The 144,179-nt window shown below is 43.4% G+C and overlaps 8 protein-coding genes and 1 pseudogene across 10 annotated transcripts; 6 read left to right on the top strand and 3 right to left on the bottom strand.

Moving 5' to 3' along the window:
- Positions 1-36,575: 36,575 nt before the first annotated feature.
- Positions 36,576-52,031, bottom strand: LOC120958146 (zwei Ig domain protein zig-8-like). Of its 2 annotated transcripts, XM_040380728.2 has the most exons (10): positions 51,192-52,031; positions 49,968-50,191; positions 47,605-48,001; positions 43,232-43,389; positions 42,036-42,113; positions 41,438-41,570; positions 41,225-41,344; positions 40,926-41,031; positions 40,614-40,711; positions 36,576-38,488 (listed from the first exon to the last, which is right to left on the bottom strand). In XM_040380728.2, the coding sequence occupies exons 3-10, from the start codon at positions 47,672-47,674 to the stop codon at positions 38,211-38,213; spliced, it is 1,041 nt and encodes a 346-aa protein (XP_040236662.2). In that variant the 5' UTR covers positions 47,675-48,001; positions 49,968-50,191; positions 51,192-52,031; the 3' UTR covers positions 36,576-38,210. The 2 variants fall into 2 exon arrangements, with proteins under 2 accessions (XP_040236662.2, XP_040236661.2); XM_040380727.2 differs by lacking the exon at positions 49,968-50,191.
- A 26,587-nt stretch (positions 52,032-78,618) lies between these two features.
- On the bottom strand, positions 78,619-86,568 carry LOC120959941 (uncharacterized). Its single transcript, XM_040383734.2, has 4 exons — positions 86,465-86,568; positions 84,271-86,397; positions 81,666-82,688; positions 78,619-80,769 (listed from the first exon to the last, which is right to left on the bottom strand). The coding sequence occupies exons 1-4, from the start codon at positions 86,497-86,499 to the stop codon at positions 78,681-78,683; spliced, it is 5,274 nt and encodes a 1,757-aa protein (XP_040239668.2). The 5' UTR covers positions 86,500-86,568; the 3' UTR covers positions 78,619-78,680.
- Positions 80,891-84,271, bottom strand: LOC120957176 (toll-like receptor Tollo). The gene has a single exon (XM_040379233.2). It carries the CDS (start codon positions 83,174-83,176, stop codon positions 81,572-81,574), a length of 1,605 nt encoding a protein of 534 aa, XP_040235167.2. The 5' UTR covers positions 83,177-84,271; the 3' UTR covers positions 80,891-81,571.
- Positions 86,569-86,687: 119 nt separating the features above from the next.
- LOC120959933 (putative gustatory receptor 2a) lies at positions 86,688-88,637 on the top strand. The gene is made up of 5 exons (XM_040383723.2): positions 86,688-86,696; positions 87,439-87,671; positions 87,735-88,350; positions 88,415-88,504; positions 88,569-88,637. The coding sequence occupies exons 1-5, from the start codon at positions 86,688-86,690 to the stop codon at positions 88,635-88,637; spliced, it is 1,017 nt and encodes a 338-aa protein (XP_040239657.2).
- On the top strand, positions 88,582-96,874 carry LOC120959283 (uncharacterized; annotated as a pseudogene).
- A 1,680-nt stretch (positions 96,875-98,554) lies between these two features.
- On the top strand, positions 98,555-101,148 carry LOC120959282 (solute carrier family 2, facilitated glucose transporter member 8-like). Its single transcript, XM_049608132.1, has 4 exons — positions 98,555-98,765; positions 99,917-100,289; positions 100,617-100,809; positions 100,889-101,148. The coding sequence occupies exons 1-4, from the start codon at positions 98,720-98,722 to the stop codon at positions 101,033-101,035; spliced, it is 759 nt and encodes a 252-aa protein (XP_049464089.1). The 5' UTR covers positions 98,555-98,719; the 3' UTR covers positions 101,036-101,148.
- Positions 101,149-103,710: 2,562 nt separating this feature from the next.
- Positions 103,711-134,809, top strand: LOC120959281 (uncharacterized). The gene is made up of 11 exons (XM_040382562.2): positions 103,711-104,057; positions 106,807-109,881; positions 126,438-126,801; positions 126,895-127,087; positions 128,176-128,326; positions 128,439-129,109; positions 132,964-133,081; positions 133,172-133,535; positions 133,599-133,933; positions 134,010-134,425; positions 134,491-134,809. Exons 2-11 carry the CDS (start codon positions 109,836-109,838, stop codon positions 134,704-134,706), a joined length of 2,874 nt encoding a protein of 957 aa, XP_040238496.2. The 5' UTR covers positions 103,711-104,057; positions 106,807-109,835; the 3' UTR covers positions 134,707-134,809.
- A 427-nt stretch (positions 134,810-135,236) lies between these two features.
- LOC125907201 (facilitated trehalose transporter Tret1-like) lies at positions 135,237-137,460 on the top strand. Its single transcript, XM_049608131.1, has 4 exons — positions 135,237-135,616; positions 136,590-137,011; positions 137,082-137,147; positions 137,214-137,460. Exons 1-4 carry the CDS (start codon positions 135,361-135,363, stop codon positions 137,355-137,357), a joined length of 888 nt encoding a protein of 295 aa, XP_049464088.1. The 5' UTR covers positions 135,237-135,360; the 3' UTR covers positions 137,358-137,460.
- A 95-nt stretch (positions 137,461-137,555) lies between these two features.
- LOC120959280 (uncharacterized) lies at positions 137,556-142,190 on the top strand. Of its 2 annotated transcripts, XM_040382561.2 has the most exons (6): positions 137,563-138,283; positions 138,350-138,582; positions 138,648-139,119; positions 140,535-141,007; positions 141,713-141,778; positions 141,861-142,190. In XM_040382561.2, exons 1-6 carry the CDS (start codon positions 137,986-137,988, stop codon positions 142,041-142,043), a joined length of 1,725 nt encoding a protein of 574 aa, XP_040238495.2. In that variant the 5' UTR covers positions 137,563-137,985; the 3' UTR covers positions 142,044-142,190. The 2 variants fall into 2 exon arrangements, 1 of the variants encoding a protein (XP_040238495.2); XR_005752155.2 differs by lacking the exon at positions 141,861-142,190 and having other exon boundaries at positions 137,556-138,283; positions 140,535-141,146.
- Positions 142,191-144,179: the final 1,989 nt, after the last annotated feature.

Raw genomic sequence — 144,179 nt, 5'->3', positions numbered from 1 at the left:
TTGCGGTAAGGCAATAATTCACACCACCGACCAACATCGCAAGACATTTGGATGGTGCGTCGAATGGATGGATGGATGGAGTCAGGTATGGCTAAGAAACATGGGCAATTTAAATGCAAATGAATCGTAAACAGTAAAACCACCAAGCATCGTTCATCTCTCGGTGCACGGAAGCAGTTGCGCCAGCGGGTTGGTCCACGTGGATGACTTAAGGATGTGTGTTTTGCAAAGGCCAGCATCACGGCTTTGGGATGTAGTTTTTAATGTTAATAATACTTATTTGAGTTTTATGTTGGAACCATTTGGGTACCGTTTAATGCTTACAGTGTAGTAGATTGAATAATTGATTTTTTCAATGAAAGTGATAATGAGTCAATTTAATTTTTATACAAAGAAATTCTGTTTATGTTGAAGTTAACGATATAAATGTTCACGCCATGTGGATTCGTAAATCAAATGTCTTGCAGTTCAAATACATTCAATTAATCTATAGTCAACAGAATCCTAGGAACGTCCTTGCAGTTGATGAATGGTCAGAGCGTAGGAAAGTTACAAATGTTCAATAATTGCACCATTTTGGTGGTGCTGTCTGTAGAGTTTTTTTTTGTAAAAGGCTATCTACGAAAAAACGACGATTAATAGTACGTCAGTTAGACCATCGTTTCGTCGAAAATGAAGTTTGATCCCGCACTATACGAAAAGAAAGTTTCCATTCGCCGACGCAACGAAGCATTTTCTCCTTCACTGAGTCGATGTAGCTTTTGAGAGAACACAGCAACAAGAAAAATAAACTGAAACGTTCCGAAAAAAGAGAACCACCTAGCTTAAGCACGTAATTAAATATGTTTTCGTTCGGTGGGTCTGTGATCCTCAGCAGGGCCGTTCTCGGGAAGCGCCATTGGGTGTTTAGCTTGAAGGCGTGAGCTTGCTTATCAAACACGATACTCCCGATTTCGCAAAACAGCATCATTAATAGGACGGTGAACGTGAAAACGAGATAAAAACAGAAAACTTTGGATTGCCAAACCGAATTGTGCATGGTTTTGAGGTTCTGTTCGAGTAGGTTTGAACAGCGCAAAAGTTCCAATCCATTATCCACTTTCAATTATAGCATTAACTTTCGCAGACGATGTGTCCATCTTGGAATGGGTGGAAAGGATGAAGTAAAAAGGTGTGATGTTTTGTCAGTTTGGAGAGAATTTTTTACGTGTGTAAGTGTGTAGGATGTAATGTGTTCATGGCGATGCGATGTCGGTAGTTGGATTGGATGGGATTTTGTGCTTCGTCTGTATGCAACCATTCCCAACTGGGTGAAACTTTCCCGAGAAGAGATGATTAGCCATCCCGTGGGAAAACAAGTAGATGAGCTGGAAAACATGCTCACCAGAAAGCATATGTTGTTTAGTTTCCTGTCTTTTTTTTGTTACTTCAAATCCATGTCCACAGTGGTGACTTAAAAGCTGTTTTTGCTCCATTATTTTCCAGTATCCAATAATTCGAATGTGTAAATAGGGCTACAGATGAAGTATCGTAAAAAAAGTTTCCATAAAATGTGTTTTTCTATCGGTCTATTAGGAAAGAGTAAGTGTTGATCCGGATTGAGGTGCGAAGCTTTAAAGTTAAGCATGGCTTATTTAAAAGTGATAAGTTCCCTCTATATTGTTGGTAGCAGAGGGTTTTGTGAGTAAAGTTATTGATAAAAGAGGAATTGTAAAAGTTTTATGAAAGTACTTGTATTTGTAATGGTCATTCCTACGCTTTTTTACAGCAATTAAGCTTGTGTAACGGAGGTTGCCATAAACGAACGGAGTAGTCCAGCATGAACGCGTTTGATTGCTTCATTTGCCCCTTGGTGCTGCTTTCCATAATCAACCTTTACCTGTATGAAGATACGAGACTCGTTCGAAGCAATGGCTCACGATCACACATCAGCGTAGGAAAGATCAACTTTTAATCGGATTACCGCATTTGGGTTTCGTCCCGACAATTTTACACCTGCAACAATCAGAAGCGACATAAAAGGGAAAGAACCAATGCAAAAAGAAAAAAAGAATAGCATTAGCACCTGCTGCTACCACCCGACCGGTACCGGAATCGGGCAGAGGTTTTGTTCGGAAATCAATTTCGAGTCACTTTCCATTGTGTTAGTCGGTGTAAGAAAGGGCCAGTCCAGCCAGAATGGTGGTCAGTAGTGGGTTTGATTCGGTACGATCGTTTTGGGTGCCGTTTGTGCGTTTGAATTTGAATAATGCTTGCGCTGCTGGCGGAATTGATCGGGCAAACCCAACCTCTGGACCGCCAGATGGTAGGACGGTTTGGAAAATAAAAAAGTGACCTGGAATGTTTTGCGGTGCTGTGGAGTGTCGTTCTTTTTTTAGACGTTTTTGATCCGACAGTGAGATTGGTTTCGGGTCGAAAATACCATTAGCATATTTCATCATCACCGGGTTTCGAGATGGTACCGGAGGTAAAAAGCATTGCTCCGGTTTCAACTGTCAGCAGTAAAAAGGGGCCTCAGATATCGCTAATCATTCGATCGAATTTCAATTCGAGGAACTCGATTGAAGTGGGTAGCGGTCGGTGCTGCGCCAACTGATATGAAACTTGTGGAAATGAAAGTGAGTGGGCTTTAGGGTTCGGGTGTTATGTGGACAAAGTATTTTAATTTCACCGATCATGAAATATCCATGACGAGGGTGAAGTTTATTGTACGCATTACGCATCCTTAGTTGTATGATTTGCAATCGGTCAGAGCAGCAAACAGTTCCATTGTTTGTGTCGTTTCAATTTTGAATGGAATTATAGCCACAATAAAACACTACTTGTGGTGTACCATGCGCCTCCATTTCAAGGAAATTTTGATTTGGTTAACTAAACCCGCTTACCTCTACACGTATTTGGATAGAATAAAACGTTCAATTGCATGAGATATCATTCATTTGCTAATTGTGTGCAAAGTATGATTAACAGAACATCACATTTGTTTGGTAGGCATTCAAATGGACTATCGCTAGCATTATTCGGAATAGTTTAATTAATTATTTCACAATGCAATACTGTGAGAGCGAATAGGATAGTTTAAAGCTTTTTGTTAGCAAATAATCGTGCTTTGCGGTTGATGCATGAGAAAATGAAAAGATGAATTTTCTCGAAAAATGTTCAGTGAATATTGTTTTAGAGACAATTTTTACGATGAAATGTGGAATGAACCAGTGGAACCAGCGATGCCTATAGCAGGATTTCACTTTGTTGAGAAGAATCAAGCGATGGAATAGGATTTATTAATCTATCTTCCGCAAATTTAGCAAATAGCTCGTTTTGCAGAATAGTTGGAGAGCTGGATCAATGTCAGCAAAATACATCATACAAAATTTCATTCTAACTATGTACGTTTTTGCAAATCCCAGCGGTGTACGATAAACGGGTAAAATAGCATACAATGTAACGCTTATTTATTGAAGTTGTACATTTGCTGTGCTGTGTGTGATCAATCAATTGGTAGGGTTTTAGAGACGGTTAAAAGTTGATGACAAAAAATCTCGGCAAATTTGGTGTCCTATTTTCCTGATGGCAAATGGCAGGTGCAGCTGCATGCGCTGCTGCGCGTCCAGTGCCGTCAAAATACCTCACCAACATGATTTTACACGAACTGAGGTTGAGGTGTAGCAGGCAAAATAACCGATCGACACTGTTGGTGAGCGGTTTGCCAAACTACGGTACGGTGGTAAACGAATTCGTTACAACGCGAGAGCAAGCGCGAGTGCATGGCACATACTGTAAGCTGCAAACGTTTTGCACCCACAGGCGTTTTGGCTTAGGAACCTGGCATAGAAAAGCAAAAAAAGGAAGCGTTTCGAGCACTGACGCCCTTCTGGACACCGTCAACCGGATCGAAGCAAACCATTTCCATTAATTCACCATTGGGCGAAACTACGAAATGGGTCACCATGGTTGGATGGGCACGGATATGGTTCACCTCTACGTTTTTACAACGCTACAGTACCGCGAACGTGTATGTAGGATGTTGTTTTGTTTTCTGCAGAAGTGATTCCACTTTTTAACTACCCCTTGCACAATTGATGAGCGCCAAGCGAAGCGACATTTTAGCGAAAAAGCAAACACAGCCAAAAAAAGTCATGCAAAAGCTGCGGCAACGTGTGGGAGCGTAGGCTCAGATTTTGGAGTTATGCTCGACGAGCGTACTTCAAAAACTGTTACCGTAATACTGCAGTGGAAAGCAATGTACGTTATGTATGAGAAATTAACGGGGAAGTTATGGGTACAGCGAGTTCTAGGTAGCGCCAGGTTACAGCGGTTACGGTTGAACGGTCATGGTATGGGGTTGTATGGAGCTGAGCTAGATTTGTTATGGTAGAATCGTGTGCTAAATGGTTGTATTTTAAAATTGTCAAATGGAGTATTGTCAAATGGAGCAGAAATGGCGGTAAATTTGAAGAAAACAAAATTGGGGTACGTATTTGTTGTATGTGTTTTATGAGCATTTTTTAGGATTAGTTTTCATCGTGTCACTTATGCAGTATGTAGATTGTCAAATGCTTTGATTTAACGATGAATAGTTACTCACATAAATTCTTACCCGGCGCTACAAATAAATAGTAAAACGATTTAAAATATAAGAATAAACTATTTAACGATTTTTAAAACCGATGTATAATCTACTCCCGCAAAGACATGGCATCAGTTTAATCTCCGATCCGCGCAACATGCTTTCAGCCTGTCAGCATCATGCTCGCTGAACCGAACAGTTAGAGCAATGAAGATAAAATCTGAAAACATGTTGCAAGCTTCAAAGTAATCATCCCCAGACGGTATAATCCAGATGGTTACATCAGAGGGAAGGAGGAATTGATTTTTAATGTCTTTTCTGCTGCTGTGTGTGCAGTCTCGGATCGCATTATCGTCGAATTCAATCAGTTTAATCTTTGCAATTGATCCCTTGAAGCATAAGCTAGAGAGCGATAGCATCTTTTCGATTGTGTTGAAGGGAAACGCACAAAAATATCAAACCCCAAAGACCATTCTGCACTCGATTGCAGCACCTGTGGTGAGATAATGGAAACAGTCTGATGAGCGAAAGTGCAATTTACCTGTCGTTTGAACGTTCTAGATAACGTCATCTGCAGTGCTGCCGGAGATTTGCAGTCGAGATGGACACTTTTGTTAATTTGAAATGGTTGCAAAACGGCTGTCCTTCACTGAAATGCTTTGATTGTAAAGAAAGTCTTTCGGGAGATCTGTTACTCGTAATGAGAACGTTTCTTTGCACTTTAACACTTTAGATGGAACATGAAACTGACACTTACACAAAACCCTTTTGGCCTTAGGGAGTTGAGTCGATTGATGTAGGGTTTTACATACCAGGCTTTAGCCAAACAACAGGCAAGAAAATCGGAGAAAACAAATCATCCAACCGCCGCTAGCACCACCATCCCATCCAAAACTAGATCACAAACCATTAATTCCATTGCTTGTTCGTTCTAATCAGGCAACGGCCGTCCGGTAGTTCACCAGAAAGGAAATGGAATTCAAAAAGGGAAATTAACTACGTCCCTCGTCAGATCTGACGCAAAAGTTGAAATGATTGAATGTGTTTTTTGAGACGAGCGGGTTAGGGAGCTTTTTGAATGACTGAGAGATTTGGTTTGGAATGGTTGACTTTAGAACTTAAAATCGATTGATTTGCTTTAATAATAGGATGTTTATATTCTCAAGACAAGCTGGGTGTTGATCATATACCTTTTTCCTTCTCTAGGTCTTACGTATGCAGCATGGTATAATGACTTCTTCTAACTCATCAAAAGTTAATATACAGAAGAAAAAATTGTTTCGAAATATTTCCCAAAGTGGGGCTAGTAAAAAAGAGGAACGTTTCAAATCAATCACAAAGACGTTAATTGATTTCACGCCTAGTTGGAAAACTGCGCTCAGGTAATGGCAGAACTTGTGTTTAACTTTTACGCCTGTCAGTTTGCCGCACACTATCAACAGGTTTGGAAGCAAACTTTTCCGACGCACCAACATAAAAGTGTCTGAAAGTGAGTGTGCGGCGGTGAGGTTAATTACTGTTGATCACTTTGTCGAAGATAATGAACGGTAGCCATGTCTGTTGAGCGGTGTTTGATGTTTACATCCTGACGAAGGGGGCAAATGTTGTCTGTCCACTTCGGTAGTGAAAGTATCAATCTTGTGAATGTTTTTTTTGTCGTGCAATGACAGACATGTTGGAAATTTAAATTAAAAAATCTTTGCTATCTTCTCAATCTTTTACACTGGTTTCTTTACGCTACGAAGTGTTGACAAAATTTTTGTTTACAAAGTTTTGCTACGAAGCGTGTATTAAAGTTGTTTTTGCGTGTTATTTGACAGAGTTTAGAGAATGGGAAACACGATATAAAATAAAATTACCCCACGGGCACGCTGCCTGTGCGAGAGAGGAAAGTTTTGTGGAACAAATTTTTCCTCCGTGTCTTGGTTGAATGTTGAGTCTTGAAAACTCATGCAAGTGCTACTATCGCGCAGTCCTGTAAAAGTTGTTTTAATTCACTGTGCGAGAAAAAAAAACTCATACACGTTATTTGACGGGTTGGTTGACTGTATATGTATGCTCAACGTCATTTAAACCCCTGTTTTCACACGTAAAACTCCTTTCAAGCTTCTTTCATTCGTAAAAAACTTAGTTTCATTTACAAGAACGCGAAAGGAATTGTGTGAGCGGTGGTCTGGTTTACGTTGCTCCTTTTAGGTGGGACGTAATTTTCACTACGTCATATAAAACACGATTGCTAACTGATGAGTTTTTGACACTTTTTTGTCTGTCTTGTCGTGAGGTGAACAGATAGTAAATTGTTTGAAAAGAGATTTTCGTAAACTTTAATAAGCATAAACGAAATAATATTTTGTTGCATTTGGTTAGATAGTCATGTAAAAACGATAGTCAAGTAACGAATTTTAATATTAACCAACCCTTTCCTTAAAACTTCCTAACTTTTTGATTGTCCAAGACCTTTGGAAACAAAAACAGATGATTTGAAATTGAAAACAGTAGAAAACTGTGCGTTAGAGCTCGAATTCAGGTATCTAAATCTGATTTATGTATTATTCAATAGTTGAAACAAACCTTCACACGTCAAAAAAAGAGAACAGAAAAGTATATTTATCTGCATTGATTAAAGATGCTCCGAAACTAGGGTTTGAATTCATTGAATAGCTTTTAGAACATTCAAATTCTTGATCCCCGGGTAAAACTGGGTCTATTTTTCTTACCTTGTCTCAAGAAAACATTTCCGCACGTTCTTCTATATACTCCAAACGTACGTTGAATTATTCAGCAGCGAGTGGCAAACACTCCTTCACTTGTTGGCTTGTTCTAGATGATTTCCATCTATTAAAAACTCGTTCGTTACTTTAACCCTCCCAAAATGGAACCATTTCATGTTGATTGGCCAAAGGCATTGCACTGAACAGCGTATAAACGCACCGCTGCCAGTCACCTTACCAAAGGTAAAACTAAAAGCCCTAGCCCTAAAACACGTCAGATGCACGCTTCTCATCGCCAGCGGGCATGGCAAGTGAAGTGTGGGTGTGTGCGTGTTTTAAGAGTACAGCTTCAGCTCAATAAATGATTCAGTTGATTTTTGGGCTTACGGAAGCAGTGATAGTACATCAAACGGGTTGTCGATAGGAACCGGTGCTATGGAGAAGGTATTTCATTGTTAAATTCCAATTAGTGCCTTCATTAGTTCCAGAGCGTACTACCGCGCTACGCATGAAGCTGTTATGTTTAGATGTCAAGCGCATCTGACACACGATTGCATTAGATGAGACAACGTAGAACGAGCCCGGTAATTTTTTAACACATAATTGAGAATTGATAAAAAATAACATCATAAAATGATGCGTTGAAAGGTGTGCTAAAGACACTTCCATTTGCCTGGGGTGATGGTAATGTACTGTCTTTGTTGAAGTGCGTTTCGATCAATTGATTGGGCTACATTTCGCCTGAAGGTGTTATTATCGGAAAATGTTTCTGGGCGAGGCGTGAACGAGAACGTTGATTAAAAGTTAATTTTCTTCGCTTTGTGAGTACATGATAGCAATTAACTCTTCGAACGATGGATTTTTCATGGAAAATTGTTGCGTACTTACAGGAAGCCTTATGCTGAAAACAGATGTTTGAATTTTTAATTAAATATTTATCAGTTGATGCCAATGTTTTGTTATATTATGATCGCAACATACCAATTAGTAGGACGGATAATGGTTTAAGGAATATTGTTGTTAAAATGACATGGAAGCAAAATTGTATAACTATGGTCGCATTCAATTAAAACTTGAAGACTTAAGCTACATATTTTTGTTTGATATGTTAATTTTTTACTCGAGCTTCAATGGTCGAAAACAAATGAACAAATCATCCAAGCCTTAATCGCGCAGGTTAATAATGCTGTGCTTCAAAAGTACATTAAGATTGTGCAAATGAAGAGCAGCTAATATAGTGTTATAAGATTAACAAGACAGACAAAACCGGAAAGGCTGAAATCAATATGCTACTAACTACCTACCGCCACTTTAAGGTCATTCGACAAGCGACCGCACTGTAGAGTTGAGTCGAGAATGTAAATGAAGCTAATATTCGGGCTTTGGTTTCCCCCTTTGATAAGCGAAGCGCATACATTTCCCCGGGTGTCTTTGGTGCGTATTTGCCAAGAAAAGGTTAGAAAAGAGACACGGGCTAATGTCTTGCATGAAAAGAAATGCCGCGTAGAATCCCCTTCCCGGTTTTACCGGTGCGAGTCCATCTCCAGCGAGCAGGTGAAACGTATACCGTTCGCTGAAAAAAGGGGTTGGTTATTCACTGTCAGTTCTGTTGTGTATGTTGCTTTCGCCTCCCCGTTCAAAATACCACCTCGGCTGTGGCGCAAGCGTTGGTGAAGGTAAACATCGGATGCGGATAAGCGGATAGCGAGCCTCAGGTCTGCGTGGTGTATGAACGCTAAACTAGCCCTTGTATTTGGCTTTGGTTCGATGGCTTTTGGGAAAATCGTACGCTGCTCAGCTCTCTGACTGTGTTGGTGTTTTTTTTTTAGCTGTTGTGGTTGCATTGCATGAGACATGCAGGGCAGGTACGGGTGGTAGAAGAATCTCTTCGCAAAGACGGGGCAGAAAAGGGGAGAATACAATCCTCTTGATTCGGGCGCCGCAAAACGGTTGAACGTCGGTGGCTACACGCTCGGCGGTTCGGCTAATCCCCTTTTCGTACGTCGTACACCTTAGCCCGGCGATGCCTGGTCGTTTATATGCGTTTATACTTCAGCTAGACCCCCTTTCTCTCGGGAGTTCGGGTGGTTCGCCAGCAGTGACGGCACGGACGCCACGGCGGACAAAGGCACCGAGGCACGCCTAAGTGCTGAAAACCATTAATGGAGCAACGGGGCCATGGGTTTGAAAAATGGTTTCAGATTTACGTGGAAGCCGCACACACACACACACACACACACACACCGGGCGTTTTTTCGTTTCCCTTTCACACTCCTTCTACGTCATCCCTCACCAGCAAAACACGAAACGTCACCCAGTGCAAGTGGCAAAGGGAGGGTTGTGAAAAAAGGCTTTTCTATTTGCGATATCATGCTGCCGGGTAGGGGCGGGTGTTTTTTTTCGTCTTTCATCGTACCTCATCCAGCCCTTTCGTTTGTTGGGGGTGGAGGCAGGGTTTGGTCCTTCTCCGCCCCTAACTCGAAAACGGCCGCCGGTGTGGTTCTTCTGTTAACTGTCCGTTTGTTTAAGCAGCGCCTGGTGGTTTTGTTTTTTGAGTCAACGTCACCATCACCACCACCACCAAAACGATCCTTCTCTTCCATTCCTCCACATTCCCTTTCTCTCCACCACGGATTCTCATTTCCAATCCTGGTTATTCCTTTCCTTAGCCCTCGAGCAAAGTAGCGCGGAACGTTCTGATTTAGTTCGGGAAAACCTTTAGTTGGCCACAAAACGGCACCACTCCACAGTAGCATAATACGTGAGTGTGTACATGGGCAATGATACCCGGCGTGTTTGGGTCAGTGTTTGTGTGTGTGTGTGAGTGAGTGTTCTTTTACATTTTTGTGTTTCTCTGTCCGTGCTGATTCGCCGTTCCCCACACCCTTTGACTGGACCACGATGGATGTCAGGACAATGTCCTCCGGGTTGTCATAAATTACGCTTAACGAAACAAAACACGAAGGCAAGCGGGACGAGCCTGGAGGTAAGGGGACGAGGCGCCAGTTTTGGCTTAAGCGGATTGGCCATTTTGGAATCTCATTTGTGCTGCTGGCTGTACGCTTTTGCTTTCTACGTGGAAAGGGGGAAAACGAAGCGTTGTTTTGTGTTTCTTATTCGGTACCACTCTTTTGCGGCGCTAAATTGGAACGGTTGCGATGGCGGGACCACTTGTCTTTTCTTTGGCAGTACGAGAAGTATTCCTTTCCTGTTATCAGGTTTCACACAAAGCAGGTACGAATCTCATCCAAGGAAAGGATAATGTTTTGGAAAGACTTGTGGGCTACGGACGACTATGCGGTCTAGACGGCTAAAGTATGCTCGCGGCGAAGTATGACGGCTAAAGTACGCACAATGGCAAGCATATTTGGTTTGTTCTTTGGTGATTAAAATCGATGCCCACAAACAGTGACTAAACGTTTGGGCGGCTTGCTTTTGACAGCTTATAGGTATAAAATGTAACAGAAGGGTCAAAGGCTAGGTGCATTTAGGGTGCAAAAGTATACAATTTCTGGAATTATAATTTGACCGGGGGTAAAAATGACAACAAAAGACAAGCAAGAAACCCACAGATTCACTCACAATAATCACCAAACTGTGTAAGGTATGCAGGGACTCTTCGCTCGCCCACTGGCAAACATTGCGTCGCCTACTGCTGGGTAGAACAGTAGGCAAAGAGCATCTGGAGCGCTTGCCTTTCGGTTTATTCACGCGCGCCGTTTGTCCTGTGCCCACGGTCGACGCACAGCTGTGGCCAACGGAAAACTGCTGCACGGGAACGCGAACCGTGGTCGAAGATTAATTGTAATGGCTGTCGGAATGCGACAAACATTTCTCTTCGACTGTTACTTCCAAGGATGGGGAGAGGGGGGGGGGGGGAGACGGGAAGTGTTGCTGTTGTTATTGCTGAGCGCCACGTGCAGGGATTCTGCGTGACAACTTTTTATGATTTTTCTCTTTATTTTTTGGCGAGTGTGTTTCATTCTTTCCGCTTCTGCGGACTGGTGGCGGTGTTTGTTCAATTTTGGAAAATACAGTAAAATGCGTAGGTTTATTAGTATCACAATTTGCTGCTGAATGGAATACAGTTTCGATCAAGAAAGGCGTTCTTGGAAAGGTATTTATTGAGATGGTTCTAATCAAACGGTTCGTTGATGGTTCAGGGATGAATGGTGGCGAAGTATTTAGGCTAAAGTGTTTATTTACAGCACGGTGGAACCAATGATGGAGTCAAGGAAGTAATTGCGAGTTTTCGTGTTGAATTTCGGGAACCATGTTGCTGATATAATATTATTGTAGAATCAATGAAACGAGTGAACACTTTCTTGACCATAATGTTGTCTAAAAATTCACTTCCAAGCATATCGTGCTACCCTCCCCCTCAGAGTCCGAATTTAAATATGCTCTAATGCCACATACTAACCATTTCCGGTTCACTGTGCATTCGTGCACAAGACGTTCCAAGGGTCGCTGCCTTCCTTCTTGGGATCGTGCAAATCTGTCCTTCGACTCATGTCGTCATTTCCTTTTTCCATTAAATGAACCAAGCACTGTCCGACTAGCCGCAACATTTCCTAAATTGTAAACTCCACACGGAATCGATGGGTTCGTTCGTTTGTCGTCGGAGATAATCCTTCGGTTATTGCTCCCTAAACGAACCCGTAATTAGAGTGTCGAGGATTATGGTCCAGAAAGTGGCGAGATAAAGAGGCGAGCTTCTTAGCTTGGAAAAATGAACAAAATAATTTCGATATGGGATACGATGGACCCTTGTGTTGGAGGAACGGTTTTGCAGGAAGTGAATTGAGCAAATTCCTTATGCTGTCGTTAGCTTCCGGATGATGATGATGATCTTTTCAAGCATGCGGGATAGCATAGTGGAAGCAATGAAACAATAAATTTTGTATTTGAATGTAATAATGAAGCTTTCGGAAGCAAAACAATAGAGGTTTTGGGTTAAAAACTTCCCGTAACACGATGTTCACAGTGAGAAATATTTTGATAATAGTGTAATGTGTCGGTACTATTATGCATTCCTTCGGAAAGTAGATTGTAATTGATTGCGTTTGTCAACGCACACACTCGCACGGTGCTTTTTTTAATGTCTGGTTGTGTGAAAGTAAGTGATAATGAACATCTAGCAAAGCTCGAATTGATTATTTTAATCGAAAAAGCTGTTCATTTCATGCCTGTTGTGCTCATTAACAGGTACCGAAGCACTGAAAAGTCAATTTGCACCAGAAGTAGCGGACGCTGGCTGCAACAATTTGGACGATCGTGTTACACAGCTGTCAGGGAACTCTCATTAAAAACTCAATCAATCACGCGTCCAACATCAATTAGTTTTGATCAGTGATTGGGTTGTCGAATATCAAACCGAATTGGTTGTGTATAAGACAATCACGCACATTTATTCGTCCCGAATGTTTGGTTTTATTTTCTGTATCAATTGCTGCTACTTGTCAATTTACAAGTAAAGGTGCATCACCTACAGAATGTTTACACGCATAGGGGACTTATATTGGAAGGTTAAAGCGAAATTTAATCTTTGACGGGAAGCATTCGTATTACGTTCGGGTTGAGTGCTCGTTTGGAGTGATGCTTCGGTTTTAGTACAAATCCCGGTTGAGTATCCATAGACACTCACAGCACTCTTCGGATGACATTCAGATGCTCGTTAAATTGCATTTGCTCCCGGTGAGAGCTTTCGCTTATATTGCACAATTCGTCTAGGTCGGGTACTTTATTTGCGCCTCGTCCTTTCTCAGGATATGGCCGTGAAAAAACAATTTTCCCACGGAAGCATGTACGCGTCGTTGTTTTGGACGTTATTATCTATGGGGTGGTTTTTCAATTGAAGATAGATGGAGCACAGGTTTTGTCGTAACTCTTCTGTGAGAGTTTCCTTGGTACTTGCCTTGTGATGTCGTCCGTGCTGTGAACGAGAATTCGACATGTGAGGTATAACATTAGTTTTTGGAACAAATTTCTGAGGACCTTTCTAAAAAAAAACTAATTCTTTTGGCCAACATAAAGGTAACGGTTTAACCTAAATAGACGATGAAGCGACTGTAATTTTCCTAGAGGGATTTGTTTGTTTCCTAATTTTTGTTTTTTTTTTTCAATCGCCAAACTCCAAACCTTCTTAGAATAAATCCTTTAAGATAAATGGTTTAAAGTAATTGTTGGATGACTGATAAGATTATTTATGTATTTGGAACACGAAATGGAAAATATGGGATAAAGCTACATACTTAGAACACGCTCGTACATACATGTAATGTAAGTAAATTCTTGTGAATAATTAAGCACAACTAATGGCCTATGCCTGTTTGTGTGTCAGCAATCGTTAGTTTTTAAAGTGTGTTGTTGATTGCAATAATTCAACACTGTTACGTATTTTGTTACAGGAACATAGATTTCTAGCTGATAATGTAAAGAATGTGTCGTGAAGCTTAATCGTGCTGAATAACAATGCTGTTTGTGTATGTGTGCGTGTATCAGTTAATCGATAGTATAGTAAGAAGCATGGGATACAACGCATCATCCGCTGTGAAGTTTGCTTTTGTTATCTCCACGCGACCATTCCGTATGCGAAGGAAGTTTGCATGTGTTAAGAATAACAGTTTCCTCCACTGGCCCATATCCTTCCTGGGTCATGTAAATTATGAGGAGCAAAAAATTTGTCTCTATATGACAATTTTCATCACTGGAGAGGAACGTTCGTTAAGGAGCTTCAGCCAGAGCCTGTAAATGGGAATATTCTCAACGCCTTTTTCCATCGTTTATGCAGACGTACATTTCCGGTTGAAAGGAGAAAAAAGGAGACACAGTATTTGCATTCACCAGTTTCGGAGTGTTCTTTTTATTTAATTCGACGCAATTTGTAGACGCAAATCAGCATGCCGCCAGGCGACAAAATTGGTCGACTCATGACGTGCGTTTTACACCATTTGGTGAGCGCTTTTGGGTCGCCTTTCCGGGCGTGTTAGCGACACATTCGACTGCACGAGACGGTAGCAAAGGAATGGTGCGATATTATGTTTATTGAATTTTTGAGCTTCGATTTCAAACGTTCGTAGAAAGGTGGTCGAGAAAGGATGAGAAGGCTACACGTGTTCATGGTTCAATTATTGGTTCGGTACGCTGTCATGTACACCACCCCTTTTGCTTACTTTTTTTGTTAAACGGAATGGATAATATGAAGACCTCTGACGAGGACATTGGGACTGTAAAATTGGGCCAGGCATTGTGGCGACCTGCTCGGTATCCCCTGGCAATGCTGTGGGCGAATGTGACGCTTCCGAGTAAGTGTGCTATACAAATGCGATCAGCTAAAAAAATATTAAACGCAGCGCGTTAGGCGCTCACGCAAGCTAGCAGCGGCTGCGTTAATAAACATTTATGATGCTGCAGAGAATTTCGTTATGAGTCTGTTTTGGTCTCCCATCGGGTCCTGCCTAAGACAAGTGGGGTGAATAAAAAGAACAAGGAAGCTTCTAAGAACGTGTCCCTTGCGTTCCCTTGCTTTAAGTGTCTTGTTTTTCCCGGGCTACCCGTGTCAGAACCAGAAGGGGACCACCGCTCCTTCCGAGCAGAACGGTTTCCCTTTTGGCCACAAACTCTCTTCCTCTTACAGCCAATTTAAAGTTCTGTCAAGCGTTCGGCAAGCAAGAGTTGTGTCATTTTTACACTTCTTAGTAACGGTTCGGTTCGGCCGTTGATTCTACTTTACTGTTTGTGTTTTTGATCTTTTTTTACGCTCATGTTGGACAGTTGGTTGGAGGAAAAGCGTTTGGCTTTTACTTTTTGATAATACCGGCAGCACATTTTCCACGAAAAGGGGCGTGTGTTTTTTTTTGTTTCTTGCGGGACCATAAAATGGAGGCTTTTTAAAAAGTGGCACCGTGAAATGAGAACTATGCCAACTCGCTAACAAGTCAGTGATAAGATTGTTTCATGAGTAATCGGAGCGCCTGCTATGTGTCTTGCGAGCGAGGAATGTTATGTTTTTTGGTGCTGTTGCTGTAGCCTCGGTAACGCTGCAGAGGATTTATAAAAATCGTTATGGTGCCCCAAATGGCGCAATGATTGAAAGTTATGAAGCTGGTGTTATAAACAAAACTCTTTATTGAAGAGAATGTAGGCAAGATTAGTTGAATTTATGCCGCAAAACTTGTGCATTTCTTTGGTTAGGAAAATGAAATAGGAATACTTTTGCGCAAGACATTAGAAAGAGCAAAGTATTCTGCTTCTATAATGCAAGAATAAATGTAAAATACATTTGTAGTTTCTCACCATGAGTTTCTAGTGTCGCTCCCCAACAAAAGGGAACAAACAAACTATTGCAACAAGTTCCAATAGTATTCAACCAGCAGCTCAAGTTGGACGAGTTCTGCTTTAACATATGACGATACTTCCTGAAGTAATTGCTAAGCGTATTTTTTACCAATTCTGTCTTCCACTCTTTTCACTTGTCACAAAAGAAAACTTGTCCTATCCAGCGGGAACAGAGCTGTGCGTAGTTTTGTTCGTCGCTTTGTTTCCCATTTTGTGCCAAAGTTTGTCCACGAGATTTGGCATCCATTTTCATTTGGAAGAAAATTTCAATTACGTTCATCACACCCGACCGGCGAGCCGAGGTTGTGGCAGCTTTCAATTCGGAGCTGACGATGGTGCCGACACCAGCATTGCTCGAGGGCTTGTGAGCGAAATGGAAAACTCCCTCCCATTCCGCTCAAGCACAACACAAACAATTGGAGTTCGGTTCCCTTTTATCCTTTCTGGGTTATTTTTGAAGGAATCAGGCATTTGAGATGGAGGCGGATGATGATGATGATGATGAGGTCGTTGCGCGGATGTGAAAGCGTGTCCACTTATCCGCGTGCCGAGTATTGGCAGGGTCACTCGAGAGCGTCAAGAATCGTACCCGTCGGCTTCTGAGCCACTCTCAGCTCGTTAAGCGAATGATCAAATGCACAGCGAGTGTTGAGGGATTTGGCACGAGCGTCTTTGTCTTCATAAACGATTGCCGTCTAATGCTACTGCCGCTACCATCGTCAGCATCGATAGGACGAACTGGTAGGGGACAATGGTGAGAGAAGTTGCAAAATGACGCTGCTTAGTTTTTATTGTTGGCTTGGTTTTTGGGAACGGGAACTGAAAAAAAGAATGACCCCCCTCCCTGTTGGCCTATAGTAATGAAGAGAGCTTATCGTAATGTACGCTTGTACTGGTGGGCACATTTCTTCTTAAACAGCGTCTGTAGCTGTTTGGAACTTCAGTCCGAGTTAAACTAGGTATGTCCTTAATATAGTAGGGGCAATTCATGAACGGAAAAGCATTGCATTTTACTGATGGATTAGGCTGTATCATTAAATTCTATAAAACAAATAACGAAAGGGCATGTCAAAAGTGAAGTATTTTGTGCAGTTAAACGGAAATTTTCTCAGAGTATGTAGTATTACACTTGTTGGATTCAACTCAAACTATTTATCTTTATCACAGCAAAAAAACTTCCTTAAACTCGAGAACGAAATCGTTTGTTGAACAAATGCAAGCGCTCTGTTAATGAATAAGTTGTTCGGTTCGTTCCTGAGCAAACACCCAAAGCACAATCATGTGTACATATACTGAGGTTTGATTGCTACGGGTAAGTCATGGTTACACGTTCCAGCATTTTCCCCCGAATAGAGTTACTTCATGTTTGGCCTTATCTCGTAATTGGCCATTATTGACTGACAGGGGAATATGTTTTTCGTACCGTCCAGGGGCAAACCAAACCCAGAGCAGAGAGTGTCGATCTCAGCAGCAGGACCGACTGCCTTGTGATTTCTTTGCCATCGGTTGTTATTCCAAAGGGACTCGGCATTCTGAAATAGGATCTATGTAGTATGGATGGAGTGTGCTGTGGATTCTCTTTGGGGTTGTTTACCTTTTGTGTTTTTTGCTTGTTGTTGATACTTTAATCGGACGCTTCGTTTCATGCGATCTGTTTATTTTGCATCTTTGCTCCGCATTCATTGATGTTTTGCTATCTTAATCTTCCGGATATTAGTCTGAATGAATCACTAAGCAAATAAAACTGTTTAGTCAGTTTTGGAACGAAAAAGCTTTGCTTGCAGCTCAGTTTTTGTCTCTTGACACTAGGACTTAGTCAAGCTCGCAATGCATTACATTACTTAAGACGGCAGACGCGATTGTTTCTCGTTAGTCTCGCTGCTCAATTGTGTGGTAATGGAATGGGCCTCTCAAGCGACGGTAAAAGCGGCTTTAACGAATTACCGAGCACTCGTTGAGGAAAGTGTTTCCCTTTCGCTACACAAACAAGGTTATCGAACGAAATTACGCAGCCTCAGCCCAAAAACAATGTCTGCGGTTTTACCTTGTTTTTACGTAGAAAGTTTTCCACTTTCCATTTCAGGCCGGATCGATGTGCAGCAGCTTCTATTAAAAGTGCTTTTTGGGACAAACGCGCCTGATGAAGCAAATGCAATGAGATGGTAAGAATGTTAAAGTTTCTCAAGAAGAAGGTGAGCAAAACAAAGTTGTTGCATTGTTACATCGGTGCAGGAGTATTTTGAGAAAGAGAAAAGATGTATTTAAGTACATGAAGCCTCATGGTAGGTGCTGAAAAGACCTGCTTTAATGCTTCTATGTGGACATGTCCGGTGCTCGGTGCGGTAAAATGGAAAGCCCATGAGAAAATGTTAAAAAAATGCGTAAAAATGCGTAAACGTATAATGTTACTTAATACACACAAACTAGCTTTAAAACAGGACATGTCTCCCTAGAACAGAATGGACATCAACTAAAACAAATAATAACGATAAGTATGCTTATGACACGTTCTGCCCGTCATTCTCATTCAGCGTGATAAAACTGCCATTTCATGTTTGCACCAGTGCGTCTTACTGCGAAGATGGCTCGCCCAACAAAACGACAGAAATGTAGGCGAGTAAAGTAAACAAAGGTGTTCCTGGCACCTGGGAATGCGAGAGTTTGTTTACGCACTTTACGATGACAGTTGAAGCCGCTGGACGAAGGAAGCACAGCAAGATACCCACATATCGGAACGTTGGTCGACACCGGAAGCCATAACCATGATGATGGAAGAGCCTGGCGGAGCGATAGAATCACGGAAGCTGTGGAGACCTTTTCCTTAAAGCCTTCGCTGGAAGGTTTAACATCGATGGAGATTGTTTTTGGCACCAGCAAACCCCTCTTCTGGAACCTTGACCTAGTGGACGGAGTCACTGCGGAGTTGCAAAACGCGTGTGTGTGTGTGTGTGTGTGTAAAGACAGATCACGTCTTACCCCGTTCTTCCCCGGGAATTTTGCAGTGCAGTGTAACTCAACCATGGGCGAAAGTTTTCTTCTCAGCCACATTTCCGCCGTTCGATAGGGATGTTTACGAGCGTGAACCTCCCGGTTAGTCCGTTTCCAATACCGTCCCCGGTGGACAAATAATTGACCGAAGAAAAGCCATTATTTATTCCCAATCTGTTCTTATTTCCGACAGACCGGGCACCCGTTGACAGCGCTGCTGGACAGTGTCCTTTTTTGAATGAAAACGGTGGCAAATCAGTGTCTCTGGTCCCGGGATTCGGTCAAAATATCAACCTGGCATCTTTACGGTCGGGTTGCTGGCGTTGGTTCTATTCTTGTGTTCTGGCGCAGTAAACAGAACGACCCTATCCTGTAGTGCCGTGTGGTTTGTCTATTTAAAAGAATGTGAGGAGATTCGGAACAAAATGTCATCCTAGCGAGGAATAAAAAATATGCGCGATGCGACGAAAAGAGGACTTCAAGAGGTCTTTTATGCGCACCGAAGCTTACCACCTAGTGAATCGTTTCCTCTCGGCCATAAAGCTAAGCCACAGTAACAAACAAATGCCGTTGCTTTGGGGCGGACTATTCGACGACGCTCGACACTTGCCCTCGGCACTCCGATAAAAGTCGTTTCCAACACATGGAAGGCGCGTGCAGCAATATATATTAGCTTACCCTGCAGACAAGGCGAACAAAAAAGTTTCTTGGCCGCTGACGCCTTGGCCTGTGTAATGTGGTCCCTTAACGGTCGCTACCATGTGCCCACAGAATGCCAACTGAATGCACGCATTGAAACGCGAGCCGATAGGACACCGGATCATAATGGCTTATGAAGTGGGTCTCTGTCATATTGTCCGTAACGGAGCATAACGGACGTGGCTTTGGAAGTCGCTGAATCGACCGCATCTTCCCAGGCGGATGTCATAAACGGGCAACGGCGACGATGCCGGGATGACGGGAGAGGGGAGTGCCACGCACGCAAAAAAGGAGACGTAAAACTTGAGGTTTTCATGCGTGTTTTTATTTGAGTTCGCACCACCATGTGCGGCTCTGGCGGTGCTTTTGACCTCAAGTTTTCAGCGAGGGATTATGGTTTTGGGTTGGAGGATGAAAAGCAGTCGATTGAAACATATCAGGTAGACATTGTTCAGGTGCTTTGTAGAGGATGATGCAGCCGAGATCAAAATGTATGGTTATGTTTTGGCGGACAGGAACCGAAAGAAAATCTAAACATTTTATGCGGCGATGTTAGTGACCGAAATAAAGGAAGGAAGAGAAAGATGATAGTTCAGCATGGAAGTCGTTGAGTTTTAGTGTGCTTTTAAAAGAAAAAAAGCATGCTCTTAAAGGGACATTTAAATTCCCTTAAATATAACATAAGCTAAGCAAGATTGCTAGAAAGGAAGGAACAATCCACAGTCGGTTGGAGCATGCTCGTGAATAATCAATCATGAAGGTGATCTCTGACTTCTATAGCGGCATAGGGATGGGCAGGCTAAAGTTGATACCAAGAAGCTGCACTTTCAATGTCTCTCGGATGTAACATTTGTGCGAGATGATAAGCTAACCATCTTGACTATGCATAACATGGCAGATTGCACCCGTGGAAACCATGCGGAAAGTAGGATCCTGCCCCACACGCAACCGATTGTGGCAAACTATAAATGAAATGCCCGTACATCATGCCGAGGCACAGCAAGATGGCCCGTTTCTACGTCCGCTACCGAGGTGGCCAGTTTGTGGAACTTTGTGATATTTCATCAGCAAAGTTTGCCCGGACCTCATTACGAGGTAACGATAGTTGGTGGAAAGTTTTGATTGAACTACAAATTTATTTCCCGATGTGACCGATTTATGGAAACCAAGCTTGGACTGGTGCCATCAGTTTGCCAAAGTTTGGATTTTGTTGCAGCACCCGAGATGCGTCCTTCCCTCCTCCCATTTGCTGGCAAAGGGGAATCGTTTTGATTGCATTATTAATCAGTGGCAAGCCTCCGGATAAGCGGCAGTGATTGTGCTGCTGTGAATTGATGAGAAGAAAATGAATACTATTTGTATGCTGTTCGGGGCATACAAATGAACCGGAAAACGAAAATTTAATATAAATGCGTGAGATAGTTGTTTAAATTTCGTGCATATTGCTTAAAGTCAACAGAAAGAGGTCATCATATTTTAGTCTTCTACGAAAACCGTTTGTTATACCGAATTTGGACTTGACGTGTGGCGATGGGTTCATAGTAATGATGAATATGGTATTTGTGAGGTTTAGCTCAGTTGCGAGAAGTGCACATACGTACAAATATCATTTTTAGATAGATTTGCAAGCAAATTATGGGAAATAAATGTGAAATTGCTTTTAATTGAATTGATATGGCATGTTGTTTGATTTGCCTGCTCAAACATTACTTAGTGTCTGTCATGCTCTGAATTCTCCGAACAGAGTGTTTGTGTTTTGTAATCATTTGGTGACTATTACACCAGAAACAATGGCTTACTAACGCAGTACGCCCATTTCCATGAAAAGAGTTTATTCGTGGAAACAGTGAAATGTACATCCCCTTCCTTGGGAGGCTCATTCTGGAAGTAGGATAAAGATAAATCCTCTTCTGCCAACCTTTGTCCAACTTTTACCGCGAGTGTGGCGGATAGTTTACTCCCCGCGTTGTATCCTCCTATGTGCATGAGCTCTCGACCGCGGGACCAATGTTACTTTATCTTCATTTAGAGTGTACTAGGAAGCAAAAGGCTCCAGCGTGGTTCCGGTTGCGCCGTTTGGTTCCTGTGGTTGGAGACCAAGGAGAATCGGTTACGTTTAAATTCCAACCCCCTTACCACCACAAAGCAAAGGAGTGCAGTGTGTGTTTCCATGTGGTGATAATTGATGTGGCAAGCAGCGTGGATTTGAGGCTCTCGTTGCTTTAGTAAAGATACAGTGGGCGCCTGCCGGTATCAAGCTCGAACATGGACCGTAGAAGATGGATGCTCATTTTTGACGCAACAACGCAATGGACTTCCTCCCTCCGAAACATGCATGTGGGAAGAATAAACATGCGTAAAGTAACACTTCATCTGGGGAAACCCCTATGCCTGGACACAGACGTGTGTGTGTGTGTGTGTGTGTGTATTTTTGTGCTTGTGGTTGGAATGCAATGGGTGGAATGGTGGCGAGATGTGCTTCCGGTAGAGACAGCGGAGGGCGACCTGATGGATGGTTCGGGTCGGTTCGGTATGGTAAGACGTTTGTTTGACCTTGCTCCGTTCACCATTAGCATAAATAAGACTCATTCGTTTTGTGCTGCGGTCCCGTTTTCTCTATGTGGTGAATGAGCACTTGTGTACAGGAAATCCGTTTCTAGGTGGTAATCATTTCTCACGAGCGAGAGTATTTATTGGGGGAGCGAATCGTATTTTCTTCAAGTGGAAAATTTATACCTCTATTTTTCCGTGAATGCAGAAAGGTGTGAAATTTCACATCATCACAAGTGGAAGCATTGCGATTCTGGAAGGGGTGTGAAATGGAATTTGACTAGAAGCATGCAAAATGGGTAAAGCTTGAGAATAATTCAGCTAGGCTGAAGTGTTTCGAATTTGTAACATTCAATCTGTGAGCAGTGTTTGTAATTGTATGTGTGAATATTATTTTTTGATAATATGTTGTCGAAGAAGGCTCGTATCTAAACTCGGGTTTTGGAAAAAGTTTTCTAATAAGTACAACATTTTGCTCGTGTCTTAATGCTTTGTTTCGGAAACGTGTTTCTCGTGCAAATGAAAAGGTTTGTGCAGAAAAAACACGTCCACACATACACTCTTATCAAAAGTCCCAGTTGAAAGGTGGTTTTAATTATTTTCCATTACTCTTACGTTCGCCAATAACACCGTTCGACTCCGTGCACGGTCGAACTGGTCGTGTCTTGAAAGGGGTGAAACCAAAGTCGCACAAGCAAACACATTTCTATTTAGAATATCTTCTGCTTGAAAACTGGTACGTGACAACATGTAGGTAGTGAAGACTTTTCACCTTTTCATCTTAATACTATGCACCGTACGCCGCAAAGGAAGGTGTCCAAAAGGGGTTAGAGATTTGGTGAAAAATCTTACACGCAAGCTTGACTCAATGATTATTATCCTCCGTTGCGGAACGGAATACCATTCTCAGGCAATTGAACGTGAGAGTTCGTTCAATTGGCAAAGTTAGCAATATAAATAGAGCTTGTTCCGCTGCTCTTCTTTCTGCCATTTAGCTATGCCCCTCGGGTTGCGTCGGTAATTGAAAGGGAAAACTGACGGGGAAATAGAGCGACAAGCACAAGCTGTTGTCAAATGGCCAAAAAAACGCATACATTGGGAGCTGCCCCATTCTGCACGTTTTGAATTGAAAGTTCTCTAGTGGAATAAATTTAACACCCAGTCTCGGTGTTTTTGCCTTTGAGCCTGCATTGGTTGAATTGAAAGTTAGTTTTTGTGTTGTCAAGAGAGGAATGAAATAGTGTTGAAACAGGGTTGTGAGTTTATCCTTTATTTTGTAATGTGATCCAGAGGAATGATTTGGAGCACTCAAAGTTTCATGGAAAGTGCCGAATAGCCTCCATGGTGAAATTGTTTCTTATTCCATTTGGGGCTTGAACCCATAACGGGCATGTTGTTAAGTCGTACGAGTTGACGACTGTACTACGAGACCGGCCTCCATCTTATACCACACGTTACTTGTCGGTTGAATCAATTTAAATTTTGTGTTTTATTAAGCGAATTGTGACGCTCCTGTCAGTGCTAATTAGCTGCGAGCTGCAAGCAGTGCGTTATGGCAAATCTGTCCTCAAACGTACGATTTGACAGGATTTGGTAGCAGCTGGCCTCGCAAGCATTTTAGTTTACCAATGTTATGTTTAGGTTGAAACACTGCCAAAAGCTTAAAAGATAAAAAAATCTACCAACATAGAAATCAATTAGCATCATTCACTGCTTCCTAAGTCATCTGAGTATTCAATTCATAGCAATTCATGCACAAAAGCAGAAGCTGTACCTGTGATTAGCTTAAAATAAGACCAATTTTGAACAAAAAGGTATCTCTGTTGCACAACATACGCTCACCAGTTGATGCAAAACTTCATTGCCAATGCCATGACAATAAAAAACGGAAGCAAAAAAGCAAAAAAGAATAAATCGATCAATATGACTGTCTTAACCTAGAGATGCTTCAACGGAAGAGAGTTTCACTGTGCCATCAACCATCAAGCCAAGGGTATGTTACGGATTTAAGATGAAAAAAAAAGAACATAACCACTTTCAAAGTAATTTCCTTTCGCATGAAAGGTTTGGAAAATCATTTTGCTGAAACGCCCCGGAGCTAAACTCGATAAGAAGAGGGTAAACGTAAAACAAAACAAACGCAAAGCATCTTTATGACTGAATGGTGATGGTTTGGCCTAGCTTATTACAAAAGGAGGCTTTACAACGCAGCAGTAAAGGTTGTTTATGGATGAAGGTGAAGATATATTAGTGTGACTTGTTGATTTTTGCCATGGGTTCGGTAAGCAGTTAAGGAGAATGTTGGCAAGTGTATGTGTCGAGAGCTTTTCGGGAAGTAGCATCGGTTTGGAAATGAAGTCAAAGATAAAGGCAAAATCTCACGGTGAGTTCAAATACATCCGTTTGTTCATGAAAATCACACCAAAGTCTGGTCAAAATCGCAAAGGTAAATTTTCAATACATGGAAGATGCATATCGTGATCGCCGTGAGTGGTTTGTATGATTATCTTAATTTTATTTTATTTCTTTCTCCTCATGAGAAAATAACGTCACAAAATTACCAATTGAATCCAAAACTGACATACAAAAAGAAGGATGGTAGGTGAATCATTGTGCATCAAAAAGTCATTTAAGTCATTCTTGTCATTCAGATAAACTCTTTTGATGTGTCAGATTGTGAGAAAATGGGAGAGAAATGTGTAGGTAAGTAATGAAAGAATGCACAATGCTTCAAATGACTAAAAATAATTTCTGAAATCTTTAGCTGCAAATGACAACATTGAATGCAACAGAATAGAATACACGCTGTTGTATGTAGACAGTGAGAAGCTATTGTATTTAAAAGCTACACAGTAGAACACTTTTCCTACCCAAAAAGGCTTCCCACGCGTCGGTATATTTCCATTTCTTTTCCTGCAACCTGCTCGTTTGCAGTTCATTGTTCTTTTGCGTTCATTTCCTTTGCACTTACAGATCCAGTTCGTTGCCCTTGACATCCGAAATTGAAACACTAGGCCTATGTATCCCTACACCAACGCCAGTACATAGGCTTGCCAACGCCAGCAGACTCCGACTCTGACATGGCCATCAACTGACAGCCCTGTAACCTTAACACAACCCAAACCGCAGCCCCTTTAAGTCATCGGACGCGCCCGGAGCAGTCAGTTGCTTATCCGTACCGCCCCGTCGGAGTACACTCCGGCACATAAATTCCGTGTCCCGTGCTCGGCAAAGTACTTACGGTGAAAGCGCGCTGTAGAAATTATCCCACAAGACAATAGGAGTTTTGGAGTGAAGGCAAGCAAGGTTTGTGCCATTTTTTTCTCTCTCCCGGGACGCGTTTCGGCTTCAAGAAAACATTATACCCCGAGCAAGGACGAGGCAGATATCGGAGCCCAGGGATGGGGTGCGTCAGTAGCATTGCAGCAGAGAGCGTAACCCTTTAATGCGTAGCAGTTGCTGGATGTTTTATGTTGGGGTTTTTATTATCCAACCGTTATTGCTCTACTGTTATTTTATGCCCTTTTCATGAGTCTCGGTCGGTGGCAATGGCACGCCTGGTACCCGTGTTACTTTTCAGTCGGACGCCGCGTTGTCTCTCTCTCTATCTCTTTCCCTCATTATGCGAGGCATGTCATGGCAATGCGTTTTTAAGAGACCTCAGTATCTTTATTTTCGCTTTAAGAGGACTGTATCGTGTGTGTTGTTTGATAGTTTGCGATGGTCTCGCGGGATAGGAAACCGGATAATCGTTACCAGAAGGCAAACAATCTGGCGAGTGCGAGTGTGAAAGAAAACTGAAAGTTTATGTTGAGCTTTTATTATCAAATATTTGCGTGTTTATACGTCCAAAGGTATTGTATAGATGTGGAAGATAAGATATTCTTTTGCTTATAAATTTTCCCCATTACCTCGAATTCAAATGCATTGCCATCACAGCGTCTTGTTGACAAGTAATGCATTGCAATGGTTCCAAACATACTCAACTGAACTGAAAAGAAGCAATCCCTGCTTCTCGTATTAGCTTCGTAAGAATGTTGGCAATCTTCACCGACCCCACGTGGCAAAGTGATCCGGAACAGCAGCTCGACTTGCAACAGCAGCACCGTACGGCGTTGGTTGAAACCCATGCGGTCTGCCGAGCCAGTTGCGCGCGAAAACCTCTGGCAGGTGTCAGCCGGTAAGTGTTGTAACAGGAGCTTAATGGATCCGGTAACCCTAACCGAACGCCCAAGAGGTGGCAGGTGATTTCGTTAGGCGGCAATCTCGCTCTCCAAGTGGGCTGAGCGTGTTGTTGAGTGCGTACTAACGGTTTCGCGCAGCTACAGCTTCGGTTTCAGACTTGTGGAGGAACGGTGGAATCGGGTAATGGTACACACTGAGGCAAATTAAAACTCCATCAGGTTGGTGTGTGTGGGTGGGTTTCAAGGAAGCGGGGTAATTAAAAAATGTGAACAGTGCATAAGGTACGCGGCGTATTCCATACACTGTAAAGCGCATATTGTGAGCTATTTTAAGATAAGTAGAAACAAACTAATCAGTTGAAAACTTTACCTACTTCTTGCCTTCGTCCTGTTGGATGGTATAATGGGTAAACATCAAGGGTCAATCATGCGCTTGTTAATTTATCTCACCAATGAAAAGCTTATGATTAATACGCTAACAAGCGCTGACCTTTAGCGGTGCTGGAGCGTTGGCACAAGCGGATGCAAGGGGTGAAGACGAGTTTGCTAAGCGCAATTTGTCCGGAAATTATTGATGTTAATATCTATGCTCGGGCGAGCGTGGCAGCAAGCTAGCACGCGAAATGATTAATGAAGTTTTCTTGTTTGACGTTGTTAGCATAGAGTGCGGGGGCAAAATGGCTCAGTGTGTGTGTTCATGAGAGTGTGAGTGTTTATGTGTGTGTGTGGATGAATGTCCTAGGTAAGTTTAATATTCCTAGAATGTTGGGACGACGGCACGTTTGAAGGTTATGACGTTATAGCTATAATTATCATCATCATGGCAACAATTTATTCTCGCGGGGGGATATTGGATTTTGAGTAGAGTAGAGTATTTTGATAAATGATACAGATTGGAAAATATTGACTCTGATTATGTTTCAATCCATTCCGTGTTCCATTAATGTGTTGATAGTTCGAAGTGTTAATGGTTTTCATAGAAACAAGTTGGACTCGGAGCAATTAACTTCATTTTTTTATAATTGTAATAGCTAGGGCATGTTTTCCCAATTTCACTCAGTAGTTTTTTTTATTATGAAATTTAAGTAAGAGTAAAGAATTTTTTCCTGACAGAAAAAACAATAGAATTTTAAAGCACCTTTTCATCACTTACAATGGTGCACAGTGTGTGCGTACAATGCAAAATAGGTGAAAACTTAGCAAAAAATGTGAATCGATGGCAGAAGAAATAGGACCCCAGCATCCAAATGAACCGGAACAGCGAACAGATTTTTTCTGTCTGGATCATCGTCCGCAGGGATCGGAGGCAAAAATCAAAGAGATTAAATCCTTTTGCCTTAATATAATCTCATTAAATTCCGCGAGGTGAACATCTAACCGTAATCAACCGAACGCACAAATGGTCCCAGCATTTCCTCATACTTGTGCCTTCTTTGTCCGGCGAGGAGGGTTTTCTCTCCGACTAAAGGTTTATTTTCACCTAGCGGGTGGTGGGTTTTGGAAAGAGTAGCGGCACTCTGTTTGTGATAAAATATGGCAGGTCGGACGGGTCAGTTTTGACGTTGATAAAGGCTTACAGCACCACCCAAAGTAGGTGAAACGGTAATGGATGCTAAGGTTGGAGAAAACATCCCAGCTTACAATATCAGATACAATTTAATATTGACTTAAAGAATCTCTGCTACAAAAATAGATAACGGAGTAGATTTGATATGAAAAGCATTCACTTTTCCGTGACAGGCTTTCACCCAGATACTTCTCGACGGAAATAAACTTCTTTTATTTTTATCTTCGTTTCCTCTTTCCTTTTCAATATTACTGACGCCGATTCCTTTGAAAAAAAAAATTACAAAACCAATTCGAAACCGCAACGGAAACTGGCCGTCGGCGGCGAGAATGACCGCATTCTGGTGGTTTGGCTGCACACACGCACGCTTGATGGACGTGCCGTGTCGAAAACCGGTACGTGATGGAGCGTTTTTTTTCGACCGGAAATTTAACTGTAGTTGATGGCCGTACCTGTTTCAATCAACAATCGGAAAAATAATTTCAGCTAAGTTCGGAATGAAGCGTTTGTTATATCACAACATAATCGAGTTGTTTTATATTCAATAGAAAAATAGGAAAATTCTATAATGAGAGGGCTTTTGAACTGAGATTCAAAGAAATTTGATTGAAAAGATAAAAACGATTGTGTGGAACATGAGATTTGAGGAATTTTGTCTTCTATTATTGATGCTATGTTAACAACAGGAATGGTGAAACGTTTTGAAGTCCGTTGAATTGAGAAAACATGGTTCAGAATGTACTACATGCATGCAGCATGCAGTCATGCTTTTGTATGACGCTTAACACCTTCCATGGTATGTACTGTGTAAGATAGTGGTATTTTAATAATTTTACATGTAAAATCAGACTTTGCTGAAGTATTTTATTCTTTATGATCAATATCATAGCACGCAACATTGCATTGCTGTGTTTCTGTGTATTCTTCCAATAAAAAACCTTTGGAATTGTATGTATTTTTGAACAACGGAAAGAGACTGCGTGAGGTAGGTAGTGGGAAAAACAGCAGCACATCCAGCACACATCCCAAGAGCATTGTGTATTGTGTGGCTGATGAAACGCTTTGAACCGCTGCACGGTTATAAAATGAGCTTTAAATGGGCACTGGTAGGGTTTCTTCTTACAATGACATGATACAATCGACGTGCCGTGCAGCTCTACTCCTGGGAGCTGTAGCTCTTCATTGATGAAGCCTTTTGCTGTGCAATGTGCAGCGTTGCAAAAAGAGAAATACAAAAAAAGCCAACCTCAACCAGCAACCTCCCGGACTGACAAAAGATGGCTCCTACGTGATGATGAAGGCGGGGAAGATGGCTTGCTTTTCTCGTCGAAAGGGCAATTTCGATGTGCTGTGTATGTGTGTGTGTGTGTGTGTGTTGTCCCTGTTGCCAACCACCATCGCACAAAGAAGCTGAGTGTGTTGCGTTTGTGTCGGTGTGCCTCGTTTGTGCGTCCCATGTTTTGTACGCATGCAGTGAAAGCAGCTGCAGCGTCGATATGTGTTTCGTTGCCGCATCGCGCGCAACGATAAGATGGCTCCGACGACAGAGGAATCAAAGGCAAAATGGCAATAGTCGGTATGTTGTGATATGATTACCGTTTTGCACAACAGTCGCACCATACCGTACGACCCCGAAAGGGAGTGGCAGGGCTGACACATTACACATATTTGCTAGAATCAATTTTCTCTTATCGTCTGCCCGCACCAGACGCCATCAAATGTCAATGGCTTATGAAATTAGCGTCATTAGGAGAATTGTATCGATGTGTTTGTCGATACGGCTGTTTCTATGCTGGGTCTTTGCTGAAAATCATACTTCTTTGCTGAAATCATACTAAAATTAACATTGAAAATTTGATTCTAATTTTTGTAAAATTAAACCGAAAAAAGAACGTTTAGCGATTATAATTAAATTTCGTCCGGCAATTTTAAGATTCTTTCTGTGTCACAAAAACAATAACCCAACAATAGCTGCTGAGCCCAGTTTAAGTTGAAATACACCCCGACCCGAACGCTTTCAATTTATCACGCTTAACAGGGTTCGAACGGAGAAGAATTTAGAAAACGCCACACGGTCCATTCTTTCCTAGAGCTTCGTTCCACAAAAAGGCCATCATACCGACGGCCTGTTTGGAGAAAAGGGATGCCCACACAAAAATCCCAGCAAATCCGGTTGATTTATTGTCCTGCGTGCGAGCGAGCCACTTTTAACGAGTAAATTAAAATTAAGTAGCAAGTACGGTGATGCCTGTGAGCTGCATTGTTTAGGAGCCGTGCCCTTTCCATTCTCATCTCTTTTATCGGCATCGCCAAAAAGGGGCTGTGCGATAGGCATCGATCGATTAAATCTTTTACATAAAAGAATGCCGTGCTTAAGAACCCGATTAAGAAAAAATTCAATCGATTACGTTGATTGAAGCAAATAATTGTTTATGTTTAAAGCGTGCTCGATGTGTGGAAGCGTCGATGTGGCAGCCGAAAGCGATTGGCAATTGGTCGGATTGTTAATGAGCTAATAGTAAAACAGTGTTGACAGACGTTCACTACGTGAGGTGAAACTAAACAACTTTTAATAAAAAAAAAACATGTTTTTGGAAATGTTGGACACCGAAATGGTACAGTTTCTTGTTGAGTTGTTGAGCTGCAAAAAAATTCCCGTCGTTTAAATTGATATGAACTGATGTGAATGGCAGTAAAATCGATGAAAAAGTTCCCCAATAGTGGCGCTGAGAACAGTTGGGCTTAATTTTTATCCGGAAAAATATCGTTTCACTGTTTTTCCATTGCACATCAATAAGAATTGAACGCGTTGGATTTTTTTTGGAAGCTTATTGATAGTTTGTGTATGTAGTGTTTTATTCTCCTTCACTCGAAAATAACCATTCAAGCCGTTCAATCCTTTCGGTAAAACTTTCTCAATCCTACCCGTTTCGGGTGGAAGAATGACGAAATCCTGACAAGCGTGCAGAATCAATATTTCGAACCCGGGCACGAACGTTCGCTTCGGGCATTGTATGGCACTGGGATTCGATCGCTGGGGAGTGAAGCGTAAGTGTCTCGGGCGTTATCTGTGCTCTATCTGTGCTCTACCTGTGTTTGTGTGTGAGTTTTTCGTCGTCAAAGTTGAGATGAACGAACGAAGAAACGAAAGCCCGGGATTATGCAACGACATGCAAAACCGGTTCTGGTGAAAGTGAGTCTGGCGCAGTGCGTTAAACTATCGCTGTCGTCATTGTTTGCACTGTAAGTACAAATCACATTCTCGAACATCGATGCCCCGGGGGAGAAGCTGTTGGATTTCAATGGAAATAGAAAAAAAAAAACAAACCGATGGCTTTGGGTGTGTGTTTGTAGTGTTTCGTGAGTTTGCTATGATTTTGACAGACATCAATAAAAAACTGTGTAGGAGCGTCTGTGCAGCAGATGATGTGCATCAGTATTGAATAACAAAAGGGGCAAACAAGCAGGATAGTGCGTTTACTCTCAACTGCAATCCCTTGGTACGGCAAAAATTGCACCCAGCACTGCACGTATAATAGAGTCTGTAGTGCCAAACTTCATCAACGAGCAGTCTCGGCATGATGTCTCGTTGAGTGTAAACGTACTGAACGGTTGCTTCCTTTGGTGACGAAGAATCTCTCAGTAACAACAAGTTTAATTTAAGTCTGAAATCGGGAAAATATATTTACCAATCATCTGCACGTGATTTCAATTTCATTACAGAAACAGAAATTTTTGCTGCAAATGCTTTAATTTAACTATTTTCTATTCTATACACATTGGTGCATGTAACGTTAAGTGTAACCTGACCTGTATACGAACCAATAGCATTCTACAGTGGTACCTAACGAACCATGAGGAGAGCTTTTGATTAGAACTGCAAGTGGGTGAAAGTGGGATTGAACATTTTCTATCTACCATGGCTAACAATTTCTAGTTCGATACACGGCCAAAACAGTGACCACACCCACCGTGCAGCAAATTCAATCAAAATAGTTTATGCAAATTTACTGAAATATCAACCGTAGCGTTACAACGTCACAAACAAACCGAATGAGAAACGTTATTGCGTTGTTTTTTTTATGATTTTGCTTGTGTTTTGTTTGACAGAAAAAGTCTTCTCACGTTAAAGTTTCAATCAAACTCTCTCTACTTGTTTAAGGACATCTCAAAATGCTTGCGCAGCGGAATACTTGCAAAAAGGTGGTTGTTTAATTTTCCTCATTTTAAGAACCTTTCAGCAATTAACAAACGAAAGGCTTACGAAAGGCTATCCAGCTGAAGTTATCAAAGCAATGATACTGGTAGGCTGGCTCTCCACCATTTCGCGTTATGGTGTCGAGGAATTAAATAAATAATAATAATATTCTTCTCGTAAAAGTTAATGACAGTCAACAGGCAGCGGATGAATTGGCAAACCCTTTTTTTGGGAAAGTGCTATTGTTGCGTTCTGTGTTCCCCGAGGCAGGGCAAGTGGCAAAACCTTTTGCATGTATAGATGAATCTCTGGGGAGTGAAGATCATGGAGGGGAGAGGGGGGATGAGTAAACAAAAGACCATTTTCTGGCTCTGGTTCAGTCAAACCCGCTGAACAGTTTGAAGAATATTTTTGGAAGTGAATTTGAATAATAATACCGATCAATACATAGGTTTGCCGTTTGGCCAAAATAAAAAAATACATGTATTATTGAAATACCAAATGATTTATTTGAACTGGTGATGGTGTTTGGAATAAATTGATGTTCTGATATGTATTGATGAAAATTATCAATAAGGTTATTCTAATAGACAAATGTTTCAACAGAAAAATGCGCTCACCAGAAAGAAGTAGGAAAACAAAACAATTTTCACAATGAAGCGGTGAAACTAGGTCGTTGCGAAAAATAAGTTTACTTTGCTAAAATAACTTTACCATAGTAATACGGAAATTTTTCAAGAAGTTTCTTTCAGTTTAGAAGGAATTTGGCGACATAAATCCAATATTTTTCAAATTAAATCACACAAACTTTAAGGCATTCATCAAAGGTGTAACAAATGATAAATCGTGCTGCAACATTTGTGGGCTTTTTATGCTTCTCGAAGCATACGTAAGGAAAGCAAATCGTACCTGCAATGTTTCTGTGGATAATTTATCGTGAGAAATGCACACACACATACACACAAAATGTCGTAAAACTGCCGATTGCAGTCGTGCACATTTTTCGACGTTAAAATTCCTCCTCTCCTCTTTTTACGGTTCCTGTAAGTCAACCGAAAACTCTATCAAAGTTTAGTTTCTACATCCGCCACTTTAGCGAAAGGGAAGATGCATATAAGAGACGTTAAAACTTTTGCTCGCGGGAGGGGTTAAACTCTAACACGGCACACACAAAACTTTTGCGTTTGCATCTTGTACAGGTGAAAATTCTTTTCGCACTGTTTCCTCTGTTTCTTGTTCCGTTTCAAGAGGTAATTCTTTAACATTTGCGCCATTTATATGCGGGCAGACGCGACACGTTGCAAAACTGTCGAACGTTGAAGGGTAGTTTGTTGGAAAAGTGCGCTGTAACTACAGAGCCTCCATCCATTGCCTTTCTCGAGACCCTGATTGGCAAAATCAATAGCCATTTCCAAGTAATCTTTTGTGTTTCTTCGCCACCATGATTTCGTCAGCATAATTCTCGGGACAAGTTTTGCGAACCAGCCCCAAACTTGATCGCCAAACTACGCCTTGCAATTTGAACAGGAAGGGTAAGGAACAATCAATAGTTCTCCTCTGTGCTCAGCATCTCCCAGCACATACTGCCGAGTACAAAGACTCGATTGAGGAAATATCGATTTAACCCCTTTTGGAATGATTTATGACCTTTCATTACGAGTGCACACAGCACATTGACCATGCGGGATGTGGGCACGTGTTTGCGTGTGTTGTTGTTTCATGCTCTCCATGGCTTGAGGCCATTCCCCGGGGCTTGCCCTCGTCCTTCCAGCACCAGCCGGAGAGAATGTTGATTGAATCTTCGATGGTGCTGGTATAGTCGACGAGAGGAATTTTAAGCCGAACCGGCAACAGATTCCGGAAGATATTTGGGCTGTGTTAGAATCTGGCTCAGCACATACCGAACTTGCCAGCAGGCCCTGCTCATGGGAATCCGAGCTCCACCCGGGGTCCGATCAATCTCCGACACGAGCAATACTGTCTGTCGAACCGGTATCGATCTCAAATCATCAAATATGCAAAGGCTATAACTTTCAAGCCACACCATTGGTGGGAGGGGGAGGGGGGGGGAGTTGAGCAGGGCACGCATCCAATCGGTGGCGAAAGCATGTGGGATGGCAGTTGACAAATAGAAGGTGCCATGTTTTCCTTGCTTGCTTGATTACTACATGGGGCTTTGTTTCTTTTGCCCGTTTCCCCCGGTCCAAACGGGGTGTTGTTGGGGGAAGTCGTTTGTTTCGTTTCAATAATCAGGATTTCCAATGACGTTTTGAATATGTAAGACAAACACGCAGATAGTGAGAAAGGATTAGCATGGGACATGGGTGATGGAGAGCGTGTTGTTGATGGAAGCGATCTAATATACGGTATGCATACCTTTTGGTAGTGGCTCTTTTCTGATTATTTTACCCTGGTACCGTCATCGTTTGTTTTTGGGATTAGCACTTTGTGCGTTTCTAAAAGTTGATATGAAGGTGGTCATGGGTAAACTTAATATAGAAGCTGTAAATGGGAGACAAGTTTGTAATTAGAACAATGTTTTTTTTTATTCTCATCACGTAGGTTTTTTAAACTATTTTATTTTATTTGAGCACTCTAGTATTTTATTTTGTGTGAACAAAATATAAGAAAAACACAGAAACCAACCGTTCATTGACCTGTATGAAGTCCCAGGGCAGAATGGTCCCAGGGATCGGCCATTAGGCAGTTTGCCAACATTGACACATTGAGCCATAACATCGCTATGGTTTGTGTTGCAGACACATAGGGAGAAGTCGTTGTACCACGTGAAGGTTGAAAATAGCATTGTAGAGGAACCCCGCATTTAGATGGTTGAATGTTTTTGAAATAGTGTTTCTATTTTATTCAAATGCTAGTTTATGAGAATTTAAATTTAATAATTACCAATTATTGCGTATTTTCCTAGATCACTCATAACCACGGTTTCTTCGGTTTGTGTAAAATGACAATATTTTCCACATTCGTCATGTTTTATTCTTTTCAAAGTTGAAGGTCACAAGATGGAGGGTTGAAAAACAATGCCTTTCCTTAACATCGGAAACAGGACGTGGTTTGTAGAACAGATTCTCTTTGCGCTTCAAATTAACTCAGCCAACGCAATGGAGACGCATGGTACGTCACGATCAAAGGCACGGAACGGAACCAGCTACAAAACTTATCGCAGCAATGCATTCTTTGAGTCACGTTCAATCCTGAGGCTACTCCGTTAACCCGTTCATGCGAAGAGACCGGTGAAGAAAAGCACCGCTCATGCGTTATTGCCCCAACGAAGGTAGTGCCTTGCTTACACCCAACGACTTGGGGACGGCGCAGTGGACGAATGGAAGCTGTCCCGTTTTTCCGGCCCATTCTTAGCCAACGGGGAAACGAGAATGCCGGTCCTCAGATCAAAGATCATTCGTTTGCACCAGAACAATAACATTATACTTCAAGCCAACATTGTAGGGATGGAAAAAGGGGACCGTTTGGTCCGGCTACCACGGCAAGCAATTAAGGTGAGCAGTTATAGTTATTTCTGGGTTATTTCATGGCCTCCACTGGGTTTCATCGTGTCGTGAGGCGGCAAAAGAGAAAGATAAAAACAAGAGCAAGGGGATGTCTCCCGTAGGCTCGTATTCTACCCTATCCTGATCGTTTTCAAAAGGGAACAAAGTGGCCATTGTTCGCGCTGCCATGTCATTCGTACGGATTTATCTTGCCTGCTTTTGGAACAGGCTTTGAAACGGTGGCGGCTTTCGCTGTAAGGATATGTTGGACTATGGTTTGCTTTTGGCACGACTCATCCGTACGCTGCTGAATGTGTGCAGCTCTTTTCAAGAGGAAACGGTTATTAGGACAAGCAGTAGTAGCAACCATAGCCGTTCACTAGGCCAGCTTAAAATAACAAGTCGGTTCATATTTATGTGACATGCGGCAGTTGAGAAGGTTGACATAGAAACATCGTCCAAATTACGTCATAATGGCACAAGGTTGAGCTGTTTTTTGGCAATCAAGAAATGAATGCAGTCTACATTGTTAGTGGCACTATCAGCCAAAAGCAGACGAACAAAACAAGGGCGGCAAGAGAATGTAAGAGGGATGGGCGCTTTAAATGAGTTGAGTACACTTAAACTCTGAATAAAATGTTTTATCATAAGAGTTTTAATTGATATTCAAAGATACGGAAAGAACTAAATATTCGAAACAGAATATTCCTTTTCAAATCTACTTGTACCGTTCTTACCTTTCTTGCTATTGGAGATGATACCTCTCTTGATGAAAACCGGTGTCGAGTTCCTCACAAAAAAAATAAAAACAAATAAATAAAAGGCCAAGGACAAAGATTCTTTCACAGATCTTTTTGAAAATTGAAACCAATGCAAATCCTCGCTGGCAGACATCGTTTTTCTGTTCGCGTTTGCCAGCTTATCGCACCTGAAAACACCTGAAGCACATAAAGCATCATCCTTAATTCCTCTATCGTCGAAAGGTCATCGTTTGACTGGAAGAAATGTCGAGAACCCCCATACCAACACACCGTGGATGGAACGAAAATCAGTTTATCACAGCGAATCAACATGAATTTGTGGCAATAAAAACGACTGAATGCGAAAAACAAAGTGAACCCAAAGCAGCACGACGACGATTGATATCGTAGGATATCAAGGGTGGTAGATAAGCCAGTTTCTTTCACCAAGTAGCGTACCTGCGATGTAGGATAGAAGCAAAAAAAAAAAAAGAACGCAACAGAATCCGCCATACTGGAAAGCATTTCTCTCGCGTTGGGTTTGTGGTTTCATGTTTGTCTGGTTTGAGATAATCTCAAGTTTATTTCTCAAATAAATAGCTTTAATGCTGCTATGCTGCCTCCTCCCCGAAAGAAAATATAAGGATGAGGTGATGGGTGAGGGGTCCTGTACCGAACTGCAGGTCTTAAAAATTCTTCTACTATTTGGATTTGGGTTCAGTAATGACAATCGAGGGTATGGAAAAAGAGAGTGGTTGGAAGGAAGAGTGCTAAATGCCTTTTCGTAAAGTCTGGTATCATTTCTAATGACGATTCAAATGTACACGCGTTAAGGGAGCTTTCCTCTTCTCACTCTTGACTCCACTTGGCTTTCAAACTCGGTATGGGTGTTGATGCACTTGCGCTTAAATACTTGTCACTCATGTTCTACCACTATAAGTGCAGACGGTTGGTTTGAAATAAAATATGTGTTTCGTATCGTTTTCTGTCAAACTGTTTTTGTTTCAAACACCACATACAGATTTCGCTCTGCTTGGCGCCTTGTTTGCTAGTACCTACACTTATCCCTCTTAGTACTATAATCGTTCTAAAGACGCCTCGTCCGACGCTTATTATGTTCTGGTTGTCAAAGATGAACTACAATCTAATGATCAAACGCTGCAATGATGATTACTAAACATGATTTCCGTACCTTTCCATTCCATCTAACGGTCTCATAAGTGTCAACGAAGATGAACAAATCGACGGATAATTCACCTCACAAAAAACGTTTTGCTGTTTTTGTCCATGTCATAAAATCAGCTCAAGTCGAGCTTTTCTCGTACTGCTGTAGAGTAAAAACTTCTTTGAAGCTTTTCAGCACTTGCCCAGCTCGTTTTATTTACCTTATTGCTTCCCACCATTTCAGTCACTCGTCCTACCCCTTTAAAACAATCAAACTCCAACGTCAAATCGGTTCACTTTTGTTCTTCCGTCGGTTCGTTGCTACATTGGATCCGGTTGGATCTCGGTGATTGTGACGTGTTATAACTAGCTTTTGCACCGGAATTGCACCGGAACACCGTGGGAGTGACTCTTGCTCGTGCAAAATCCTTTGGGATTTTCTCTCCCTCTTTTTCTCTTTCTTCCTTTCTTTCTACGGTAAGACAAAAAGGGAGGAAGTGGAGTGGTATCCGGGTAGCGCATCACTTCATCTTACACTATTCGTTTTTATGCGTTCTTCTCTTGCATCTACGATTGGTGCACTTGGAATACTTTGCACTTGCAACAAAACGAGAATGTCGCCCTTTTTTCGGTTTTCTCGTTGCATTATGGAAAATGCGTCAAGAGTCCTTTGCTTCCTTTGCTTTGTATACTCCATTCGGTGTGACTGTGGTTTGGAATTGATTTCTGTAATCGGTGTCGTATTTCTCACTACTGGCTTTTAAACGTCGATCCATCTTCTTCTCCCTCATCATCACACCCGTACACACAAAACATCACTTTCATAACTGCGATGCTTTTGTAAAACATTGTACAAGTGCAAAGTGATAACTTTTAACCAGCGTTTGTGGTTTCAAGCTGTTCTACCTTCCACCCGAGAGTATCTTGTAGCACCTGTGTGTTAAAGTATTTGCAAAGTCCTGTCGTCTGCCACTGTGTTGGCCTGCCTCGCGAACATTACGAACAGCAGGAAGACGTTAATGTGCCGGTGGGACCGTTATCCGTTATCACCGTTCGCTGTGCCCCAGTCCGCTCGAGGGTGGTTGTGCTGGGTCGCCGGCTTGAACACTCCACCGCTCGACCGGGTGCTGTCAGGCAGGTGTTGAGATCGGTTCGATGCCAGCCGAACGTTAGCAGCACCAGCGCCAGCATCGTCATCAGCAGCTGCATACTCCGGTGTTGATCTTTGTCAGCGGTCGTAGCGCAGCCACGTTGCATCGCCGCAGGATGCTCTCCTAGAAGGAAGCAGAAAGCGGGAAGAGAAAGCAAATCGAGATGGATGAGTGGCGAGCATCGAGAATAATCGAAAGCAAATTTTCGCTTGCGCAAACTGGAAAGATAAGACGCTTTTGTTGCAATGTCCCGCGGTAAGGCAATATCCTCCAGGAGCAAGCACAACCGTACCGTTAGTTGCTACACTATTGTCAGCGAGCTTAAAAGGCATTCATCAATCAGTACGGGAATAAAGTGGTGGTGAGCTTTTTGTTGCGAAACAAATCGATGCAAATCCCCAACAAGCAGAAAAAATGTTTGAAATGTAATCAATCGCTGCAGCGGGATCAAAAGACGTTAAGTTTAGTTTTGATTAAAATGTAGATGTTTTCCTAGCTACTACTCAAGCTAAAGTAGATAGCTTTTCCATAGAAAAAATAATAAAAATCATCCTACCTTTAAATCCATTTCTCAACACCTATAATTGCATAACTTCAGGCGTACACTTCCGGAGAGCCCTGTTACATTTGTATAGTTCCACAGAAGCACATCTTATTATTGTAATGGTGTTGTTTTGCTGGCATATGCCATGGTGAAAATGCCCTCTCCTTAACGACGTTGTCGAGTATCGCGCTTCTTTCGCATTAATGTTGCATCTGTGTCCTGCTGCAGTGCAACGAACCGGTACCAATCTCTTGCCTTGCTCAATCCCAGCACGTGCATTAAGTGCAACCGGCAGGCACAGATTGCAGTTGTAAAGGATTTTTACCCTCCCGGCCGTTTTGTTGCTCCAAATCTCTGCAAAATCCCTCGGAAAAGTCATTCCTTGAAACGAAAATCATTTAGTGTTGTGAGTGCGTTGGTACTGCTATCTACTAGCAGCATTCTCACCCACAGCAAAACAACGACATTCTTTGCGCGTTAAAGAACGCCCGGCGTTACATAAATATGTTCTTACTTAAGCTGCTCAACTTTGCATTGACTCCATACACTGTTGCCTCGCTTTCGCACTCGTCACATTCATGTGCAGGATCGTACGGTACTGGGAGATAACAATTATGGATGTTTTTTTATCTGCGTTTCGCAACTACTGCTTGTAGAAGCCAACTTGTAGGTTGCTGAATTCGCCTCGCTTCCTGGGTGTTCACCGCCCGAGCGCAAATTGCATGGGCATGGGGCTTCTTAACAGTATCATCATCATAATGAAGCCTGATGCTCGGGCGTACAGGACGACCTCACTCGACCATTTTTATTAGGCAAAAAAAAAAACCAGCGAGAACTCCTTGCTCTGGCGCTCAAGTTCACCGTTCCACTTCGCTGTTGTTAACTACAAAAGATATTATCATCTTTTCAACGATGTGTGTCTCGGAGTGCTGCTTGTGAAGAAACAGCCGTGAACAAAACGCCATTATTTCACGGTCTGCGTCGAGTACGGGTGCAGAAAGCTGTGCATTTTGTAGCTCCCAAAAGATGGATCATCAAAATTATTCAGTTTCTAACAAAAAGGCATGAAAAACTGTACTGCTCATTGTCTGTTGAAAGCCATCAGCATTCCGTTTGTTTCTAATAATAATGTCAGGTTTCACGTTTGTTAAGAAATGTGAACCGTTAAAGATGATGTGGCATGGGCATGGCATAATAAACCTAATTGGCAATTATTTTGCATCGCTTTAACACGTAGAATCTATTTAAGGTTTTTTTAACAAAATGATCTATTTTGGCACATAACACGGCATATGCTATGCAAATGCACAAATATAAACCAGTAAAGTCAATTTAACGCATTACAAGCCGCGACACATCGTGTACTGCAGTGATGTATGCGGCATTAAGCTTTTAATTCGATGAAACACAACATCACTCAATTAGCTTCGGCTGTCTGCTGACGAGCAGATAGAACTGGCATGAGCATCAATTTCAATCGACGAGTGTAACAGAGAAACACCAATGAGCAGCATTTCTATTCCAACGTGTTGGATTAATTTTCACCCTTAACTTTGCACAGTAAATAATATGCTCAATTGGGTGAATTCAATTCAAGCTCCTTTTAGCGTGTGTAATGTTATTAAACTTTTGGCAGTTGGGCCGCGCTCGGTAGGAATTGGGGAAAGCAAATATGAGCAACGGGAGCTTTTGATTGAAACTTACCGTTTATCACATGCACCATCACGCTCGTACCCTCTGCCGACGTCGGCAGACACGTGTAGTTGCCCGAGTCGGACAGTTTGGCATCGAGTATTTTCAACCTGTAAGCAGCAAAAACAAAAAAAGAGCAGACACGTCCGTCGTTTCAAAGGCGTTTCATCAGTGTGAGTTATTTTTGAACGGTATTTTCCGAACCATCCATCACAGCTGGTGATTGATGGTGGGGAATAACAGATGCAATGCATGAAAACGTAATATTATTGAGGCCACCATCGAGAAGGCGGAGCAAGTGCCTGGTGGCGAGGACATACTTACCGTGACGTGAGGGCCTCGGTCCACTTCAGCTCAACTGATATTCGATGTGGATATGCTAATGAAGGGTCGTTGGGGTGTAGCTCTATGGGCTGCACGAGATTTGACCCTACGATGATAAAAAGGTCAGATCGAGAGAGACGGAGTGAAAAGAAGAATTGAAATTGAAATTGAAATTAATTATCACGCATGATAGGGCGCGTGAAACGTTATTGCTTTCACTGTCCTTCGATAGAATGGAGAATGCAACATTGAGCAATAATTAGATCGCCATAGAACGTGACCTGCGTCCGCATACTTACCTCTGTACCAGTATATTGTCCCTAGATCATGTGGTCCCTGGCTAATTATGCACGTGAGTGTCACAACACTGCCCATCTTTACGTATAGGTCCGTTGGTCCGAGGATAATCGCTTTAGCCTCTGGTGGAGCGCGTGGAGAGAGAAAGGAAATAAAAAATCATTATTGAAGCTAATTGCATATTGAAAGCTCAAAAGTAATACTATGTTACTTACCTACAACGTTCAGTCGAAATGCCATTGACATCTTTGGTTCTGTGTTCACCTGACACTCGTATATGCCCGAGTCTCGCTGCTGGGCGAACTTTATTTGTAGTGTCCAATTTTCTGCCTTATCTGAGCGTATCACCTATGCCGAGGATGAAGGGGAACATTTCGTGGAGTGGATAAAAATACGTTACCAATCTGTTTTTTTTTCTCGGAAAGCTTTTCCTATGGAATTTATACCGTGTACAAGGCTTTCAGAATGCTTTGTCCGTTACTTCATTGTGAGGATTTCTATATATTTGCTACGACATTGCTACGTTTTGGCCGATAATTTGGAACCTATTCTTAAAAAAAAAACTTTTGTCTGGCGCTTGCCTACATTTAGTTCTTGGTTTTTTAGAAGAAACCACAAGTTAGTATTTATTTCTCGCTAAATTATTACATTAAATACATTGTCTTCAAGACTGCTTCTGACAAAAAGTGTCTTGTGTGTCAATTTGTGTAAAAGTGTAATAAGAAAATCATAAAATATTCCTTCATCAGCTCGTGCTCCCAGTCAAAACAACAAAAGAATAAGAACGAATCGATTGCACAACTCAAAATTCACCTGAAATCGTTCATCCGACGTGTAGACTGCGGTGCCCGCCGACAGGATGTGTAGATCTCGTTTCCGGATCCAGGAGACCTGTTGGTAGCAGCAAGCGGAAACGGTGTCGAAGGTTTCGGGTCGTTTTGTTATTTCAATGGTCGTTCGTTTGATTGTGTGAGGTCGTATTCCCAAAATGGAAAACCAAGAACAGAGTGGAGAAGAGAGAAATGAGAACAAATTGAAACAGAATTTAAAGCGAACACGAAACACGATCACACCAAACAAGTGAGTAGAACACCATCGAAAGACGATTGTCGAGGTCGGTCTGTCGGTCGGAACGTGTTATGGAGGGGCATGCTATCGAACCGTTCATTGAATTTTATTTACACAGAGAAGCACGAATAAAAGCAAGGCAAATGCAAATCAACGCACCGAAGGAGACCTTGTTGGTCGCGTTGTGTCACTGTCTTTTGCACGTTTTGTGGATTTCAGAAGTGTTCCACACCACACCCGAAAAGCGATACAATCTGAAAGCTTCCCCCGGGAGGTGCGTGAGTGTTTCCATGCTTTCGCGGCACCGAACACATCATCACACACCGTCCTGACAGATAAATACGTGCCACTGATGATTGATGTGTTTATAAGAGTTGATAAATTTCTCTCTTTTCCTCCGTGCTGCCACCAATTTGCTGTCTTTAGGGAGATATCGAGAAATTTTTGGTTTGGTTCAGGGAGATCGAAAGATAATTTTTCCAAGAATGTCGCGATGTAAATTCGTAGTCATAAATGACTTTGCGTAGCGAAGTTATGTGCTTGATGTACGTCATTAATTATCCGCCACAGTGGTGAAATGGTGGATGTGGAGAAGCGAGAAACGCTCATTTGCATTTGATTTGGAAAATCACTTTAAATTTACATGATGCACATAGTCCTTGTATATCATTTTGTTGAAATTGTGTGTGTATTTAGCCAGAAATTATGAAAATACATCTTGAACATGTGTGAATGGTGTAGTTGAAAGACACGTCAATTAGAATCGTTTTTATGATTGAGTCATTATCGTTATATTTCTATATACAAACAGCCTGCCGATGGCTGGAAAGTGAAATTATTTTTACAAAACGCCAATTCGACATGTGCTCTTCTACCGCAGAACATCAGCGTCACCTTTCGGAGGCAACAAAGCAAGCAAGGCAAACAGCCGCCATACTCACCGATTTGTCACCCATTTGCTCGACCCGGCAGTTGATGAAAGCGGTCTGACCGACGCGGGTCGTTATGTTCCGAGGCACATCGAAGTCAAAGTAGGGATGGGGTGAGAATTTTTTGATGATTCTGTTTTCCTGCGGTGCTGGCAGATGATTAGCTACACCTGTGAGTGGGGAAGAGAGAAAATGAAGAGAAGAAAAACAGCATGGTGAAAACGAGCAGCAGAGCTAAAAAAGCAATCCTGTTGAATTCAATAGCACGCCTAAAAAAGGTAGACGAATTCCCCTCCCGAGAGTGTTTTCAAAGAGGAACTCGTTAGGATTTTGGAGGAGATGAGAAATTGGATTACAGGGGCGTGCAACTCTGTGTGTGTGTGTTTGCGTGTCACAATAACTTTTTCTGCGAATGACAAGTAGAATAGGCCGCTGCTACGAGCAATTTCAAAATTCACATTCTATTATACGGTGTTTTGAATACGCTTCCTGGATGTGATATGAACCGTACCTGTACGCAAAACAAAACAAACCTTATCATTCTATCTCGTCCTTTTGATGGGTTGAAAAATTGGTGTTTTGTAATTGACATCTCGACATGACACGCAGCTTGAGACAACACGTGCTGATTAAGGTGTGCCAGTGCCGTTAGAAGGCGTGGAATACTTCAAAGAAATTGGATTTAATAAACATGGAATTTGGGTAATGCGTCATTGACGAGTCGAGTAAGCCGGAAGTCATATACTTGTACTATTTTCAATTTATATTTTACCAGGAAAATGTATCCTATGTACAACATTTAAACGATACATAATACGATACAGCATTGATTTTCACGTGCTCAAAGTAAATTTGCTTCTAACGAAGTGATTACGAAGTGCGTCCTTTTACAATCACATTAATCAAACTAGCGCCGCTCTCTGTGTTGTACTCTCTCGCACATTCACAAATATATTTGATCAAAACAAGCATAACGCCACAACCAAACTATGCTCAGGGCTCGTTGCAGGCTGGTTGCGCACTGGAAATTTAATTATCCTTGCTCCTGCCGTTACCACCAACCCCTGGCATACTGCCAACGGTGCCACCATCGCCGGGGAGCTATCGATCTGGGGAGCAATTTATTTTATCATGTTTGTGCCTAGCTACGGGTCCAAATTAGACCCTCTACCTCTAGTGCTTGTGTGATTTTGGGGTGCGGTGCGGTAAAAGTTTCTCATGCCTGAAAACTCCTCCCCCCCCTTCCGTCTCAAATTTCCCCATATCCAAGGAGAAGAACGCTTTTAAAGCGATGGTAAGTGCCTAGAGCATCTCTCTCGACCAGATAAATGTCCACTGCAGCGGGATTAGGAGTGAATGCTTGATGGTTTGTGAAACTTTGCTCAACATAGGATAGGATGAGTAGAAGTAAGAATGTTCGTGTGTGTGTGTATGATGTGGTTGAACTTTGTCAAGAAGCTGTGTTGTTATTAGATGAACTCTGAAAAAGTCATTCAAACCGCTAATTAAACGTACTTCAAATGGGACAAAGTTCAAATATCACATATCCGTGGTCAGCGAGCGAAGCATTGAAATTAGTTTGTTACCTAAAAGCACATTTATTTAGTTGAATTAAACTAAAGGAAAATGATTGTGTTCCGCAGAATCTGTAAGTTATGTTCGTGCAGTGAAATTTTATTTGCTTGTATTCGCTTGGTCATAAACCACTTAATAGGCAAACATGAAATGGAAGCCAGTTACTTTAGCGCTAGACGAGCTGAGGCTCATTTCCCGACATTCCCGTCTGCTTTTCATTGAGTGGAATTATGGGTATTTCTCCTATGTCTTTACATGATTGGGCAGTGTGTTTTATTGCATATGATTTTTCCTTCAGCCAATCTTCTCTGGCGTGTGTACAGGAAACAAGTTTCAATCTGATTAAATGTATGTTGGGTAATCATCGGAAACAGAATGAAGGAAACAATATTTTTAATCTACATTAACTTTGCTCTAACGAATTTCCAGTACCAAACGCGGAACAAATCACATCATTGCCCTCGACATCGTTCATTATAATTTCACAATCACAGTGAGAGTTTTAATGAAACTTCTGTTTGGACTTAATCTCACGCTCGATTGACGATATCTAATTGATTGATGATTATGAAAAGTAAGTAATAATGGCACAAACCAGTCGCTAATATACATCTGAAACGATGACAGAGTAAACCACTGTTTCTGCAAGCAAATAAGACAGCGCACAACAAGATTAGATTGATTGATACAATTAATTGATTAATTTTCCAAGCCATTGCGTCGCAGTCTCTCGGAAGATTTAGAACAAAAGCACCGACCATTGCGAATCATTGATAATGGTTTATTTCTATCTGTGAATGATGACGAAAAATGGCATTTAATGCTTCAAATTGTGTTTTTGACAACTATCTAGTCTTGTTCTAGTTATATGGTAAGATATTTGTTTCCTTTCTTGTCAATCTATAAGATCTATCGGATAAAAGGAAGCTGTATTCACAACCTTTTTTATGATTCATAGAACAAGTTACCCGTGCGGATGTCCTATTCAGAAACCATTATACCGCTTCATTAGATATTGCTGTAAGTGATTGCTTTTAGATGATTGGATGATCAAACTAGCCATGAAAAGCGTATCAAAGAGCATGTCTATGGAAGGATGGTTTCCCATTTCCCATTCTTGTCATTGAAATAAAATCCCTTCAAATCACACGAAAGAGTTTTTAGTAGGCAAATCAAACGAAACTAAAACGGTGGTAGCCTGTGTTTGTTTTTGCTCTAAAGTACTAGTAATTTTGTAGGCTATGTTTTTGTTACCTCGTCTACTGTAAAAACACGACGCTCTTCCTAACATGTGTCACAAACATTACGTGCCACTGCGTGTGTTTATGGTTCAACAAAAAGTAAAACCCCCCAACCTCATTCGCAAGATCTTACTCTAATATGCAAAATCCTCGCCAGACGATGCTTGAGACGAGGCCCCATGTTAATGTCCCGTGACGGATGGTTCTCATGCAATAAATCCTGCTGCAGGATGTACCGGGTCGGTGAAAAACTCCCGTCCATCCACACAATCTTCCCATCCAAACGGCACACTGTCATTTAGCCGACCCCTCCGTGTTAAGGGCGTTGCAAGACAGCATGCGACGCAGCAGACGAAACCCATTACCACCCTACACACCAGCACCACCCGAGATGATGCAGCAACGGTGCTTTGCGCCACTAAGCTTGCCCGGCTCGGCTATGGATGGGCTTGAATGAAATGCACTCCTCAGTTGAAGGTGAAGGATGTACTTTTGAGCTTTGAGCCACTTGCTTCTTGGCATCTCATGGCAGCCCGGGCCGCGTTTAAGCCCCGGACTCTTTCGAGCGAGGAGCTAAAATAACACTTGAGCTGCTGAAGAGTACTCGCTACTGACATGATGGTAGCGGAAATTCCGTCAGCACAGTCGCTGGGACCGAGGATGAAATTTACGATGCAAAGTAAACACAGGGCAGGAGTTGGTTGATGCATTTGTTTATATTTATGTCTGTAGTATTTTGGCTGGTAAGGAATCTTTCTCTGAGCTTGAAATAAAACAAAGACGGAAAGAAAAATATGAAAAAATATGAGCTGTCGTCGTACATTCGGGATAGGAAATTTTTATGTTAGGCCTATGTTTTTTAGGTTCCATTTCGGTATTAAGCATGATGCTTTTATACGCACGATATCGATAATATCAATTGAGAGCACTAACATTGCGGATATGACAATGCGTCAGCTGGTCGACACAGATGCATGGTTCAGAAGACGTAGAACTGCCGACAAAATCATCTTCAATAATGCTTGAGTTAATCGTGTAGACAACCGTATACTCTATTAACAACCATCGTTAGAGATATATTGTGATAGGGTTACCACTTTAAGTTTGTTCTCCATGAATGTAAGACAAAAACTTTCAAAGCCTACATCTTTTCAAAGCTTTTCAAACTCCTTTGTTTTTTTCACATCAAATCATCAAATACCATTCAATTACATCTTATTGGGGCTTCGTTAACATTTATTCCGATTTGGTTGCGATATCATCTTTAATTTGAATAGGACAGCTTTAGGCAAAATCCAATCGAATCCCTATTTACGACGATTGTCGCCTGGCTAATGGATTTTAGATCCTATCGGCAGTCGATAATACACCGAACAGCTCTACCCTGCCAAATGCGGGTTTTGCTGATCACAGACCGAAAATGGGATGAATAATGACAATTGGGGGGATGGAAATAAATATTGGAATGCTTATGGTTTGGAAGCTATTGACAATAAGGCAATCAGAAAGTTTTAGAAAGTCAATAACAATAGCTTTTGACGTTTAATCCGGAAGCTTTGTGACACTTACCCATTGCGTTGTGATGGTTGAAATGTAGATTTGCCAGTACGAATAATCCACCAACGATGATAAACTGCATTTTTATCTTCGATTGGGCACTGTACGGATATTCATTTTACTATTTCACACACACACATACACACGCACATGTACACAAACATCTAGTGAAGCTCAGGCGCAGGAAATCACTAATTCCACCTAACAGAGAATATTACCACTCGATCGCTCGGTAGGCTTTTGTGACCACTAATTTGAAATTATGTTAACAACTTCACACACGTTTCACTATTCATTGTAGCGTACGGCATTCCATCACCGAGTAGAGAGTCCAAAATGCGTCCAACCGTGTAGAAAGATCCGATGATGCAACATACCACAGTAACAGCTCTGCACATCCTCTGGAATTCTTGAAAAAAGACAGAAAAACACCACACATGCAGTGGTTAGATGGGAGTACAATTAGTGCGGAGGAAAGATGCGCTGGGATTATGATCGTTTGGTTAATGATTCATAGCACAATGCTACTGTGTTATAAATAATTTAAAATGAATGACACCTCGGCTCGACAGGTGAGTGTAAACATGTTGTTTTGCTGTTTGGGCACATCAAACCGGGTTCGACAGCTGGCAGCACGATGCAGAATTAATCATCCAGACCAGAACAAAATTCGTTTGAAACATTCGTTTGAATAAATTATAAAGCAAGAGTTCCTCTCCTGCAAACTGGTGAGATGAAACATGCTCTCCGAATACAATGGCCTCGATTGTCAGAGAAAGAAAAAAAATAAACCAGAGAAATGAGAACAGTGTGAATCTCTGCATCACAACAAGCAATCAAAGAAACAAAACTTTCTACCGCACTGAATTAATCAGAGCATGCAAAAATAGGTAGCCTAAGATACAACCTTGTTTTGACTCTTGCCGTTCGTCTCGAAAACATGCTCGCCTTTCGTTTTGTTTGGAAAGATCTTTGCTTTCATTCCTCGGGGACTTGTGGGTCGTCGGTCGATGCGAAAGTTTGTGGAAAGGGATTATTGGTTGCTAGGATACACTTCTTGATCACTCAGCCATGTTTGGCTAAGTGTAGATCGTCGTTCATATAATTAGACAACTTTTGACCATTATCATAATGCACAGGAAAAGGGAAATAAAACGAACACAAACAAAACGGGCACAGTATCGCCAAGGGCAATATGTCGCTATTTTCAATGGCTTTGTTTTTGCGCCCAACTTTGCCCACGATGTGCAACCTTTGGCACTGCGACTTAGTAACACAACAGTCTAAACAAGCCTCGAACAGGCGAAACATTCAAAAAAATTCGAATAAACATCGGGAAAGCTGGCTCCAGGGCAAAGGGATCGGTTTTCTATTCTGTTTTTTATACATTATGGACTCCAAACAGACCGAATTTCTAAGCTAACCTTTGTGCCTTCTTTCTTTCCCTTCCATGAGCACAGCACCATTCGCACCTTATGACGACACCAACGTTATGCGCTCAGCTCTAAATTAGTACTTTTTATAGTAAACTTTATCCAACACTAAAGCGGCAAGGCGTACGAACACATCACACACACACACAACTTGCTCTGAGGCGTTTTGGGGGGAAAGGGTGTGTTGGATTGTGTTTTCTGGGCAAGAAACTTTCCAAAAACCGTTATCATTGCCAAAACAACACTCACACACATAGAAAAACACAGGAGCAAAGTCCCAGTGACGGTTGGAAAGCAATACTCCAAATAAGTTGTTGATTTTATCACTCCCGAATCAGCGCACGTGGGACTTGGCGCATTCGTTTGTCCTGCGGTGGTTCGCCGTTTCCTCCAAACTTTCGATTGTTGAAGTTCCGCTTTTTTATTGGTAGATGGCAAAGATTTAAAACTGTGATTAACGGAGGGAAACCTTCGCAACCTGCCCCTTTTAGCTTGGGGCGAGAAGTTTACTTCTGGTGGGAAGGGATATCTGTCTCTTCCCCTTGTGCTTCCAATCAGTGGCAGATTAAAACACCACCAATGAATTGATAAATCAATGCCATCGATTCTGCGGAATAGGTCTGAAATGAGAGTTAATCTTTAAGCTCTGTGGCGCTAATCTTCACATCAACTTTGATCACAGCTGCAGCTTAAGAGATGATGGCAGTTATTAATTTCCCATTTTGCCAGTGTTTTCAATGAATGCTTGCTGATGGTGTTTAAATAAAGCACGAATAAAAAGCATGAACTCTTTGATGCAAATGATTTAGCGCAAGATACATGTACTGAAACACAAAATTGTATTTTTCGAGCCCACCTCACTTACGATGAATTAAAGATTAGCACATGCAAGCGGAATGATTAAACAACACTCTCACGTGGAGCAGGCAACAACTGTCATACCTGGCGCGGTAATTCGAGAACCGGGACCGAATCCTCGACCAGCCGTGCGGTCGTAACGACTACGCTGCTGTGCGTCGGGTTTCCACTAGTACATGGTTTTAGTCGTCCGCATTTGCATATGACTGCAACGTACTGGGCCGGTTTGATGCTTTTTGGGCGTCTGTTTCGCCGGGTTTTTTTGCACTACCCTCTAGCCAGCATCAGCGTAGTGTCGAGGGCGCCTGCTGGGTAGACATGGCACATTTTATTCGTGCTGTCGGATGGGTAAGACAGACAGGCAGCTGGTGCTCACACGATATCCGTAATTCGAGCGGGAAAGAGCTACCATACACACAGCCAGAGAAAAAGGCAGTATAATCCATTCATGGAAAACGCACCGAGAAAGTGTATCCGAACACAAACAGATGTGAAGCTCGTTTAAGTGGTATGTGATAGACATGAGGATGGGCAGTGTTGTGCTTAAGGCATCGATCGAACATATCGGTTACGCGCAGAGGGATCTGATTTCTTTAAAGTGATTTAATGTTTAATCTTATATTGAATCTTTAATAGAGAAATAGAAACAATCAAGAGAAACGACAAACATTAAAGGAGTTGTTTGTTCAATGAAAAAAGCCAGTTGTTTCAGCATACTATACCATAAACAAGCATGCAGTGGATTATCCCAAAATATTACAAACCATATACGGTTACGGTTTATCGTTCGATAATTTATGCTAATTTGATTCCTCATAATTTCCATAGCTTCATTCGCCTTGTTGAAAATCATTTGTATCCAATCATAACGCCCACGAGTGGCACCTTTATCTGTCGCATAGGACACGCCTGCCGCTGCTGTTGCTGCAAACGAATAGTAGTTCAAACTGGCTCACACACACACACTCACTGACAAACATACACATCTACACGCTCCACCTTGGAATTGTCCTTCGGCTGGGAAGAAACATCAATAGAAACTGTTATAGAGTACGTGCCCGCATTAACATAACATAATCAATTTGCTCTTTCAGCGAACTTGTAGTTTCCGTTATCCCACCGAATGTTTCGGATGGATGCTTAAAGGGACGGGAGGGAAAATTTCATCGAAAATATGCTAATCGAAAAGAAATAAAAGTTGCACATCAATAACAAATAACGCTGTTAGACTTTAGTGTCCTACTTAGTGGATTTGACGGAAATTGGTTTTAAAATGGTTTTATGGGATTGTTAGTTAGCGTTACTTACTTGCTGTGTGTTATCCAATATGTTTTCCGTCTTTGAAACTATGTTTTAGCACTGAAAATCTTGCATGATTTTTATCAGTTGTAAAATACAACACGGAGTCGAGAAATTACTAGTGCAAACGTAACGCATTCTGTACAGATAGATTGTCAAATGTGGACGATTCAAAATTTGTCATTAATATATCAATCCTGTTGTTCAATGCGATTGTAAAACTTCAACACAATATAATCACTTGGTACAATTATTAACTGGACTTTTCACGTAAGCACAACACTGGAGTACGCTTTTATGTATTTATAAGATTAGGTGTGAATTTATAGCTTTTTTCATGAAGTAAATGAATTGACCTCACCTCACCTCACCAACACTGTTATTCATTGGTAAAACAATCCGCGTAAAATATTCCACGAACTGCTTCACAACACTGCCTCAATTGTTGTTGTTTATTCCATCGATAATTTCATGCAGCTCATCAGCAATCCGCGACTAGACGCTGCTGATAATTGATGAACTAGCAACCTTAATGTATTGCCTTAAACCGTTTTACCACAGATATCGAACTGATGTTTGATCCACTTTAACAACGATTTGACAAGACAGTAATCCAACATCAATGCCAACACCACCGTTTCCGGTAAACAACCTTCGCGCCGAGGACAATCGTTAAGCCGGACCCGTAGCAGCTCGCCGCTTTCACCTTCCAGCGCTTTAAGCCAAACCGAAAAAAACAACCGCTCGTTACTGTGCCGCTTGCTTGAAGGAATACGCTGCGTACGGAGACCGAATTTGCAAACATCGACAGAAACCGCTCGATTCGCACTGACGGTACTCTGCGCTAGGATCAAATTGTTTAGGTACCGATTCCTACTTCACTGGGTGCTCAATAGGCACTCACGGTAGGTCCCGCGCATTTTCCACGACCACGGCGAGTGTCGGTGTTGTACTAAAAGTGTGTGAGTGCGTACCTTTAAAAATCAGCTGACAGTTTCGTGATGGTGGTAGCTGGGGCTTCACGCATAAACACTCACGAGAGACACGAGGCAGTGTTTTGTGGAATAGTTGTACTAAACATGAATGAGTGAGCGTCAGCTGACGATGATGGTTTGTTAGCAAAAGTGCTGCTGTAGCACGTGCTGTGTAGCGAGTGAAGCTTTCAGGAATAGACATGTAATGGGGCTTGATGGATGTTGATTAAACGAACTCGCTGTTTGTTACGTTTTCTTCCTTTTTTCGTAAAGGCAAAGGTATATATTTTTATGAAACAACATTAGTTCAATGTACCTGGCGTCTCCATCTTGGTTTCCGTTGATTTTTAAAATTATTACTCCCAGCACTCGTTCTCGTTGTTTTTGTAAATTATTTTTTGTTCTTTCCGTTTTTAGGAAAGAACCATCTACCTTTTTTTGTTATTCATGCTCTATGAAAGAAAAGATCATAGGAGCATTCAAATCAAAATATTCAAAGCATGACACAATTCAACGAAATTTAAATACAGCATCGGATTTTTTAATCAGATAGACTATGAATAAACCGCCACGGCATGGAAATGATTATCCTTATTCCCTTTTTTGTTGTTCCCGATAGCAAAGGTGATGGGTATATCTAAAAAAACACTGAATTACTGTATTTGGAAAGCATAATTAGACAGATACATTTCTAAAATATCAGTATGTGTTAATAAGACGTATTATTTAAATATATATTTGTGAATTGAAAATAAAGGAAAATTTCATGCAACAGCGAATCAATTATCGTGCAAGTATGCACAACTGCACCAAACACAACCACAGAGATGTGCTCGAAGGAAGTTTCCGGCACTTCTGGCGTTGGTCTCCATCCGCAGGCTTTTCCGTGTTGGCCAATTTCATAAAATTGCTTGGGCGAAACCACATCGTCATCTCCCCCGGGGCGTGTAACGGAAGAAAAGAAATGAGGCGAGAGAGAGAGAGAGAGAAAGAGGGAGAAAGAGAGAGAGAGAGAGAGAGAGAGAGAGAGAGAGAGAGAGAGAAAGGAAACCATTCCCATCCTGAGATCGACACTTACAATTCATAACGATGGTCAACAAACACTTCGGCAGTAAGCAGCAAAATATGGGCCAAACAGCGTCACACGTTCCGTGAATACCGTAGCGCCGCACAGACGTGGTCGTCGAAATAAATCACTGTTTGACGGTTTCCGCCTCACTGGGCAATATTTCGCATTTCATTTCGACAGCGCTCGGGCAGCAATGGTGAATCGTATTGTTCTCGTTTTGCGTTGTGTCTGCGGTGTGATTTTCGGGAGGGTTTACAACCGCACAGGAAAATCATCACCAAAACAGTGAGTCGACGAAGAAGAAGTAGAACAAGGAAGCCGAAAAAAGCCCAAATGTGTAATCCCCTTTTTTTCGGAAGCACATGCTAGTGGCGACACAGCAGTAGCAGCATCGATATTCTAGAAGGGACGTTTCGCTCGACTGAAGTCAAGCGTTCAAGCTGACAACGGTAAACGCGGAACAACAGGGGCAGATCTGCCGAAACCGGAAACCGAAGACGATGGCAGCCGCTACTGGAAAGGCGACAGATGGACAGTTACTGTGCTGGCTATCGAATGCGCACGTCATGTCCGCAGTCACCAGTGGCCTAGTTTTGGTGTAGGGGAGTGGGGGAAGGGGATCCCGCATACACGCTCGGAAAGCCTACCAGATCGCACTCGAAACTGCTGACGTGGGCTAAACATGAACCGGGAGCTACTCCGCCAGACCCTCCGAACGCGATCCCCCTTAACGAAGGGGAAGCCAATTTTTATGCCACCAGCACCGTAATGTACTCCCGGCCAATGTCCAATTGGATTAGTCGGCGTCAGTTCTGGCTGATGTCCGAAGCTGGCGGCAGAATTGGGAAACTCGGTACTCACGCGGGTGCCCTCAACAAGTTCTGACTTTACGTTCGGCGTTCGTGGAACGATGCATCGTCCCATCTCGTCTCGCAGTCTCTGATTAGTATCGGTCGATCACATTGCCCATGTGCTCGCTGAACTTTCCCGTTTCGCTGTCGTTCGACTTTCGCTAAGCCAGCGAATAAAGTTTTCCCCCGATTGAGGGAGGGTGGCTTTGATACGGACGTAGAGCTGTGCCAATGCTCCAATTACCCTTAGGAAGCGAGGGACACCGGTTCAATTGACTGAGAGATTGTTGTTTAGTCCCGCAACCAAGCGGCGATGTTTGGACAGACGAGACCTAGGTCCGGACGCGTAATTCTGTGATTGTAGTTTGGCCTTCATAATGTCACACTCCCGGACATCTAGTGTGCAGGGTAGTGCCAAGTCGGACACCTTTTCGCGAGCAGTTCAAAGTATCCAGACGGACGGATGCGTTATTTACAATTCTGTACTGAGGGATAACTGTGAGCACTTCAATTTGTCATTCAGGCTACCTATATTTAGATGCCATGAGTGCATGAACTGTATTGAGAGACACTCAAATGTATGCTATGTACATTGCGTGGCATCTGTTAATAACTTTAATAAATGGCTTCTGAAGCAATGAACTACATCGATTATGAAGAATAAATAAATGAATAAATGAAGAATTCTCTCAAAAAGTACGACATTATTCTTACCACGAAATTTTCATCCACAAAGGGCACTTATTAAGAAGCATCAACGTCAACAAAAGAGATAAAACCATCTTTATCTGAATCACTTTACTCACCTACAAAAATATTTTCTCAGCGAAGGTTGTTCATCAGAAGCAAACAATCAGCCAGACAAGAGGTTCAGCTAAGAGACAATCAACCAATTCAACAGAAACACTCGAATGTTTGATTTCATTGAGAAATCGTTCTTCTCTAGCAATAGCAATGCAACCCTTGATAGCCTTTATTTCCGCGAATGCAAATGCTTTCTCGACGTGGCTAGTGTTCCTTTCGTGCCCAACTAATGCTAATGTTCACACTTTTCTTTTGCTTACCGGAAACATTATCCCTAAAACCAAAGAAGAAACTTTACAGACAACCACAACCGTCACACGACACGTTTGCATTTGCGCCTACAAATGTCGTTCCGCGAGCAGCACATAAATAATAAATAAAAAATGAAGGTACGCGGTGAAAAGTCACCGAGGAGCGCACAAACGTCGGTGGCAGATTTTCATAAAGCAAGTCCTACGGATGAAATATGCCACACGTTCGCTCTGCCGTTTTCCCTTTTTTTTGCTGTCCTTTCTGCCATTTTGCTCGTACCTTTCGGCTTCCATTCAAATCTCAACAGGCCCAAAACCAGCCACTGTTACTGTTATTTCGGTGTTTCGCAGTGACACCGGTAACCGTTTGATTGCGTCACCATGATCATAGGGAAGAGAGGTCGGTTTGTCGCGGTGCCTGGGTAAGAGGCGAAAGAAAACGAAACCCAGTCCTGGGACCGCATGCGAGCAGGGAATGATTCCCGGCTCACATAAATGGTGGTTTTATGCCATCGAGAGACCGCGGTACGCGTTTGGGTACGCTTAATTAAATGTGTTAGAAATGGCAAGCAAGAATATATGTTAGTGCGGTGTCGTACCGGGGGAGAGAAGGACCCGGCCACTTTTATAAGGCGAAATGTGTTTTTGTGCACGAGTGTTTTTTCAAGCGCTCAACAACCAAAAATCACGGACTATTTCCTCCGATTCGGGGGTCTCGAGTGGGATAGAGGAAAATTAAATGGCCCGGTTCACTTCACGTTCACGGCGTTCGGTACTGGATAGCTGGCGGAAAAAATGTCAATGAATCTGTCGAGTGGGGTACACAAAGTGCAAGCTTTCGTGAAAATTAATTTGATGCTCGGGACAACATTTTTATGACACAGTGGGACGGTAGTGTGCACGGTTCAGAGCGAGGCAATGGCAAATGGACCAGTACCGGCGAAAGATATGTTTAGAGTTATTGCATATTCTATGCTTGTTTTAATTTATGACGGTATGGTTGAGGTTTTGGGCTGCCGGCGCTCGTAATAAAAATGGGAAATAATGCATGGGGAAAGGGAAGGGCTAGGTTTATGAACCTGTTAGACGTTACTTTCTGCGCGGTAAGGTTGATCTACAGTCATCACCTTAATTTGACAATGCTTTCATGATGATTAATTATGTCCATTCATACAACTTTTTTTTTAAAGTATCTCTCGGCTCTTCTTCCATGCCTTTTCCGCATCTCATATGTTTCTAATTGAAACAAATCTGATTCATCTAAATTACCAATAAATACATATAAGCACAAAAAATGACCACTTATCTCGCCGGAATTGATTTTAGTCTAGCAAAGCTAATTAAGCTGGTCGTTTTGCTGAGGAAAATATAAACTTACACACACATGCACATACACGAGCTCAAAACGGACTCAGACTTCGTAAAAGCGAAAGCTCACATTGCCCTTTAAGTGGCATAAATCGTCTTTATGGAGGAAATTTGTTACACACACACGCACAGAAAAAGCGCATGTTACGGCAGCTATTGATGCTGCTATTGTAATTTGCCATTATTTTTCCCTCTCTTTCCCCTTTTTCCTTTGCCGGCCTTATCGTTGTTGTTAATGCCTTTCGAGAAGCGGAGAACGCCACCTCTTGGTGCCGTCTTAATCGGTTGTGAGTGCTCTCTTGCTTTTGCGCTGCTCTTGCTGAAGGTCCGTTCCACTCGTTAGCTTAAAACTCCGCTTCAAGCTCTACCCAAACTCTCCGATCCGATGAAGAAGAATTTGATCTGCCCGATGTATGTGTAAGGTTTTTTTTCTTCCCAAAGCTGCCTCTTTTCTTGGCACTTGAAAACTAGCAAAAGCATAAGACGCTTCCATATTTATGGGCCCGTCCCAAGGTTAACCCATCGAGCGGTACTCCAAAAGCGAGCGCTAATCCGAAAACACTTGTCGTGCGGCTTGTGAACGTATCGAAGCACCGGAATCGCCCCAAGTGGAAGGACCCCGTTTTCGCCCCCTTTCGAACACTTCTTCTCCCTTATCCCCTCGCGCTATTTTACAGAATGAAGCTCGGCTCGGGGTTAAACGTTGCTTTCGCTTTGCATATTTAATGCTTTTCAATCGATTGCGTCGTCGAACGGTGATGGTGGTAGTGCTGCTGCTGTCCGATGCCGATATTGAAGCACGCTCCTGCCTCGTTGATCATGGATGGCGAGTGATGCAATGGATGGTTTTACATCTTCGCCCGTCCTCCCAACACTTATTTCACCGTGTTGGGAAAGTTGAAATTGTAACAAAAGCACAGACACACACACACGCGTACCTGACACTGCGGTTCTCTGTCGAGTTCGTGGAGTCGTTCCGTCGTCAGGAGATGTTTTTATATACACTTCGACAAGCATTACAACTCCCTTCCCCTGCCAGAATCGCCATCGCTCAAGATTACTACGATCAATGATTTTTCGATTACGTATCGAGCGTCATGCGTCATTAAAGGGAAGTGAAGGGAAAGGTTGCAAGGTTTGGTTGCAAGGTTGCAACAAAAAACACACACGCTCACTCATAGAAATGGCATGGTGGATCGATTTTTACTGTCAAACGACGCCTGATTGACGCCAAAGTGGGTTGAAAAAACTTGGCGAAATTAGTTTTGGGTTCCCTTCAGACGGGACAAACGTGCTTGTGAGAATGAACGATCTGAGTGAACGTGTTGATTTTTGACCAAAACGTGTATGGTGTGATTAAATTTGTTTACAAAAACTCATAAAACAATATTAGCGAAAGAATGAGACGGACACGAAATAATATTATGTTGCTTTCAATTCCCGAATATCATCAACAAAGCTAATAAATGGTCAACGTTAATGTCGCATCAACATATCACTCATTGGGTCGACTTAATCCAACCAAACACGAATGGGAACCTTTCTTACAATGGCACACGCTTACAACGTGGCCATTCTTTGCCTCAGATAGGTTGACACGGTTCATTGGAATAAAGGGAACATTGGTCGACGATTGGATTCGGTTCCACTCCCACCAAAGTGAGTTCCGGTTCGGTTTCGGGCCGCATGCTATTTGTTATCCATTTAGGGCTCACCACATAAATGGCTATTGAGTTGTTGCTTTTACTCCACGCGTTGTGAAGGGAAAGGTTTCCATAAACAGGAAAATTAAGGGCAAGCAGCAAAAGGATCGTTACTTCAAACAAAGCATAACCACACTGGGCATAGGAATGCTTTGACAGGGTATCATATTTGTGTTACTCCTTCCCGGTACGCTTATGTAGCCGAGCGATGTACACAATGATGTGCAAAGGAAAAGATGGATCTGGAAACCGTTTCGACTCGATGACAAAGCTAATCCCAAGATGCATGTTATGAATGATGTCATTCTGTAGATAGTAATAACATCATATTAATGTGTCACACAATAATGATGATATAAAAATAGGCTGGACATTAATATTGTGTTTTTATGCTTGACTGGGTCCTTGTATTGTAAACTTAATTTCCTTTGAACAGTAAAACTCCTCAGACTAATGCGATATCAACTTGATTGTTTCCTTAAATACTATACGGGAGTATATTCAATAAAATGATAAATTGAACATAAAGACGGTTCTGCGAAAAGACATGACAAAGTACGGCGTCGGTTGCACACGTGGCTGCTCGTCACCTTATTAAAATTAAAGGTAAAATGCTTAGCAATAAGCTTTATATTCTGTTCGTCTTTTGTTCGGTGCGATTTACTTCAGCGTCTACTATGTACAACCCAACAAAGAAAACTCTTCTTTAAAGAGTCGGTAAAAAAACTGTACTGAACGATTCGGTTCGTGGTAGGATAACATTTTCTGTTAGTAATTCACTGAAATACCATGCCTTCTTGTTAGTTCAAATCTTGGAAGGATTTTAGCGGTTATTCGCGAACGTTCGAAATCTGCAAACCATCGCTTCTTGGAACAATGTTCAAACGATCGATCTAGGTGTGTGCCTTAAAAGAAAGCATTTGATTGAACATTTCCAATTTGTATCAACAATTCTATCTATTTTGCAAGCAATCACATTTTTTTATTCAGGAGGAACCGTCCAAAAAGGCCGTATTGCTTACAATAAGATCAATATTGTGGATGTGTCTAATGAACAAATGTTTCACTTAAAGTATGAATTTAAAGCTTACCCTGCTAATACGATCGTTCGTCTTTCCCCTATTTTTCCCATTAATGGCACACTTCTTCCGGCTGTAGTCCGGTCATGGTCATAAAGTTGAAAAGTTAATATTTTAACCATTGGAAACACGGGTTCCGTTCGTTATCGTGTTTGCTTTTGTGTTTTGTGCACTCTACCCGGGCAGTGTTACCAGGCAATCGTCTGCAAAAGATGGCAACAAGATGGCAAACAAACCAGTAGGCTCACCGTTGCTCCCCCTTCAAAGGCTTGTCGAGAGCTTCCTGCCCGTGAGGTTCCATTTCCTGCTCCCGAAAGACTTGCCACCCTCCCAAAAGCAACCGGAAGCAATGCTGTTATTGAAATAAATTGCGCCATTTTCCCTCGCACTTCTCCGCAAGGGAGGCACTGACACTATTTATTTTGCCCCATGCCTTGGGGTTGGAGGCTGCAGGTTGCAGGCGAACGAATGGTCGTCACATCCCGGACGAAAACTACCAAACTCAAGTGGTTGTTTGTTGAGGCTGTATATTTTTGATAGCACCAATAAGGGAAGATGCCGACACCGTGATTAGGGGTAGGAGCGTTTCCCGTTTCGTCGGACGGGAATGATTACGCTTTCCTGTCAATAAAATCAGGTCGCCAAATCCGAATGGTACACACAGACGCTTCCACCGAGCTTTCCGATGGACAAAACAAACACATCGGCCGGCCAGCTCGAGCAAACATGCGAACGAAAAGATGCTTTGCCATTTTCTAGCGTCGGTTGGATTGTTGGCTAGTCGTGCTGGAGAGCAGTGGGCGATAGGAGTTTATTGTCAACCAAAAATGAGCTGAATTAGTGTTACGGCAGAACAATAACGATTAATTTGTGGATAAACTTCTGACGCTTGCAGTTTGTGTAAGAAACTCGTTTTGTTTAGGGGGAATATGTTGGGTAGTTCTGATGTAAAAATAGATCAAATTTTGCTTCATTTAGAACATTAGCGCTTAGAACAACATATTTCATTAGTTATATGAAACCAACGATGTTTAAAGCTATAAGCTTGTTTCTCTTATTTTATTTTTGATCAATATTTGTCATACTCATTCTTCACCCCGATCAATAACAAGAACATTCGCAAATTCCCAAAAGACGAAAAAAGTGAAAACTCATCCCGGTTCACTATCGTACGCTTTTCGCAATCAGAGTTTCCGCTTCTCGATGTGAAAAGAATGTTGTGAAACTTTATTTCGGCCCTAACATGGCCAGACTTCCAGTACCCAATTGTCGTCCTATAATCATTGAAATATGATTCGGCTTTAGTTCAATGATCTACGGAAGATCTCTCTTTCTCGTGCTCTTCGGGTGTCACGATGGAATGAGAACATCAACACAACGACGCATTCACCGAAATGCTGTGTATCATTGATTGGCCTCGCTTTCTAGGTTTCCATGGAGGATTTGGTGAAGCCAAGTGAATGAGTCGAGATTTTTTCGCCGAATTTCGTACCAATTGCCGGTCGATCATTGAAAGCTATCGATCGGACTATGCCAAGAAAGGGCACGGTGTGCGGAGAGCAACGAAACGAAAGCGAGACATGACGTTCGTGTCATAAATCCATTATGCTCCAATTTCCTAGTTGTCTGGTCTATATCTTTCTCACTATGACTAGCAAACATATGGTGCAATGTAGATTGATATGAAGGGTTTTCTATAAAAAAAAGGTTTGCAGCTTGAAAAGGTTTTCTTGGATTGCTTTAACGACATCGTTCCATTTCAGGTGTCATAGAGAAAGGTACGAAAATAAAACCAAATTAATATACTTATTGCGTTTCACTCAATCTCATCAGACTCACGTGCAGAGCTCGAGGTAAAGTCAATTTTAATAATCTTTCCAATTGGACCTCCTTGCCATCACTCAATCGATGCAATAAATCTTTCCTCATACATTACACATCTTAAATCTCGCTGACGACTGTCTGAGACTTCTTCTGTCAACGAGACGCGTTTCGAAGCCTCGGCAAATCGATTGACAGCCACAATTACGATACACCGACGACGATGATGATGTTGATGATAACGATAAAGTTGATTATGATAGTAATAGCGATGGTGCTGCCGTTGCAAACTGACGATCTGTGTTCTCGAGGAGTTCGCTCAGTTCGGCTTCCTCATGTGGGGACAACCCAAGGCGAAAAGGGGCAATAAAAAGTCGCACGTACCAGCCAACCGAAGGCGTGCTTCTGAGTTCATGAATGGAACGCTGACCGAGAGAATGTCATCGAAACATGTTACGTGTGGCGAAGAATTGAAAAAAAAACACACACATTTGGTCATTGCTGGTCAATGAAGATAGAACGAAACATCGGTCCAATCGAAAGCCGGAAGGAAGCCGGAAGAGAAAGCTAAAAGGTGACCATGAAAAGCCAATCAAAGCGTACCTCCCTTCCGAACAGAGACAGACCAGGCTTCAGCAGGACAAACTTTGACCATGGTAAATAGATAGAAAATTGTGCACGTTGCAACTAAAAAAAAGAACGACAAATAAACAAGTACCAAACGGTATCGGACTGTTGCTGTTGTGGGTTTGAATGAGATCTTCTTACCCGCACCGAGGATAGTTGTTTTCTAACGGTTTGTTGAATATGCAATGGAAGTTTCGTTTCACTGAAACACTATTGCAATGACACTGTAAAGTGGTGTTGTTGGTAAGTTGTAGAGTTTTAGCAGCATCAATGAATTGGTGTGCAAATGTGTATATAGGTTGAGTTTATTTTGAGTTACGAAACGAAGCTAAATAAACATTTATTGCAAACCATATTTACTCTTCATAGAATTCTTTATGAGTATCGTGAAGTAATTTTATTTAAAAGTGAGCTTCCCTAGACTATTATTGTGGCATGTCGGTACAAGGACAAAGTCCGTCCCATTTAGTATGTATTACAGCTGCAGTTTAGGCTGTGGATATGTCTCCGATAACATAAAACCCTTCCGTCTTGATCCATCATGCGCAAAAAGGTGCAACATGGACGACATTGCTTGCGGGTCACGCATAGGTTAGCGCCAAGGAACCGTCGGCCGTCCGGGTCCTAATGTTGATCGTGCCCCACAATGTATTTCCACAGCACCCCATCAAACCTCTGCTCCTAAGACATCAGACACATGTACGATTGATTTCCGATAATGGTTTGCAAACATCAGCAGTCGTTTGAAATCCTGTCCTGTTTGATGGAATAAATTTCGACGAAGTAAACTCCTGCTTTCTATGGTGCTGACGCGTGTCCGTGGGACTGAACCGATCGGCTGAACATAGAAGAATAGCCAACAATGGTATCGTGTCGAATGACGTCCCTCAAAAACAAATGTGCCGACCTTCTACATCCAGCGTCATCGTAAAGCTGTGTCACTGAACAGCGGGTGGTGATCCGGTGGCGTATAGCTCGAAAGGTCATCAGCGTTAAGTGAGGTGCAAATTGTGGATCTGACACTTCCGTGCATCGGTGTACTACAATATATTTGCTGAAAATTGTGCGGAAAGGCGTGAAATGGGAAGCTGCAATTTAGATAAATATTCTCGGAAGTATGATGGTTTGATGAACGTGCAAAATGACGAAATCCAAAAGGCGTTTCAAGAGGATCTTGGTTGAGTAAAATGAGATACCTTCTGAAAAGTTCAGTTATAATATATGTACGAAAGACTGGGTTATATTATAGTACGATGAATAATTGTTCTTCTGCTAGTATATAAGATCAAGTGGTATTTTATTTGTTCCAATATTTATTTTAAAAAGAGCAATGATATCTTTTTTTCCTCATACGTTAGTAATATGTCTTCAGGACCTGTTTTATCTTTCAAAGATTTACTTTTCTCAGTAGTATTTTCTCGATGATATCTCTTTAGTTCAATCACAACCTTTCCATCGTTATTCCCAAAGCCTAGCCCGTAGCACTTTCCCAATCCCCGGAAGGATTTATCATTACTGACGAATGAATGTCACCTGCGTCAGAAACATACACAAGCACACGTTAAGGGCCGAATGCGTACCGCTCCGGATTCTGTGCGGTGAAATTTGTTGCTCGACAAATTAAACCGGTCCCAAAGCAGGTGAAAAGGACCACCGACGTGACGATAAATCTTTCCCGACCCGACTGTGTCACGTTCCGGTCTGATGTACCGGAGCCCTTCCGCGCGAGAATCAGGGACCGAAGATCCTAAACACCACGAACACAAGGCATCCCCATCTCTGACCAAAAAAGGGGGTCGGAAGTGATGGAAAAGGATTTGCTTGCAACATGTCAACGCAACAACTCTGTTCGCTCTTGCAACGGCAACAACAACAATGGCTTCGTAGCCACGTACGGGGGTTTGTAATCTGCAAAATATTCTATCGATTTCCTGAACTCAAAACAGCGGACAGCTTAGCACAGACTTTGGCAAAGGTAAGCGGCCATTGTGCGACGCGGTGGCATCACACATTTCATTATCATCCTTTCCGGTTACGTCGGTCCCAAGATTGAAGCCTCGTTTTACGGAAAGGTACACAGATTCATCTCACAAAAGCGCAGTATAATCGCTAGCATGTTCTGAGCAACGGGGTCGAGGGATCCGAGGGAAGGTAGGCACGCACCTAAGGTTAATTAATAAACGCCATGACGCATCCTTACGGATGTGTATGCACCGTTCTCAACCATCATCGTTCGTCAGTCAGCCTATCGGTAGGTTGTGATCAGTAAATTGTGGTAAAGATGAAAGCTTTTCTGTGGGGTGGTTTGTTTAGGACTGTGCAATGGGAAAGACCTTACATCAGTAGGTAAAAATTTACTGTGCAATGCATGAAAGGTGCTCAGGAAAAGAGAATTAATGTGTGTATAGTTATGGAAGCAATTTGTACACAGAATTCTCTATTTTATTAACTCATTATAAAACGGTTTAGTTCTCTAGTAATAATTAAAAATTGGCAAACGACCACCATCTTTAAAGCTGATGGACAAAACGCGGAAGTGAAACGAATGCCTGAATGCCAGCAAAAGAATGAGTCTTATTTACGTTAAAGCTAGACGAACATCTTGCTGAGTGCGTAACGTGAACCATCCGTGTCGACTGTACGTTCCACTGCCATCGTCCATTATCTTTCCCTCAGTGTGTGAATATGCTACGTACGCATTTGCACCAACAATATCAAGCATTCTGGGAATGTCTGCCGGAAAGTATTCTGTGCCAAAATATTTTCCTCACCTATCATATCCCTCCCTACCCTTTTTAATGTGTTTGAGGCTCGATCGGGCACCTTAGTTTTGGGCTGGAATCACACTAAACTCCATTTGTGCCTTTTGTTTGCACAATTATACAGCCGAGCGCAACGTGCCGGAATACTGGAAAGATGTGTTTGCCTGTGAATGTTGTTGAGTCGTTAAGAAGTGTCGAGGCGTACGTGAAGTGAAAGTCATTTGAGTTTTTTGAACGCAAGAATGTTAGACTCCAAATGGAACGCTTCCTGTGCGTTGCTTGAGCGTTGCTCGAATCTGGTTAACTGTTTTGCTGCTTAATCCTTATTTAGAACACCGATGAAAACGTTTTGTAAAGTCTTGTTTTCAAGCTCATAGTAACAAACGCGATGATACATTTAAAACATAAAAACCCACCCATAATGTCAGTTTTTTCTTCCCTCACTCATATCCGGACAATTTTCCACCTGAATTGATTTGTAGTTTGTTTTAATTAAAATTAAACGTAACCTATCACCCTCTCTTTTTGTATGCGCCCGGCATTACAAATTGAACGGTAAAAAATTAACACATAACACACAGCTGCTGATGCGTTGCTACTTTCGCACGTTCGTAAATGAAAAATTAGCTAACGATTCCAATTATCAACAGCGATCCATCATCATTAGCCATGCACAAAACCGTTTCGCATATTTAAATGGTTGCGTCCCATCATCACACTCGATTACCCCGAACGCTACGCCGTACAAAACTGAATCCAATAAATTCGTGACAAATTGCAATCATATTGTCGATTTCGATTTTTATCTACCCTTTCTGGCAAGCATATACATACCCAGTAATTGATACGACTTAATGGAGAATATCAAACTTGTCATCGCTTTAGAATAGGACTAATAAACATTGTACATAATGAAATTAATTCGGGGAAAATGAGGCAAAAGTAAATCAGATCATACAATTTCCTTATTTTTAATACTACCGATTAATTTAACTCCATCCCACAATCGAGCTCCACACGCTCACTATTTCTATCAGCTAACTCCTAAATGATAAACGATAGGAAAAATCGATCGAAAACTTTTCGTATTAGTCCACGCTGAGCCGACCGCCGCATGGTATTTCAGAGATTCTTTTATTTTTGCTCCCTTTCTTTTCCTTCATCAGCGATGAAATCATTTGAGGTCAAACTTACTACCCAATCCTGAATATTGCAAGATTGATGGAATACAAGTGAGTTCTTGTAATTAGTTTTGCTGTCTGCAGAAAGCAGTTCTGTCTATTTTCTTAACGAAATTATTGATCCTGTTTAAGATGGAAATGATTCCATGAGTTTTTGGATGCATCTCGTTCTTTAGCTATGGCCGTTTAGAAGGGCAGTATAGATATAATTAATAGCTTAAGCTAACACGATATATACCCAAGAACCTGGAAATACTATAAATATTTAAAAACTTTTTCCAAAATACATCCATTTCTCTAATGTGTTTACCATTAATGGTAAAGGTATTTGTCACTATAAATACCTCTACCTTCAAATGATAAACAACTTTACCGAACAAAAAACCTTCACCACCCACAATGGGGCCCAGCTTGATGATGTTACTCTGGTCCTTGTGATGAAACTGTTTGATTTATCAATAAACCAGCAACAGCTCAATCATTGTAAAATGAGCTACTGCGGCTGGTCCCACGTGTAAAAACGTCGACTTAACAAACAGAGGGAAGGGAAAATTAATGTCCCCATCATGGGGCATCCGTATCGCCGATTGGATTGGACTATCCGTCAACGCACTGAAGCAGTTGCTGTCTTGTAAAACCACGGAATGAATGAAGGAAAAGCGGATGTTTGCCTTTTTCGGACGTAAGAGTATTTATCAGCTTGAATTTCACAACTCTATAGTGTGGACAATGTAATATTGATCAGGTTTGGATACTAAATTGCTTGTTTTTGGCCAAAAATTTTCTTAGAAAACCCTTAGTTAATTAGTTACAGAAGTCAAATAGCATATACCGTACAGAAACAAGCTGAAACCAGCTGTAAATGAACGTAACATCCGAATCGTACAAATCAATATTTCATTAGCTCGCTACACCTCGTTGCCAATGGAACGGAAAGAGACACACTCACACACAACCACACCAATACCGTGCACATGGGTGCCGTGATTTATCTTGAAAGATGATTTATGAAAAGTTCTCCAAGTAAGACAAATTAAGTAATATTCCGCCCCGGAATCCGATAATGAAACGCGCTGCATCATCCTCTGTCCCAAACTCCAAACCTCCCTCAGCCCATCCCGCTCGATAATGGATGTTAATTTTATCGGAAAAGCACACCACGACAAAAGGACCAGCTTCCAGCTTCCATTTTCCACCACCACTCGGTGAGCGTAATTTGAGTCGTTAGCTACACACAATGTACGAACGAATCCGCCTCGGTTGTGGAGCCGATTTTAGATTAGCCTGCAGCTTCGAAATTTCGCATGACGCGACAACTTTCAAGGTTCGAATCTGATCGACCGATCCAAATCGAAAAGGGGCTCCGTTATCGATGCGAAAACTCAAGCTGCCAAGCCAAACCAGTTTGCTTCCGCTGCCTAATTGAATTTTCATTTTCATATGTAACAGTGCTTGCAAGAGGTTTTGTAGCTGTGGGCGGACGATGGATAAAACATTGACTCCCTTGAAGGTTATTTTTGGATTCCGGACGACACGAGCAACAAACAAACAAACAAACTGTAGCCAAACTTCCGGCAGTCCGAGCCCGAAACTGATGATTGATAGTTTTGCGTAGTTGGGCCGGGAAGTTCTACAGCAACTTCCATAATTCCGCAGCAGCGTCGTACCATAATTTCTTGATCAAATCATGGTCAAACCGTTTATTAAACTATTAGCCTCACCGCACCGGAAGTAGCAGTTCGCCGAACGGCGGAATGAGTCGGTCAAATTTTACGGAGCTTTATGTGAGGGTTCCAACCATGTCTCGACAATAGTGTCGGTTAGTGTCGTTAAAGAACGACCAAACGACCGACACTAATTTGGTCCGTCTGTGGAGAAAGCGATAAAAGCATGGCAATAAAAGAGTGATGAGCAAAAGCAGTACCAAATGGGTTTGCTGTTTTACATATTTTAATGGTGTTTTAATGATTTTCGATGTACTTTCGATATTATTTTGTACATGTTTTGATGGCTTTTTAATAATCACAAATGATTCATATGTGGTAAAGACTATCTGCTAATCAACAGCTTCAGGATAACTCACAAGCCACTTATTGGAAATGAAACAACACTTCTCTCTATAACAATTGATAAAACTCTCGCTCGCTCGATGCAAATGATAAATGAATTTTGTTTAGAAATTTCTAATTAACTCCCAGGCACTTGGCATTTTGTTACAAAGAGCGCGTCTTTCTGTACCTTTTTTGCCTCGTCCGTTTGTACGCACTTTTTTTTTTTGTTCCAGGAAATGCGAATGACACTTAGCAGAAATCACTGTGAAGCTTTCGGAGAAAACAAAAGTTTACTTTAAAAGCCATTACAAATGCATTGTGCCAGCTGTGATGACGGTTGAGTAGAAATTTAATTAAGTTAAAACAAAACGTTCGATTGCTGCCAAACCAGCGTGTGGCCGGAAAAGTTTATAAAGTTTATTCAAAGCAGAACGATGGAGATTCATAGAGCAGCCTAACAGTTCAACCCGGGTTTTCCAACATTTAAAAAGGATTTCCGTTATTTTGGCAATTTTTTGTCTTTTGAATGAATAGTTCGTTTAAAAATGTGTTAAATATAATCCCCATCATTAAACTCCGAATCGCATTTGCGTTTACTCCGAACCGCATTTACGCGCGCATAAACGAACAGATCACCTGCTTTTTTATCCAGTTTTACGACCTGAAACCTTTATGTCACTGTCAAGGGCTTTAGAGCTATGGAACAAAATGAACTTTCATAAATAAAAACAAACTACACTTCCCACTTCACTTAAAATCAATATTTATACATTTCTGTTCCACTTTGCATAACTATTTACACTCGCGCGCGCGTCCCGCACACTAGGGCATTAGTAAAACCCTCAGGATTTGGCCGGATGATGGCAGGTGCGCTGTAATGTTTATGCATTTAGCCGGTAACGCTACAAAATACTGGGTTTTTCGAGCTGCACTAGTTTCAGGGTGGATTTAGTTTCCTTTTTTTTGTGGAATAATCTCCACCGTACTTGACGCACACGGTGTGTGCACACGGAACGTAAAAATGTTGCAGAAAGTTTATCAGCTGCCTTGTGGAAGAAAATGTACCGCATTACGCAAGGGAAGGTAAGGACGGCATCCCCAAAGGCACAACCCCTTTACCAGTGTGTGTGAAGGAAAAGTTGCGTTTTTCCTATTCCCAAAACGCAAAGATACATTTTCAAACTAGTGCACAGCTGTAAATGGAATTTAATGTTCTCTCTTCGTTTGAAACAATTTTCTGTAATGAAACGCTCCTGCTCTTCTGTGCTTGTGATTGAAGAGCATCTTGTTTTTAAATAAATATCACAACCACAACGACTCGTAAGCGCTTGATGAAACAAAAATTTATTCAATTATCAAAACAACCAAAGGCGCTTAAGTTGTCGACACGGTGTGCCGAAAAGCTAAACCGAAAAGCTACACCTCCACCGTTCCAAGGCAGCCCGGACTCATCAGCACACTAGTTAGGTGGTTTCCTTCTACTGGCCGGTGCAGTAACACCGTCCTGAAAGTGTGCTTGTCTTCGCATTGCAATAACATCACCTCAGATGCCGAAAACCTTCGAGAACGGGGACCAGGCACGAAGCTTTTCGTCAGTTTTTGGGCCGAGTGACCGAAATATGGGCACAAGACAGAGATCCATTGCAAGAAGAATGAGTACCGGTTAAGCAAGGAGGGAAATTTATGGATTCAATTAAAAGTTCCCGGGCAACTATCGTTACCTTGTAATGAGGTTGGAAAGTTTTTGCGGTAAAGTATCACTTCGTTATAGGAACGTTTTGTGTGGACGCACGAGGTCGGAGATGCGCTTAACCTGATGGCTGAAGGTTGCGGAGATTCTCTCTTCAATTGTACCCATTCCAAGTGACACGCGAAGATGGTTCGATGGCATCTATACAGGTGAGCATGCGAATAGTTGGTAAGTGTCTCTTTCGCGGTGTGCCCCAGAAGTATAATAGATTTAAGCTTTCTTGGCTTGACAAATTAAAGCACATGGCCAGGAAAAGTGCTGTTTGTGAGCTAAAGTCTATTTTTGGAAACATTGTTTACAGGAACATTCAGGTATGGGTTGGACCCTTTGTAAACATCCCGAAAGTATCACTCTTCAATCTCTGTAAACAACAGGAATCGAGCATCGCGTCCTACCACTTCTTAGGACAGTAAAGACGAAAAGTCAACATGGAAAGTGTCGCAGCGATCAAACGATAGACAAAAGGGTTAAGGAACGACACAGCATTTCCCATCTTTAAATATTGCTTCATATGACACTTCCGGATGGCCGCAGAACGAGTCACTGATCGCTCCACTCCGAACACAAACAACAAATCTGCCCCGCCCGTTGGTAGAAAATGGCCAACGTGGGAGTGCTATTCTCTCTCTCCCCTTTCTTGAAGATTGTTTGCACATTCCACCCATCATATCTTTGTTGGCCCTTGGCGTCAGGATTGTGTTGTTTTCTTTTAAAGGCGCATTTCCTCTTACAGTCAACTTCCAGCGGGCGTTCGAGCGCCAATAATCAATTCAAGTTATTTGCACCCTGTCACCCATCTTGACGCATTCAAACCCGTCCCGAGGCTGGTGAATAAAAGTCCTGCGACACACACACACACACAAACGTCGAGTCAATGTGGGAAAATGATAATTTTATCACGCCCGAGTATATAGGCTAGATAAGCTTGTGATTATGTTTATGCATAGGCTCATCCTTGCTTCATGGCGTATTGCTTGCTTCGCTGGAATTCGATCCTGGTATGGTCGAAGGTGTTCAGGCAGCGTGCCAATCCTTGAGAAGAATGGACAGAATTAAGTGTAGATGGATTCGTCACACTGAAGTGCAGAACGGCTAAAATGAAGGTTTTTTATTTCTTCTATTTGTTTTGCGCTGACCAGGAAGGAAAAGCTGTAAATTGGGCTCTATTACCTTTCCTGCATGCCATTATTGTACCTCCTTAAAAGCAATTTTCTACTATTTATTAACGCTAAATGAATTAATTTTTTCACCCTTCTCGAGTGCTTTTCCAACTTTCCACTCTGTTGCAAAATCATCTTAAATTCCACTGTTTCCACTGCAATTTTCCATCCGTTTTTGTGCTTGATGCAACTCTCGGACTACACGTGAGTGGTTTTTCTCTCTATTTCCTCCCACGTTTTCTTGAAACAACGTGTGCATCGCAGGACTATCATTTCCGCATGCCAAGCCAAATGTATTAGTAGCATTCCGTTGCAGCCCAGTGGTACGTTGGGCTCAGCTTCGTGGAAGAATTTTTCATCTTGTACGCATCGTCCGTTGGCTGGAATTGAAATATTCTCACTCTCTTTCCCGTGCACTGGCCTCCGTGAACTCTTTCCGAGGGCTGCAACGGGCTGCGTATGTTTGTTTGTTATTCATAGTACGGCGTGCGGCGTGTCGTGGTTGACATCATAATGAAAATGTGTTTCTTTTTTCCCGGAGGGTAGAGCTGGAATAACCCAAACCCCCCCCCCCCCCCCCACACACACAATCCCTTCGTCTTACGTTGGCGAGTACGAGGCCAACAGGAAAAAGGGGGCGCCACTGTGCTTGGGATTGGAATGTAGTTTTCGTGCAAAGCGTGATGTCATTCCGACCGTTTGGCTTTCAGGCGTTTCTTTTTTAAGCTTAAAGCGGCTGAAGGAATTGGAGTTATCATTGGGGGGTTGGTTTTGGCTGTGCATAAAAGCGATCGAAAGGCAATAAATAAGAAATCGAAACTACGAAAAAGAAGTTTGTTTCATGCTGAGGACCCCTTTTTGAACTAGTTTTAGTAAAACACCATCATATACCTAGTTCTAACCATGGAATCGTTTGTATGAAAAATACAACACTGTTTAAAAAGTTTCGGCAACACTGTTTTCTCTATTCACCTTTCTTCTTTCATTAAGAACACATGAAAACTCATAAAAAAACTTCTAACGAAAACGGATGAATTTTCACTCACACATCCGTAGCACTTTGGGCTCTCATTTCGGCTCGCTCCTGTTTGATAACTGTCTTGCATGTCTGGCCATAAATTCATCTTAGAAAGTCATCACACTCCTCCTGCTGCCGGCATGTGCAGATGGCAAGTGGAACTGAAAGGCTGGTTTAATTTTACCTCGCAAGCAGGATTGTCCCTTTTTTGCTTCAATAACAACCCATACACTACACACACTCTAAGAGCTTCCAGAGCTCTAGGTCGGTGCAGGTACTGATGAAATTTCTTCTAAACTTTTCCACACAGGCATCTGAATGTGTTTGTGTGTGATCGCAAGACACCTGCCTGCTCGAAAAAAGTCTTATTTTCGTTGTCCGCTGCTTTTCTTCTTCAAGTGATATATTCTGGGAACTATTTTTCCACACTGTCGCATACAAACAGCCGCATCAGCCACATGCTCATGGAAAGCTCTTCACCAGTGAGTCGCTGAAGTGCTGGTAAAACATATTAGTCTATCGTTTTTTCCTCTGTTGATACTGCCCCGCTAATTTTCCCTCTATGCTAAGCGCCTTCTTTAAGCGAAGCATAATTCACAGCTGACCGGGGAAAGTGACAAAAACCTGTAACAATAAATGCTTTAACATACACCATCACAGACATACAGACTTTCTACTTCAGAGTTTAATCAGCTTTTCGGTGCTTAAATACTGCTAGCGCTCGCAAAACTCTGCATATGATAGATTTAAAGGTCGATACTCAAACACCGCCATCTGATCATGCCCAATAGTGTGTGTGTGCGTGTATTTTGAGTCGCTTTGCAGTCATGATACTGTTGCCCATTACCCTGAAGGGACAGCTGCTCCAACGGGCTAGAATGCTAAGTGCCAAAAAGTAATTTTCCACTTTCCGTTGAGCACTAACACATGTGTTTTTATTAAAGAGGCACAGTTTTGAAAGTTTTCACGCATTTTTGCTTCCAATTTGAACAGATAATCAATAACGATAGTTGAGCCTAGAGCACATTATTCATTAGCTTTATGGTTGATTTTAACAAATTGTATTAAAGTTAGAAACAATGTTCAAACGTTTTTATCGTTTATTCATAAGCTATGTTTTCTCAACAAACCTATAAAAAATTAACACTAAGTGACACTATTGAATAAATCCGCCAAATTAAATTGATTCTATTAAGCTGAACAAAGGGCGTGCTTTCAAATGGGTACTCTTTTTTATTTGTTTAACCAAAAAAGGGGAATTCTCCATGCGATTTTATTTTCAAATTTTGAGTTTTACGCTATCCGCACACACTCACTAATAGCACCGAATCGAAAGGCATTTACATTCGCACGCACACATAAACACACACACACACACACTTAACACAACAGCAACCAGCAGTGAATTATCAGCACGATCGCATTGCCTTTTGCGCGCAGCTCAATCCAGATCCCGGTACACTTTTTCGGTGCGGTTGATAATCTTTCAATTTGTGATATTATTTTATCTGGCAGACCGATTCCAGGCAATCCGCTCACCTATGCATTCATAAAAAGTGGGAGGGAAAAAAGGGCCTTCCACCTCCGACCATTCCCGATTCAAACTCCATCCGAGATAATCGACCGGAAATTGAAAATTGTATTCGTTTGTAGTGTGTCGCAGTTCTTCTCGTCGATAGTTTTTGTTTTGTTTTCTTTGTGGCCGGTTAAGCCAGCGACAAAAACTGATAATCTTTGCACGTTTGCAGATGCAATTCAATAAATGTGATTAATGTTGATTGCATTCCGAGGCGGCTGACACTAGTCGCGCGGGAAGAGTTTTTTGCGAACTCATTCGGCAATTTAAAATAAAATGATCTTTTATGATTGATTTTGCAAGGAATTTGGTGGATAGAGTGAAGTTTTATCATTTTTGAAATTACTGAAATTTATCAAACATTGTTCTTTGTATTGAGTGGTAATGGTTTTACAGTGCAATAGCTCGTTCTTCATTCGATAACAATCTCGTGTTGGAAATCGTCTTTACAATCTCATGCGTAAATATATTTCATTTGTGATTTGAAGGTGTCTAGATGCGAAATCAAAGTCATTTGATTGTAAAATTTACCTTTAGAGCACTCGAGTATGAAAATAAGTATCAGTCAATCGTCAACGAATGTGAAAAATGGTTTCCACATGAACGCAATTCACTTGACTCAAGCATTGCTTCATACGAAAAATAGTTAGGTATTTTTATATGCGATTCATATACGATCTAATGCTGCACACTGCGTCTACCGAATTGCTCAGAAAAGCTAAACGTGTACATCTCCATTCGCTTAGCGAAGAGTGATGGCATAGGGGAGTTTACACAGTTCCCTCAGTGGTCCACCAGCCACTAAGCAAAAGCATCAGGAGGTACCGTTTTTTGTCCTCATCCCGTAAACAGTCGTAAACCCTGATTATGATAAATTATAATGGCGAAAGAAAGGATTTTTCGCACAGCACCGGATGCTTTTCACTTCGGTCGGAACCACCCGTAGAGTGCTTTTGTGTTACTGGACCATAAAGGCAGAACAATGATGAGACTGAAATTCACACATGAACGTACCCCTTAATCTTTACCACGGAAAACCGCCGGGTGCATCCGACCCAAACTAACCACCAGCTGTGGAGGCTACTATTCGGCATTCGGCAGATCCTTATTTTTATGACCAAAACTTAAAGAGATCCAGCCGACCTACACTCGTCTCCATTTTGCTGTGTGGCCAGGATTGGGTGAAAAAATCAATTGTAAGTAACTCTGGAAACGATCCTCCTGTGAAAGGATACTGCACAATCTACTCATCGTTTTAGAATCTGGGAGAGTTTGGACTATCTAAGCTTGCTTTAATCAAACCATACACGCAAACCCATATCCAAACACCGCCTGTAACCGACCAACGAGCTCAAGTGCTGTAGATTTTGACAGTCCATTACCAGTAGTTCCACCAGTATGCAGGTTGGGGAGACTGCTCCGGCGGGATAAATGAATAACTCGAATTAATTAGATTCGATGATTATAGGCGGTGATAATCCAGGGTTGCCTCTAACCATGTGGTCTGCAACGAATACTTATATGTCAAATTGGGCGGAAATTGTTCTAGCGTATAACAGTGTATGCGAGGATGTTCACATACGAGTCGCACAGCTTTAACAAGTTCACCTATTGCTTCGCTTCCGCTCGTAACCGTTCCCATGCGGCAGAGTGTATGTGTGTATTATCTTACCTGCCGGCGTTGGAAATTACCATTTCTAAATTAAACAAAAGATCGTCGGATTCCACAACGTTCCATACCGCCCTTCTTCCTCCCTAATAGACACTCTCGCTCGATTGCCAATATCGAGATTGAACGGACGCCCCAATCGATATGCTTCGGAAGCCGTGGAACTGTGTGTTGGGAGGAAAGAGGAAGAAAGGGAGATGAACAAAGCAACAACAAAAAAGACGACCCTTACCCATCATCCCTTCGTGACTGAGGCTTTTTTTGTAACTGTGTAAGCGCACTTATAGTGTAGGAAAGAAACAAACTTACCCGTGAGCTCTAGAGCACACCAAATATTAGGCAAAAAACGTCCTTTACCCCTTGGGTAAAATGGAAGTGAAGCTGACAAAAAGACTCACACACACACGAAGAACACCAACAAGTCCCATATGCTTGTTAGAGTTTTCGTATGTGTGTGATGCTATTACTGTATTTCCCCCATGACAGGTAGGAATCGAGCGCCCAAGCAAAGTTTATCGACTTCTGTATTAAAGAGTTGTAGGATCACTAAATTCGTACAGTCTATTTATGCAACAATTTAAGAAAGCGGTTTGAATTGACAACTGTTCAACAGAACTTGCAAAGGAAAAGTATAGCCACTGCACACACGCAAAGCCGGCTGTAAATTTTGGCAGGCCTAACGGAAATGGACAGGAAATTGAATAATTTCTCGTCTAGACGCAATGTTTGGATTGCATGTTGGTTTGTTTTTTTCCTTCATCACTTCCCAAATAAAGTTGTTTATTTTTGCCATCACTATCTGCCATCTCTGTTTCAAAATTGAAGTAATTCCTACCTTTCCTATCTCCTAATCGGAAACAAATGGATAAAATCGGCTCTTGTCAGGTACTTCTCAAAACATGCTAGAATCAAATATAGCTTTCTATGGTACATTACGCCTGTCATCTCAAACTCTACTCCAAACGAAAGGGTTTGTCGCGGCGGAAAGCATGAACACGACATATTTGTCCTATATCACATAATACAGTGCTGCAGTTCGATTTGTATGTAACTACCTGGTACGTGCGCACATTACCATAATTTTCAATTTTCAGTACCCTTTTCGCGAAAACTAGGACGCTTGCCTGCCGTACGGGCATGCCATTGAGTCGATAAAAATGCACTTCACGAAATCGATACACCGCCCAACCGGCGAACTGGCTACACCTACCATCCCTACACCCGTTTCTAACTGCATCGCACACACAATTGCACTTCCGCGTGAATGATTATACCCATTTCCCTGGTTGTGCTTCATTGCATCCAGTATCAATCAAACGCGGGCTGCTTCATCCACCACAGTTTGGTTCCCTTCTTCCCAAACCAACGATTCTGGATGCTGGTTGGATGCTACTATTTATGGTCACAATGCCACCGACACCACCACCACCACTGAAACTGTACCGAATCTTCCATCACTCGGTGCAAACCGACTGACATCTCTTTTTCTGCACCAAAGCACGCCGCTCGATTGTCAGGACAGGATGGTTCTATTTCTCCACCGGGATGGAAACTACTTGGCCTAGCCATCCTAGAAACTCAAGGCCTGGAGAGCGGTAGGGTCCGAGGGTTTTGTGGAAGCGTTCACTTCATAAATCCATTATGAACGAGCTCCAATTTCCTACGATGGTGCAACGATTTCCGATACTTCGAGCAGGAACCAACTGAAGTCAACACCGGAAAGAAGGGATTTTCGGGAAAGGGAGCTTCAGCCTTGATTTTCCTTGATACCAGAACGGGGTGGTATTTGCTTGTTGCAATGTACAGGAAAAGATCGAACCTTCATTCATTGTAGGAATTGCTTTACTCGTGGTCATGGGATGAAATAACATGTGGTGCAGTTGTAGTTGTGTTTCACATTTCATGTAACTGATGACCTGTTTTATAATGTTTGGCTTTGCGACAGGCACTTTTAAAACTTGAACCTTGACTGTTTCATCAATCAAACGAATAAAAATCGATTAACATAGCAACTCAATTATCTTTGTATAGTTTTTTCTCCACCTTCTACCATATACCAAATTGTTGTCCACCAGCAAACCGATGCGTCACAGCTATTTTACTATTTCTTCTTCTTGTGATTGACACTTAAAACCGCAGCCTACTGCACTTTTTCTTCTTCTTTGGCACAACAACAGCTGTCGGTCAAGGCCTGCCTGTACCCACTTAGTGAAGTGAGCTTGGTTTTCAGTGACTTATTGTAACCATAGCACAAGGTGTGTTTATTAAGGAGGTGAATTGCTAGCGCGTTTTCCGGGCGCCATCATTGAGTATTGTTATGTCAAATCGCATACAATTTTCTATACCCCCCTACAGCCCTCCCCGATTTTAATACCGGAGCCCCCAGTATTGTTATGTCAAGTCGTGAAATGTCAATTTGCTCTGAAGCACTTCACCTCCTAATATCCATACACCTTGCCATAGCAGGATAGTCAGTCATACGTATAGGGGCACGGTCTATTCTGGACTTGAACAGATGACGAGCATGTTGTTACGTCGTACGAGTTGACGACTGTACCACCAGACCGGCCCAGTGTACTGAACAGTTTTTGCCATTTGCTTGCAATGACTAACTCAACTGGGCTGTGAAAGGGTCCGGAATTGATGTGTTATACGATGCGAAAACAATTTCTCAACTTTTTTATCAACGCCGAGTGTATTAGTATACTAAAAATTACCTAAGTTGAAGTGGCTCGAGCATATTCAGAACGTTTCGAGTGCACATTCTCCCCTTAAACTCATACAAACACTTGCAAAAAAGCGACCGAGCATTTAGGCTGGCTGTACAGTAACTTTTTGGACCTTGTTTTATTGAGCATAATTTATAGCTAACTAAAAGGCACCCACAACACAACTTTTACGTGAAAGCACGCGCGTAATGTGCACTGAGTGCACCAACCAATCATACCATGCAACCGAAACGATGATGCATGGGGTGTGAATTTTCGTACACTGGTAGAATAAAATGAAATCCAACTTCGCAAGCTAGAGTTGCCAAATGTGCCTTAAATATCTTGGTTTTGCCACAGAGGAGGAATTATTTTCTGCATTTCTGAAGAATCGTTTGGTTAATGTTTACTTTATATTGCTTCTTTCTCACCTTCTCACGCGTGCATGTAAGTGTCGGTTGAGGAATTGAAAAGTCAATTAGTAACATCCTTCTTGGCACCATTCACCTTCTCTAGACGGTAACAGCAACCGACACCAAACGCATGAAATAATTTAAACTAGTAAGGAACCACCCACTATCTTTTCGGAACTCACACACACACACACACACGTTACCACTTTTGTAGCTCCGTCGTTGGTGAAACTTTATCACCTAATATCTTCCGATAACATTACCGCATAATTAGATTATGACGTTGCTGCAACGTCAAAGTGCACCCTGCTTAAAACAGCTCAGCGGAGGTGGGCTACTAACGAGACCGCCTGCCGCCAGGCATAAATTGATTAAAACCACCACCACCATTTCAAAAACGCCGCGTGCAAGTTTCAGGAAGTTGTGTTCCCTGATGCACGCGATAAGATTTACGAAACGGACAGTGAAGGTGCGTAATTTGAAAGTCCTTTAATGGAAAATAAATGTCAAACCTTTAATTACCAACGCAAGGAGAAAAGCATTCAAAAGGAAAAGATTTCTTCCAAATATTTTACAAGTAAAACATACAAACCATATGAAATAAGTTTTTACTTTTAACAGTCATGATACAGCAAACTCTAAGCAACACAATGCATTTTAGAATTAAATATCATTATTGATTATCGTTGCCATGCTGCTATCTCTGTTGGCATAGCGCCTTCGTTCAACACTGTACGATCGCCGGATGAATTTTGCAATAATAAACATAATCATTCCCATCATGAGACACATCACAACCAACATTGCAATAATCAGCCCATTGCCATTTCCGCTGCTGACCTCAACTTGTGCTGCACTCTGATGGATTGGCAGCCTATCATGACCCAGCATACCAGCAGCACCACCCGAGCTCACAATGTTGCTGATCCACTGCTCGACTCGTTTCGCTAGAACTACAATCTTATCGCTATTTTCCCTTGCCAACTCCAACGCCTTATCCACCTTAAACGTCTGCTCGTATATCTTAAACTCGAGTGTTTTGGCACGCAGCTCCTGCTTGTCCAGCGTCAGATTGTTTGCCGTCTCGATCATACGCCGTAGCTCGTCGTTATCCGCCCCAACGCTTCCGTTCGTACGGTTCGCCACCAATGCAAGCCGTATCTCGAATAGTGACTGTCTCAAACTGTTCACATCCTTCTGGATGTTGAACTGATTCTTCGTCAGATCGTACACAGCACCATCCAGCTTGCTGGTTTGATTCGCTACGTCCGCATGGTTCTCACTAAACCGTTTCACGTCATCCAGCACACTTTGCAGCAACGTTTGCAGGGCACTATCCTCGGTGGTGCTGTTCAGATGAGGATGCAGCGCCTGCACATGTTGCAATGTGTTGTTCCAGTTGGCCAGCGGATTCTTGTCGTCGAAACAATAGATACCCTTGACGTTGGTCTGATTCTGTACCGCTTGGGACTTGAACAGTTCGATTGAATGTTCGTTACAATAGCGCACAAGCTGGATCAGATATGTACAGTTCCAGTTGTTTTCCGACAAGCCGATTTTTACCAGCGCCGGGAACGTTTTCTTCAGATGCTCATAGTTCAGCGACTTTAGCCGATTACCGTCCAGAAAGATCTGCTGAAGCGCTGCAGATGACGTAAGAATGTCAAAGTCAAACCGATCGAGGTTGTTGTAGGATATATCCAACCATTTAAGAGATTGTTGCTGTGCAAAGGTTCCGTGCTGGAGGTTGGAAATGAACGTCCGTTCTAGTCCCAATTGCTGAAGATTGGGTAGCTTTGCAAGGCTAGTGATGTTCAATGGTCCGATGTGATTATTGGACAGATCCAGGTCGACGAGCGAATGGAATTGCTGTATCGATTCTAGAGATGTGATCGAGTTATTTGCCAACCTTAACGTTTTTAGTTGCATGTTTGTCACATCACTCACTGTAACATTCGATATTATATTGTTTTCCGCGTAAACTGTTCCAATCCACGGCGATAGATTAAGAGTATCCAGCGTATTATTGTTGAGATATAAGTGAGTAACTTTTATCTTTTCCAGATTCAATTTCGTTAGCTTGTTATTGCTTAAAGAAACTATCGACTCTGTAGATATGAAGGTTCCTAAAGCTCCCTCCTCTACCATACTGATGTGGTTGTTTTGCAAAAGCATATTTTCCAATTTAGAATTTTCGACAAAGAGACCTGCTTCAATGACCTGCAGCTCATTGGAGTTGAGATAAATCGTATGTAACGATTTAAGTGGTTCAAATACTTTGTTATCCAACGATCGAAGCTTGTTTCCAGTCAACCGAAGCAATTCCAGATTTGACAGTGTATTGAACGCCATTCTATCAATTGAGCTGATTTTGTTGAACGAAAGATTCAGCTCAAGAAGGGCAGTCGCTCCCGAAAAACAATTTGCATTGAGCTGTTCGATTGCATTGCTAGACAAATCCAGGTTTTGAAGATTTCTTGCCCTGTCCAGACTGTATCGATTGATGAATTTGATTCCACTGATGGTAAAGTTTACCAACACCAAATTAGGAAATGTGTCGAATAACTGTTTGGGCACCTCTTCCAATGATGACATCTCAAACTGCACATATTGAACGTTATAATGGTAATTACATGAAAAATTAGGCACTGTTGATCCATTGACGATTACATTGGCAAATGAGGTTTGTGAGGAGTAATCAGGATCGCAATAATACTGGTCTTCATATCCATTTGTACCAACGATGGACCATCTGTAAGTAATGTAAATATAAGAGATTGTGAGGAAACAAACTACACTATTCGAAACATTCTACTTACAATAGAATTAAAAAAAACACCCGCTGCCCTTGCATAATGTAGCTTTAACAGAACCACACTCGTACACTTCTGAAGCAAAACTGAGTCAAATCGTTTCGAAACAGCTGCTGTAGACCGGCTCTTGAGTGTGAGATAAGGCTTGATAAAATGTTTCCGCTTTCTTTGCTTTCCGCAAGTCAGGTTAGGTCAATTACATTTGCTACACCAGTAAGCCAAGCTAGCTTGGCAAGTTCCCATCACTGCGTGACGACGAACCGCGATTAGAGAAAGACAGTAAAACATCGCATAGTGCAAGGCAAATTTTGCATATACAACAATTCCCGTTAGCCCAAGAATTCGCGGTAATAACTTTCAGCTATTCGTGACCAAAAGCAAAATTTAAGAAATAATCTTATCCTTTAACTAGAAATAAAAATAAAAAAGCAAAGCAGTTGCATGAGTTTAATTATAACTATAAAAAAGCATATCGTCCCATACGCCCAAACTTTACTCTTCAAGCAAATAATTAAAATTTTACTAGAAGGACTCGCGTTTCAGATCAGATCTCAATCAGATTTAGACTCAAATAAAAATAATCATTTTCACATATAAATAAATATTCATCCAAAACAGTAAATGATGAAATGACCCAATGTCATGCAAATGTCATGTTTATATTTTAGTTTACTATCGCATTTTTCAGATCAAAATAAACTATCGAAGAATAAAATACATCTGTGTATTGGATCCATATCATTATTCAATGATCATTCCCACGCTGTTGTCCCTGTTGTCATAGGGATTTCTTTCAACACTACACGACCTACGATGATATTTCACAAGGAAATACACATTCACTCCCAGTATGAGACACACTATAACCAATACTGCAATAATTAGGGTGAACTGATTCCTTGTAAAGTCATGTATTATCCAATCCAGCTTGCTGGTTTGGTTCCCTACGTCTGTATGATTTTCACTGAACCGTTTCGTGTCATCCATCATACTTGGCAGCAACGTTTGCAGAACACTATCCTCGGTGGTGCCGTTCAGATGAGGATCAAGTGCCTGCACCTGGTGAAGTGTGTTGTTCCAGTTGGTCACCGGATTCTTGTCGTCGAAACAATAGATACCGTTGATGTTCGTCTGAATCTGTATTGCTTGAGACTTGAACAGTTCGATTGAATGTTCGTTACAATAGCGCACAAGCTGGATCAGATATGTACAGTTCCAGTTGTTTTCCGACAAGCCGATTTTTACCAGCGCCGGGAACGTTTTCTTCAGATGCTCATAGTTCAGCGACTTTAGCCGATTACCGTCCAGAAAGATCTGCTGAAGCGCTGCAGATGATGTAAGAATGTCAAAGTCAAACCGATCGAGGTTGTTGTAGGATATATCCAACCATTTGAGAGATTGTTGTTGTGCAAAGGTTCCGTGCTGGAGGTTGGAAATGAACGTTCGCTGTAGTCTCAATTCTTTCAGGATGACTAGCTTTGTTAGACAAGTGATGTTCAATGGACCGATATAATTATTTGATAAATCCAGTTCGTTTAGTGAATGAAATAATTGTATCGATTCTAGAGATGTGATCGAGTTATTTGCCAACCTTAACGTTTTTAGTTGCATGTTTGTCACATCACTTACTGTAACATTCGATATTCTATTGTTTTCCGCGTAAAGTGTTTGAACCCATGGCGATAGGAGAATTGCCTCCAGCGTATTGTTTGTAAGATACAGCTGAATTATTTTAACTTTTTCCACATTCAATTTCGTTAGCTCATTATTGCTCAGAGACAGTATGAGCAGTGCTGTCGATGACTCTGTAGATTTTTCGTCTCTAAATGCTCCTTCTTCAATCACACTGATGTGATTGCTATGCAAAAGAATATTTTTCAATTTATGGTTTGCGACAAACAGACCTGCTTCAATGACCTGGAGCTCATTAGAGTTGAGATAAATTGTACGTATCGATTGGAGTGGCTCGAATACTCTACTATCCAACGATCGTAGCTTGTTTCCAGACATCCAAAGTACCAACAGCTTGGACAGTGTATTGAACGCCATTCTATCAATTGAGCTGATATTGTTGAACGAAAGATCAAGGTCAAGAAGTGCTGCTGCTCCATAAAAACAATCCGCGTTTAACTCTTGCAATTCGTTGCTTTTTAAATAAAGATTTTTAAGATGTACTGCTCTGTTCAGACTGTATCGATTGATACGTTTGATTCCACTCCTGGTGAAGTTTGCCACCACTAAATTAGGAAAAGTAGCAAACAACTGTTTGGGCACCTCTTCCAATAATGACATCTTGAATATAAGATCTGCAATGTTATCGCTGTTACTACACGAGAAGCGAGGCATTGCTGATCCTTCGACGACTACATTGGAAAATGACACAACATGGGAATAGTATTCAAGATTGCAATGGTATTCCTCTGCTACACATCCATTTGTACCAACGATGAACCATCTGTTTGTAGAGTAAATGTTACAGCTTGTGTGGAAGCAAACTACACCATTCAAAACATTCTACTTACAATAGTATCAAATGAATCACACATTTCCGTTGCATGATGAAGTACACGATCACAGAGCCACACTCGAATACTGTTGTAGCAAAACTGAATTTAATCGATTCGGCATAAGTAATAGACTGCTGCTCTAGACCGGATTGCAAGTGAGAGATAAGCATGCATGATCAATTGTTTTCATTTTCTTTGCTTTGCTTTCGATTCTAGAAACTGTTTGATGAGGCTACGACAGTTATGTTTATTACCAGTAAGTCAAGTTCATGGCGATCAATCTTCAACGAAGTTTACTTCGTGGCGTTATTGAATAGCAACGTTAATCAATGAAACCGTTAGCATGAATCTTGATACCAGAAGATCAACATCTTTTAGACGAAGTTAAACATAAAAGAACGCAGTTTGATTCTTGGAAGCCTAAACTATGTAATGAGTAGCATATAACTATATCACAGTGAAAAAAATCAAATGTCTCCAAACGACATTTTTTACAACAAGTCACAATTATGGATTCAAAAACGGCCCTTTATGAACGTATAGTCTTTACACGTATAAACGATTCAATGTATAGTCTCCCATACGTAAGTATCCTAAAATGAAATGTTATTTTAAAAGAAATGTCATTTTGTAACGCCTGTTCCATGGTTACTGTCATTGGAGGGTTTTTTGCTGCTCGAATTCCCCTTTAATAGGGTAAAAGGTTGCTGGATGGTAGATTTTTGAGTCTATCTATGATTGCTATCGATCGAGGCTTATCGACCGAAAGCAGTTGTAAAACAAATAAAAATAAATCAATATACAAATTAAAATATCAGAACTCATGATGAAATGACCTATAACCATTCTAACAAATGTGTGTGTTTTTTTTATTTATAAACGCGACATGCTACTCTTTGTAACGTGTTTGAAAATAGGGTTCTATATTGTAATTAGATATCATTATTGATTATCGTTGCCATGCTGCTATCTCTGTTAGCATAGCGCCTTCGTTCAACACCGTACGATCCACGGTTTAATTTAAAAATTCCAATCATGATCAACCCTATTAGGACACAAAGCATAACCAACACTGCAATATTCACTCCATTGCCATTTCCACCGCTACCTTCAACTTGTGCTGCACTCTGATGTACTAGTAACCGATCCTGCCCCAACATACCACTCGTGCTCACAATGTTGCTGATCCACTGCTCGACTCGTTTGCCTAGGACTGTGTTCTTATCTATACTTTCCTGCGCCAACTCCAACGCCTTATCCACCTTAAACGTCTGCTCGTATATCTTAAACTCGAGTGTTTTGGCACGCAGCTCCTGCTTGTCCAGCGTCAGATTGTTTGCCGTCTCGATCATACGCCGTAGCTCGTCGTTATCCGCCCCAACGCTTCCGTTCGTACGGTTCGCCACCAATGCAAGCCGTATCTCGAATAGTGACTGTCTCAAACTGTTCACATCCTTCTGGATGTTGAACTGATTCTTCGTCAGATCGTACACAGCACCATCCAGCTTGCTGGTTTGATTCGCTACGTCCGCATGGTTCTCACTAAACCGTTTCACGTCATCCAGCACACTTTGCAGCAACGTTTGCAGGGCACTATCCTCGGTGGTGCTGTTCAGATGAGGATGCAGCGCCTGCACATGTTGCAATGTGTTGTTCCAGTTGGCCAGCGGATTCTTGTCGTCGAAACAATAGATACCCTTGACGTTGGTCTGATTCTGTACCGCTTGGGACTTGAACAGTTCGATTGAATGTTCGTTACAATAGCGCACAAGCTGGATCAGATATGTACAGTTCCAGTTGTTTTCCGACAAGCCGATTTTTACCAGCGCCGGGAACGTTTTCTTCAGATGCTCATAGTTCAGTGACTTTAGCCGATTACCGTCCAGAAAGATCTGCTGAAGCGCTGCAGATGATGTAAGAATGTCAAAGTCAAACCGATCGAGGTTGTTGTAGGATATATCCAACCATTTGAGAGATTGTTGTTGTGCAAAGGTTCCGTGCTGGAGGTTGGAAATGAACGTCCGTTCTAGTCCCAATTGCTGAAGATTGGCTAGCTTTGCAAGGCTAGTGATGTTCAATGGTCCGATGTGATTATTGGACAGATCCAGGTCGACGAGCGAATGGAATTGCTGTATCGATTCTAGAGATGTGATCGAGTTATTTGCCAACCTTAACGTTTTTAGTTGCATGTTTGTCACATCACTCACTGTAACATTCGATATTATATTGTTTTCCGCGTAAACCGTTCCAATCCACGGCGATAGATGAAGCGCCTCTAGCGTATTGTTCGTAAGATACAACTGATTGACTTTTATCGTTCCCAAATTCAATTTCGTTAGCTTATTATTGCTTAAAGAGACAATGGTCAAATTTGACGAAGATGCTTCTAAATTTTCAACTAAAAATGCTTCTTCTTCAACCATATTGATGTGGTTGTTTTGCAGAAGAAGAAATTGCAGTTTAGTATTTTTAGCAATTGTGCCCGACTCAATGACCTGCAGCTCGTTGGAGTTGAGATAAATCGTACGCAATGATTTAAGTGGTTCAAATACTTTGTTATCCAACGATCGAAGCTTGTTTCCAGTCAACCGAAGCAATATCAGATTTAATAGTGTGTTGAATGCCAATTTATCGATTGAGCTGATATTGTTGAACGAAAGATTCAGCTCAAGAAGGGCAGTCGCTCCCGAAAAACAATTTGCATTAAGCTGTTCGATTGCATTGCTAGACAAATCCAGCTTTTGAAGATTGACTGCCCTGTCCAAACTGTATCGATTGATGTATTTGATTCCACTACGGGTAAAGTTGGCCACCAATAAATTGGAAAATGTGTCGAACAACTTTTTGGGTACTTCTTGGATTGATGACATTTCGAATTTCACTGTTTGTTTCTGTGATGTAGAATCACATGTGAATAGTGGTATTGTTGATTCGTCGATGATTACATTGGAAAATTTTGCTTCAGAATAATAATAGCCTTGTGTTGTACATCGATAGTGTATTTTATTGGCACTCGATGAGGGTGTTGTCGTTGCAGCTGTTGTGCAATACACACAGTATCTGTTTGTAATGGAAATTAAAGAGCTTGTACATACAAAACTATACCTTTTCGGAGCATTATACTTACAACAGAGTCAAATAAATCACACATTTCACTTTCATGTTGAAGAACTATTTTACAGGACCACACCCGAACACTGCTGAAGAAAAACTGAGTTTAAACCATAGCTCTCTTAGACCTGCTTGTGGTTGTAAGATAAGCATGTTTGATAAATAATTTCCGTTTTCTTTCCTTTGTTTCTGTTTTTTTTGCAGAGATGCAAGTATAATGTCACTGAAACTCTCAAACGATGGCTTATGTACGACTTGGAATTAGTTTATCTAAGCTTTAATACTTGATAGCGTATGAAAACAAAGCAAATGTACCCTTGACTTCAGATTTATCTTACGATTCTTTTGTTGGCATCTATTTATGAAGATATTATAAAGAGATCACGTCACTATCGTTTGAATATCAAGCAGATAGAATGATTCTTTCAGCTGCTTAGCTTAGTATGAACTTTGATCATTAGTTATTGCCTTTTTCATACAACCCTAAATAAAGTGGGCCTGCTTGCAGTAGTATGTGATTATAATATAATCAATTAATCTTCTTCATATGAAATGACATATCTTGTCACAATCTGACAATGGCGAAAGGAGTGCATCAATTATTAAATAGCCACCAATCCAATCCGAAGTCGCATTTTAGCATATTTAACACATTCTTTCGTATATTGGTAGTAACTCTTGGTTGCAATGCCTCGTCGAAAGGTATTCGCATGGAGCATCAGTCTACAAAACGCCATTATACCGCTCTATATCATCTCCAAAGTGGGCTGCTTAAATACTTTCACATATTTACCACTTTGTCATTTTCTCGATACGTATGCTGGATGTAAAAGTGACAAATGTGTTAAAATAGGAACAGCAGATATTCCAGTTAAGCGCTTCAAAGGAAAGGATGGCAAACCGTTGGCCTTTTCTTTTATTGGTGTGCTGCATGCTTTGGGATGCAGCTTAGCTTATGCTTCGTATCACATCCTGTCCTCGCTGAGCCAGTCGGGTAAGCTGACCGATTCCAACTTGGTGCGTGTGGCGATCGATCTTAAGAATCAGTACATCGGTTGCATACTGGTGTTGGGTATAGTGATGGTATCTCTCGTTCGTCAGCCAGCATTTAGTCGCCTTATTCAGGTGTTGCTGAGTGTCGATCAGGCAATACCGGAGATGGTTCGAACTGCTGGACTATCGGCCATCACGAAGGTTAAAGTCAACAATATTGTCTGGCTACGGTAAGTTATTCAACAACTTTTTTCCAACATAATTCAGCGTTACTTCATCTCTCCTACTAACAGTAACGTACTGCTAATGCTAATCCTGGGTGTCGGTGTGAAGGCAGTGCTGGAGGTAACCAACTGCCTCATGTACATCCGTGACAGTGGTTCCCCATTCTCTTCCAACTGCCTGCTGCTTTGCATCATACCTCAAACGCTTTGCGTTATCAGTGAGCTACAGTTTGTGGCGTTTGCGTTGCTAATCAGCGAGCGGTTGAAACTGCTTAACCGCTGGCTGCTCCAACTGCTGCCCCATCTAGGACGTGGCAGTGAGGCGGCGTACGAGTCGGTGCGTCATCTCGTCCGCATCCATGACCAGCTCCTCAAGGCGATCGGGCTGCTTAACTGCTGTTTCGGAGTGCAAAACACGATCCTGCTGCTTTACCAGTTCGTGACACTGGTGGAGCTGGGGTATAACACATGCATGATGTCCGTCCGGTATGCGGAGGCCAAGGTTCAGCAGGGCGACAGTACGGAAGACTTTCTTGAAACTGTGTACTGGGTGGTTTGGTTTGTGGTAGAGATATTTGTACTGTGCTACTTCAGTCACGATACAGTGGAGGAGGCACGTCGGACAGTTCATCTTCTAAGGATGCCAAACGTTTACGGACCATGCCAACGAATCAACTTTGGCACGGTAACGTTAGCTCTCCTGTTTTCCACATTTATTTTCTATTCGCATTCCAATACACTTTTTATAGATTTCTCAAGAACAACTAGTGTTTCGGAATGTCAAGACGAGCATCTCCTGTTGTGGACTCTTCACCATCGATCTGACATTATTCCATGCGGTACTGGTTTCATTTCCGCGCCAAACAGCTGCCAGATCTAATTATGTGTTGCTCTATCTTTCAGATTATTGGTGCTACAACAACGTACCTAATCATTTTGATTCAATTCGATCAATCGTTTAACGGTGATTAAGCCGTTCGATTGTTGTACACTCGGCCATAACCAAACGCCTGCCACACATGGGTTTTTCAGGAAAAATCATACAAACAACGTTGTTTCGCATTCGACGCGTTTCGGCATTGCCCTTTAATTACCCGATTTAAATGCATATGCTACGAAATTGCCCATGTGGAGGACCGAACGTGGTGATCAGTGAACGGGAAATTTATGCAATCATGATTATAATCATCGCGCTCGATGCCAACTCAGCGCCCCAACCCGGTTCTTCACTGACCGTCCGTTATGGTACCATTGCGGGCGCAGCGGGGCGTTCATGAATGTGAATGATCAATAAACGCTCCGGGAAAGCATCATTATGTGACCGAATCGTATCACGATGAGTGTCATTTCTAGCATGGTTGGAGCAAATGGTTCTGAATTGCCGTACAACAAGCGCTTAAGCACCTTTTGTAATGTCAGATTGCATAACTTCAGAGGCATGCAACGTTGTACAATCATCGGGAGAAAACCACCGTTTCAGTAAAAGTAAAAGAGCTAAACTTAACCTTCCCACTACATCTCTACAATCACTGCTCAACGGTGCCAGAACCAATCAAATTAACACTTACGCATGTATTAATAAAACATCTCACCCGAAGCGTGAACTGCGTTCTAACACACGCTCAATTATGACTCACTTTACTTTGAGGTTAATTGCAACCCATCAGGCAAGAACATTAATCATGTTTGGTTCGCGTCGGAGTGGCTTGTACGTCGTACCAATCGCTATAGCCAGTCCAGTAACACAGTGTGCCGTGCTCGATGAAAAGAATTCTCCTCCCGCTTCGAAGTGTTGAACCATTTCCAGTGGAGTGATGTGTTGCAAGGGTGCACTTTCTTGCTTGTACTTGAGGAAATAAAGTCTTTTCGCAGTTTCACCCCCACTTCGATCCCACGGCTACGACTGCACTGAAGAAGCTGCTTATCCGATGAATGGAATAAACACCGGAAAGCCACCAAGTGCCGCCTCTCCTCCGGACTACTCACGACAGCAGTTCCTGCGATGCTTCCGACCACTTCACATTCTATCAAGCACGTTCGCTTTGTGGCCGTTCGGTGGCTGGTCCTCCCGTTTTAACCGTTGCAGCACACTGTACGTGCTGGCAGTCGTGACAGCGTACAGTGCGTTTCATCTTTACATTAACTACACGGACGCGTACAGCGTTGGAACGGGCGAGGATGGTGGCAAACCCGGACCCGATTCAACGCCAACGGTCGACAGGCAGCAACAGGTCGAAGCGAACTTTGTATCGATAGTCATCGATGTCTACAACCGGTACTCGGGCTTGATACTGTTTTGGTTACTGCATGCGGTCGCCCTCGCCAACCACCGTTCGCTGACGGCCATTGTGTTGGGCGTGCTGCTGCTTGACGAACAAATTGCCGACCGACTGTCGGTGGTACCGAAGCACGGCCAGTGGTGCAGGTGAGTGGTGTTGTTCCAATTTTACAATCAATCAACATTCGTGTTGCGTCCGTGTGTGTATTCAATCACGCTTCCCCGAAAATTTGCCAGATTTATCTGCCTGCACATGACATTCGTATTTCTCTGCATCGGATTTGCCGAATGGTACAACTGCATCATGTACATGAGCGATTTCATCCCTGCGTCCGAGTACTGCATCTTCGAGTGCTTCATCACGATGCTCACCAGCTCGACGGTTGAGCTGCAGTACGTGGCCTTTGTGCAGTTGATTAAAAACCGTCTCCAGCTGATCAACGATCTGCTCGTCGAGCTGACCGCTTACGGCACCGACGAGGAGCAGGCCCATTACGAGCGCTTTCGACGTGACGCGAAGCCTCCGGATAGGGGCGAAACCGTCTCCACCACGCTGGAGCTGTTGAGTGAAATCAGTTCAGCCACCGCCAAGCCGCATCATCAATCGCGAACCGGCCCAATCGAACGCGCGGCCAATGCAAACACGACCGCGCCGCATGAACCATCCATCCCTCGGGGTGGTGGGCGATGGCATAAAATCAAGCGGCAGCAGCATAAAATAATTACGGTCAACCAGGCTGCTCCATCGGTGGTGATGCCGCCGCGAACGCAAAAAACACCACTACCGGACCAATTTCCGCTGCTCGTTGCCAGCCTGCTCCGAGCGGCGGACCACTTGCAGCCAACAGCGTGCGAGCGCCACATCAGAGCGAAAATAATTAATGACATAAAAAATTTATACACACATTTGCATTTATTATCGCTGAATATTAATAAAGCGTACGGGGCGCAGTTGATTTTCATCCTGATGACGCTGTTCGTAACGCTCACGACGCTGCTCTACTACTGCACGATGAAACTTTTTCGGCAAGTATTGTAGTGTGTTTCTTTTATTTTCATTTGCTCTTCTCTTCTCATCAGCCGTTTCGCTGGCATTCGCACTTTCTGCGGCAGTTGCATTCCCACTGCACTGTTGCTCATTAAACCGTGCATAATGGTTCGACGATTAAAACTTCAACTTTAGCCAGCGCGCTCTGTGAGAGAGAAAATGGGAATGGGAACCCTTTACAGTCAATTTCTTTTACTGTGGTGTGGAGGCAGGATAGGTTTATGTGATGTTTAATGCCCATACACACACTCACACTTCAAGAGATGAAAGCGGTACAATTTATTTTTATACTTTTGCTATTGCTTTATTAATTGCATGTTTTATGGGGAGGGAAGATGTAGCGAGTGAAATAAATTAAAAATTGCCACAATACAGATAAGGGAAAAATTATGAAACTTTGGTAGTTTTATTCTCCTTGATTGTAACAATTATATAATATTAAATTCAACAGTGAATAGGGTATTAACTACTCTTGACATGTCTCTCGCTCGTGAACTCATGAAATAGCTCCAGATAACAAGAGAATAAAAAAATCCAGATATATTGCAAAAGTTTAATTGCTATTCCCCATTACATTAAACAATATTCTGGCAAATTCTTGCTGTGGCTGTGTGTTGCAAATTACATAACTGCCTATCTCCGAATCAACGTCCGTGCGTGGACGTGGAATCTTTCCGAAAAATCCATAACTTATTCGCACATACTCTACTCAATCACCCGCGTTCATACCAAGCGATTGATTTTATTATTTAATTACATTTTAAAACGTGTGTATGTGTGATTACCCGTTACTGCGAAAGGCTCGATGGCGTTGCAATTCCCAACCATCTGACCATGGCACACCTACTCTCTAACGCTGTCCATTTGTTTCCCTTTTTTCGCATTCCATCCCACCAGTATGCTGTGGTTGGGTCAGTGGGCAACACCGGCCGAGCTGCTACCAACCTTCTGGGAGGTCTTGAGTACGCTCTCGTGGGCATTCATATCGACGTTTCGCATTCTGCGCATCTGCAACGTGTGTAATTCGGCAAAAAACGAGGTAATTGAGGAAAAACATTCCACGCAGAAGGGATCCCTGGTCCGTTGCTGGTGTGATTTTGTGTCGTATTGTTTCCAGTTTCTGCATACGTGTATGTGTGTCTGCCTAATCCTTTCCCTTTTTTGCGATACCCCTACTCCCCTATCCGACCATGTTGAGATGGATGGATATGGTAGAGCATGGCAAACGGCATGATGCATTTTCCCCCCACCCTTCCATGGACACACACACACACACATACGCTGGGCTTTATGCACATCCTATGAAGAGGATGCACTCAGCTGCAGCTACAGTTTTTTCTTCTCTTTCACCGAATGCACAGCAATCACAGCACTTGGTTCACAGCATAAGCACTCATCTCGCAGGCACAACCACCACGCCACAGGGTTCGACACAGCACAGACAAACGTTGTTTCGATCTATGCAAAGATATGCTAATTAAGTGACACCCCGGTTTTAGAAAATAGTTGCACACTCGGTTACGGATGCACAATTGCAAGCCGTTTCTCTTGCTTCCGGTTGCTTCATCGCTCTAACAACAAATCCCTTGCCACACTGGAAGTCTATTTGATTTGTAAAACAGAATGCCCAGAGCACAGTTTCACTCTACATATTCTGTGGACCAGTAGCAACAAAGCAGGTGGCTTAGCATGTTGGTGCAAATGGTCACACCAAACTTAGAAGAAGATAAAACAAGTAGGTGAAAGCATTCTGCACATTCGCTATCCTGCAGAAATGTAGCAAAAGCTTTTTTGTAACATTGGATTTCAATCAAATTGGTATACACATTTTCCACGAAATTCGGTATCTCTACACGAGTAATTATTACGGAAAATTCATCAAACTTAATAATTATTATTCCATACCATAAGTTTTACAGCGCAAGCAACCAACATACCCATTACAGGGTAAACAGCATTTTCCTTTTTGTTTCCCTCGCGATCTTGATGCAAAAATTGACACGAAATGCATTATGCGCGCCTGCAAAAACATCGCGCACGCGTTGCAGATAATGATCGTTACGATTTATTCGTACCAGTCCGCTCTCCCAAAAACAGTAATAACAATGACGACGCCGCCAACGATGATGATGATTATTATTATGAATAATTGTATGTGTATAATAAATCAGCGTGCAGATTGTTTGCCCATTGCACCACCCAAAAGTGATTGCAATTTCGTTTGCATTTCAATGACAAATTAAGTAGTGCTTTCCTTCCCTTTCGCCACACATTCTCTCTCTCTCTCTCTCTCTTTGTTCCTATCTCTTTTTAAGCCCAAAAAGCACTACAAAACTATCCCCTTAACAAAAGCTTTGTTTCTGGTGTACGTTCAACGTTTTTTTTTTTTCATTATAGATCAGACACACAGAGACTCCCAAAAATATTGTTTCTGACGTTTTCTTCTCTTGCTTGTGTTGCTTGCTTGTGCCCATACACCTACCGATACCGTTAAATGATTGCACTTTCGGTACGGCACTGAAATTGCGGCACATAAAATCCTGCTTTTCACTTTTCCACCCGGGGTGTTTTCCGTTTGTCCACTGGGGTGCGCGCCCAGGCTTCTTGTTTTATTGTCGTACGTTTCATTATCGGTCACCAACGCTCTCTCTCTCTATTTCTCTCTACAATGCTCCAACGGCACATGGCAGGCCCAAAAAATAGGCAGCCTCATACATGGACTGGGCTGGAAAACAAATTGCCCCGACACGAAATCGATGGTAAGCCTTGTTCAGTGGGGGAGGGGGCGAAAAGGGGAGGGGGGCGGGAGGGTAGAGTAGAGAATGCGTGAGTACAAAAGTGCGTTTTAGGTTGGGAGGTAAGGCTCCTGTTTTTATTTGAGCGTCATTCCGTTTTGTTAATGGCGCATTGCACTCCCCTTCAAGCGATGGATTTTTTGTTTCTTTTGCCCTTCACCCTTCCTCTTTCTCCCATTTCCCGTTCACCCACCGCAGGATGCAATTGTCACTCAGGAGGAAAAGTTATGTTTTTAATATGCCATACCATACTGACCCGGATCTGACAGACCCTCTGCTCCCTTTCCCTCGTGTGCAGTGCGCGTTTGCATATTTTGTGGTTTTCCCACCCATAACACACACGTACACGTACGCACATTCGATTCAACTGCCCAATACAATCTCTGGTGTGCGTGGTTCTGGTTGTCCGGAACGCACAACCGCACCGCGTGATCGCGTGCTGGTGGTTGGACGCAAAACTATGACACTCCAGCAGCAGCAGCAACAGCAGCACCGGCAGCATCACCAGCAATTTGCATTAGAATGTACAACCACCCCGAATGTGTTATGAATTATGTAACGCCCCATTGTTGCAACTTTCCGGTAAATTGATTCGATATCCGTCTTTTTGTGTACAAGCATGTATGTGTGTGTGTGGGTGTGCATGTGTGTTTTTAGGCCGAAACTCTTCTCACAGAACATAACCGGTCTGGACCACCCGAATAGCCGAATTGTTTCACACGAGATGGCGATGATTTGTGGTCAATATTGGGACTGCCTGCTAGGTCCGGTTTTAGTAGACCCACTACGCGCAACACACCGGATGTGAAGCAGAACCATTGGCAGCAGCAGTAGCTACGTTTACGCTGTCAGCCTCACTTGCTAATTAATGGTCATAATTTCCACCCTCCTCCGGATATTTCTATTTGAACGCAATCGCTTATTTCTTAGCACGATGGGTATTCTACAATTCGGACATCGTTTATGTGTTATTTTTTCGTACTTGCTTTCAGGCCCTTTGGGCACAATGAATGTAGGCACTTACCGAACTGCTGGCCAATTATATGCAGCAGTTTTGTTAAAGCCTTGTTTTGGAGCATGTTTTCGAGGTGCACCCGTATAGGGCGAGCATCCAACCGACCATTTTGATTGTGTTTCGAAATTTGCATAATTGTGATACGGAATGAGGATTCAATTATGTTTCAAACTTTTGGAGTGTATGGATGTGTTGGAAGAATATGAGCACAATTAGAACTACATGAAGTTCGAAATCGAAATCGTCCAGTCTTAGTTTATAACATTCGTTTGGAGAATAGTACAATCCTTTTGAGGTTAAATTCCTGTACATGAAGCTTCTTGTCTTATCGACGACCATACAGCACCATGTCACAGAAACTTATATTTATGAGAAGGACCAACTATTTGAAACTGATAACCACTGTAAAGTGGATATTAATTATAATAACATTCGAATCGAATTCAATTAATCATCAAATAACAGACTGAGGAAAGTATCACACACTATCTATTTCCTGGGTAAAGAACTAAAAAGACTTTGACAGGATTGAAAATGCCGTATTATGAGGTGGAAATAGTATTAATCATCCATACTGTGTGATTCATGGAAACAATTTGATTTAATCCTCATGTAATGCAAATTATCGTGAACCACTCACTGTTTTCACAAACCAACTTGTCTACCTTCCCAAAACATCGCTGGCGTGGGTTTTTTTTTCAAACACGTATCGACGTATTGCCTGCCGTATGTTCTCCCCATAGCCTTCCTTCACACCATAATCGGATCGGAATCGACTAAATGGGGCGCGCTAGCAAAACATCATAATTTATAAACGCTCACACTAAAACTAATTACAAACTACAAACACACGTACACAACTAATGCATCTCCTATCCTCCTTCACGATACACATGCTGCCGTGGCCGTGGATACGTATACAACAGGTGCGTCTGCTTTCGCTGCAGCTACATCAACAGCGGATCGAATTCACCGCCAGTGGTCTGTTCACCATCGATCATGGGCTAATGTTTAATGTGAGTATTAGAAGCTATCCTCCAGGCTTGCCCAGTCCTTGCCACAACCACCGGGTGTGTGGGGTAAAATATTTACCATCGGTAATTGTTTCTATTTGCTACACGCCGTTGCGCCAGATCGTCGGGTCGCTTGCAACGTACCTTCTGATATTGATACAATTCGATATCGCACAAAACGGCGCCAAATGGAAGACGGAACTGCGGGCTCCACTAGTCTGAAAGCGGCCACCCCTCTTCATTGTTTCGGTGCAATCCGAACATTGGAGATGTTACGAAGCTCCCCAAACAGCACCTCCCTATCCCTATCACCACCTGTCATTGTGATAAACGACACCAAGGATCAAAGCACCAGCCGCATCGGAATTCATAATCCATACCAAACCTCCGGCCACGGGATCTTTGCATTGTATGTGTACTTGTACCGAACCGTGTACCGTACAAACTATTTGTTGTCCATCTAGAAATACCAGCGCAACAACGGCGTTTGCCTTTGCTGGCAGCGGCAAATACTCCAACGGCCGGATAAGATGCGATTTTATCCAGCCCGAATGCGCACTACAGCACACGCACCCGCACACAGGCAAACCAATGCACATTGTGGCGGATTTAATCTCGATGATAAACGTTTGACCCGTGGTACGTTCGCCTTTCTCCTCGTTTCCCGCACTGTGCAACCAACTGCCCTTTGGTGATATTCTATTGATATTCTCTTCTCTCTGAAGCGTTCCCGGTGACCGCCAAGCAAACGCCAGGGCCAGGGCCCTCAGAGGGAGCTTCGTGGGGTGTTTGTGTAAACTGGCGCAGCATTGAAAGGAGATGCCCGATGTTTCAAGCGACACCAATTTACGAGGAATGTTTTAAAGAAGTTTGCAAACGCTTTGTGCTGTCAACGGTATCACGTTTTATGATCGTACGACTTAGGACGTGTCAAAGGTGAAACGGGAAAGTAGATAACACATTCTAATAGTTTGCTATTGTTTATTTTATTGCACAGCTGTTTGCAAATGGGAATAAATATAGACGCTTTTTGCTTAAAATTTCATGTGCATTGGTCGTAATATGACGGTGAAATATATTAAATTTGCCAACACCAGTCTCCTTTCGTTGTTTGCTTTATGATCCCCCACTTTAACTCCCTTCATCCTAGCTAATCACATCTTTACATACTAGAATGGCCCATCCTACCTTTTTCGACGTGAGTTAATTTAGTTGCCCTTTTGCTGCCACTCGATCGAACACACGCAAAAACACACACAGTACACGCCCGGCTACTCTTTGCGCTCATAAATCATCGTGTGAATAACACACACACTTCCGCGACGATAAGAGCCTACCGCCCCCCCGAGTTGACCTGTGCACAGTCCAGTATGCCCGGTTGCCATCGCCAAGTGGTGATCCGGATCACGACCCCGGGGGGCCCTCCCGGAAGTTGTCTCCGTAAGCTTCATGCACCCCCTCGTAACCCCTTGCGCAAGACAAGAACATCGAAAAAGCATCATAAAAATTAGCCCTAACGTGCGCTTTCTCGGTAGCATAATTAATTATGTTTTATTGTTATTGCTGATAGAAAACGGACTGCCCGGCTCCGGAGTGCACGCGCGTACTCTTGTCTTTCACACCCCGTTGATTGGATCCCATGTTCGTGGCCGGTGCTTCGGAAACTGTGTCCGAGATTTGACCACATCTGTGAAGGATCCATTGCCGCGGTAATTAAGTATTTGGCATTAAACCATCTTCGTAGTTAGGCGGCTGATCGTATGCACAATGAAGGTGTAGTTTTAACTAGATCAGTAAATTTACTATTTTGGAATGGTATTTCCGAATGATGTTTCCTTTTCGGAGCGTTGACGTTCTACAAGTTAGTAGAACAACTGTTCCACATTGCATGAGATATGGTGCGTTTTTTAAATAATTTTAAACTTATTGTTATTGATGCAAGAAGTGTAATCATAATTGTTTATGGTGTATCACTATCAACACATGCAAAAACACAACAAAATTCGACCGATTTTAATCACAAAGAACGGGCGATAGCGGAGCTGTTCAAATATACGCGCTTTAGCTATCAGACGCTAGATGGCGGCATATGCCACGGCGAAGTCACTGCCACAGGGTAACTCGCTGCTTTTGGTTTATTTGGAAATTATTTTTGTTTGCCGTTTCATAAAAAGTAGCCCATTTTAATACAGTAAATTACAACTGACAAATTTTACCATCAACTTAAGTGTTTATTACTAATACTAACTCATCCGAAGACAATGCACAGAAACAATCAAACAACAACCAAAAGCTCTTTGAGTGAAATTCAGATTTCCAAAACGTTCATCAATAATGTACAGCAACTAAGCGGCTTTGCGAACGTCAACATACTATCCCAATTTTCCTTTCCTGTTGGTGAAGTATTACGCACAAACTTCCTAAAACAGAACATCCCGATGCGTTTACCGGATTCAAAATCCAGCACACTTCTCCCTCATCACTGCTGCAAAGAGACACGAACACACAACCCCGCATAGAACAACAAATGATGAACACACACTTGCCGAAATCGTTAGGCACCCCAAACCCCCTGCTAAAGGCACAAAGCCCTGACGGATGGCTGATGCTGTCCGGTCGTTGCCGGACGGTGCATAAATCAAAACCCAAAGACAGTGTAAACTGGCCACACGGGCCGCGCGTAAGCAGAGTGAACAACTCGGGCCCTGCGGCCAGCTGTTTATCAGAGTAAACACCGCCACAGATAGACTGCCAGTGCTCGGCAAGACGGACTGGCAGCCTAACTCCAAAGCTTCATCGACGACGCGGTTGTAGTAGCCCGCGAGCGCACCAGGACGACAGAGCAGAACAGTGAGACCAACCAGGGCAGGTTCATTACCTCCGCGTGACAAACTACCGCACCACGATGGGCCGTGTGGGTGTGCTGCGGCAGTATATGGCCACCGTTTTAGGTTCGTTAGTGTGCCTGGTGTGACAGGAACAATTTGTGATTTAATGGGCTGTGTAATACTCATGTTTTGGGACAAGGGTATGAATTGAAATCGGCACATTTTCGGAAGCTGATGGTGTCTGCGTGCATGTTTAGTGAGCGATAAATTTCCCACCTTTCACATGCATGTGGAAAACGCATTCAACGTGTTGTAAGAAATTATTCCTTTCTGCCATACTTAATTGAAATTGCTTTTTTCCGTCTAAATCTAACAAAAAAGGCAACATAACCGAAAGCTTACTTCACTCCAAACACTATGATTTTGAGTGTTTTGTGCAACGCCAAAAGATTCCATTAAAAATATGCTTTTAACAAACGGCAGTTCTGGATTCGGATGTTTCGACCCTGTTCTTTACCTAGTTACCTAAGTGAACTTTAAAAAAACGCACACACATTCGCTCGGGGCTAAATAAAGGTATAAATAAACCAATTTGCTTCCCGCAGGGCAAGGCGAGCTTTTTGGCGGCCATCCCTCGCAAAAACCCTTGCTCGAAACGTCAAAAACCGCCACAACTACTTTCAAAAAGCATCACCAGCGAGGGAAAATCGCACCGATTTGGAGTGTTGACGAGCTCACGAAAACCGGGTTTTAGCCTACTTAAGCTCCGTTTAATATCGGTGATGCAGATCTCGAAAGCGAACCCGGAGTTGCATAAAGCACACAAACAGTAGCAATCTGTGTTGCAAGCTGTCTCTAGTTTGTGCCATGCACATGGATCCAACTACACACACACATACCGGAAACAGGCATAATCATGCACTGTTGCTTTTGTGTGCATCTTGTGAGTTCCAAAGTTGAAGCTTGCAGTTGATTGAAGCAGTTTGATTTTCGACCCGAGATTCGAAACTGATGTGCATTTTAATTATTTAGTGCTGCCACACGCCCGGAAGTACGTTTTTGTGCGCCCAACCAACAATAAGACAGCTTTTCCAGCATAATTGTTTACCAAAATGATACCGTTGCTAGGCGACAGTCGCCTCAGCACACTGTAATTTAAAGCCCGTGATAAGTGAAAGCAACTGTGTCCAGCAGTTATTTACTCACCACACAAAGTGCGTCCGTAGACTTATCGTGCCGCTGGTTCTTCCTTAATTTCTTTACTTCCTGGTCAGTGAATCTACTCGGTGTTAGCTATGGAATGATCAGTGGCTGGTCCTCGTCCGCTCTGCCCACGCTGCAGACATCCGCCGGTGATGAGAGGCTGCTGGAGTCGGGAGCCATTACGCTGCAGCAAGCGTCCTGGATCGGTGGCGCCCTCTGTCTGGGTGGGATTGTCGGTACGCTCGTCGGTGGTGCGATTGTGGACCGGCTCGGACGCAAGTGGACGGCTTGGATAGCGGGACTGCCGTTGGTCGTGTGCTGGGTGCTGGTCATCATGGCCAATCATCCCGGCTATCTGATGGGAGCTCGCTTTCTCGGTGGGCTGGCGGGTGGTATTGAGTTTGTCGTAACCCCACTCTACGTGTCCGAAATAGCCTGCACAAGGTAAGGACAAATTCAAATACGTTCGTTACAACCGATAACATTGAAATACAAGCAGGGTCCGAGATACACGGTTAACGGGGACCGAAAACGGCCGCAAAATATCGCGTATCTCGAATTTCCGCGTAAGTCGAATTGCCACCCAAAACATCACTAATCTTAGTGTAATTTTGCAAGTAGGGGGTGGTTTTAGATGTGTGAAAACAATTGAATTTGTTCAAAGAATTGTTAAATTTAGAAATCCGCGTATCTCCGAATCTGCGTATAAGAGGTACCGTGTATCTCGGGGACCGCCTGTATTGTTTTTTTTCTCTCTTTTCTTTCCAACAGTCACCGAGGTACGCTGTCCTCGTTGCTCATCCTGTCGTGTTGTTTGGGCGTGGAGTTTGCATATCTTGCCGGTGCACTGCTGCATTATTACACCATCCCGTGGGTCTCCGTCAGCGTTCCAGTGTTTTTTCTCGCAACCTTCTGTTTCCTGCCCGAAACTCCGTCCCATTTAGCCAAGGTGCAAAAGCTTGCGGTAAGCTTATCAATTCTCCTCCGCTTTACTCTAGAAGACTTCCTTAAGCGAGTTTTTTTGTAACGCCCCATCGTTCCAGGCTGCCGAACGCTCATTGCGCTTCTTCCGTGGCATCCGGTCGGAAAAGGACACTATCGGGGAGGATGAGTACGTCCGTGAGCTTCAGCTGCTACAGAGCGTACACGCCAAGGACGCAACCGTGCTATCGTGGAGCGATTTCAGTTAAAATTCCCAATATCCTTTTCTGTGCCTTTTTTCACCAAAACGGATATTAAAACGGGCGGGGTTTTCTTTCCCTTTTTGCATTCATTTTCTAGCGAGCCGCCATGCACAGCTTGGCTTGCTAATCTGCCTGACACTGATGGCGCTGAATCAGTTCTGCGGTTGCTTCTACATGATGAACTATGCCCAGTCGGTATTTGCCGAGTCTGGCTCGGTGCTGAATCTATCGCCCAGCCTGTCGGTCATTGTGGTCGGGTTGATTCAGCTCATCGGGTGCTACGTCTGCACGCTGCTAGTGGACCGTATAGGTCGAAAGGTATGTGCTCTTCCATCACGGAACTCCCAGCACCAAGCTCTAAATTCTGGAGCAACGGAACTACATCTTCAAATGCAATCCTCTCTTATTATTCTTTCATTCTGTGAAACCCCAAAAACTGGGCCAGATCCTGCTACTCATCTCGTCCGTTGGGTTGACACTCGGACAGAGTGTCTTTGCGTCGTACTGCTACGGTCAGGAGCTAGGGTACGATCTAACGTCGTTCAGCTGGCTGCCTTTGGTTTGCTTCTCCGTAATCGTTTTCATTGGCACAGTAGGCGTCGGAACGATGCCGTTCGTTGTGCTGGCGGAAATCATGCCACAAAAGGTATGATCTATGAACGACTGTTCAATTCTATTGCTTGCTTTGCGGTTTTCAAAACAACCTTTGATTACTTTACAGATCAAAGGATTCGCAACCACCTTATGCATGGTGACGAACTGGACGTTTGCATTTATTGCGCTGAAGGTATAAAACGATTTTGATATTTCTTGGTAGAATTAGTTTTCAACATCAACTTTTCCGCTTTCTCTTGCAGTACTTTTCAACACTCAGTATTGTTTTTGGCATGTATGGGTTGTTGCTATTCTTTGCAATCTGTTCCCTCCTGGGCATGTTGTTTGTGTTGTTGGCAATGCCGGAAACTAAGGGTAAAACCTTCCATGAAATAGAACGCATTATGGAGAAGTAAACGACACAAAATAAACATTCACGTGAAATCATTTTCTGAAAAATACAAATCTACTATAAAAAAAATCCTCTGACAGACGATAACCACATATAAAAAGCTTAATTTTATGTCCCACAGTACACAAGGTCAAATGGCGGTTGCCTTCCGTTCATTACCATTTGATGGGATTCTCCAACCTTCCGCCTGGAGGCAACAACCGAAAAAAGTATTCCATGTCTACAAAGCAGATACTGCTTACAACGATTAACTGTGCGGTAATGAGTACTTAATTTCGTTAAAGCCCATAATCGTTTACGAGAACGTGAGATGAATGTACAATTTCTATTCCAACAAACACATCCCTAAAACCGTATCTATTTGTAACGGATATTGTAATACAATGCTCATTTCTTTTGCCTCGTGGCCACGTGACAGGAAAGTACCTAAAAGCCCGTTATTGATGTGTCTGTAACAATGTTGTGTTCCAGAATATCTTTAAACCTCTTACATTTCAATAATATAACCTCCTGTCTGCTGTAGTGGTTAGCATTTTATTGAAGCCTAACGCCATGCTAAGTTACAATCTACTTGTAACGCATTTTTTTCTTTGCGATCGACCCTTAAATATTCAACAATGTTAGCAACAAGCTGTATTGTTTCTCTTCGTTAAGTCCTTTCCATAGACATCCAGCACGCGCAATACTTGCATCTCAAAATTATCTAGCGAAGTCTCGACAGGGCGCTAAGACAACATTTGATCGTGATAAATACGTGACACGATTCTCAATGTACCGTTCATTTTCACATTGACATAATTTTGCACTCAAACCAAACAACGCCCTCGGAGATGAAGGACCATCCGCCTCCATCAGTTTCCGTTTGACAAGAAGGCCTCCTATCTTAGGGCGCGATTTCAAAAGCGAACATCGTCAACTACGCGTCTTGCGCAACGTCATGGAGCTTTTGCTGCTGTCTACAATACAATTTTTCCGTAGCCATCTTTTTTTGGATCAAAAACAAAAACAAAATCATTACATTTCAGTACAAATGAGATGAGAAATGGGGTGGGCCCATGCTTTTTTGCACACCATTCAGTCCCGTTATTGTGTGCGGCAGTAAGTGTTGGCATGAGTCAACGTACGGATGTAGAAGAACGACCGTACCACTGCAGTACATCGAAACGAGGCCAAACCGGCGATGACCGGGCGATATTGACGACCGGAGCCATACCACAAGCGGGTCACTCTTGCAAAAAAAAAGGTAATATTGGACGTTAACAGAGGAGTAAATGCAGTTCAAACGAATTTTTGTTGCTGGTGCTTTTTCTTTTTCGACCTTCCCCGTGCAGCGGTTCAAATGAGCGGTTCAAACGTGCGAGGGCACGCGACGGTCAGATGGGGTGTTGAAATGCGCATGCCTTAGAAGTAACTCATTTGCTTCGTTCCAAATTGAGTTCGGTGAGAAAGAATTTTTAAACACTTTTTTTATTAATAATTCAACAAATTACATACGTTATGGACAATCGTTTCTCTTTATGAAGTACCACATATTCGATAGTAAAACGATAAACTAACACAAAAATATACTATGCATTTCTAACGCACTCACAGTTAGAATACTCCCTTAGTGTTGTTTTTTTTGCATGAGAACACTCATTCTGCTCATTCGACGTACACTCACGAACTGTCAAACTGTGAAAGAAAGTCGTTTACCAGTTGTCGGCTGTTGGCAACAAAAACAATCTCTGCACAATGCAAACGTAAACATTGGTCTCGCTGTCTATAAGTGAAAGTACTGATAGTTCTTATCCTTCCTTCGAGTAATAGTAGCACCGTAGATGAAAGAGTGATGTGATAGCACTTGCGGCACTAGCAAACGGTAACGGAATGTGCGTACGATCTGGGCTGCAATGCTGCAATTAGTGTTGTCTAGTCAAATGGACTACGGTTTTTGTTGCTGTATTGGTGACTGTGTGTGCGCGTGCAGTAGTTGGAGCGAGTGAGAAGGCAAGATGTAATTTAGATCAACGCATACTTAAGGTAAGTGGATAGGAGGGACGGTATCGATTCAGTGTCCCAGTTTTGGCAGACTGCCAACAGTGCGTCCAGACGTTATAAATAACTAAAACGGAAAAGACAAAGACAAAAGGCGCAGCGGATAAATTTGCCTGTTGCAATTCGATATACTTTTCAATGTATGCTTCTCGCAACATAGTACGACTGTATACGATCTTATCACTAAATTTATTGATATTACAGTGGCGTTCTTTTTCCGCTTCTAATATCATATTAGTTGCCACCATATGCGTGTAACCGGCATCAAAAGGGAACAGAGTTTGCAAAATTTTATTGATGATTATTAGTGCGGCTGCGGCTGTCTGTCGAGTCGGATACGATTGGCAATTGGTTGGGGTTGAGTTAAAATGTTGCACCACGGCATCATCCCCTCAACTCTCCCACTCCCCCCACCCACGGTTCTCCGAGGCGACCAAATGGTTCTTTTATTGAAGCCCCGATTCGCTGACATTAGGTCGCCGGACTACCCCGTTATCTTCCTCCCCAGCGAGAGACGATCGTCCTATCCGAAACTCACCACCGGACGCCGCCAGTCTGCTGCAACAAACGTCTACTGCAAGTGCATTCTATTTTAGATTGTTACCGCTAACCGATGTTCAGACGGCGTACCAAATCAACCAAATAGAAACCGCACCCTACCAAACCCGGAGCAAAGGGGAGCGGGAGATGTTAAGGTTGATGCCCATATGGCAGTTGCGAAGCAAACATTTTTATGTTATATGGGAAATACGTGATTTCAGCTGCGCGAAAGCGCTTGCAGCCGTTGCATTCGACAGCATGTGGTGTATGTGTTTGTGAGTTGATATGTACATCATCGATCATTAGATTGATCGGAATGGAACGCCCGCCGCCCCATGTTGAATGCGGTCGTTGAAAATTAGAATGCGAGGAAACTGGGTGTTTCGGTTTCGGCGCACACAATATTGCGATTTGGTTTCGATTTTCTAACGATATTCTAATTGCCCGTTGATTGAATTGATAAGCCACACAAATTTTGCCTCCAGACGAGCCGTGACAGCCGTGTGTTAACGTCCGAACGAGCATACATGTATGAAATGCGCCAAAAAAGGGCATCAATTGATTAGGTTGTGGAAGTGATGTTTCCGATGACTTATGTTCTCTGTTAGAAACACATCTGAATCATTGTATAGTGCAGGGTATATTAATAATATCAATGGAAAGCTAGTCGTCATTAAAATAAGGAGCAGATCGTACTATCGGATAGGCCGACCTACCAATTAATGGATGACAGCATTTGCATACATTGTCCATCATTGATTATAAATAAACAAGGCCACTGACTCAACATAAAAGCGTTTCGTTTGACCTTTTTGACGAATGCATACAGGATGCAGGAGAAAGTAGAACTCTGCAGCTACATAATACAGCCTTTAATTAGGACCAGTTTTCCTTTTTTAACTCATTATTTCGGAGCAACGACTGATGAAGCGGAACGTGCTCTACCAGATTGCATTGATTGCAACTGCTCCGAATTAGGCCATAGCAACGTCCAGCTAACTTATCGGCATCTGCCAGCTACGCAAAACGACCAAAACCGATACAATACTTATACTGATTATGCATGCTGACCCGCAGAATACATAAGCAAGTGTATAGCACTGATTTGAAATTTCGTAAGACCAGCCGCCAATGCTCTTTTTGAGGAAAAGCATCTTTTTTTTGTGTTGTAGCAAGAGACATTCCGCTGCGGTGATACGGACAACAAAATAAAGCAAAACTACCCAGCTCGTTAATAGATTATTACGACCGATAGCACAAATCAGTGGAAAAACGATTGGCTGTATTTTGAACGTTGTTAAACCGCGTTTAAAAAAGAACTACCCTGTGTTGAGCAAAGGAAGTACCGCTCTGATTGTGGAGTGTTTTTGTGTTTTCAAAAAAGGAGCAAAACTTAAATTGGCTTCCGCTGCGCAACAGCGTTCGTTTGATGCGAATGAGATGTAACAACCAGAAACAGGGGAAACATGAATGCGTCCTTCAATCCAGAATCAAAGCCTTGTTTTTAAGGAACTAACAATGTAACATCAAACAAAATGGATGTCTTACAGCATCATGTCTTCCTGTTTCTTGTTTATTGTTCATAAATCATCGTGGACATATTTTTAGTTCAGTTCAGTTAAACGGTTTAAATTATGAACAATGTCAGATACCCCATATCAAAAATACCTCGTTAAAGCTACGTAGGAACAGCAACGTGACTTAATCTTCATATTATTTTAGAGATAGAAACAAATTTCAAACGCAAACGAACCCATTTAAAGGTTCATGAAAATAGGCACTTTTCTATTAAGTTTGTAACGAAAGTGCCAATAAACTTAAATGACCAACGTGATTATCTTATCACAAAGTCTCTAATTAGAAGGCAATAATAAATAAATTACCGCATTACCACTCAGACATAGTACGGTTTTAATGATTGTTAAATTGAAAACCTACATTGAAATACATCGCACAAGCATGTAACTCTTTGTGCCCCTAAGCCCATTAGTTTACGAACTACAAATTGACAACAATCAGCTTCCCGTTGTCGATTGCACTTGTCCACGTCTGGCCGTCGCCGAGTGCGTGCGAGAAACGGAAAGTGCTATCATACGCACCCAACCAACACCCAATATCTAGATTTGTTATAAACCTACGTTTTACTGTATTGTTGTCCTCTTTTTTGTTTCCTAATTCCACCACTCCCGCACAGACATACCCCAGCGCAGCAGAACGCAGCCCGCTCGATGACGTCACAGCACGACGACACGCACGACCCTTCCACCGGACTTCCACCGAACTTCCCCATTATCTTTTCAACATGCTAGATGCTGGATAGAGTCTCGCACCTCACTTCTCCTATTTTACTCTAGTATCCAACCTTCCCTCCTCAATCCTCTCTCCTCCTCCCTATCCTATGTAACTCTCTATATCCATCTCTCTTTATCTCCTTCTCTTTCTATGTCTATCTATCTCTTTCTCTCTTGGCACCCTTTTCCATGCGCAAACATACCCCAGCGACAACGTGAGTGACTCCGTGTGGCCGCGCAACCCGGGGGGGTGCAGCGGAACCTTGCCAGCGTTCTCTTCAGTTCTCGCGGCGCTCTCGCAACCGATTCCAACGCTCCAAAGCCGCCGCCTTTGCCGTACTTCGCTTGCGTATATGTGCGCGTTGCGTGTATACGCGAGAAGACTGAAAAAACGCACTGAGAATACGCGAGAGCAAAGCGCAATTGCGGCCGCGTGTACTTGGAGCGCCACAGCCAGACGGCGGCGGTGGCTGGCTGCGTGTAGTAGTACTCAGTCACACTCGCTGGGAGAAGGTTTTTTTAGTCCACAAACGATAGAGAAACGGTGCGGATATAGCTCCCGCTTGCGCGTGCGGTTCCGCGATCCACACAACCCTATGCCCTGTGCGTGCAAAGTTCGCAGAGTGAAACGCACAGAATCGACGGGAAAGCGCAAGTGGGAAACCAAGAGAAGCGTGAGAGTGTGAGTGTGTGTTAGAGAAAGGGAAACCGTGCATTGAAAGGTGTTCTTATAACCAGCACCAAACCCACCCAACAACCATGTGCTCGGCAGCCTCTAATCGGCCTCCATAAGCTTCGCGGTTGGTGCAGCAGTGGGACTTAGCTGATCATTAGCAACTGCGAAAAAGAGCAGAAAAGAGTAATCAAGCAGTGTACGCACACCGACACAAACGCCACAAGTTCTTGCCCGTGTTCATGATCAACAGTTGCGCGATTGTTGCCTTTTACACTTGCTCTGCTAACAACAGTGACCGAGAAACAGAAAACAAAACGTCCAAACATCGTTGCAGTCCGGCCGCAAAGATCCTCGAGCCCACGAGAGGAGCAGATAGTGTGGCAGCAAAACATAAACAAAAAACAACCTCCTCATGTTCTCACAACCATACGCACACACATGCAAAGAGGGACAAGCGATACGGGAAAATGAGGGAGGAGGTAAATAATGTTAAAAAATACCACACATCATCTTCATTAGCGGCCGTCGAGAGGAGCAAGATTATCAGCGGCAGCAGTCGTTGGTCGTAGTATCACTCCAGCACCCATTCCGAGGCGCGACGGGAACGGGTTGTGTGGGTAATGAGCGGTGGTGGTGGTGGTGGTAGTGCGGCTGCGGTTTGGCTACATCTGTCCCTGCACGGTCGCGTACGATCGCAGTCGGCATCCGTCCTTCGAGCGGCCACGATCGCGATCATCATTCAGCGCAAGAGTTCGGGGTTCGTTCCAATTACGCGGTTTAAGTGCTCCAGTAAGCAGTGTAGGAAGAAACTAAAGTTTAATGCCGTTTGCGTAAACGTTACTGTAGTTTTCCGGGAGTGTTATACCGGCAAACACTCAGCACGATCGATTGAGCGACGCACAAAATTCAGAGAGAGAGAGACACACGCACACAGTGAATGATTAATTCTTTGTTTACCTTTTCTGTTCACCCCCTGGGGTCACCCCCTCAGTGCAATCGGAACTGCAGTGCGTGCCGTACCGTGCCGTGCGTGCAATCGTCCTCCTCGGCAAGCGGCTACGCACGTATGCGTTACGGCTTCTCGCCCACGGCTCGATCGTGAGTAAGCAGCACGCACGTCGGTTCGGTCGAGTCGGTCGGTTCGGTTTCGCTCTCACGACGCCCTCTCACATAACACAGAAAAAGGCCGGCTCACGCGCGGTTTCAACGCGGTGAGCAAACGCAACAGCAGTACGTCGCCTCCGTCTGATTTGGAACCGAGTCCGGTACCGTCGGCACCCTCAGTCTCGTTTTCAAACTCGGAGACCAAAGGTGACGAACGCTCCCGAGTGTGTGTGTTGGCGCACTCGTCTCTGAAAAGTCGTCAAATACGCACGACGCACGCACAATTGTGCGACTGAAAGGGGGTTGGTTCACTGTTTGAAATTTAGAGAAACCGTCTATCATTGTTCAATCCAGCAAGCCCAAAAGTGAAAGTGAAAGTGAAATTTGGCCACCAATAGGAAGCAGTTTTGGGGGTAGTGCTTGGACGATAAGCAACTCCAAGAACCAACCCTGAAAAGTCGACCACCAGGCGTCACGTGCGTGAGCGCAGCTGAAGAATCTTATATGTGCGTGCAACAACGGTTCGCGTTGCACCAGTGTGTTGTTGCATAATTTTGAACGCTTGCAACCAGTAACACACACTCATACGTGGCAACCTCGTCCTCGTTTTCTACGAAACCGAAACCGCCAAAAGGGCACCGGCAGGGTAAGGTGATGTAGAAAACGGCTGCCAGCCAGCCAGCCAGCTCGGTGCATCGGTTTGATGGTGGCAAACCGAAAATAGCGGACAGAAAAAGTTTTGGTGAAAAATAAAAAATAAACTACGTTGGCAAATTGGTGTCAACCCCACAAAGAGTGTTCGAGTGTGTGGCGGTGAGTAGTGAAAGTGTTTTTTTTTTTTTTTGTTATTTGGGGTTGAAAGTTTGAACTACTCAAGCTGGATTTGGAAAATCCCCAGCAGTACTAGCTGAAAATTATCCTCCTAAGAAAAGGAGTTTTTGTTAGAGAGCTGCCAGTTGTCTGCATTTGATCCGGAACAAGGTTCCGGAATGTGAAGCAGTGTAGAGTGTCGATAGTTCCTTTGTCGCTCAATTTAAGGCTTAATATTGAAGTGTCAAGTACTTCGAACGTTGTTCAACGAGTGATAAACGGGTGTGTTTGTGTGTGTGTTTTGTAATTTCCTTCCACTTGGCGTCGAGCACAGCAGCAACAATGGTTGCAAAAGGCGTCCGAAATCAGTACCTAGCGACGTACTGTGGTAAGTGACCATTTGTCCAACCTTTGTTAGAATTATTTACCTATATTATTTTTTAATTATATTTTAATGTCTTGCCCGCGCTCCAAAGCCCACCCATAAGTCCCTAAATCATTAAAGAAACTCTGCCAGCTGTTTTATTAACGTGTTTTGAGCCGTATGCATCTTCTGGCCGTATTCTGATCTAACGCACACGCGCGCGTACGCACTCACGACGGAACGCCGAGTGCGTACGCGGGTTTAACCGTTCCGGCACCAGCAGCAACCCGCAGCCCGGTCTAAACGTTCTAGATTGGAACCACTTTCGGTTTTCACTCGCACTTTCATTCATCTCGCTGCTCTCTCTCTCTCTCTCTCTCTGTCTCTGTCTCACTCTGCCTGTTTTGCATCATCGCCCGGTACCGAAACGAAATAGGTCGCCTAGCGACGGTCCGTAACATGTTCACAGCCAACCAACCACCGGAGCTTGTTAGTTCAATGAAGTGGCGTTCGAAAATCGTTTGTTTACCGATCTCGATTGCTGGTCGATCGCTTTGGAATTGATGGAAATCGACGACGAGAACAGAATAAGGCGGCGGCACGCATGCATGAATGAGGGCGCTCTACCACATATGATCTGACACAAGAGGCTGCTGTGCTGGGGCGAACAAAATTTGTCCACCACCAATCAGATGTGTGACATGTGCGCTTACGCACTCAACGCACTAGAGCCGCAAGTTCTTGTGTTACAGAGAAGCGCGAACAAACGAACGAAAGAACGAAGTAACCTTTCCAGTTAACTGCTAATGGCCCGAGTGGCTAATGAAGTTCGTCTTCAACTGCAGAAGGTGGAGGAAGTGTGATGGAGGTGGGAAAAGACGGCTTAACACGAAAATTGATGACCGCCCGCGTCGTTGCGGACCAAGAACAGTGTACAGTATACATCAATAATTTACTTAATTTAAGCTACCGAACCCACTTCATGGCGCACACGCACACACATACTGGTAGCTGTTCATGTAATGGCCTGCAAAACTGTGGTTAATTGTAAAGTGCGTATTTATTTCAATGATTGAGCTTCGGTCCCAAAATTTGCTGGCCTGCCGTTGAAACGGTGTCTAATGCGTCGTCGTACAGGGAATTCTTCAAACATCCCAGACACGTCCGCGCAAAACAAGAGACGAAAAGTGAGGGAAGGAAGGAGATATGGAGAGAGAGGGACAGAGAGAGAGAGACGAGAAGAGAGGTAGAGAAAAAGAGAGAGAGACAGGCTAAGATTCAAAAGCGACAAATAACATTGAAACTGGTTTTACAGAAACAGCACCTAGGGGCCAAGGCAGAGTGAATAAGTGAGATACAGATATAAATAAATGGATTCGAACATACACAGAGAACCGAAACTGGAAGGCGTCTGGCATGGGCTTGGTGGTGGAATTGGTCAAGGAAAGAACCACACACGACAAGGCATCTCCGTAGGTTGTGCGTGTTTGTGTGTGTGTCTCGGTGCGTCTCGTTGTCCTCGTCCTTATTGGTGCGATCTTCAAAGACCCCGTCGTGCGTCCGGCAATGTATCCTTTTCCTGGTTTCTCCCCTGGAGGAGTGACATGGACATTGATTGATCTCTCACACGCAACCTGAAACGGAGACTGCTGTACCCACTGGGTACATTGTATTTAGAGTGGGTAAAGGCATCACCACCAGCTTTGAATCGATACATTTTATATAATTAAACAATTTTGCATCCTCTCCCACACAAAGCATGCACATTCCAGCTTCAAGAACGTTATAAACCCCATTCACGAACATTCGTTTCAATGCAACCAAATGCAGCAGGAGCAACACCAGTACTCGTTGCATTTCCGATTTCCTTGAAAACGTACCGTGGTGTCGGCTTACAAGGGCTGCCTCGACACAACCTCCCGGAGGTGGGACGGAATGCAACCGAACCCGATATCAAGAAGCCGCCAGAGGCCAGCCCAAATGACGCTCTGGTTTCTCGTTTCGTCATTCAATCGTCCAAAGCATTAAAAAGGAAACGAATCGTTGGAAAATCACATCGAACCACCAAATCGTTCGCCTTGCAAACCCCGATCAAGTATAAGGATCAAAACTTAAGATTCAACGAGTTTCCTGAGGGGGGGGGGCGGAGCAATGAAACATAAAATAGCGAATCCCACCGTGGTACGACCCTTCCAGGAAGCACACACTCACTCGTCGTTGGGGCCGGGCTGGAGTAATACGCAATTGCGCCACGGCGCTTCAAATAACGAAAAAATTGAACGATCGAATTCAGAAGGGAGCGTCGCATCGGGGAGAATAGGGGGAGCATTCCCGGATTCCGGGCGAACGGTATCAATTTTCTGTCATATCACCAAATACTCTTTTCGGTGCAAAACGTGCTCACACACCGAACTTGATCGTGCGCTAAGGATGAAACGTATAAGGAGGGGGAATAGGGGTGAAGAGAAAAGGTCGCGCGAGGTAAAATGCACCCTGTACTTTGGGTAATGTGTAGCTGTACATGTTCTCTTCTTCTTTTTGTTACCGCACCGTATGTTTCGAAACGGGTAACGTCTCAAGTCATGATTTTACAAGCGCAAAAAAAAAAACGAAAAGTATAAGCAGGTGCATCGGGTTGGATACGTCGGGGTATGTATGTCCCGCGGGTTTTGGCCGGAGTTTGGAAAGCGTTTTTGCGCTACACACGCGTTATGCATATCAACGAACGGGTGAAGGTGAAACTAAAGTTTGTGCAATTGTCGGCAGTTTGGACAATTTTTGGAAGGGACTTGTTTCGTCGGGTTTTTTTGTGTTTAATTAAATGTAAACATCACCCGGCTACCGTGAATTTTACAACCGATCACGTAATAAGCCAACCGATTTTGTTTTGGAACTGTTTTGGTGATTTTACGGAAGAAAAAAACACTCAAAAGAATGCGATTGAAATAGACATTTCAGTTTATTTTTCCTTTATTGAGTCGCAATTGTAATGCGCTAAGAAAACGAAAGTACGTATAGGCAGAGTGAAATATATACAACACTTGCGTGAGTGGTAGATTTGTCGAGGAAAAAGAGGAACAAAACCATCACAAAACCAACACCATTCGAATGTAATAGACAAGCGTGGAAGCGATGAAAAAAGGAAGCTTGAAAAAAAAACAAGTTGTTACCAATGTTGGTAATTGCCACACGTACCAACAACAACAAGAAAAAACGACACATTCAAGTAACGACTAGCAGAAGCAGGGCAAGAAAAACATTGAGATGAAAAACACACATCATACTAACTAACAACATCATCATCAACAGCAGCAACACAAGGGTGCGGGAGAGCGGGCGCGGGAGAGCGGCCGCGGGGGAATGATCGCGAGCGAAAGAAAGAAAATACAATAAATAACAGATAAAGCCCCTAGAAATAGGCTATATTGCCTTTGGGTCATGGCTCTGCCACCGTCGCCCCTCCCGCCGTGGGGCTTAAATCCCACCATCTGGGATTTGAAGGTCAGAAAGTGAAGGAAGCGAAATAGAAAGGAAAAGCGAACTAGAGAAAAGCAAACCGCTTGCTCCGCATGGCAGGGAAAGATTGTACGAGCGGGGATATCAGCGTGGAAAGTTACGCTGTTGTGCGCGATCATCATCACGATCATCGTCATCGGTGATCATCAATCCCTCTTGAACCTGCGTAAAGTAGCCTGCCTGCATGCCCGTTCAACACACCCCTTTGGGCTGTGGCCCAGCATCATGAAACAGTGGGGAAAAAAACATGCAAAGTGATAAAAAGAAAAGGAAAGCAAATAAAAAGAGAAGTAGAAAAAAGTACGATTTAAAAGAAGAGAAACACAGCAACTACGGAAAGAAGAGAATGAGAGGAAAAAACAACGAATAAATGCACGCACAAATGGGAGAAGCGAAGCAATACCAAAACGAAACAAACAGCGACTGACGAAAGCAAAAGCAAAACACCGTGACTCGCGGATAGCGAAAGGAAGCAATTGAGAAGCGCACGGAAGGAGACAGCAGCAACTAGAGCAGCAGCAGAGAAGAAGAGATGAGCGTTAGCGTGTGATACGCAACGCAACGCCAGTGGAATGGAATGGAAGACAGGAAAAAGGAAGCGTAAGCGAAACGGAATGAAAGAAGGAAATCGGAAAGGAATAGTAGTGTGCTCATACGCATAAATGTATATGAAACCGTTTGTGGATGGCACGGAGAGAGAGCACACAGGGAAGGTGTTCAATTGATCGGTTGGCTTGCAACCTTTTCCTCCCCTTCCTCACCCTGCGTTCATTTTCCTTTCATTAGGCCGCGGGCGAGAAGGAAATCGAAAGCAACCGGAGGATATGGAAGTCGTAAGATCGTAACGATCATCATTCGATCAGCAATCGTCATCTATTCTGTGTTTTTGTGGGTTTCATACTTGACTGCCTTTTGCGTTACCTTCGCGTATGTCTCGTACTCTATGCCAGTAGTATTTTCGACGACCTCTCGAGTGAGGAAACGGCTCGCAACGGATGGATTTAATTATTTCGTTTAGCCGCGGACGGAATTGCTTCCGTTCGCTCGCGGTTCCAATTGATGATGATCATCGTGAAGGTTTTCCTTTCCAACCGCACGACCACCGTCAATTCAGGTGCACCGACACAACCTGGAAAGGTCACGTGGCACGTGGGGACACTATAGGAAAGTCCACAGAAAGCGAGAGGTTCCAAGACACTCCAAGATCTCTAAAAGAAATTGGAGGTCCTCTTTGCTTGCTTGCTGGTTGACATTATCGTTTGCGATCTTCTTGATCGCAGTTTGAGTCCCCCTCTTGTCATCTTCGAAACTGCTCACCTTCCCTCTTCTTCAGCACGTTGGACACACGAATTTCGCCAACAGAAAAACTTGTTTCCAACGTAACCAGTTTCTTTTAGTCCGTATGGAGGGATTTCGCAGGGAGGGGATCTAAGTGATCAAACTTTTGGATAGTACGGACGTACGGGCGGAATCTGAAGACACCCCGCAGGTCCAGACTGGTTCCAACAACCAGCCACTGGGACGGACACAAATAAACGAACAAACATACATACACTAAACAAAAAACCGGTAATTTCGACATCCACACCACTGTCCACCGGCGCTGATCCCATCTTGGCTGAGACTCTTGTGCCACCTGAAGTTTCGATGTCTGGGCCCCCTCCGAGCATATTTAAGCCACTCTCCACCAGACATCAGCACCACCGGCTTCATAAGGCCACAAGCACGACACAAGCACGACGAAGATTGCAAACCAAAGGAGATAGCTAACCCAGCAGCTTAGCCAGACAGCTGGCCTCCGTGTATCTGTGCCTTACCACCTTACCGTACCCTTTTCGCCTCTTAGGAATGAACCTCTGGATTGGTTCAATTTACCGAAAGTTAATATATTGCGATATTGCCCTACGTTGCGTCTCTTGCCACCGATCGAAAGAAGACTTTGCTCGGCGAACGAAAGTAACTTCAATTCCCCTCGACAGTGTATTGGATTGGGTTGACTCTAGACTGAGAGTATCCTACAGAAAACTCCAGCCTTTTCTTCGTCTTGAGATCTCCTCTTGTTTCATCCACAAACTACCAAACTGCCATAAGGTGGTGATTTAAAGCAGTTTGGGGGAACCTACAGACTACGGTACCACTATTTACCATACAATCGATCTGCCAGCGTCTATAAAGTCCAAGCTTTCCACCTACCACACACGACCACATTGGATATATCGAGCCAGTAGACCTCGTTTTTCGTCACTCTCTTCTCTCTTGATCTCTGACTCGATCAGATTCAAAACTCTACCTTGCTTCCTCCTACTCACTAGCAAGTGCCTGAACGGCACGCTTTATTGGGTCAAAGTTAGTACTCCGCATGAGACACACGATCAATCGATCAGGTTGGAGAGTCGTCGAAGAAACGGTCTGGGGTAGGGTTCCAGAAAAGAGTTTGGCTTAAGATTTGTGAAATCGCTCGCGTGTCTGACCATTTTTCGCAAAGCCTCAATTTTCAAAACCTACCAACCTAACCGGGCAGGCTGGAGAACGAACGAACCCGTTTTTCCTGGGCTCGCGATCGCGCTAGCCCGCGACCTACTATTTCGACGCGACGGGAAAGGGTCTGCGTCTCCTTCGAACCAGTAAGGTTGACGGAGGTGTTCCTTTCCGAAAGTTGGAGAGGGGGAGGAGAAGGCCTCTTGCCCGACCCGAATGTGCAAAAGCAAAACTTTTCCTTTTCGCTAAACCTTTGGTGGGCCTTCCGAATGTGGGCCGAAAGATTCTTTCGGTGTGGAGTGCAAAACCGGTGTGTGTAGCTGTGTGCTCTTGTTTTCTCTGCCAGTATGTAATGGGGAGTGGAATTTGCCCTTCTACCCACTCTCCGTTTGGTGTTGCCGACCCATTAGATGGGCAACGACGACTAAGACGACGAAGACCACCGCGTCCTGCCACTACTATTAATTCCAAAAACCGACACGGTGAGTGAATAATGCGCTTATTAACACATCACATCACGCTGTGAGCATGAATTATTGCTGAGGGGCCTCTACACTGATTGGGCAATCACCACCCAAGCCCGGTCCAGCCACTCGAACGTCAGGAGCATAAAGCTTTTACAATCACATTTCGCATTTATAGTAGCTTCACTGTACAACGCGCTGCCGGAGAAAAGCACGACTAAATAATACAACGACAATAACGCACACACGAATAATAAAACAAATCTCGAACTCGCAGCCGGGCATATAAATCCACTGATCGAGGAGGGCTGATTGCGTTTTAATAGAAGAATTATACAAGTCACCGCGACGGTTCCTACAACCTAACCACAGACCTGGCGCAAGCGATGCGCTCCATAAATTTACCACAAGTTACTACACCCCTTTTCCCCACATCCTCCCATGCAAAGACACCCAGTCAGCGACCACCGGAGTCTCATAAATATTCTCCTTTCGGTTTCGTTTCACGCGCTTTGCTGTGCGCGAAAACGTTAAATCAAAACGTACGAAAAATAGCACCACCAACCCCTCACCAGGAGCTGGTTTTTTGTTGTTGTCCACGGCTATCCCATATAGGAAGCTTTCGATCCGCACCACCTTCCCCAAATCGTCACATCCAACACGTGTGTGTGTGTGTGTGTGTGTGTGTGTGTGTGTGTGTGAGTGTGCGTACATTATGTTGCATTTCACGAAAAGGGGCACGTCGTAGAACTGAGGTAAACTCCTTTTTCCCGAGTTTACGCGCTTTCGATGGTAAAAAGTTTCTCCGACTACCGAAAACCCTGCCTGTCGGGCATGCTGATTGAAAATTAAATTAAGCGTGTATGTGTGTGTGCGTGTGTGTTTGCTTATTAAAATTCAACTCTGCCAAAGTAAATTAACATATAGTCCAGAAAAAACACAACAAAACACCGGACCAAACCAAAAGCTGTGTTTGAGCATGGGTGTGCTGTGTTGTGTTTGCCGGATTAGGTTCCGGACTGCGCCGGCGCTACGTGAACACGCATTCACGTTCGTTTCCTTTTCTGAGGGTGTCTCCAAACAGCACCTAACCTGTGACTTTTGGGGAGCCACTGATGAAACGTGTGGCTTCAACTTCAACTTCAAATGAAATGAAACGTGTGGCTTCAACTTCAACGATGAGAGAAGATGCATCGCGTTGCAATTTCACAGCAAACGTCAAACCTGACTTACTGCACACGAGAGTTAATGCCTCAAATACACCTGATAAAGCATTTGAAAATAAAGCTCATAAATAATATATAGCTGAATATAAAGCTTATACGAATGCTACATTCTTAAGAAAAGGAGTAGAACGTGGCCAAGATCTCTTCATGTGATGTAAACATGGAACCTAAAAAGGAACTTTTCCAGAATGAATTGACGTCCCAGATGAGGTTCTACTTACACCAAGACGAATCAAATACGAGATCAAAAGAAAATCGTACCCATTGCTTTCAAAATTGTTTTCAATTGAATTAACAACATTCAACCTAGACGCTTAACACGTTTCATACTCTTGTCGGGGTTGAAAAGTAATAACCACACGACTGTTTTACTTTTCTTATCGTTTGCTTTCCATTGCAAGTAGTGCAATACTGTCGTTAACCTCTACCAGTGCCAAGCAAAACCCTTGATCCTTGTGGTTAATGTATTGACTTTTGCGGCTCACACCACAATCAGTGAATTATTAACATAAAGCTTTAAGCCAGACAATCATAACTCACTCCCCCACGTCTTGTTGTAGAGCATTAACTGGCTTTATGCTGGACCGACCTGTATTTTCGGTGGTCATTAAACCCCACGACGACCCCCATTAGCTTCTTGCACGTTGCTAAGGTAACCATGGGCACCACAACAGAGCAACACAAGCCAGCAGGATCCAAATTTTGGTCACCGAACGGCACCCACAAACCCCTTTATTCCGGATCGATTTTCTTCTGTCTTCAAAGAAAAAAACGGGGCCAACTCTTTATGGTGCACGACAGCCCCATGTCGCACCGTTCTGTGAAGGCGTTAATGAAAAATGCCAAAGATGGCACACACACTTCTCTTTTTGCCCCCAACTACCCTGCGTGATCTCACCCCAGTTCATGCATCCTTACGTGTTGATCCTGCGTTGGAATGGAGCGCATAGTGGCGACACGATCGCGCGCGCACAGCCATATTTAACCACCCGATAACCCGTCGTCCTCGGACCGTCAAAGCATCGAGTGCAGGTTTCACATTAGCTGCGAGTCGCCAGGAAACCACCCTGCCCCTTCACCTCCGCCAGCAGTGTCTCTTTTAGCAGTGTGTGCTCGCACAAGAACGCAAATATTTACGAAAACGAAACCAACCGCGGCAAGCAGCCGCGCGGCGTTTCGCGATTTGTTGTTATTTGTGGGGCGAAGAGGGAAGAGAAGAGATGGTAGATTTTGGATCACACACACGCTTGCGTTTCCGCTCGACCAACCATTGAACGGAGCGTGCACATAAACCTTCAGGGGGTGGGACGTAGGGTTGAAGAAGAAAAAAACGCTCCACCATCACCATCAATCCCTTGCCCAACCTGGTCCTGGCACGTTTCGGGAGAACGGTGGGAATACCAAACAACCCCACCGAAAACAAAATTGCCATCCCCCTTCTGCCCGCCCTTGCCTACCTGCCGGGCCCATGTGTGTGTATGCTGTGTTGTGTTTGGAGCCACCGCGCCTTGTTTGAATCTTCTTGTCGAAAATAATGCTCCGTTTTGTTTTGTTTTTTTTTTCACCCTCACTTTACCTGCTCTCACACTCCCATTTGTTTCTCCAAACCTGCAGGAATGATTTCACCTTCAGGGTGACCTTCGCGCACCGGTCGGTGCGTATATTTCATTGAACCTGCGAAAATATGCGCTCCTGCGGATGGAACGGAACTGCTTTGAACCCACCCCCACCCTTCCCTACCATTACCATAATCACCCTCTTGGAAGGATAAAAGGATGCTCGATTTGTTGCTACACACACACGCTCCATTTGGCTGTACGAATGTGCCGGTAAACGGCAGAACCGTGGTGCACGAAGTACGCCATGTTTCTATGGGTCCCTCACATTTATGAGGCACACACATCGCGCCAGAGCTCCCGGCCCCAAGGCAGCAACGAAGCATACTGATGTACCCAGCAAGAACACGCACACACATGGCCGCAAGACAAGACAAAAAACAGCAAACAGAATTACAAACGCCTCCTCAATCTTCCATCGTCCGAAGGTGATCGCAAGATAGACAGGTTGCGTCGAGAATGAAGTCGGCTGTGGAGCGAGAACTGCCACGTTTTTGCACCGCTTTTCGCTTCACTGGATCGTACACGAATGCGGCGGCACGATCTTTTTCAAAAACATGAAGTGTCTGATCGTTGGCCCCCTCATGCCTCATGCACTCCAGGAGCGAAAAGACTTGAAACATGGAAGGAAGACATTTTATAACTAATTATAACAATCATTTCTGGACCGCAAACGTAAGGGGCTCTTCCCATGTGTGGATGGCGCGCAGCGCGAGGTTGGTGTGGAATTGGTGTTGAAATTGCTTACCATTAAACTGAAGCGAACGTCAATGTGATTGGCCGCACCAAAAGGCTCCGGTTTTTTGACCGATTGCGAATTATAGTCGACCACGAGAGAACAAGGAGAAGATGATAATTTTGGCAAACCTCTATTCTAGCCCATTTCGGGTGACGGTTCGACTTGGAGCGAGATAATCAATTAGCATCCTTTAAAAAGCCGACTTCCCAATGTGGTCAATGCACCTTTGGCTTGCGACGATCTGCCACAAAATCAATGCTCATTTTGTGTCATTAAACAAACAACAGCTCCAAGTTGGTGCCACGTCTGGACGGACAGGTTCTACCACTTTCGGTTGACGAGCGCCTCGGTCCATCTAGGCTGCAGTTTGGCGGTCCTGATCAACGAGATTGCGCTTTCATCTTTGTTGGCTTCCGTCCTTCCTTCCCTACCTGTCTGAATGCGTTTTGCGAAACTTACTGCTACATCTGTGTGCATCTTTCGGCCCCCTGAAGGCAAATTTTACCGATTGCGTGGAGCTTGGATTTCGGTTTCCTGGATTCTGCCTGCAGACAACTAATCGACGCTAATTAATTGTACAAAAAGCTTCAACTTTTCATTTATTCTTGCCGTATGTTCTTCTCCAACAAGCACACCAAGTATGAACACGTTTATGAAACAGAACATTTCGTTCTGAGCTATTGAGACATCTGGACAGTTCAATTCCCTTGCCTCTGTACAATACACAATCTACATGATCTACAGGGACTTTAGTCCCACATAGTGTGCACATTGTGCCATGGGAACCCCTTTTTTCGTAAAAAAAATACACTAACTGTTACAGATAAATCGTAAAATGCAAATTTCGCAAACCATAAACACGGCCGCAAAACACATCATGTACGCGCCCCTACTGGTAGCTCAGGACGCTTCGCAATTTGCGGTTAATGCAACAACCTTCGGCACTTGACGCTTATCTTTATTTGCTAATGCCTTGTTTTACTGCTTGTGGCCCAAAGTCGCCTCCATCTCAGACCTTCGTCTGGGTACCTCCGATACCACATGACATCTTCACCCGACGATCGGAGGATGGTTTGCATTGTCGATAGGTGGACATTCTTGACCATCGGTTCCTTGCCATCGGCCCCTGATCACATCATCATCGTCTGCTAACCAACGCGGTAAAGACGCACCGACAACGGATGACCGAAGCGGATAGCAGAGTTTGACAGTCATGCGTTCATGCGCAACCGCAACCGTCTCACGGGTGTAGCCGTTGTTGACTTTCCACGCATAAATTGTCACCCCTCCCTGTCACCGTGTTGGCTTGATGTGCGCGCGGTACCTATAAGCATCTCATTTGGAAGTCCAAATGCGTTTATCTTGTGAAGTTTGAATTTGCATTTCCCACAGGATGGACGTCCCCGCGACACCCTCCCTGACTCGATCGTCCGAATCACAGCCAATGACAACCTAACTGTACCTTGGTGCTTGCGGAGTTGTGAAACAAAAAATCCGGTAGCTCGTTTTGTGGTCGGGCAGTTTCGATATCGAGCTTCTGTTTCGATTGCCAACCAGTCTAAAAAGCTCGCAGACCTCAGGCAGCAATCGAAACTTTCTTCCATCCTCTAGCGCCTACGGGGCAGTGGAACAAAAGTGAAATTATTATTACTAAATTGCAAACTGGTTCACGACGCGTGCGCCGAATGCCGGGCCCGTTTGCAGGATAGGCCTTCGCTTGGCCCGCCCGGCATTTCGATGGTTTGACTTCGTGGAACCGTGACCATGTAGGCGCGACCACCACTCGTAAACATGCCTGATACGTGTACATGTGTCTGTTATATCCATTTCACCTTGTCACCATTGGGGATGAAGTGGTAGTAGTGCTGCCAACAGTAGTAGCGAGTAGTAGTAGCCGTCACCAAAGGGCCAGCGAATTATGAATAACATTGAGTCTCGTGACCACGCGACCATGCGGTGTCTTCGTCTCTTTGTATGTGTTCGATTTCTCTCCTCTCCAGATTCGCCATTAATTCTGCTAATCTTCTCTTTCCGACTTTCTGGCCGTCGCCATCGATCGGTTGACGGTGGTTGGGGTAGATGAAGGTTCACAAGAGCTTCGTGGGCCGCTCCATCGCCTTACTCTACGGCCGATTTCTCCTGGTTGGCGTTGTGTTGGATTTACATGTTAAGTCCGCCCTGTCTGACATCTTGTCTCCTCTCCTTTTTCTCTACTAACGTAATGTCTTAAGCGGCTGGTTTTTTTGCAGATGCTGAAGACATCCACCAACATACACACGCTCCTGACAAGTTTCCTTACATATTCCGAGACGCTCTGCTTGCACTCTTTCCCAATTTTGGAGTCCAACTGGTTAAATATCCTACAATAGTTGTCATAAAATCACCTGTTTTTTGTTTTTTATGTAAATATTGCTCTCGCCAACGCTGGGTTTACAATGTTAAACACAATTTTGATAATTGAAAAGCGAAACAAAATGCATAGGGCACAACTAAACGACTACAATTAATATGTTTACAACGTCAATCAACACGGATGTGCGCAATCAAACATGCATTAATCCTCATCGCAACACTCGATCGACGGCAACAAGGGGAATCGAAACGGGAAGAGACACGTCCCTAAAGACATGTCACAAAAGCTATCAACAGCCTTCACTACATTGTAGTGCCAACACCAGTCATTCCTTCGCCTCTACGACTACAGCTCCAAAGAAGGTGACCAACAAACCCTGCCTGCCGGCTGTAAGATTATTGGCCACCCCGACCGGCTCGGCTGACTCATTAGCGTGAAACTAGGTCCAGCGGCCTTCGCTTCTCTCACCTATGCCCGTGACATATTTAAATTATGCTCTCGCACACACTCATACACACTCTCGCTCTTCTCTATGAGCAGCTGGTCACAACCTTTCATGCCAGATTGGAGTAGCGCGAGCAACTCGTTATCGTTTCACTTTCATCTTCCACTTCTCCGTTTGGTTGGTTCGCTTTGTTCGTAGGCAACAAAACTACAACCAAGCACAACTTGACACTTGGCAATTGTCCCTCATACCCGGGCTGGACACACTAGTACCCTGAATTTCCCACTTCATTGGTCCAATCGATCAGTTTTGACGCTTTACAATTGCCAACATTCGTTCCGATGCCGGCGACTCAAAAAGCGAAGGGCCTAGACGTAAATTGGTCCCCAAGTACGCAAAACGGGTAAAAGCAATCTAGACTAGATCGCCGATCCGCGTTTGTTATTCAATTGGTTTGAAATTCGCGACCCTAAGCAAGTAAGTGGGCCGCCTTGGAACTGAGAACAGCTGCTACTGCTGCTGCTCCTTCCGCACAATTGCTCACACTTCAAACCAGTAAGAACCAAGGGGCTGGCTTACATACAAAAACCCCGAAAGCGGTGTCAGTGCCTTGTGAAGAGTTGCTCAACTTTTCCTTTTTTCGCGTCTCTTCTGCATGCTGCGGTTGCATTCCGTGCGAAATTCCGACCGACCACATGGCTGACGTTGAGGTTCACCAGCAGCAGCGTAAACATCTATTGCTGCGCTACACGCAAACGCTAACGCAGGTGGGCGTGCATTCTGTCAAACACACACAGCCCGCTAAACACGTTGTGCGTGTGTGGGTGTGTGCGTGTGTGAGTGTATGTGCATTTGTGTTCAATAATTGCTGATAAACCCGAAATGTCGGCCAAATATTTTGTGGTTCCTTTTTCTGTTGCACACTTACACGGTTCGCTTATTGATGGAGTGAGCTGACGGGAGTGGTGACGGGAGGTTTATTTTGCTTTCGATGTACAACGATGACAACGAAAAAAAAGGAAATTGCAACGACATGTACGATGAGTACCTTACGGGACGGAACGATCTTTTGTTTGCCCGTTCGTCATAATTTGTTTTGTTATTTTTGGGCCACCATCGCCACACATCACCGAAATAAAAAATTGGCTGGGAAGCAATAACACATCCAAAATAATGTTTCCTCCCTCGTGCGCAACACACCATACCCTTTTCAACTCCTACACACATACAGACACAGCCCTCACCCCTCTGTTACAGCTAACAGCTGGCTTTGATCGAACGTTACCGATGGCCTAGTTCTGGTGAGCTCATCACTACCATCGCAAAGATAACAACACAACACACAAAACGTACCGTACACGCTTAAGTGCTTGTGTCGTAGGGGTGAGGGAAGCTGTTGGGGATAGGGATTCACCCCCTGCGGCCTTCGGTTCGGTATGCCAACCCCTGTCCTACCACCCATGTACCACCCAATCACTATTCGCTCATTATACTATGCGCTTAACTACTCTTCCTTATGACACAGAGGAACCCTTCCTTCCGTCGAGTTCAATTCAACGTTTCCACGGCGCGGCTCGTCACTTCATCGATTCATCTGAAAATCATTCACTTCATTATTTTCTTCACACAACTACACCCTATTCACCTGTTCTTTCTATATGTTTTTCTCTCTCGCTCTCTTTGCAAACCTTCTCTCTGTATTTCTCCCCTTGCTCTGAGACATGCTGCCTGCTCAACCAACTAGATAAGCAAACTCACACTGAGTGCTCCTGTCCCCTAGTGGTGAGTGTAGTGTGTATTCAGAGTGTGCGTAATGCGCGAATCGCCCGCGAAACACGATCCGTTTGCGCAAATGCGCACCAACCAAAATTTTAACGAGGGATACGAGGATCTACGGGTGGTCGATCCGCTTGGATTGCCCCCACCCCTGCAGTGCTAATGTAAAGTCATTATTTACAGCTTTATTCTTCAATTTTGGAAGATCATTCTGTCTGCAGCTCACAAACAACAGCAAGACAACACAGGGATGGCGTGATGCAACACAAAAGTGCATGGGTTGCAATGGGGGATTTGAGGGTTCTTTTGGTCGGAGATCCTCCAGAAGATCAAAAGATGTGCTGGGCTTACCTGTCCCGGAATGTTTCGTTTTGTAAAGATGCTATCGACAACGGGACGAGTCCCTGACTCACTGTTCGCGGTCTCTGGGAATTTCCAACGCGTTCGAGAAGCTTTTTGGCATGGAAATGCTGCAATACTTCTCGCATGATTCAGAGGACATTGCCATTGGGTAGTTGACCAAGTGCTTTTATGACACCCTCAATTCTTCACACCTTATCAGCTGGCACTTCATCTCTCTCTATCTATCTCTCGAAAGTGGCAGTCTTCTAACAAGAATTTACAACCATTATCCCCAGACTCCGTGGACTGGTTTCGCTCCCTTCTGGCCTATCAGGCGCAACCTAGCAACGCTTGTCACTGAGGCGTGTTACGGTCCGCGATCAACGTTTGCCATGGATGTTTGCACTTTGATTAGCGCGACGAAACCGCCAGGGCTAAACATTCTGCGAGGGAAAAATTGCCCCAAAAACACGCTGCACCACGTTTCACACCTCGTTTCGGTATACGGACACATTCGACCCCTTGCCCATGAGCCGCTCCTTCAGTGCGATATTGCAGTCTGTTTATTCGCCTTATCAATCGCCACGCTTAACGGGGATGAAACGGCAACTACGACCCCGACGACGCCAAGAAGCCTAACCCAAACTCAGGCTGGTACTTAGCTCGTTATAGCAACTTCAGCTGGCCTAAAAGTCAATCTCCCTCTCCCTGTCCCTTCCAATCCTGCGAAGTTGAGACTTCTCGGTGGTGGCACAGACTGCATTTGATTCGATTGCACCACGCCATGAATGCAGCTTGATTGAATCTTCTCGTTTTGATTCCACTTACGGCGTGGGGTTGCCGACATAACACTCAATTATTCTCTACCGACTTGGTGCTACTTTTCCCGACTTGCGCAGCAAAATGGTTGTTGATAGCGGACGATGGCGTTGAACCGAGGGTCAGAAGCACTCGTGCGATAGACTCGTTCCGATTTTGAGAGGTACAATCAGCTCTTCCAGATTCAAAGAAGGCAGCGGAACAACTCAAAATATTTCAAACAATTCTGCATGGCCATCAGCCAGCACCTTTGAAGTTATCTTGCATAAGGGAGCCAAGTTTCACCAAGATCCCTACATCCCCTGGTATAGGTGGCCCTCATACCACTATAAAGCAGAATCAATATTAATCAGACCGAATTACATCAACAACATCGGGGGCTTTGAATCGTTTCGCGAGGGGCATGAGATAGTTGTGCTTCAGCAGCACAAGTCAGCTCGTCTGAACTGTGGGGACCGAGGAAGACTGAACCCTTGAAAAAGCCATACACGGGAATGGTTCACACTTCCCCCACCTCGCCCTTTGCAACACACTCAAGGGCAAAGTGATAGCGCGTTATCAATCGCGTCTCGAACAAAACAGTGCCCAAATGGGACAGAACAACGCTAAATAGTGCCTAACTAACGAGGTAAAAAAACCTTCACCAATACTACAACGGTCCAGGTGTCCTCCGGTCCAGATGGCGTAGGGAAAACAAACACTCTATCAGAACTCTCGATTCATCAACTTTTATATGCGTTTTACTTTTCTGAACTTCTGAACAATAATTATCACTCAGACGCTTTCCCTTGGACCTCTCTTTACAGCGAATCTCGCCACACTGATCTATGGTCTGTCGATAGGATGGCTTTCGCCCAACCTGATCCTGATGTCGTCGGACGACTCGCCGCTGACGACGGGCAAAATCACCAGCGAGGAGCAGGGCACGGTTGGTTCCATTGGTACGATCGGCTGCATGCTGGCTCCGCTTGTCTGCGGCTGGGTGGCCGAAATTGCTGGCCGAAAGTCCGCCCTGATGCTGATCGGTGTGACGCAGCTGGTTAGCTGGGCCGTGATGCCGTTCGCCACCAATCTGTCCGTCATCTATGCGTCCCGCATCTTTGGTGGATTTGCCGGAGGCGGAACCATGTCTATAGTGCCATTGTTTGTGTCGGAGATATCGGAGGATAGGTAAGGCAGAAACAGAGAGGAATCACTGAGCCTGGTGTGTTATAGAGCTGTAATTTTTACATACTGGTTTTCTCTCATTTTCACTCGTCACAGAATACGAGGAACGCTCGGGACGATGCTCGCCATATCGTGCAACGTTGGTATCCTGCTAGGCTTCATCATATCTCACTATGTAAACTACTGGGCCGTCACATACCTGGCACTGCTACTATGCGTCGTTTATTCGCTTGGTTGCTGCTTCTTGCCAGAATCTCCACAGTATCTGTTCATCAAGAAGAAGAAAGAGGTAGGTAGTACGTGATTTCACGCCAGGCCACACAGACTGCGTAGTTGCTTGCGGATGACAAAGTTATTCTCGGCGTCACGTAACGAACACTACCCCAGATGTGTGGTATTTCAACAAACTCTTTCTGTGTGTTTTGAACTAAAAAGAAAGAGAAAATGTCACGACATTTAGATTTTTTTTCTGAGAATTATTGTTTAAATTGAGCAGGAATACAGGCTGGAATGTGAGAAACATTCTTGTTAAAACTTCTAGAACACATGTGCCGTGATTATTCCTAACACATATAATCACATTTCTCATTCTCATCCGTTATTGGTTTAGGCTGTTCAAGCCGGTTTTGTTTGTTTACTCATTAGTGCTGGGTTTTACCAGAATTATTTGGAAGTAATCTTCCTTCCAATTATTCAGGAAGGTAGTTTTTTCACAACTTCAAGCTCTTCCTTCAACAATTTATTGCCTGTTACTAACTCTCTGTAAATCAATTCGCTGTAAACGATGTTCGAATACTTTATTGGTACCGCATCAGTCGTAGCAAAAAGCTACGCATCAATCCCATCGTACAGCCACGACCCCGACAAGCATCCGTTAGTTATGTCATGAGCGAGACCTCCCTGACCTACGAAATTCTCTTTTTTGTAAAGAGATAACTTGAAAACGTTGATAGCTGGAGTTACCATTATATAATTTTTTGCAAAAGTCGATTTATTTTTTCCTATAAAAAATCATTAGACACGACTCAAATATCGCAGTAGAATAGTAGAAATGAAAAAAGAACAGCCGAATATGTCTCATTAGAACTACATTCAGCGTGGTCAGGTTAGAGAGGTTAACGATGCCCGAATCGCCGTTACCTTCCACTACGCTTCGTTACCAATCTCGTTCCTTTTCTTATCAAGCTAGCAGAGAAGCACAAAGTGCGTGTTCAGCAATGCCGCGACCTAAGATAATGCAGCCAATCTTAGTATAGGTTAGTTTAGGATGGAACGAAATTTGCTAACGAACGGGAAAAAACTCTTACCTCTGTTACGTACAATCATTTTCCAGTTTCCCCTTTTTTGCATAATTTCTTTACATCCTTATCATTGTAGAAAGCTATAAAGGCCCTGCGATTCTACCGCGGCGAGGAAGCCGAAAGTGAAACATCACAGTTTACCGCCGAAGTGGCCCGCTTTAAGGACATCCACAACGTTGGTACACCGAAAAAGAAGGACTCCAACCAGATTCACATCAAAGACTTCCGTAAGTTCCGATTCCGATAATTCTCGTTTTAAATGTACACTTCCCTATGAACACAACAAAAGTACTAATTGATGACGGCATTCCCAATCCCGCTTTCCCCCTCTTTCTCCAGTGACACGATCGCGCTGGAAGCCAATCCTGATCTGTGTGATTGTGATCATGTTCCCAGCCGGTTCCGGTTCCATACCGCTAATGACGTACACGGAAAGGATCTTCCAGGAGTCTCACTCAAACCTCAGCCCGGCCATATCCTCGATCGTGGTGGCGATGCTGCAGCTCATCGGTTCGTACGTCTCGACTATGACGGTCGAAAATGCGGGCCGCCGGGTGCTGCTGGTCGTATCGACGCTCGGTTGCGCCGTCTGCACCACCACGATGGGCACATACACCTTCCTGCAAGCGATGCGCGTCGAGGTGGACTGGTTCCGGTGGGTGCCGGTCGCCAGCATGTCTGCGCTAGTCTTCATCAATGCCATCGGCATCGGTATTGTGCCATTCATTATCATGACCGAAATCCTCGATCCGAAGATCCGCGGCTCGGTCGTCACCTTTTGTCTGCTGGAGTTTTCCGGCGTCGCGTACCTAGTCGTCAAGTACTTCCCGATCGCGGTTGAGCAGCTCGGGATGCACTCGTGCATGTGGTTCTTCTCCTGCTGCTGCGTCGCGTCCGCCACCTTCGTCCTCACCTGTATGCCGGAGACGAAGGGCAAGAGCTTCGAGCAGATCTCCGAATCTCTGAATGGTGGCAAGAAGTCCGGCCACAAGGATGTCGCTCCGACGGCCGTCTGACACACCGCTTAACGCGGTACGACGGTGAAGTCGCCATCGTGCACGCTGCGTGTGTTTTAAACGCGTTTGTTTTCGTTATGTTTTATATACCCTTATTAATTACCTCCCACAGCATCTTGAATTGTATTATACACTTTATTCATGACATAAGCATACCTTCTGTCGTTTATATGTATGTATGTATGTATGTATGTATATCTGAATCAAAGCATACAAAACCGAAAAGAAACAAACACTCGTGTATTCGGAACGTAGCAGGAGTCAAAAGGAAGGTTGCTAGCTGTGTGTAACTGTCGATTGATGTTCAATTTCAAGTGAACAAGAAGACGACAACCACACCTTAACAGCAGCATATTCTAGAATCAAAAACCTATATGACTACGGTACAATAATTAAGTAGTAACTAGCGAAGCATTTAGGAGGTGTGAAAGCTGAACAGTAACAGGAACAGCCACAAAAAAGGATGGAATTTCGTTGATAGGAGCAAATACAAATTCGAGGAAATTGAGGGAAGGGAAATAATTTACTGTAGGGCATAGAGGGGAAAACGTTGGAAAGGTAGTCGCAGATAGGAGTCGCATTTTGCAACCTTTTTACTAAGCTTTAATAAAGACTATTTGTTAACCGTGCTCGCGCGACTATGCGGGCGAGAAGTAAAGTTATACACCAATAAACTAATCGATCATTGGCGTTGTAAAAGCAAGGAGTTCTTTTTAATTTAGGAATATCGAGGTTTAACTACTTGTTTTTCTTAAATTAGTAGCTACGTAAAGATATATCACACATTTCAGCTTCAGACAAGCATGATGAGACGAATCTCTGAACTGAGTATCCTTCGAAAACGGCTTTGATCTTGGCCAAGTCAGTGCGACGTAGTCAACTGTGAGCGGGTCATCAATGGTCCTATGACCATTTTTGTGGTATGATCTGGGTTTCACCCTCATTATTCGATGCTAATTTTCTATACCTACACAATAGACTGGGTTGTCATAAATATTTTCTAAATATCAATGAATTATGAATTGGAAAGATCACGAAAACATTCGAAGGAAACTGGCCGATCATCTGCTAACAAAGTTTAACAAATACATTGCAATATAGGTGCCACCACTGTTCTTTTTCTTTCTTCTTTTGGCACAATATCGGTTGTCGGTCAAGGCCTGACTGTACCCACTGGTGAAGTGGGTTTGGCTTTCAGTGACTTGTTGTTACCATAGCAGGATAGTCATTCCTACGTATGAGGGCACGGTCTATTCGGGGCTTGAACCCATGACGGGCATGTCGTTGACGAATGTGCCACCAGACCGGCCACCACTGTTCCAAATTCACAATATTCTACAATTTATATATCATGGTATCCTACAATTATTAGGCTATCTTTATGGTTGATTAGCACATCTTAATGAAGGTTTGTCTTTACATGGGATTGTAAATACAATAATCGTTTACGATCTTGATAAACGGATGTCCAGCTTTACAAAACTAGACAATTATGCATAATGGTGCAAAATCGGCGATTATCAAATATTTAATTCTTCTTCTTTTATTTGGCTTCTATTATGCCCAACGTGGACATGCCGGACTATACAGGCTTTCGAGACTTTACAGACTATTACAGGCTCGAGAAATATTTAATTATGCTTGGCAAATATAACTTGTTTTTCTTTGTAATTTGAAAAGTGCATTGCGCTATTTACATTTACAGCGTGCTAATAATCACAATCTGCATTGTTAACACCTTCTACCTGTCACCAGTTTGGATAGTTTCCTTTCGCAAAGAGGATATACATTTTATTAAGCTGTTTCTAGCTATCCAAACTTTAGCCTTCTGCTTATCTGGAGCTATCAGGCGGCGAGAACAAATCTTAAAGATCGTATATCAACTGCCGCACGCTGCTGTCTTTATGCGAAACATGATATAATAAAGATAATGGCGGCACACATCTCAGTGACCTGATGCCACGGATCCACCAACCACAGCCACAGCTGGAAATGTGCCGGAAGCCTACCAGCCAACCAACCAAGCCGTACCCAGGTGTGGTGGGTGGTCAGTATCGCAACGGTGTGTGCCCGAAGCGCATGCGTTCTCCGTGAGTTTTGGCTCCGTGAAACCACCCGTCTGGTAGTAGTGGCCGTCGAAGCATGTTTTTGGAATTTCTATCACGCCGATACTGGAAACAATTCGCTGCCATCGCGGCTGGTAAGTAAGCGATTTCGCGACAACATTGGTCAGTGTGCCTGGTAACTGGTGGTGGTAACGGGGAATGGTAACGATGATGACGCACTACACCCACTACTCATTCAGCGGTATCGTAGTTCAATGAACTGTCCTCCTTTCCCCTTGCCCCATTCCCTTTCCGAATCCCATCAGCTGTTAGTGGAGGTTAGTGCCACCGGGATGTTGGTTATCCAGTGTCGTTAGGCACCTGCACACCCTGCCAGTAGAATCCACCGTGAAACATAAAGCAATAAAAGCAACAAGATGGAAAAAACGAAACGAGCTCTAAACTAATTGGTAAGGTGCGAACATGTCTCAATGGTTGGGACTCCCGGTTTCAGATCAGTCAGACGTGCTGTCGTTCTTCTGAGCCTGTGCCATTCTTGAGCGACAAAGAATGCGTTTGTGTGTGTGTGAGTAAGCACAAGTAAGCAAACTCTTGGCAAACAGATTATAATAAATGGACAAATAAACTCGGCCCAGCTAGAAGAATACAGACACACCGAGACAGACATGCCAGTCCGTCGATGATAAGCTGCATGCGAATGACGTCGAAAAGAACGCGCGCATCGTGTCCGCCGTCAGCACACAAACAATCATTTACATTAGAAAGCTCTTGTAACCCAACCGGAAGAGACGAATGGTGGAACATAGACTTTGCTTACGCTTTATCACGCCCTCTTTCCCTTCTCCTTTGCGTTTTGCGTTTTAACGGTCGCGTTTTAAGCGCATGTTGGCTCTATTCTGCCATTTAGGAACGAAATACCGTGTATGTGTGTGTATGATCAGTTCATTAGACACACGGTAAAATGTTTCAGGGGCCCCTGTAGATGCGTTGTTTGACTAGTCCAAGTATATTCTGCTCCGACATCCAAACTCGATAATTAACGTTTCGTGGCAACAAAGTTGTTGTGAAAAACAACAACAAAGTTGTAGTGAAAAACAACAACAACAGCAAACACTGCGCAATATCTGAACCCTGGAGAGGGTAATGAAGTCGCAAAATTAAAAGAAAATCAAATTCCAATATACTTTGAGGACAGTATTTGCATCGCTCAATATTTAAAGAAAATCAAATTTCAATATACTTTGAGGACAGTATTTGCATCGCTCAATATTGCAAAGTATACAATTTCCATCGAGGACGGTATATATAAATTCATGAAGAGATGTGCATTATTCATCCGCAACCAATTCTTCCTGTGAAATGTAGATTAAAACGGTTCACTGGCCGCGACTGTCCCGGCCCCGTTTGAGTTACACCATTTCCATACGATCAAAGTCCTTCAGGCGCCCTAATCATCGCCCTCGATGCGATGACTCTGATTGCTCAACGCTGATGAAGACGAGAGTCGACAATCACAACAATCACAAAGTAACGCCTGTCCATCTCTTCGATGTTTGCAGGCCGGGCTAATTCAAATAGATGGTAGCCGATTAAAAGCCCACCAATAAAGCGTTTGACAACCGTCTGATTTGCAAATTGGACGTCTTTCGAACGATCGGCCGCTCGAGCGCATGCGTGATTCGTTTGTCGCCCATCTGGGCGTTTAATATTAGAATCTGTTAGATAAGTTGTCAAAGTTTTGCGTACCAACACCGAGCTGTGTGTTTTGATTTAGCGATCTGAGGGAAGCGTAAACAATGCAGGTTTGCAGTCGCAATGGAGCAGGAGCAGCAAGGTCCGCCCGAACGTGCGAGTATTTGGGCACGGAAAAACCTTAACCAGGTGCTGGCAGTGATCCGAAGTAATGTGAAGTGCTATCAATCTTTCTCTATATGGCTATGGTTCGTAGAATAAAGTGCGATTTTCGGATCTTCTGTGCCTCTTCTTTTAGTTCACATCATCACCGCCAGCTATGGAGTGACTGTTGGATGGCCTGCACCGATTATCCCACTACTGCGTTCTCCGGAGACTCCGCTACCGAGTGGACCGGTGACGGTGGATGAAGCATCATGGATTGGTTCGACACTGTGCATAGGTGGCACAATCGGAACGATTCTCTTTGCCATCATTCATACGTATTTCGGGAAGAAGATAGCACTTCTACTTACCTCCGTACCACATATCATCCTGTGGACGTTGATCCTCGTCGGGGACAACGTGTGGTACATCTATGGGGCACGCTTTTGCAGTGGACTGACCGGCGGTGGTGTGGTCAGTGTTGTTCCGCTTTACATCGCCGACATTGCGGATAAGAAGTAAGTCTTCAAAGACAGCTTTCTTTTATTCTTCGTTAACTATCACCACCCCTTTCTTTCAAGGATTCGCGGCACTTTGGGATCACTCACGATTATTTTCATCAACATTGGACTGGTGTTCATCTACGCAGCCGGAAACTATCTCCCTTACGATCTCATTCCAAAGATTATGCTCGTGTCTCCGGTAGCGTTCATTGTGCTGGTGAGCTTCCTGCCCGAAACCCCCTACTGCTTGCTAAAGAAGGGGCGTCTACTTGAGGCGGAACGATCGCTCATGTTCTACCGTAACATCTCCGACCAGCAATATCAGACGGCCGAGTTTACGACGGAGTTTGACGAGCTGAAAAGCTTCGTCCACACGCAATCGACTCAGTCGCGAATCTGTTGGGCGGATTTTAGTATGTAACCATTGCCAAGGCAAAGTTCTGAAACCTCTTCTTAACATCCTTCAATCATTCATGCTTGTCATTTCAGCTACACCGGAAGCAAAGCGAGGACTCTTTATTGGCGTGTTTGTGATGGCCCTAAACCAGTTTAGTGGCATCTTTGCTATCCTTACGTACGCTGGTACAATCCTTCAGATGTCCGGTACTGGCATTGATCCTAATGTGGCACTTGTGCTTGTTGCCATCCTTAATATCTGCGGCAATCTTACTTCATTTGCCATCATCGATCGTGCTGGTCGGAAAATAATGCTACTGCTCTCTGCCACCGGTGTCGGTTTGGCATTGGCCGTACTTGGTGCCCACTCGTATCTGCTCACGATCGGCTACGACCTGCAGGGTGCCGAGTGGTTGCCCGTGTTGGCACTGGCGCTTACACTGTTCCTGGGCGCTATTGGCATAACGAATATCCCTTTCTTCATCGTCCCCGAAGTGATGCCGCCGAAGGTTAGGGGACGAATAATTCTGGATCGTTTTATCAGCAATGTCACTTATTTCATTCCTTTTTGCAGCTTCGTAGCATCGGAAGTACTATCAGCGGGACACTTCTTTGCATGTTTGCGTTCGTCACCGTGAAGCTGTACCCGATCATGATGGTGAACATCCATATCTACGGGACGGTGTGGATATCGTCCGGAGTCTGTGCGATCGCTGTAGTAATTATCATCTTTCTGATACCGGAAACAAAGGGCAAAAACTTGAACGTACAAAGTGACAGTAAAAAGTGATTCTGCCTTACGACGATTGGAGCATAGTACAAATAATATAACTTCTTTATCTACATGAGATTAAAACTGTTAATCTAAATAAAACTTAATTTAGAAATGTAAATGTTCCATTCTCATTCACTAGATCTATTAAATAAATCACACCCCCTTAGTAAAAACATCAAGCAAATTTAATTTGTTTCTAAACCTTATAGCAGTCAATTCATTTATGCTTTGCATAATGTTGTAAAATAGTCGGCAACCTTACAATTACACCATCCACGTGTTCCAAACTAACGCTTTGCTGCCGTAACAATTTCATAGTTTCATAATAACAGTCAATCGCTTCCTGCCTTATCACCACTTTGCGTTGAGATTACTGATTCATTTCCACCCGCTGAGCGGATGATCATCGCGACAATGACTGGAGCTCGCAGAACCTCATCTCAGCCACACTGTCCAGACAGATTAAGCACCGTATACCGGTATCGGCCAGTTCAAGTTAAGTGGCAGAGTCTACGTCACAGGATAAAACAAAAATCGTCCATTATCTTTAATGTCTGCCCACTGCTAGGCAACTGCAGAAACAGGCGGTGGCCATTCCCACTGCAACACGCGACTAGTGTGACATTGTTTACTATTTGGACGTGGTGGAACGTCCACACCCCAGCCTTTATGCGGATTGATTTACGCTTATCAAACAATGCCATCAACAGCATCTGTTCTCTCACCAGAGGTAGAAAATTCGCCCAGAAGATGATCACTATAGAAAAGATGTTAAAGCACTGTATGGTACATTCGAATTCCCAAGGTGCTCCCAGACGTAAGGCCATTCTCTTCAAGGCAACGAAACCATCAGGATCGGACGAACGCGCAACGACGATGGCTTCTACCAGAGGTGTTAGAAATCAAATCTTCGCTACCGGTGTTAGTAAGTACAGTGAACGGTTGGCAAAATTGTAGTGCTTCGTAATTTTGAATAATCGTTTTTTTAGTGAACCTCATCAACCTATCGCATGGCGCGGCGTTAGGATGGGTATCACCGTACTTGCCTATTTTGATGTCCCCGGATCAAGACCTTCTCTCGACCGGACCTGTGACGGTTGAGCAAGGATCGTGGATAGGATCGATCCTCTGCCTTGGTGCACTCTTTGGAGCATTTGTGTACGGATACTTGGTGGAAAAGTTCGGCATTAAGCGGACTCTGCAAGCACTAGTTATTCCGCACTCTGTGTGTATCTTGTTTTAAAAATTCTTTTCAAGGAGTGCTCATTCATTTTTCTAATCTGTGTTGATAATTTGTGTATAAAACAGGCTTTTTGGATTATCACCTATCTTGCCACTTCCGTACATCAACTGTACCTTGCCCGCTTTCTCGCTGGTCTTTCCGGCGGTGGAATAATCGTAGTCTTTCCTCTGTTTATTGCTGACATCTCGGATAAAAAGTATGGAACGAAATCTTCCATTACATGCGAGACAAGCATTGATACTATTTCCTCCTTCTAGAATCCGAGGTATTCTAGGCTCCTTCCTAGCACTGACCAGCAATGGTGGATTCCTGCTCATGTACGTCATTGGTGACGTGCTGTCCTATCATACCGTCGCCCTTACCATGCTCGCGCTTCCCTTGCTCTTCACTGTGCTGATGTGCTTTGTTCCAGACACTCCGCAAACATGTCTGAAGAAGGGTAGAACCGCTGAAGCCGAACGTTCGTTTATGTTTTATCGTGGCATTAGAACACAGGCCGAAAAGACAAGTGCCTTGCGGCAGGAGTTTGATAATATGGAAAAGTTTATCGAGCATAACTCAGGCCAGAACTCTCGAGTAACGTTGGCTGATTTTAGTGAGTCTGTTCTATGTTTGTCCTGACCATCCCGATATCATACATGATCTTTTTTTTCAGAGTCTCGCGAAGCAAAGCTGGGCATCTTTATCGGTGTATTTCTAATGTTCATCAATCAATTCTGTGGTATATTTGCGATCCTCACATACGCTGCCACGATCTTTGCGGGCGTCGGCTCCACACTGAGTCCCAATACATCCGCCATCATCATGGGTACGATCCAAATTGTTGGAACGCTCTCGTCGTTCGTGTTTGTTGATCTGGCCGGCCGGAAAGTCTTGCTGATCATTTCCACCTTCGGTACAGGGCTAGGGCTTTTCGTACTGGCAGTGTTTAACTGGCTCACTGTGAATATGTTGACTCACTGGATACAGGATTACAGCTGGTTCCCCATCGTGAGCCTTTCCGCCACGGTGTATCTCTTTTCCATTGGATTGTGTAGCATTCCTTTCTTCGTGTTACCAGAATTATTACCCCTAAAGGTTAGTCTTGGTACTCGTGGGTTGCTTTTTTTTTCTCAAAAATCTAATTTGAGTTTCTTTTTATCTACAGATATGCAATGCCGGAAACACATTAAGCATGGTTTCGATCACAATATTTGCGTTCATCAGTCTTAAGGTGAGAGAAAACTTAAGTTACAATAGGACCTTGAATGATCATATGACGTATGTGTTTTTCTTACAGATATTTCCCATCATGGTAGAGGTCATAAACATCTACGGTGTACTAGGGCTATACGCAGGGATATCTTTCGCTGGCGTGGCTGTAATTACATTCATTGTTCCGGAGACGAAGGGAAAAAATCTCATATCACCTCAAAGCGTGTGATGTGGAATGGGTCTCAAGATTGTTTGTGATAATTGAATTCCAGAATAAGTCACTGGAAAGCATCTCTCGAGAAAACAAATAAATAAAATAGGTGATACACACATACCATGATCTATAATTGATTTAAAATTACAGTTATAAAACAGTTTAACCTCTTCAATGAAGAAACACGCTTCACAGAGGCTAATTCCTTTACGAGCGTCTTCGAATCCCAATGGTCTAATGACCTTGCAAAATAAACCTTCCTTGGGGGAAATTCTTCCTTCGATTGCAATATCTAAGTCCAATCTCAACCTTTGAGATAGGATTAATTCATTTCCTTTGCGTTACAATGTATGGGTGGAAATGCCCTGCATCGGAAACGAACCACGTCTGACCTTTACAGACTAGGTCACTTTGCCAGTCCCATGACCCATTATATCATAACCCAAATAAGACGGAGGGAGAAATAACCGGACCATGTTTCGTCTCTTTGTTTTATACTTTAAGTGCGATGATGTTCTAAACGAATGAAACTTCTCACGCTTCTCTACCATACACTATCAAACACAATATTATTACTATTTTCATTTCTATTTACCCAAGGAATCCTTTTCCTCTAGCCGCTGACACGTGCCAGTGTTTAACAATGCGGATTGCACTAGATAACCACAGAACCTTGACTCGTTTCGCACTGAAATGCACTGCTGTACGGGATGCGGTTGTTTGTTTTCCCAACAAATCTTCAAAGTCATTGCTAGTTTACGGCAGTTTGGTCCGGCGAGGCGTCAAGCGTCATCTCAGTAGGCGTTGCATGGAAATCATCCGCATAGTCTACTGTGATCTGCGTCGTTGCGAAAGTTGTTGTGCAAACCAGTGGTGTCCCAGAATGCAGCCTCCACTTTCGTTGCTATCAGTGGTGAATCAGATTTTTGGAACGCTCATCGGTAGGTGTCATTGACAAACTGTTGAATATCAGTTAATACAAGTATCGCACATTTTTCGTATCATAGTTAATCTCATCGCCCTTGCCCATGGCATCACGCTGGGATGGGTATCGCCATCGCTGGAGTATTTGCGTTCGAACGAAACACATCTCGTCGGAGGCCCAATGACAGTGGAAGAAACTTCCTGGTTGGGCGCTTCCCTCTGCATCGGTGGCATGATCGGGGTGACACTTTACGGATATCTCGCCGATCTGGTAGGCAAACGACGAGCCATGCAAATCATCGCGATTCCTCACGTGGTAAGAATTTACAATGCCTAGAAAGCAATTTTGCAAGCTTTATCTTAGATTTCCCTCCTTTCCAGGCATTCTGGCTGTGTGTCATCTTCGGAAACAGTGTCCTACAGCTCTGCATTGGACGAGTGTTGGCTGGCATTGCCGGTGGCGGCATTCTGCGTATCGTACCTCTCTTTGTGGCTGACATTGCCGATGCACGCATACGGGGCATGCTCGGTTCGCTGCTGCCCGTGTGCCTTAATCTCGGCACCGTGCTAGCATTCATCCTTGGTAGCTTTGTGTCGTTTAGAACGCTTCCTCTGATCGTGCTCGTGCTACCAGCACTCTTCACCCTCGCCATCGCCTTTCTACCAGAAACACCACCCTGCTTATTGCGTGCATATCGAAGTGAAAAGGCCGAACAGTCGCTCATGTTTTACCGGGGCGTTCGAGGACATTTTGCAAAGTCGGAATGTTTCCGGCACGAGTTCCAGCAGCTGAAGGATGGGATCGAGCTCGAAACGACGGCTTCGGACGCTGCTCTGTCGTGGAAAGATTTCAGTAAGTGTGCTTTTTTCATAGTGTTACGACGATGACATCAATCAGCGAATGATTCAAACATTTGCACTATTTCCCGATATAAGACACAGAGGACAGAAATGGAGTGAAAAGGGAACCAAACTTACATTAGACTCTACTTGCTATTCCTAGAACGCTCCCCATTTTGGGACAACCCTGTAGATTCAATCGTCAAAGTCTCCTATCTCGCTTCCACACTCATACATAGCGTGTTATCATTATCCTGCCACTCCTCGGACTGCCGGTCGAACACCACGGACACCCACTGATAGGTACATCTACTTAGAAATACAACAAACCTGACCTTGAAAGATAAGAGACCGCATGGGGACGACTATTCGCCTGTGCCGAAAGCAAACAAATCAACTTCTTCCCAGCATTGAGTTGTTCTTTTCTATGCGTCGGGCTATTTCGCACAACTTGCTTAGACGCCTCATTGCCCATACGCTCTCTACCCGTCAACAATCGCACGTAGTGCAGGTGTGCAGGTGTGCAATCTAAAAACACACTGCTGCTCGTAGTACCAGAATGCAGCAGAGAGGAGGTAGAGCGGAAATAATCACGAGCGTTGTTTTCTTTTCTTTACTGTCCAAGTTTACCCCTCAGATGCAATCTTTGGGCCGCACACGATTACCGGTGATTAGAGTGCGCCGAATTGCATCATCACCGTAATACACACGGCGCGTAACATCAGCACAACATGCACCGGCCAATGCACATCCAACCGGCGCACCACCGAGGCAGTGTGATGCGATACGGATGGATGCGTTTGACTGTTGGTTCGTTATCTCGGGGGTGGGCACATCGAAAAAAACCCCACAAGCGGAATGTAGCTCGATTAGTTATCGGTGTTTACGGTGCGAAGTTTGGGGTATTGGGCAGCGTGTGACGAAGAATCGGAACGTGGCATCTCGATTCGTAATATCGAACGATTTCCTGCTCGTTTTTTCGATTCTATCTGTTTCTACGCCTCGAATTCCTTACGTTACGTAATCGCGGAAGGGAACGATTAAGTAACTCAGCATTGGAGGAAGATGATGTGGTGTGATTTTAAACGATGGATAAAGCTCCAGCAATTGTATACGAGCAATCAAAAACAGACAACATCCTTAATATCGATTTCATCATATGTGAAATTCTTGGGTTTTCATACAAATACAATTAGAAACAATGGATTGAATTACAGATAATGTCCGGAATCAAAATATGAAAATCTTAAGAGTACTGGGTTTATGTGCAATGTATGTGCAATAAGACCTTATGACCAAATATTTCTTATGACCAAACCAACTTGTTCGGAGTCACAACCTACATTAGAATAAGGTTATTGATGATACAGCATAACAATAGTTTACACTTACTTACCGTTTGTCTCATATCCTTTTTCCCCCAACCAGCCACGAAACCAGCCCGCCAGGGTTTACTGATGGGGATGTTTCTAATGCTGCTCAATCAGTCCAGTGGCTCGATGGCTCTCATCACCTACGCCAGCAGTATCTTCGAGCTGTCTAATCCACCGTCGGCCACCACTGTCGGTGTCCTTCCCGCATCCATTTCCTCGATCGTGCTGGCCACGATACAACTCCTCGGAACTATCATCTCACTGGCGCTGGTCGATCGAGTTGGACGCAAGCTTCTGTTGATCGTGTCCTGTCTTGGTATGACCATCGGATACCTCACCCTAGCCGGCTATGTGCACTTCCTACTCCCAACCGGCTCCTCCCCGTCAGACAACGCAGTTTTTGACGCGGTTCCCAGCATTACCAGCCGATTGTTGCCCATCTGTAGCCTTTCGTTCAGTATCCTGCTAGCTTCAATCGGACTGCTGACCGTCCCGTTCATCGTCATGGCCGAGGTTTTGCCGTCGAAGGTCGGATCAATTTTTCCATCGTCAACCCATCTTCAACAGCTCTCCAACACCACTCGCCCAGAGGGCCGTGCCATATGATCTGACTCGATCGCCCCCTCCCCCAAGCTGGGTGACATGGCGAATTCTTGCCAGAGTGCCAGTAGGTGCTGCTGGAAAGATATTCATCTCTCTCTCTTTCTCTATCTCTCTCTTCCTGCCCGTTAAGTCTGTTCATTTTTCGTGCGCGTGTTGGTTTATCTAAATAGCCTTAACCTTGACATTGGCATTCGGCGTTCGCACCCGCCGTCCATCGACTTCGATGAAAAACGGAGCCGGGTGATGTGGGGTTGTTGGTGTCGGGCAGCCCGGTTATGCGGTTATGTCGCAGTTTTGTCGCCGCACGTATCGGAGTCTTCTCTGGTCTACATGTTTATTATTCTTGCTTTGTGTGTTGTTTATTTTTTCCTCTTGTTTTGTATACGTGTTTGTGAGGCCATGTGTATTATAATATCGTCTGGATGTCAGTTCGCATGGACAAATGTTTTTATGCTTCTTCTTTTTCGCTTTCTCACAACGATTTATTCAACGCGCCAAATGCGAGTTGCAATCACATGCAGTCACAGCATCCATAACCATCATTGGACACGTTTGCTTATGCGTTCTTATTTTCTACCTACAATCTTTTTTTCATCTCTCTCTCCATTTCATGCTTGAATGCAACTGCAGATAAGAAATATTGGCAGCACAATCTGCACGACGATCGTTGCTTTGTCCGCGTTCGCGGTGCTGAAGGTAAGTAAGAATAATAATCGCGGCACACTAAACACTTCGGCTCCCGCATTAGAATTGTACCTTATGCTCGGTTACATTTAAGGTATTTCCTGTCCTACTCGATACGATTGGACTGGCGGGTACGATGGCAGGTGTTGCGGTGGTGTGTTTAGTCGGTGCAACGGTGGTCATACTGTTTCTACCCGAAACGCACGGCAAGTCACTGGTGCCGATAGCCGCAGAAGTGGAGCAAAACTCGGAAAGAAATAGAACGGAGGGAGTCTAAACGCACAGCGCGAGGCACTCCATTATTTTGAATACTGTTTGTACTTTTGGCACATATCCAAATGAAACCGTAGGCACACAAACGATAACACTAAACTTAACCGAAACCGAAAGTACAAATAATAACAAACAAGTTTGAATTAATTGACTTTTCTAAAGTGAGAATTTAGTATTACTTTTACTCAACGTTCAAAATTTTACAGGTAAACTATTTTAGTGGCATTTTTCGTGGTTGGTAAACCGTTGAATCCAATCTTCTTCATGTTATTGTCAAAGCTAATTCAATCATGTTTTAATATTACTTTTCCATGCTGGAAAACTTTGTGAGTTTCCATGTGATTGTTAAGTTATTCCTTTTCAACCTTCTGGTCACACAACAGGTACTTTTCCGTCGTGTGTCCGTTACAGTGACGCTTAAGCATTGTTTTATTGTACAACGTTCGAACACACTCTTCACATCATTGGGGTTCCGTGAGTTTCTATGTGATTTTTAAGTCTACCCTTTTGAACTTCCTGGTCAAATACCGGACAAACCTCCAGTCTTGTGTCGATAGCTGTGATACATAATTTGCGTTTTATTGTAGACCGTCCGACCACATTCTTCGCACCTAAACTCCTCCCGGTTCGCCGATGGATCAAAGATCGGATGAACCAAATCGGTGTGCTTCCTCAGACCTTTCATGGTTGCAAAGCGTTTTTCACAAAGACTACACTTATACGACCGCATGTGCATTCCAACATGTTGGTAGCAGCTTCGCTTAACATTCTTTTTACAAAATGGACATGTTTTCAATTTTGCGTATACCGGTGCTGTTGCAGCTGTGTTTTATTATCGTACTGACGTGGGCATTCTTCGCAGGCAAACTTTTGGTTCTATTCCGATGCAGCGTGCATCAATTCATTGTGTGTGCGTAGATAATGCGGATCAAAAAACCTTTTCTCACAAACTTCACACCGATAGGTGCCCCAATGCGTGGCAAGGTGAGTCTTGAAGCGATGTTTGGTAAGCTTATGACAAATTTTGCACAGCATCTTAATATGATTCTTTTCGTGTGCGTTTATTGGCAACTTCGCGAAGAACGATCATTCACAATAAGAGCAGGAGTATTCGTCTGCATTTGGGAGCCCTTCCGGACGGTGCTTGGTTTGCATATGAACATCCAGCTGATTTTTGTTGCAAACCGTTACTTCACAAATATCACACCGAAATGCTCCTTGGTGTACTGCAATATGAACCTTTAGCGAACCTTTACCGGCGCATCAACGTCTTCTTGCATATAGGACACTGTTCTCGCTCGTGTGATCGTTGATGTTCTCTTAGTTGCATCTTCGTGCGAAAGACTCTTTCACATTGATCACATGGATGCTCTTTGGCGGATGAGTGCTTTAGACTGTTGTGGCGCGTTAACATATTTTTTGTTTTCAAAGATTCCCCACATACATCACAGTCGAGCTGACTCTTTGCTCCTACTTTCCTGTTTTGTGCCTTTTTTCGTCCAGCTGATTGGTCAGATCTTGTACAATGCTGTTGCCCATCTTGGACTGTAGCATCAGTTTCACCATTTCCTTCGGCTTCATTTTTAGAAAAAGCCGCTTTGGATTCATCGTCATTGAGCGATATAATTGGCACGGGTACATCGATACACATCAAATCGTTCTGATGTCTGAGTCGATCTCTGGCGAGATTAGTAATGTCTTATGTATACAATTCCTTTGCAACATCGCATAAGATCGACTCGGAAGGGTCGATTACTGCATCACTTCCATCGGATTCTGGATCCAGATATTCTATTTCGTGCAGGTGCCCAACTTCCTCCGTCGGTTCCATATTGATCAGCGTGTTACCATCGGCTGATGAGAATGAGTTTGCTAGTTCGATACAAAATGCATTACTGTCTTCCCCGCAATAACAGGTATCTACTGTCGGGTCGCGTTTCAAAAGCAGCTTTTCCTGATTCATCAACACTATATCCCTGCAATTATGAAAGTTCCATATGGTTGATGCACATTCACTGCATACATACAAGCGTAGGCCATTCTGGATTTTAATCTGGAAAGAAGAAAGCAGTTCATAGGCATACATTCATCAGCTCTCCTCAATCATCTCCTCGAGTGAAAACACTCGCTGTAATGCGCT

This window comes from Anopheles coluzzii, chromosome 3, assembly GCF_943734685.1.
Source record: "Anopheles coluzzii chromosome 3, AcolN3, whole genome shotgun sequence".
NCBI classification, from domain to species: Eukaryota; Metazoa; Arthropoda; class Insecta; order Diptera; family Culicidae; genus Anopheles; species Anopheles coluzzii.
Note: the sequence above shows the minus strand (reverse complement) of the source record. Positions and strands in the feature narration are given on the sequence as shown.

Bases quoted from the DNA above. Each gene is read 5' to 3' on its own strand.
- LOC120959941 (XM_040383734.2), bottom strand. From the start codon at position 86,499: ATGAAAGTGAAATGTGTGATTTATTTGACTCTGTT. The intron at 86,398-86,464 runs GTAAGTATAATG...CATTACAAACAG, and splicing joins GTGATTTATTTGACTCTGTT to ATACTGTGTGTATTGCACAA. The intron at 80,770-81,665 runs GTATTTCCTTGT...CATTACTTACAG, and splicing joins CTCATACTGGGAGTGAATGT to ATGGTCCATCGTTGGTACAA.
- LOC120959282 (XM_049608132.1), top strand. From the start codon at position 98,720: ATGGGCCGTGTGGGTGTGCTGCGGCAGTATATGGCCACCGTTTTAG. The intron at 98,766-99,916 runs GTTCGTTAGTGT...CTTCCTGGTCAG, and splicing joins GTATATGGCCACCGTTTTAG to TGAATCTACTCGGTGTTAGC. The intron at 100,290-100,616 runs GTAAGGACAAAT...TCTTTCCAACAG, and splicing joins TCCGAAATAGCCTGCACAAG to TCACCGAGGTACGCTGTCCT.
- LOC120959281 (XM_040382562.2), top strand. From the start codon at position 109,836: ATGGTTGCAAAAGGCGTCCGAAATCAGTACCTAGCGACGTACTGTG. The intron at 127,088-128,175 runs GTAGGTAGTACG...TTATCATTGTAG, and splicing joins TCATCAAGAAGAAGAAAGAG to AAAGCTATAAAGGCCCTGCG. The intron at 133,934-134,009 runs GTATGTAACCAT...TTGTCATTTCAG, and splicing joins AATCTGTTGGGCGGATTTTA to CTACACCGGAAGCAAAGCGA.
- LOC120959280 (XM_040382561.2), top strand. From the start codon at position 137,986: ATGCGGATTGCACTAGATAACCACAGAACCTTGACTCGTTTCGCACTG. The intron at 138,583-138,647 runs GTAAGAATTTAC...CCTCCTTTCCAG, and splicing joins TCATCGCGATTCCTCACGTG to GCATTCTGGCTGTGTGTCAT. The intron at 141,779-141,860 runs GTAAGTAAGAAT...GTTACATTTAAG, and splicing joins CCGCGTTCGCGGTGCTGAAG to GTATTTCCTGTCCTACTCGA.
- LOC120958146 (XM_040380728.2), bottom strand. From the start codon at position 47,674: ATGCAGTTTATCATCGTTGGTGGATTATTCGTACTGGCAAATCTACAT. The intron at 43,390-47,604 runs GTAAGTGTCACA...CCCCACTCACAG, and splicing joins CAACCATCACAACGCAATGG to GTGTAGCTAATCATCTGCCA. The intron at 40,712-40,925 runs GTAAGTATGTCC...TGCTGCTTACAG, and splicing joins ACCGAGGCCCTCACGTCACG to GTTGAAAATACTCGATGCCA.
- LOC120959933 (XM_040383723.2), top strand. The intron at 87,672-87,734 runs GTAAGTTATTCA...TCCTACTAACAG, and splicing joins AACAATATTGTCTGGCTACG to TAACGTACTGCTAATGCTAA. The intron at 88,505-88,568 runs GTACTGGTTTCA...TCTATCTTTCAG, and splicing joins ATCTGACATTATTCCATGCG to ATTATTGGTGCTACAACAAC.
- LOC125907201 (XM_049608131.1), top strand. From the start codon at position 135,361: ATGCGGATTGATTTACGCTTATCAAACAATGCCATCAACAGCATCTGT. The intron at 135,617-136,589 runs GTAAGTACAGTG...CTTTTTTTTCAG, and splicing joins AATCTTCGCTACCGGTGTTA to AGTCTCGCGAAGCAAAGCTG. The intron at 137,148-137,213 runs GTGAGAGAAAAC...TTTTTCTTACAG, and splicing joins TTGCGTTCATCAGTCTTAAG to ATATTTCCCATCATGGTAGA.
- LOC120957176 (XM_040379233.2), bottom strand. From the start codon at position 83,176: ATGCCTCGCTTCTCGTGTAGTAACAGCGATAACATTGCAGATCTTATA.